General features: G+C 39.3%; 2 protein-coding genes across 4 annotated transcripts in view; one reads left to right on the top strand and one right to left on the bottom strand.

The window, feature by feature from the left end:
• MAOA (monoamine oxidase A) overlaps positions 1-18,219 on the top strand; it is a 47,378-nt gene extending 29,159 nt beyond the window's left edge. The window contains exons 8-13 of the mRNA XM_008053986.1: positions 3,444-3,497; positions 14,064-14,121; positions 15,279-15,376; positions 17,192-17,303; positions 17,520-17,582; positions 17,781-18,219. Coding sequence (XP_008052177.1) covers positions 3,444-3,497; positions 14,064-14,121; positions 15,279-15,376; positions 17,192-17,303; positions 17,520-17,582; positions 17,781-17,927 — 532 coding nt within the window. The 3' untranslated portion in view covers positions 17,928-18,219. The remainder of the gene's footprint in view (positions 1-3,443; positions 3,498-14,063; positions 14,122-15,278; positions 15,377-17,191; positions 17,304-17,519; positions 17,583-17,780) is intronic.
• A 22,042-nt stretch (positions 18,220-40,261) lies between these two features.
• Positions 40,262-126,540, bottom strand: MAOB (monoamine oxidase B). 3 transcript variants are annotated; one of them, XM_021710326.1, is made up of 15 exons: positions 126,513-126,540; positions 117,510-117,604; positions 115,113-115,250; positions 79,237-79,341; positions 78,467-78,558; positions 66,382-66,523; positions 65,028-65,177; positions 63,061-63,220; positions 53,557-53,653; positions 52,460-52,513; positions 50,429-50,486; positions 47,693-47,790; positions 42,553-42,664; positions 41,900-41,962; positions 40,262-41,247 (listed from the first exon to the last, which is right to left on the bottom strand). In XM_021710326.1, the coding sequence occupies exons 1-15, from the start codon at positions 126,535-126,537 to the stop codon at positions 41,095-41,097; spliced, it is 1,542 nt and encodes a 513-aa protein (XP_021566001.1). In that variant the 5' UTR covers positions 126,538-126,540; the 3' UTR covers positions 40,262-41,094. The 3 variants fall into 3 exon arrangements, with proteins under 3 accessions (XP_021566001.1, XP_008052161.1, XP_021565995.1); XM_008053970.2 differs by lacking the exon at positions 126,513-126,540 and adding an exon at positions 117,737-117,771; XM_021710320.1 differs by lacking the exons at positions 47,693-47,790; positions 126,513-126,540 and adding an exon at positions 124,949-125,111.
• Positions 126,541-144,179: the final 17,639 nt, after the last annotated feature.

Genomic DNA, 144,179 nt, shown 5'->3' with positions numbered 1-144,179 from the left:
GAAAGCAGGCTGTGCTACTGGGTTGCTAACAAGATATTTTACAACCACTTCTCTGGTTGTAAAATATAAGAAATAGCACCAGCCTCCCTGAGAAGGGCAAGTGCTTACAACATAATGACCTTCCAAACAACATATCCTCATCATCTCTAACCCCATTGGACAAGAAAGGATACAGGTTGTTTGGACAGTTTGCCATCACTTTCTATATGCTAGAGAAAAGCGGGAGGTTAGGGTACCGGTTTAAGGAGAATGTTAGTTAAGATAATCCAACTATGGGTGGGAGAACATTGATCTTCTTGCTGTGGAAGTTAAATACAGTGAGATATGCCATTTTGCACTTTCTTCAGTTTTATTACTAACTGGGATGTGTATGGCAGGACCCTTTTAGATGTTAATAGGATTATTTAGGCAGTTCTTAGCAAGTGATATCCTAATCTGTTTTATATGCATAGTTGTCTCCACCCTGCTCTTTGCTCTTGGCCACAGCCACAAAAACCTTGAAGGTAGAGGTGGTAATTGCGCAACACTATGTTTATAATGACACCAGCCCTTTTTGGAAACTGGAAAGGACCTTGTACTTTAGAACTGTGGTTTGTGCTAACTATGGACAAATATCCTTTAACTTTCTTTGGTGTTTTATTAAGAAAATTAAGTATGCTGGATTTTTGTTTGGGAAGAAACAAAAAACCAGCATATTTAATTTCCTCAATATAATACCAAAGAAAGTTAAAGGATATTTGTTCATAGCACTAGATCAAAGAGGTTATTTCATTCACAACTTGAGATTTGACAGAAATAGTCTACACTAAATCTAAATGCCCTTTGGGAAAGGAACTGTAAAAAAGCATCCAAGATAAGCTGACTAAAAAGGTTTTCAGATAAATCATTTAATCTTTCATCAGACATTGGTGATTTTCTTTGAAATGCCGTGGAAGTCTAAATGTACTGATTCTTGCATAAACCCCAAATTTAACTAAAATCATCAATAGTGAACTATATATAACTTACAGTAGTAAATCAAGCAAAATTATGACTATATCCCATAAAGTTCAATAGTTCAAATTTCTTAAATAGTCCACAGCTTCCTCTAAAATGCTAGTCTCAGGATTAACATATTTTGTATCTTTGCTTCCCAGAAGGATCTCAATAGCCCTAAAGGAATTGCCTATCGAATTTGAGGAACATTTTAATCTGGGGCTTAGGAGAGGAGGAAATACCTGTTTTCAGTATTGATCTGCTTATCTTATTGGTCTAGAATGAAAGAAATACAATTTTAAAACTTTTTAAATGGAAAAATAATTTCATTGTCCTTTGGTTCATTTGGATATTTGAAGGCTTTCTTTTTTTGTTGTTGTTTAATAAAGTGAGAAAGCAGGATTTATTGAGAGGACAGAAAACTTCCCACAGTGGGAGGGGACCCGAAGGGGTTGCCCCTGAAGGCTTTCTAATAACAGTATAACTAAGGACTTCATGTCACAATTCAATTCGCTAATGTATACATGCAGTTAGTAATAGCAGTACAATAAATAGAATCTATTTGATTAAAGGGAAGCAAACAGGTTATAACTGAGTTTTATTGAGTTACTTTATTTGGGGACTGTGTTAGGTCAGCTTCCAGGGAAGTCAACTAAGAAATGGAGATTTGGGTGCAGGAGGTTTATTGGGACGTGCTCTGGGAATTACTACCTATGGGAGAAGGGAAGGAATTAGGGTCGGGCAGAGGAAGAAGTTGGGCTTCAATGTTGTCCCGACAAAGGCCTCAACCACTCCCTAGGAAGCTCTGGAACTGGGATACCCCTTCAGTTTTGCCCTGAACTGAGCCTAGGTCAGGATAACTCTAAGAAGAGGTAGATCCTTGAGTGAGGCATTTTTTGCTGCCCAGTGCAATTACTGGGAAAGGTTTCAGCTGTGAGATAAGGGCAATGAGTACCAGCTTCTAAAAGAAGGTCTGTGGGGCCCATCATGGAATCCTACAGATACATATAAGGAGGGACTCCCCCGAAAAACAAGAATTTATTTATAAAAAATTGTGTATTCTTGCATGTTTAAATTTTAGTTACCTTCAAAGTACTCTGATGCTTTATACCTCAAGATGTTTTTTCCACTGCTCAAAACAGTTTTTGAGCTTGTCAATTTTGATGACTTTTAGTGCTGCTTTTGTTTTTGGCTTCTTCTCTTCCACACTGGCAAAACACTTCGGCAAAACACTTTGGGAAAACCAAAAAAAAAGTTGACTTGGGGCAGGGTTGAGTGAATAGGGAGGGTGGGGCATGGGAGTCATGCCAGTTTTGCTCAAAAACTGCTGAACACTCAGGGCAATGTGGGCAGGTGTGTTGTCGTGGTGGAAGAACCCCAGTCACCTATTTGCCACAACTCAGGACGTTTCTTCTGCAAATTGTGACGTAACTTTCTCAAAATTTCCAGGTGAAAACTTTGGTTGATCATTTGATCCAGAGGAACACATTTTGAGTGTACTGCAAGGGGCCTACCCTTCAAAAGATAATTCCAGGATTTTGGGGTGCCCCTCATATTTATATTTGTTTTTCCAGCTTTTATTAAGTATTTGGCAGAAAGCAGCCATCATTACCAGAATAATGATTTATAGCATTAATTCATCCAGCATTTGATTTCCTACCATATGACAGGGGACCCCAAAAAACCTAAGAATTATCTTTTGGAGGGCAGGCCCCTTGTAGTACACTCAGAATTTGTTCCTCCAGATCAAATGGTCAACCAAAGTTTTTAATCTGGAAGTTTTGAGAAGGTTGTGTCACAGTTTGCAGGAGAAACATCCCAAGTTGTGGCAAACAGGTGACTCGTTGGTTCTTCCTCTGTAACAATGTATCTGCCCACACCACGCTGAGTGTTCAGTAGTTTTTTACCAAAACCAGCATGACCCTTGCGCCTCACCCTCTCTATTCACCCAATCTCACCCTGAGTGACTTTTTTTGTTTCCCCGGATGAAAAAAGTCCTCAAAGGGAAATGTTTTGCTGATGTGAAAAAGGTGATGGCAGAAGCACTAACAGGCATCAAATTGATGAATCCAACAACTATTTTGAGCCGTGGAAAAAGTGTCTCGATAGGTGTATTGCATCAAATGGAGAGCACTTTGAAGGTGATTGAAGTTTAAACGTGTAAGAATAAATACACAGTTTTTTAATAAATAAATTCTAGGTTTTGGGGGTCCCCCATCATATACCAAAAACTGTGTTAAACTTTAGGAGTAAAATATTGAATTTAGGAGCGCATAGCTAGCAAGGGTTTTGGACAAAAGGCAGACCAAATACAACATGGCATTTGTTCTAGTAGAGTGAAAGGAAGAGTTCATTAGAAGGGTTCACTAATGCTGAGTAGGTAGAGATAAGAATACTTCAAAAAGAAGTGGCAACTCTTAAGATAAATGACTGTAACCTGCTCATTCAAATATAACCTCTCTTTCCAGTTTCATCCTTGCCCGAAAAGCTGATAGACTTGCCAAGCTCCATAAAGAAATAAGGTAAGAATTTATGTCTGAAAAACAAATAAAAAGTTAGCTTTATTTATTTATTTATTTTTTGAGTTGGAGTCTCACTCTGTCACCCATTTATATTGTGTTTTTGCACTGACAATAGTACATTAGCATAGGGAAGAATGTAATACTTCACAAATATTTTCAAAATCCCGAGAAACCACCCATTTTGTATTTTGCTATAGCCCCCTCAACCCAGCCCTTGCCCATATGCATATATAAATTTAATTTTACATATGTATGTTTATTTTACAGTGGTTAAGAGCTAGGGTTTCCCTCTAAGATGGATGGAGAAAAATCACAGAAAGCATTCACTGAAAAACACTGTAGAAATCAAATATTGATCCCTTTGCAAAGCATTATTCCTTTCCTAAGTTTCTCTGACACGGACATTCTTTTTTTCTATTTTTATTTTGGGTTCAGGGGTACATATGCATATTCATTACATGGACGTATTGCATAGTGGGGATTGGATCTCAGGTAACCCATTCCCCAGATAGTAAACATTGTACCTCGTAGGTAATTTCTGAACTCTAACTTTCTCTAAAAAGCAAGCCCATCCATATGTGTTTTAACCTGTAGTAACTCGTGTACATGAAAGTATTCACCACTGATTATCTGGGACACAGTTCTGATGTCCCCTTCTTCTGAAAGTTTCCCAATATAAAACAGTTATTTTAGGACAGTGGCGTTTTCATCTTTCTTTTCTCTTTTCTATCATTCTGACACATTTTGTTTTATCTTGGAATCCTTTGTTCAAATAAAATCTTAGCTGGAAAGGTAAGTATTTTAACATCAGTGTCCTTTGGCTGTTGAGGTGATACCTGTGGGAATTTCCAGACTGCCCTTTAGGGTAGCCCTAGATCCTTAACTGGCTTTTACAGAGGTCCAGTACACACGCAAATGCAGACTTCTCTCTGAATTTAATTTAAAAATTAAACAGCTAACCCATTATCAGCCTTTACTTTGGGAGTTACTCTGATTACTTTAGAAGTCAGGGAAAGGTTGCAGAATGAGATTCCACATGTGTACATGGATCTGTTTATTTGAACAACCGTGAGATTTGATGTCAGGAACAGAACTATTTTCATGTCCACCTACTCACTCAATAGAGAAGGAATGTGTGGTCTATCTGATTACTTTAGAAGTCAGGGAAAGGTTGCAGAATGAGATTCCACATGTGTACATGGATCTGTTTATTTGAACAACCGTGAGATTTGATGTCAGGAACAGAACTATTTTCATGTCCACCTACTCACTCAATAGAGAAGGAATGTGTGGTCTAGTGTTTTAGTCCATTTGTGATACTATAGCAAACTACCTGAGACCGGAGAAATTTATTAAAAAAAAAAAACAGAAGTGTATTGCTCACAGTTCTAGAGACTGGAAGTCTAAGATCACAGCACCAGCAGATTCAGTGTCTAATGAGGGCCTGTACCATGGATAACATTTTTTGATGGTGCCCTCATGGTGAAAAAGATGGAAGAGAAAAGGACAAAAAGAGATGAACACTGTGTCCTTACATGGCAAAAGGGCTAGTTCTCTTTAGCATTTTATAAGGACACTAATCCCATCCATGAGAACAGTGCCTTCATGACTTAATCACTTTCCAAAAAGCCCCATCTCTTTTTTGTCAATTTCTTTTTCTTGTTATTAATATTATTATATTCAAGGGATACATATGCAGGTTTGTTACATAGGTATATTGTGTGATGGTGAGGTTTGGGTTTCTATTGAGCCCATCACCCAGGTGGTAGACATGGTACCCAGTGAGAGGTTGTTTATCACTTATTCTGCTCCCTCCCTTTCCCCTTTAGGAGTGCCCCAGCATCTGTTGTTCCCATCCTTGTGCCCATGTGTATTCAGCGTTTAGGTCCCACTTATTAGGGAGAACATGTGATATTCAGTTTTCTGTTTCTGCGATAACTCACTTAGGATGATGGTCTCTAGCTGTATCCATATTGCTGCAAAGGACATGATTCTGTTCTTTTTATGGCTGCATAGTATTCCATAGTGTATATGTACCACATTTGCCTTATCCAGTTCACTGTTAATGGACACCTAGTTTGGTTCCATGTTTTTGCCCTTGTGGTTTGTGATGCAATAAATGTGTGAGTGCAGGGGTCATTTTGGTAGAGTGATTTGTGTTTCTTTGGATATATAACCAGTAGTGGGATTGCTGGGTCAAATGGTAAGTCTATTTTTAGTTCATTGAGAAGTCTCCAAACTGCTTTCCACAGGATTTGAACTAGCTTGTATTCCCACCAATAGTATATGAGAGTTCTCTTTTCTTCACACTCTCGCCAAAATCTGTTGTTTTTTTACTTTTTAAAAAACCTGACTGATGTGAGATTGTATCTCATTATGGTTTTGATTTGCATTTTTCTGGTGATTAGTGATGTTGAACATGTTTTCACCTGTTTGTTGGCCACTTGTATGTCTTCCTTTGAGAAGTATCTGTTCATGTCCTTTGCCCACGTTTTAATGTCTTTTTCCCCTGTCAATTTGTTTCTGTTCTTTGTAGATTCTGTATATTAGTTTTTTGTCAAATGCATAGTTTGCAAATATTTTCTCCCATTGTTTAGGTTGTCTGTTAACTCAGTTCATAGTTTCTTCTGCTGTGTAGAAACTCTTTAGTTTGATTAGGTTCCACTTGTCAATTTTGGTTTTTGCTGCTTCGGCTTTTGAGGTTTTGGTCCTGAACTTATTGCCTAGGCTGGTGTTTCCTATGCTTTTTTAGACTTTTTATAGTTTGAGGTCTTATGTTTAAGTTGCTAATTCATCTTGAATTAATTTTTGAATATGACAAGAGGGGGGTCCAGCTTCATTCTTCTGCATATGGTTAGCCAGTTTCTTCAGCACCATTTATTAAATAGGATGTGTTTCCCCCAGTGTTTGTGTGTGTTGTCTTTGTCAAAGATGAGATGGTTGTAAGATTTACTTCTGGGTTCTCAGTTCTGTTCCATTGGTCTATGTGTACCAGTGCCAGTACCATGCTGCTTGGTTACTGTAGCCTTGTAGTAAATTTGAAGTCTGACAATGTGATGCCTCCAGCTTTGTTCTTTTTGCTTAGGATTGCTTTGGCTATTTGAGATCGTTTTTTGCTTCCATATGAATTTAAGTATTGTTTTTTCTAGATCTGTGAGAAATGATGCTGGTGATTTGATAGGACTGTGTTGAATCTGAAGATTGCCTTAGGCAATATTGACATTTTAACAATATTGATTCTTTCAATCTATGAGCATGGAATATTTTTCCATTTGTGTCATCTTTTCTTTCTTTCAGCAGTGTTTTGTAGTTCATGTTGTGAGGTATTTTACCTCTTTGGTTAGATGTATTCCTTGGTATTTTACTTTCTTGGCTATTGTAAATGGGATTGTGGTCTTGATTTGGTTCTCAGCTTGAACAGTGTGGTGTATAGAAATGCAAGTGATTTGTGAGCATTGATTTTGTAACCTGAGACTTCATTGAAGTTGCTTTGAGTGCCGGGAGTCTTTTGATGGAATCTTTAGGGTTTTTTGTTTTTTGTTTTTAGGTATAGAAGCATATCATCTGTGAAGAGAGATAATTTAACTTTTCCTATTTGGATACCTTTTCTTTCTTTCTTTTGCCTGAACACTCTGGCTAGGACTTCCAGTACTATGTTGAATGGGATTGGGGAGTGTACATATCCTTGTCTTGTTCCAGGTCCTAAGGGGAATGTTTCCAACTTCTGCCCATTAAATATGATGTTGGCTTTGGGTTTGTCATAGATGGCTCTTATTATTTTGAGGAATGTTCCTTCGGTGCCTAGTTGGTTGAAAGCTTTTATCATGAAGGGATGTTGGATTTTATCAAATGCTTTTTCTGTGTCTATTGAGATAACCATGTGGTCCTTGTTTCATTTCTGTTTATTCAGTGAATTACATTTATTGATTTGCATATGTTGAACCAGGCTTGCATCCCAGAAATAAATCCCACCAGATCATTATGGTTATTTTTTTTTTTTTTATGTACTACTGGATACAGTTCACTAGGATTTTGTTGAAGATTTTTGCAACCATGTTCATTAGATAAATTAGCCTATAGTTATTTCTTCTTTTCTTTGTTGTGTCTTTGTCATTTTTTGGTATTGGGATGATGTTGGCTTCATAGAATGAGTTAGGGAGGAAGTCCCTCCTTCTCAATTGTTTGGAATAATTTTAGTAGTTTTGTTATGATCTCTTCCTTGTACTTATATGCCTGGTAGAATTTAGCTGTAAAACCATCAAGTTCCTGGACTTTTTGTGGTGAGTAAGATTTTTATTACTGATTTGATTTTGTGGCTCATTATTGCTGTGTTTCAGATTTTAATTTCTTCCTCAATTATCTTTTTAAAGCTGTTAGTGGAGTGTTGAAGTCTCCCATTATTATTGTGTGGGTGTCTGTGTTCTCTTTCAGGTTAAGTAGCAATTGTATTTTATAAATCTGGGTGCTCCTATGTTGGGTGTGTATATATTTAAAGTAGATAGTTCTTGTTGCTGAATTGAGCCCTTTATTATTATGCATTTGGCTTTATTGTCCTCTTCTACTTTTATTGTCTTAAAGTTTATTTTAGCTGATAAAAGAATAGTAACCCCTGCTCATTTCTGGTTTTCATTTGCATGGTAGATCTTTCTCCATCCCTTTACCATGAACCCATAGGTGTCATTAGAGATGAGGTAAGTCTCCTGAAGACAGCAAAAGAATTTTTTTTTAAATCCAGTTTGCCACTCTGTGTCTTTTAAATGTGGGGCATTAGTGCCATTAACATTCAGGTTTACTATAGATATGTGAAAGTTTGTTCCTATCATGGTATTGTTGAGGAGTTGCTTAGTAGTCTAAGTTTGGTGGGTGATTTATATAGTCTGTAAGCTGTGTGGTTACTTTTGCTTTTGTGCTGGATAACATCTTTCTTTTGTTTTGGTATTTAGAACTCCATTGAGCGTCTCTTGCAAATCTGGTCTAGAAGTGACAAAATTCCTTAGTGTTTGTTTGTCTAGGAAGGACTTTATTTATGATTCTTAGTTTGGTGTGGCAAGAAATTCTTGGCGGGCATTTCTTTCCTTTAAGAATATTATAAGAGCCGGGTTCGGTGGCTCAGCCTGTAATCCCGCGCTTTGGGAGGCTGAGGTGAGTGGATTGCCTGAGCCTGTGGGTTTGAGACCCACCTGGGCAACTTGGCAAGACCTCATCTCTACAATAAAATCAAAAATTAGCCAGGCGTGGTAGCGCATGCCTGTAGTTCCAGCTACTTGGAAGGCTGAGGTGGAAGAATTGCCAGAGCCCAGCAGGTGAGACTGCAGTGGCCAGGAGCGACCACTGCACTCCAGTCTGGGCGACAGAGTGAGACTCCAACTCAAAAAAAAAAAGAATATTATAAGGCCAGGCTTGGTGGCTCAGCCTGTAACCCTAGCACTTTGTGAGGCTGAAGCGAATGGATTGCCTGAGCCTGGGGGTTTGAGACCAGTCCAGGCAACTTGGCAAGAGCTCGTATCTACAATAAATCAAAAAGTAGCCAGGCGTGGTAGCACATGTTTGTAGTTCTGGCTACTTGGAAGACTGAGGCAGAAGGATTGCTGGAGCTCAACAAGTTGACATTGGGGTGGCCATGAGTGTGCCACTGTACTCCAGACTGGGCAATAGAGTGAGACTCCGACTCAAAAAAAAAAATAAGAATATTATAAATAGGCCCCCAATCTCTTCTGACTTGTAAGGTTTCTGCTGAAAGGTCTGCTGTTTTCTAATGTATTTCCCTTGGTAGGTATTCTATCCCTTCTATCTAGCTGCCTTTAATATTTTTTCTTTGATGCCAACTTTGAATAATCTAACACAGTGGGCCTTGGGGATGGTCATCTCACAAAGTATTTCACAGGAGTTCTTTGGATTTCTTGTATCTGTGTGTCAATGGCTCTAGCAGGATGGGGGTAGTTTTCATGGATTATGTCTGCAACTACTGTCTCCAGAGTGCTCCTATTTTTTTCCTTCTCTCGAGATGCTGATCAGTCATAGATTTGGCCTCTTTACGTCACTTCATACCTCTCGAAGTCTCTGTTCATATTTTTAAAATTAACTTCATTTTTATCTGACTGGGTTGCTTCTAGGGATTGGTCTTCAAGCTCTGAAATACTTTCCTCTGCTTGGTCAAGTCTGTTAAGGCTTACAGCTGTGTTTTGAAATTCCCATACTGAGGCCTTCGTTTCGAGGAGTTCAATGTGGGTCTTTCTTAGAATGACCATGTCAGCTTTTTCTTCTTGAACTGTTTTCATGGCCTCTCTGAACTGGGAGTCCACCTTCTCTTGGATCTCGATGAGTTTCTTTGACATTCATGTCATGAATTCTATGCCTATCATCGTGGACAGTTCATTCTTATATGATCTGTTACTTGGGAGCAGGTGCGATTGTGTGGGGGTGGTGAAACCCTCTGGTTTTCTGTGTTGCTGGTGTTCTTGTGCTGATTTCTTCCCACCTGAGGGTGCTTTTGCTTTACTTTCTCTTTTGGAAGCTACTGGTTGTAGAGATTTCTTTTCTTTTCTTTCCTTCCTTCCTTCCTTCCTTCCTTCCTTCCTTCCTTCCTTCCTTTGTTAGGTGTTGTAGTTTGGGCTGTAGGCCTGTAAATGGCGCTAAGGGACCTGCCTAATGGGTTTCTGCAGCCAGCCTGCCTGAGGGCAATGGGTTCCTGCTCTTGTGTTCACAGGATTGTAGGGGCCCTGCTCACACCTTTGGCTGAGAACTGGTGATCTGGATCTAGTAACAGCCTAGTTTGGGAGGTGGGTGCTAGACACCCTGATTGTTCCCTGCTCACATTTATTTTGACTGCAGAGACCTTGTTGGGAAGGATGCACTCAAGTATGCAGAATGCCTGCTTAATGGCGCTGGTAGCTGGCCTCCCAGAGGGCAGTGTGGTGGTTCCCTGATACCACATTTAGGCAAGTACAGGGGGATCTGCTTGTGATCTGTGATCTGAAGGCCATTAGCAGGCAATCTGTGCCTGGGAGAAGCAGTCAAGATGTGGGAGGGCCACTGCACTCCAGTCTGGGCGACAGAGTGAGACTCCAACTCAAAAAAAAAAAAAAATTATGGGAGGGCGAAGAATGCCCCAACTCCTCACTGCTCCTGCTTGTTTCAGCTGCGTGCCTGTGCTGGCAACACATGCTGTCACTCAGTTGTGCTCCTCCCTCCCTAGCCTGAAAGCAACAGTAGCAAGAGCCACAGCGGCCAAAGTATTTGCCTTTCAGCAGGAGGACCTGGAGCCTCTACTGGTGTTGGTGCTTGAGTTGCATGGGGGTCAGTGGCCTGAGGGATTCCACATGGGTTTGTGATTGCCACTGGGGAGGGACATCATGCTGGCCTAGAGTCCCAGGACAGGCAAGTTGCAGGGGCTATCCCTTGACTCGGATTGCCAAGGGATCATGGTGGCAGATGGGGTTCCGGGGTATTACTCCCTCACTTCTTACACTCACCCCTTCACCATTTGGGGGGACTCCTTTGTCTCCACACTAGGTCCAGTCCATGTCAGCAGGCTGTTTAATTGCACTTCTCTGCCTCCCGTGGGACGCGTTGCCTCTCTGTTGAGTCCCAGGGGTGGGGGTGGGGGGGATGTTTCTCCTTGCCTTAGTTTGAGTATAGAGACTCATTCCCTATTTCTGGTTCCTCTCTGTGAGAGAGGTGCAAGCCAACTCCAACTTCATTTTCCACAGTTTTAGTTGCCATCAGTTGACTACAGTCTTTCTAGCTGGTGGGCCATGAGCTTTATCTACTCTCCTACCAAAAATGCCTTAGTTCTTACCAAGTAAGCAGTGCTTCTCAAGTTTCCACCTAGTATCCCTTTCCAGGTCACTAGTTAATGATCCCCAAGCACAGCTGGGTTTACTTCCTCAAAAGGCCCCAACACTTAATAGCATCACCTTAGGGGTTAAGTTCCAACACGCAAATTTTGGAAGGACACATACATTCAAATCATAACAGCTAGCTTGTGACAAAGTCAAGAGCAGCATATAACACATAACTTTTTTTCATTACACCACACCAAGCTTGACATTTTCTTTTGGATTTCCTGCTTTCCTTCCTTATTAATAGTAAAATAAATACCAGCCTCAGCCTAGAGGTAGACATTTGGTTATGATTCTACACAGTAACTGAACTTCTTTAAAGTTCTTATAAGGCAAAACCTTTACTGAATATGTCATTGGTGAGAGCAGTGGTTCCCAGAACTGACTGCATCAAAATCTCCCAAACGATGTTTGGAAAATATATTTTTCTCAGGCCTGTAGATTATGATTCAGTAGATTCAAGGTGAGGCCTGAATATTCGTATTTTTTAACAAGCTTTTTGGGTGATTATGATAAGCAACCAGATTTAGAAACCAGTAGATAAATTCAACTACAAGATGATTTGCACAGTGACCTCTTTTGGCCATCCTTTAAAATATGTTCTGTTATTTTTAGAGCCAAATTTAGCACTGGTCCAGTGTTCTCCTTTACATATCGTGTCCAAAAACTTTTAATTTTAAAGAGAGGAAGGGAAGGGAAAGATATTTTTCTGATGTGTTTGTGTGAACTCATCCTTGGTTCACCTAAAAATATGAAATACAGTAAATAAGGACTTATAACTATAATAGCTGGTTATATCATTCATGAATGAAAATTATCTATAGTGTATATTGATTGGATTTTAGATTTCACTCTGCTTTAAAAACAATCTTATTACATGTCCTGAAAATAAGTTAAGCATTGCAAAGCTTTTTATAATAATGATTGTCAGTACTTTTATTTTCTAATTAACACAAAATGTCTGAATTATTGGTTTTAGCACCTTTGTGAAGTAGATAAGAAGCAGTCATCTTTTCATAGACCAGGAAAGAGGGTGATATACTAGGCTGGGGATGGATTTTGATTCAAGAAATACTTTCTGAGCATCTATTATGGGTAGGATGCTCAGAAGAGGAAAACCTCGCCTTGCCATTAATTAGCTGAGTAATGTTGAACAAGTCTCTGTAGCTCACTGAGCCTCAGCTTCCTCATTTCTGAAATGAGGGATTGAATTAACACAGAGAGGCAGACAGGTAGATGTTGACTTGAGACTTCTCCTATTTGTCCTTTCCTTTATGAGTTTTGATGCATAGCATGAATAACTCCTTGAAGGAAACCAAACTTTTCCTGACTGTCCTGGAATTTAAATGTCTACCTAATATTTCATGATATCAGGAGTGGCATTTTTCTCTCTCTCTCTTAAAATCTTCAATGGTAAATGGTGGCAATAGGCAACATTTATAATTCTGTCTCCCCCTTCTGACTTAATACTAGTCTATACCTATGAGACAGGAGTTCTAGGAGTTATATAAATGATATAAGTGTAAGAATTTAGATACATTTATAATGATTTAGATAAATTTTGTCCCACATCATTCAGAGGAATTGGGGCATGTTTAATATTTTCTAATGTAATTGGCAACATAAAAGTGTATATTTTTAAATCCCCGTTTCTTTTATTACCAGTAAACTTGAGCTCCCTCCTCCCATAATTTTGGCCATTTGTCTCCTCAGCTTTACATGCTTGTCTTATAGATTTGCATTAAACCTTTGCCACATTTTAAATATTTTTTCAGTTTATTATTACCTTTTAATACATATTTTGGAGCACTTTCAAATGTTTAAACTTTATAAATACTATAAAAAGGTAAATAATAAAAATATATAACTGAATCTGTGTGAGCCTATTCAGACCGATCCTGAATAGAACCATTAATTTCTAAAATGGATTATTTTAGTAAATTAGACCTTTTTCATTTCATCAAGAGTAGTTCCGAGTTTAAAGTATATCTTGTTTCAAGAAGCATTTAGATAAATAAGCTACTGATGAAAATGTCAGACATGAAAATGCCACGTTCTGTGCTAGTCACTTATATAATTAATTATGAGAGTAACCAAACACTATGCTCCAAGTAACATCACATAGTGTGTTATGCCCACTCTTTAGATACCCTTTGGAGTACTGGGTTCCACAAACCATTCTATCAAGTGACAGATTGCTAGACTGAAATGACTGTAGCCACTCCCAGTATAGCAAATCTTATGTTATGTTTAAAAGATTAAATGAGCTTTATATGTTTGTAGATATTTAAAACACAAGTATAAGATAGTTGAAAGACACCACCATCACTTGTACTGTAGACTTATAAAAGAGATCATTCCAGAATTCTACATATTGCAGAAAAGTAATATAGAATCAATTCCTAAGACTTATTACATTTAATTTAATCTTATTTTTCCCATTTTAATCTCGAATAGATATTGTACTGGATAGTAAAGGAGGAAAAATGTAAAAAAGAAGGAAAATTCCATTACATTTTTAAATCAAATAACTGTATTGAGGCATAGAAAGTTAATTTGAGTGCAGAAATCCATGGAACTGTTCGTTTTGTGTAGTTACAGAAGGTCATTGATTTAATTTTTTTTGTAATAAATCTGGTTCATTGTCAAGAGCCCTGGAACTCACTGTACTTCTTCTATACCAATCAGTTATAACTTCCCTAACATTTTTGGCTCTTCTTTACAGGAAGAGGAAAATCTGTGAGCTCTATGCCAAAGTTCTGGGATCCCAAGAAGCGCTACACGTAAGAAACCCCTAGCTTTAATCCCTAGCAAGTTCTGCTCTGTTTGCTCTAAGTGGTAAAGTAAAGCAGATTCTGATTTCCTGACAGTCTTCTGAAGAGAGTATAAAGGGATATGCTGAACTTAGAGGATAAACTTCAGCAGTCACAAAGGCCATTAAAAGCTGGTGTCAGATGCATGGAATTTTTGATGCAGAGGCTCTTTTGGGCTGTTTAAATGTTCACTGGATAACTGGCAGCCAGTTGTGATCAGAGCCTGGAGCTGTAGGTAGTATGTCGAGGAAGGGGGGGGATGGCTTCCCAGAATAGAGGTCCTGCCCTCCTGTTGATGTCACCTGTCTCCTGCTGTACAATAAAATTCCAGATATGTCATCATTTGTTGGTAAAGGCACAGTTGTATGTACTTGACAAGATAGACTAAATCTAGCCCAGGTTAAAGTCATACTAATTCATTTTTTTCACATGTAGACTCAATTCATAACTCATTTAGGAGTATCAGTGCTTTATCTACTGATAGCTGGGGGCTCTTTTCAGGAGATTATCTCTAACTGTTCAAATAATAAACTTTCAGAATATGTTAGGGAAATCAGAGAGGGTTCTCTTATGTCCCCCAGGAAACAATTTTTGTCTTAATTGCCCCCTTTTTGGCAGGATTCCCATTAGCTTTTCCAGCTTAGAGAAGGGGTTGGGGGAAAAGCCTTTCTTAGACACTTGCCTTCTGTTTCCTCCCTCACACCCTTGTCTCAGCAGTAATGCCTAGGTAGATAGGGAAGTAAAGTTTGCTATTTTAGAGATGCCAGAGATTTGAGCAGTCCTTTCTACAAGCTGATTATTGATGGAGTTTCCTGTAAACTTACCTCCAAAGACTTCAGAATCTGTGTAGGGATGCCTTCTCACCCAGATATTGGGATACTTCATGTCTTTCCTAGTCAAGAGGTTGCGAAAATCAAAGTATACATGTTTTTGCCACTTGGTACCTCACAAAAGGTCATTACTTGGTATTATTGTGTTTCCCCTTCAATTTTTTTCCCAAAATCAGGTCTTCTTTATTTTCTTAATGTAAACTGTTTGCTAAAGTAAAGCATACAAGAGCCTTCATTGTTGACTGACAGCATTTCAGCTTTGTTTTCCCTTTGGCATTTTTTTCCGCTAAACTGCAGCCAGTGCACTATGAAGAGAAGAACTGGTGTGAGGAGCAGTACTCCGGAGGCTGCTACACGGCCTACTTCCCGCCTGGGATCATGACTCAATATGGAAGGTACTACCCAAGCACAACACCAATTAATACAAGACCTGTGCCGAACTTAACAGGAGACGCAAAGTGCAATGAGAATTCTAGAAATAGTGCTCAACATCTCTATTTCCTATATCCCAGATAGTCAGCTTGTATATTTCTGGATCTCCATAGGAAAATAAAGACATTAGTGCATAGAACAATAGCTGTCAGCATATAGAACAATGGCAGAACATGGGGAGGACTTCAGATATCAGCAGTGCTTGTGAGACTGAAGCAAGCTGCAGTGCCCTCCAAGGGGCCTTCTTGAGCCCAAGTTGACATTTAGCCTCACATGACTGCCCTAGGCTCCTTGGCACCTGTCTACAGAAGGACATTGGGTGGGTTTATTCAATGCTTCTGTCTTGCCAACAGAGCAGCATCAGACAGTCCTTTTCAAGGGGAAGAGTCCTCACGGGATACAGCTAATGTGTGAGGACATGAGATCCACATGGAGTCAGGGAATCCACCTTGACCTAGAAGTCCCTTGCTCCATAGGAGCCATTGTTTCTATGCATCATCAACATAGTGTCCAGGGTCACTTGCTCAGTTACAAGGCTTGCTCGGTTACAAGGGACACCACACTCAGGGAAACCCAAAATGATAGCCTCCTAGCAAGTATTTACATTCATTTATGATCCTAGCAAGGATCCTAGCAAGTATTCACTGTTCATTATTTCTAGTCCTCACAGCCTAGATGCAGTTTATCAATGTGGGGTGGGAGGGGAGGCACTTTTAGCATAAGCAGTGTTGTCTGATCATATAGGTGATATTACACCTTCATCTGGTTTCTAGAGAAACGGAGCTAGAAAGTTAACATAACGTCATATGTGCTTACTAAGAAGGAAGAGCATTTGTTAACCCTTTCCTTATAGGAACTTTTTGTTTGTCTATTTTGTTGTCATTGAATCAAATAGCCATTTGTAACGATAACAGAACTGATGAACTGGATTAGTGCTGGAGTCAAAGTAGAAACCTAGAAGACAGGACTAGGATCAGGAACAGATGAAGCCAAGGGTCCCAGAATTGAAAAAAAGGAGTGCCAGGGGGTTGAGGTGAAGGCCTTCTGGGTGAGGGTTGGGTGTACAGCTTGGGAGAGTTCATGAAAGTGGCCCCAGACATGGCAGGAATCAAAGCCAAGAAGGTTGGAGAGGACAGTTGCCATTTAGTCCTGCCTTTCCTTGGTTCTCTTTGGCAGGATCTCTTTGTCAGCAGATGCCCATTTCCTTGCCCTAAATCAGCCCTCAAAGAAGTTCAGAGAAGCTGACTATACAGAGCTTGTCTTTTAAGGAGACACACACGTAACTCTCTTGGGTCTCTCCTTTGCCAGAAATGGCAGTTAATCTCCCTGTCTTTCTACTCACCGCTGCAGTTCCTGCTCACACACTCAAGTGCCTGCATGGCTGGGGTCTGCGACCATTTTCAAGAAAGAATGCACCCCTTGGAAAGACAGTGTAGGGAGCAGAATGTAGGGAACAGCAAGCAGGAAACAGCAAAGAAATTTGATTTTTGGATCGAGTGCATGATCTTATATTTCAGCTCTGGCTGGCTTGGGAAGAGTCAACATCACCTTTAGTGACTGATGTTCTGAGAGCCTCATTTTCCCTGCTTTGAAAGCTCAGATCCTTGTGTACAGGCCCAGGAAACAAGGAGAGCTTTTCACCTTGGGCTGAGTCACATGAGTATTTTTTAAACAATTTGAATTTCCCTATCTTTTGCATAGCTAACAAGGACAGCAATTGGCTCGTGTACTTTCATCACCTTCCCAGGTAACTGTGTGACCTCTTTGTTCCCTTGAAGGGTGATTCGTCAGCCAGTGGGCAAGATTTACTTTGCTGGCACAGAGACTGCCACACAATGGAGTGGCTACATGGAAGGAGCAGTCGAGGCCGGAGAACGGGCAGCTAGAGAGGTAAGGGCGGGGAAGAGGGGGAGCAGGGAGGCGAGGCACTAACCCTCCTGAGTCATGGCAGCATTTTTGGCATCTGGTCTTACTAGTTCTTGACACTGATAGAATCTTTTTGTCCATTCTCTGGCCCTCACTCATGGGGTGCATCTGTAGCCAGCAGGGCCTTCGATCTGTTGAAACTACATGACCTCATTTCATACTGTGGTAACTTTCTTTCAGGTCTTGAATGCTTTGGGGAAGGTGGCCAAGAAAGACATCTGGGTACAAGAACCTGAATCAAAGGTAAGTTTGGTGGCTCCAGGCTCCAATCTCCTTAGACCAGTCATGGCACATAAACTCACATCTCCCTTCTTGTAGCCTCTGATTTAATTATAGACTCAATTATCCAGAGGGTATATATGCATGGATCTTACAGAAATGTTTTGTTCCTTCTTGGCAGCTCAGGAGTTTTTTGCTAATGATCTGTGTTCCTTCATCTAGGATGTTCCAGCAGTAGAAATCACCCCCACCTTCTGGGAGAGGAACCTGCCTTCCGTTTCTGGCCTGTTGAAGATCATTGGATTTTCCACGTCAATAACTGCCCTGTGGATTGTGGTGTACAAATACAAGCTCCTGCCACGGTCTTGAACTTCCATTTTCATGCTTTCTGCTTACTCTTTTCAGTACCATCAAAAGGAAAACGTTGACAAAATAAAGGTTGTGTCATTGGACTATTTTTAAGTACACTAGGTTTAACTCCCCTCAACTTAGTCTCAGTCACTGTTAAAGTAAAACAACCCAAAGAATCACCTGAAATTAATCAGTAAGATCAAGCTCCCTCTTCTTTGTGTAAACTAACTCGTGTTGATTGATAGAATAAAGCCTTGTGATCACTTTCTTAATTTCAAAAAGTTAAAGTTGATGTACTCATCAGAAACAATTTCTGTGTCCTGTTTTTCTTCACTTTAATGCAAAATACCTGATGATTTCAGAAGTAACGCGTTTGACTTTCTTTCTGTAGATGTGGAGTAGGTGAAGACTTGGCCTGGGACTGTTCTTTTTCTGTCCTTAGGCAATGGTGAAGTGTTGGTACAGAGTTCAGAGACTCACAGCCTCCTGGGGGGAGCAGTCTCACTTTGGATGAGGAAATAGTGAAAGAAAGCAGTGTAGGGGTAGGGGCATGCGGATCCTCAGACCAGGACAATGACATCTTGTGGGCCGCTGCCTCAAGAATCTCCTGAGCACTTCTAGTTCCTCTGACTTTCTAGACATCTAGTCTCTGTGCTCGCTTATTTGTACGCTCTCCTCTTTCACTTCTTACGGAGGAGAGTGTTTAACCAAGTTATAATGCTTAAAATGGACTTGCTGTGACTTCAGTGCTGTTCCCCAGATTAGCATAGTAAAACAGTGGCAGAACTGTTCCCCAGGAGGTCACCCAGCCTAGCTCCATGTGAGACCGGCTACAATGGGCATCTTCTCTTCCCCCTGGAAGGCAGCTAGATACCACTTCATCCTTGTCAGTGATAACTTTCTATGCTGACTTCAGGAAAGCAGCATTTTTTTTTTTCACATGGCCCCTGGCTGTCTGAAGCCCCTAGGGCATATATATATTTTTCTTTTTTTCTATGACCATAGAACTAGACAGGTCTTTTAACTTACATATGTCTTCAACCTGGTTACCTCTACTTAAACATTAGCATGCCAACTTCTCTCAAGTACTGGAATACACATAAGTCTGGCTGTTATTTGTTAAGACTGTCAAATACAGAAAGGGAAATAGGGCTCTATATTATAACCTCACTTGCTTTAGTTATTAAGTTTTATAAAAGACATAAAATTGATTTTATATATGAAGAATGAGTTCTCTCTTAGGAGTAATGTGGGCCCAGAAGGGTGCCCATCTCTTGTCTTTCCCATTTTAAAAACTCACATTTTTAAAAACCACTTCCAAAAGTTTTAACCATAAAATACTTTTTTTAAAAGTATTGTTATTTGAAGGGAATTAAAGATCGCCAGAGGAAACCAGCCAACCCATGTTTATTACATCATTAACCTTATAAATCCAGACTTAAGTTGCTCGACCCTGGAGTGAGGACAAAGGTCTTTCCAAGTTTGGGCCGTCCTAAGAGCTGGATCTTTCTGCCACTCCTTACCTTGCAATTCAAAGACAGCATTTTAGCTGACTTAGGAGTTTTGGTAATGTCTTGGACAGGCTCCAGTACATAAGGAGTTGCCACGTTGTATAACAAACTGCTTTGAGAAATCTTGTCCCTAATCGATCGCAGTTGTTTCTATTCACTTACTGATTAACTCAGCCCTGACACACCTTTTGGGAAATGCTGACTTGAACTTGCTAACTGGCCATAGTTTTAACAGTAATCAAGTTGTTAGCATATTTAAATCTTGAATGTTGAAGGACTCATGAGTATGCGATTTACCCTCTTCTCCAACTCTTTAGAAAACCATTTAATTTATTCTAACTAGATCAACCCTATTAAGCTATAGCTTGGGTATCAAAATGAATGCCAATCCAGATGTACCTAGACATGAATTTGGAGCTGAGAACTCCCACCATATGTGAGGTCATCCAGCATGAAGATACCATAGATCTTTTCTCTGAAACAGAGAAATGAAAGTCAGCTTAAGTGACTGATAGAGACTGGCCCTGTTAAGACATCCACTTCACAGTTCTGAAGGCTGAGTCAGCCTCACTCCATAGTTTGGTCGAGAATTAGATGTTGAAAGTTCATCTGTCTGTCACAATTAACTATTAAATAAAGTCTCATACTCCACTGGAGAGTATGGATTGAAAGATTGTGAACCATGTTTAGTATGATTGTGAACTTGGTGCCTGATATTCCACATCTGAAGTTTGCTCCAGTGCTGTATGTGGGATATGCATACGTATGTGTTTTGCCATTGAAGTAAGATTTTTGCCTGTATGGTACTGTTTGTTAATAAAGTGCACTACCAACCCTGATTCAGACCTGGCTCCTGTATTCAGTTTTATTCAGAGGGTTCAATGGCTGCTTATAGCAGATCACAATAAGGTATTGGCCATGTGGGACAAGCTTCAAAAACCACTTGATCTTGACTTCAAATTCTCAAAGTTGAGTTTGATTCTCATGTGTTATTGAGATTTCTTTAGAACTGATTAAATACTAGAATACTGTAGTCTGCCTGATTCTGATCCAAGTTTTCTCACCTAATTAGCTTATGATACCTTGAGTTCTCTGCCTCAGTCTCCCCATCTGGAAAAGGATGAGTTGCACTAGCTGGTTTCTAAGGATTCTTTTTTATGGCAGCATAATGTGATATATGCATTTTGTTGCCAGTGCTATATCTATTTTTGCCTATTGGTATGGCACGGACAAGACATTCAGTCTTTTTGTACCTAGTTTCGTTCTTTGTCTTAGATTGAGCTCCCTGGAAATGGACTCTGAGATGCAGAGTCAGGGCAGAAAGTTTATAGGAGATGGCTCTCAGGACAAACACCTAAGGGAGTAAGGAAGGCAAAATTGGGCAGGAGAGTCAGCCAACAATGCAGTTGCAATTGAACTTCAGTAGATCCTAATTGCAGGGTGGTTGGTTAGCAAGACCCTTCAAAACTGTCCCTCATCGAGGCAAGGAGGTCTGGCCTCGGTGTCCCTTCATGTCTGGAAAAGAGTATTACCTTGGATAAGGCAAGTTCAAAGACAATTCCTAGTAAGGAACTGTAGTTGTGAAATGAGACTAGCCTCATTTCATAGCTAGTGGATCCAGAGCAAGACACCTCAGTATCTACTTTACTCCCACAGAAACAGTTGCCTTGTCGTGTAAGAGACATTGTGGGCTTAAGCTTTGGCTTTACAGATAAAAATGGAGCTCTCTCTATGAACCTGTCCCAGTAGGTAAGGGGACTTCTTTTAGAAGGTTGTATTTCTGCACTGTTAATTGGAAGAAACAAATTCCGAATTGGAAGGAACCCTGGAAACGATTCAATCTCTATCTCAATAAAGGAGCCCCATCTATAGGTTACTAACAGAAAGATCAAAGGAAAAAACATACACTTCCAAACAGGAGTCCAAAATCCAGTGACTTCAGGAGTCAGGCAGCTACAGGTGAGCAGCAGCAGACATGAGACATTAGGGAGTAGTGGGGACTGACTGACCTAAGAAGTATTTACCCTTTTGAAGAAAATTTATATTCAAATTCCTTTAAAGGATTCCCATTCAAAACACATTTGAAGACTTGGCTTACATTGCCAAGTTGTCCTTAAGTCCATGATAAATAAGTGTAAGTTTCAGTTTTCACTTAAAAGGCAAATTATTTTTGTATGTCCTTGACTTTCTGAGAAATGAGCACCAAAACTGGCAACCATGTTGTAAAGCTACCTAGAGCAAGTAAGAGAGGCCTGGGTTGGGAGGGCAAAAAGACAAGAAAACAAAGAGAAAAGCCCCCTTAGATACCAGAAATCTCCCTCAAGTAATTACCCTTTCCCCAGCCCAGCATCCCATGGCAATGTTTATCTCCTGCTGTGTCAATGTCGTGATTGACGAGAGCAGTGCCAGACTTTATTGGAAAACTGCGTCCTGGAAGTGAGATAGAAATCGCCACTCTTACGTCAACATTTAATCTGTGCCATGATATAATTCCAGTAAACAGGACATCAACATTGAATGGATTCATTTTTTAAAAACCGAAATACTGTTCACTTTGCACTGAGGTGGTGGTAAACATGCTAGACATTGGAGGAAAACGACAAAAACAAAGGAAGGTACTAGATAATAATAGCAGCTCTCTTTCTTCTATCAGAGCCCAGGGCTTGGTTCTCTTCCTTGGCCAAAGCCATTCCCTTGAATTCTAAGGCAAAGGCAGGTCTCATAGTGACAGCTATTGTGAATTGGTTGGCTTTAGCCTGGAGCCAGATGTCTGAAGCAGCTTTGGAGGCCTCGTGTGAAAAAGTTGGCTTCAGGGAACTTGCTCTTTCTTCAAGGTTGGCTGTAGCTCCTTCAAGCAAGAAGCCCCCACCCATGCATGTACAATTGGTGAAAACCATTATGTATTTGCACACCTCACAGTCACATCTCAGTGGGAATCAGGTTTTCCTATGAATGGGCCGCAGATCTTTTCCACAAGCCACTGAGATCTATGGGTGAAATGGAGTGGAGGGCAGTGATGTGGCTGTATGCTGGGGGATAGGGTGAGGAAAAGAAAAAGAGGAGGACAATAGAGGGGTGCTTAAAGGTCCACAGAGCAACGCGATAATGAGAATCATGGTGGATTGATGCCACCCAAGTGAATAGGGCAACCCTGCACCTTGTGTCATTTACTATTTACATGTCCCTAGACAGTCACTCTGGGACTCTGTGCACTTGCCCTATGGAGTTGATGGGAAAAGTGAGATAATGCAAGTAAGGGCTTAGTGCACTAGGCAGTCAATAACTATCAGCTGTTCTACATCAACCTCTTAGAAGAGAAGCAGACAGAAAGCACCTTTTAAGTTTTGTGAGCAGTTCTCACCTTGAATTTCTTAGTCATTCAACACATACTTATCGAGAATGTACTATGTGGTAGGTAAGGCACTGTTGTGATTCAGCAGTGAACAGGACAGACAGAGCCCATCTCATGGAGCACACAGGCAATTGTAGACACCAAGTAACACATTCGTTGTGGCTCTAGTCAGTGCTATTACAGAAAAGCACAGGATGCTATGAACATGGGAAAAGTGAGATTTAAAGAGAGGTTACTAGGATGTGTCCTCAAACCTCCATAAGCATTACTGGTGGCAAGTCAGTAAGGACATTGCATAGAACATAGAAAGGAAGTTACCAAAAAAATAGCATGGCCAAATGGTAAAGAAAGCCAGAAGTGCCATCAATAGATGCTGAATGTTACATTCTGTTTGTTCCATTGACCATATTTCGCCAGAACAGTCTTTTACTGTTCCCCTATCTGCCCAGCCCTTCTCTACACTTGGAGATCTTTATCAACTGATTTACTATCTCCCAGCCCGTTTGAGGGGCCTGCTCTGATTTGTTTTAAAAGAGTGCCATCTTCTGGCCAAACACAGTTGTTTCCTTCCAATGGAAATTATAAAGTACTTGAGATAGTTTGATCCTTGGAGAAACTGAGGTGTCACATCCTCCCAGAATTTCCTCCGGCAAATTTGCCTGTGCTCTCTTACTTTTCCCCCCAGTTGTTATATAGATCAATATTGATATATAATAGTCAAAACCTTTCCTCTGCCTTAATTTCCCAGGAATATTTTTTGTTAGAACTTCTTGGTTCTTCACCCTCTGTTGTGTCCATCTGGGTAACGGGTGAAGAGGAAATTGATGGGAGCAGAGAGAGGTGGAATTACTTTCACCTTAGAAAGGCTAATCTGGGAAGTGCAGGAGAAGGGGGCTGGGGAGAAAAGAAAGTTTCAGAAAGGCAACTCAGGACTGTGGAAGAGTGCAGGTGGAGGAGTTTTCAGAAGCTGCCTTGACAACCTAAAAGAAACAAAGTATGAAGAAAAAGAGCCATGTGGTGTGATAAAGATCTACATTCGTCTTAAAGCTCTGAGCATCAAAATCATGTTTCTTTTAGACATCATCTGGTGCTGGGACCACCTCAGAGGTCCTCAAAGCCCCCTAGGTTATTTGGGGCTATACGAATTTAGAAAACATACATCTAATAGTGCCTGGTATCTTCGGCAGTGCCTAAATGTCCTGTGGGTTCAGTTTATGGGATCTCAGTGGAACTAAATGGAAAGAACCTTGGCTACTCTGTCCTCAGTGAGCTCAACTACTAAACTGGTAAACTATGTACCCCAGGATGACATACACTAAATTTGTAATACATCTGGCAGTGAGCCAGATTTACATTAAGAAAATGAGCAAAAGAGGTCTGCTTGCCCAGTGTGTGTATTCATCTGGATACTGTAAGCTATTGTATCATACCAACCAGCAATCATGGGAGAGGCAGATATAAGGTTCCTAGATCGCCCAGCGAGGCAGCTGGCATTAAATGGGCCTTGTATTTAGACTGCGCAGAACAGGACAGAGTGTACATCTGAAAGGTAAGTTCACTGAGAGATAGGGCCAGTTCAGACAGACCAAAGGGTATGAGGGCAAATCAGCTTCTCTCACAAGCAGCCCAACCACCTATGTCAGCCATTTTAACTTTGTTGGTTGCTTTAGTGTCCTATTGCCCCTGTAATAAATTAGCATAAAATCAGTGGTTTAAAACAACACAAGCTTATTATTACCTTACAGTTCTGGAGGTCAAAAGTTCGAAATAAGAGCCAGGCTCGGTGACTTAGTCTGTAATCCCGCGCCTTGAGAGGCTGAGGTGAGTGGATTGCCTGAGCCCGTGGGTTCGAGACCCGCCTGGGCAACTTGGCGAGACCTCATCTCTACAATAAATCAAAAATCAGCCGGGCGTGGTAGCGCGTGCCTGTAGTTCCAGCTACTCGGAAGGCTGAGGCAGCAGGATCGCCGGAGCCCAGCAGGTCGAGGCTGCGGTGGTTGGGAGCGGCCACTGCACTCCAGTCTGGGAGACAGAGTGAGACTCTAACTTTAAAAAAAAAGAGTTCGAAATAAGGCTTACAGGGCTAAAATCAAGGTGTTAGCAGGAATGGTTCCTTCTGGAGGCTCCAGGGGAGAATCCATTTCTTGTCTCATCTGGCTTCCAGGTCTGCTGACATTCCTTGCCTCATGTCCTCTTCACTCCAATCTCTTGTTTCCAGGGATGCACCATCTCCTCCACACTTTGAGCCTCCTGCCTCCCCCTTATGAGGGCCTTTGTGATTACAATGGGCTCACCAGGATACTCTCCCTATTTTATAATCCTTAACTTACTCACATCTGCAAAGTCCCTTTTTCATCCAAGGTTACATATTCATTTGTTACAGGGTTAAGACATGGACCTCTTTGGGCCGTTATCCAGCCTACCACCCAGGCCTTGATGTTCTCGAAAACCAAGCGTTAAATGTCAGCATTGGTCTGTCCTCAAATGCCTACTGTTCCAGGCACCTGAATTTGGAGCAGCAAGTAGAACATTTCATGATTTACAACCATATGGGCTCTGCCAGGCTTCCACCAATACTGTCCTTCTCCCCATCAAACACACACCTGAATACAGCTGCTTCTCAATTTTGCCTTCTATATACAGAAAGGCTGGAACCTGTGATACTGAGAAGCAAATATATCTGTCTTACATAAACACAAAACTAGGCTCCAATTTTACGCCTTTAATAGAGTAGGGAAGATAAATTTCTGTACTCTAATCCCAGTAACTGAATTTCTTTCACACCCTGAACACAACTGAATACTGTGCTTTCATATGAACCTACTCAGGCCTCCATTTAGATGTCAGAGCCTCTAAGCAAGAGTATACTAGCAGGCACATGCCAACCGTTGAATTTCCTAAAGCTTACCAGAAAAACATGTCAATCAAGCAAAGCTAAGTTTATCCGCCACGTTGCAGTAAGAGAGAACATCACACGCAAAGTGGAAAAATTAGGGAAGGGATTACAGGGCTTTCAGCTTGGGCTGGATTATTTCTAAGGCATTATTTCAAAGGTCTTGCAAAGCAGAAAACTGGTCAGAATTGGCAGAGTTTATGACAGTAGCTATGGATTGGTAGGCATTTTGAGGCTGGGGTCTTGAAGGGAGTCTTGATGAGCAAGCTGTTAGCCCTGATAAAGAATGTATTGTTGTTACTTCAAAGCTTTGTATTCCAGGAGCAAGTATTTCCTGCGATAAATAGCCAAGTTATTACAACTGCACACAACTGGAAATACTTATTATTCCTAAATGCACATTCTGATTTATTAGCTCCAAGAATTGTCTTTACAAACAGGTTCTTTGTTGTTACCTCCCCCCCGCCCTTTTTTAGGAGAGCATAAATGTTAAGAGCTCAAGTTTCCGGAGCCAACCAGGCCTGGGTTTGATTCTTGGTATTGAGCAAAAATTTCTTATCTGTTAAATGGAGCTGTTCAGTTGTTCTGAGCATTCAGTAGGATGATACAGGTGAAGTTGTTACAGTGCTAACAATAAATGTCAACCTTGAAATGAAGACTTATCAGTTTGTGGTCTATTATGATGCCTACTTCCAAAATACTTTTTTTAAAAGACAGATCTTGTTCTGTCACCCAGATTATAGGTGTGTGCCAACATGCCCAGCTAACTTTTAAAAATTAATTTTTGTAAAGATGGAGTCTCACTAACTTGCCCAGGCTGGTCTCAAACTTTTGGCCTCAAGTGTTCCTTCTGCCTTGGCCTCCCAAAGCATTGGGACTACAGGCGTGAGCCACCATACTTGGCCCTAAAATACATGTTGAATCACCTCTCCCTTTCAGTATCACCTCTCTGATAATTCATCTCTTGCCAAAATGCCCTGGTTTCCCTTTTACCTTACCACCTGAGTAGCCCAAATGATCTTTGAAAAATGCAAATCTGATCCTGTCAGTGGATGCTCAAGCCCATTCAATAGCTGCTCAATGCATTTTGGATGTGACACACCATGGCTTCCAAGGCCTTGCATGCTCTATCCCCTGCTTGCTTCCCTACCCTCACCTCGAGCCACTCCCCTTTTTCTCAGAAACTTTCAGTCATCTAGTTCTTCTCATAAATCCTCAGAATATTTGGTTCTTTTCTGTCTCGGTTCCCTCTCCCTGGGAGGTTCTTTTCTCCAACCTTAACTTAGCTAAATCCTTTGGGTCACTGATGAAATAACACTTTCTCAGAGATGCATTTCCCGACAACCTCTCCCCCACAATTAATTCTCCATCATAATCTCTCATCACTGCTTTTGTTTCCTCTATGTGAAGGTCTGAAATCACATATTTTTTAAATGATTGTTTAATGTCTCCCCAAATGACAGATGGGTTATATGTGTGCAGAGATCTAGAGGCCATCAGTTCTCCAGGTAGAGAGACAGGGTCTTGGGTGGCCACAGCCCCCAGGCCACCTGCTTTTAGGCACACAGTGACCTTATCCACTCACCCAGTGTGCCAAACAAATGCAATCTTTGTTTTTCTGCATGATGTGATACAAAAATGTTGGCACGCACTGCATTATGCCAGTATTTTTGGTACAGATAGATATATAAGCAAGGAAGGGTCAAGGATCGCATTTATATTCAGGTTTTACTATGAAACGTCACTTGCATGAGAAAAAGTAAAGCTCACTGTCATTTCCCAGGACCACGATTTCATATGGTGCCCAGTATCACAGTGGTAAATGACATACCTTCAAACACATCCAACCACAAGTTTAAGCCTGCTGCTCTTTAATTATTTCACTTCCATTGTAGCATGCCCTCAAAAGAATGAATTTAAATGAGCCAATTAGTAACCGAAGGTCAGTCTGGAAGAAATAATTGACAGAGCCAGTCCTCAGATCTCATCAGGGCTCCTTGGGTTTAAATTGGAATCCAGGAGAGAAGCATTTATTCATTATTTATTTCATTCTATCACTTATGACATGCCTAGTCTCTAAGGGAATCTGGGCTGAAATATAAAATTAACAAATTAAAATTAAAATCACAGAAAGGAAAAAAAATCTAGTCTCACCCCAGCTCACTCCAATGGCTAGGACTGACACTGGGCACACTCAGGGAGAGTGTCCCTGGCTTCTTAGAGTTGGGCCAACCTTCTTCTCCACCCCTTGCACCCCTACACCTACTCCTACACATGAATCTGCGCTGGAAATTTCTGGTTAGGTAAAGAAAGAAGACAGTATTAGGACACTCTGAGGGTTGTTTGGCATCAGGTGTATGCTTTCGAGTACTGGGCAGATCACAACCTCCATGGATCAATGTTCAGGAAATGGTAGCCCTGCATGGCCAGTCCCGCTGAAACAAAAAGAAGGGGACCATACCTTGCACAATGCCATCTTCTGGGACAGAGGCAACATGGTGGGATGGCCAGGGTGAGCAAAGGAAACAACAGCCTCAGTGGTCAGGGAATGTTCACGGGAGAAGGTGGGCTTGCCACACAAGGGCCCAGCAATCCTCAGTCTGGAATTCAGGCAAATGGTGTGGGGTAGGGGTGTGGCAGAGGAAAACAACAGGAAATCTGGGGCAAGACACATTTTTAGGCTCAGACAGGAGAGCCCCCCACACGAGGAACAGAAGATAAGGAGCTGCTAACGTCTACTGGGCATAGACCCTCAGTCCTGTCCCCTGAGGCAGACCCATCTCTGAGAGAGGACGGGCTTTGGGACTCAGTCCTTGGCCTGTGGTCTGCACTGGGCACATTACTTTGTTTTCACCACAGCTCTCTCTGGGGCAGGGATATGGCTGGCATCCAGGAGCTGCCAATCTCCTACTCCCTGGTTGAATGACTCTGCATATGCCCTGCTGAGGGCTGGGCCCGTTAATCTACGTGGATTAGCCTCAGTAAAACCTCAACGAAATCGTGTGCCAGCCACAGGGACTGTACTGCTCTACCCTGCCTGCCCATCTGGATCACCCTACCAAGCCGGGCATACAGCGTGATCGGCACTGCCAGAGTTGTTGATGGGAAAAGAGCCTCCCTGTGCCCAGCTGACAGTCCTTTTCTTGGCTTCTCACAGAAAAAAAAATTCTGAAGTTGAGCTGCTAAAGACAAAATGTAAAAATTCTCCAAGCTGACAACAGGATAAGACACCCAAGGCAGAGGAAGTAATGATTCCCTCAGGTACAAGTCCCGGGGAAAGGTTCTTGGGCCACAGTTTGCTGACTGGACAAAAGGCCAATGGAACTTATCACAGCCTTCCCCACTCTCCTATCTTTATTCTAGTTTCCCCACCCATCCACTTTTTCATAGAGCCCTTTTGAACAGGGAACCCATTCTTCTGAGGTCAAGCCACGAAAAGTGTCTTCTTAGCATGCCCCTGCTGACCCCTGGGAAGCACTGAGAATGTTTGGGACCCACTTCCCTCCATCAGCAGGATCTTGAGAAAGGAGACGTTTACCCACTGAAAGACAGGGCTCCGGGAGGAAGCCAAGGAACAACATGAGGAAAAGCTGACATCGAGGAGGTGGGCAGAAAGAAGGGCTCAGAAGGTGATGGGAAAGCAGGCATAATTGAGTCTCCCAACATCCAGCAGTCACCTTGTGCTGGTGTTGCCCAGAATTCTGTCTTCAGAGTACACTTTCTCCCTCAGTTGACCACAACTCGATAAACTCATTCACACTAGGGTGAGACGTGCCAGAAATCCATTTGGTGGGCTAAGTATGCATCTGAAAGATCCCAGTCCAAGAGGCCTTGTGACATCGTGCTTTAGACAGTGTGACAAAATGAACCAGAAAAATGTGTAGGTCTTAGTCAACAGGTCCTTGCTGGAGTTCCTTAGATTCCCTATCTAAGCAGCGTTTGCCTTCCCTGTGTCCAGTTGCTTGTTCACATTCTCCTCAGTCACTTACTGCTCACACACCATCTCCTTTTGTTCTGTTTTATTAACTTCATATTTGCATATACTGCTGGATGTTATCTTGAATACTCTGGGAAGGAGCAGACAATAAGCAAATATATAAATACAGCAGCAGATTGTTTAACCAGGTATGCAAACACCAGAAATATATAACAGAAATGTTTTTAAGAGATTTTTTAAACAATAATTGTTCACTTTTTAACATCAGGTTATTATAATCTGAAAAGCTGTTATAAGAGAGATGATAATGAATGATTACAGTGAAATCACTCTAGTCTGAGTACACAAGTGATAGTTCTTAGGTATTTTTTTGGGAGATTGCAGCTGTTTGTAATTGAGCAAATATGTATTAAACATGTCACGTCTGATGTTTGGGTGTTTCAGAGCTCATCCTCAGAAATGTCTCTATTTATACTTAATCCCATGGCTTCCCAAATTATATCACCAGGCCAACCTCTCACCTGAACTCCAATGTGTATAGTCAACAACTTACCTAACATCTCCACCTGGATCTCCATGTATATCTAATAAATATCTCTTGTCTATTGGACCAGACCAAACCACCAGCGTCCCTGGCCTGAACAACTAACTGCCTGGACCTCTAACTAGTCTCCTGTTTCTACCCTTACTGCACAATAGCATGTTCTCCATAACGCAAAGTATGTCACAGGCTGGATTTCCCAAGAAGCAGATGCTGCAATGGAGATTTACATGCAGGAGCTTTATTGGAAGGTGCCCCTGGCCAAGGTGCCACAGAGAAAGTGCCCTGTGAAGAAGTAAGGAAAGCGAATTGGACAGAAGATGAAGTTGAACTCTGAAGCACTTGCAATAAAGGCTTCAGCTGATCCTATGGGGAGTTCTGGAGCCAGGATAATCCTTTGGACTCCCTCCTTGCCCAGTCACTGTATATAGAATACCCCTAGGAAGGGGCATGTCTTTGGGCAGGGGACTTCCTTCAACCTCTGGAAAGGGACACAACTGTAAGCTGTCAGCCTCCCAACTTCCAGCAGCTGGGTGAATGAGTGCATCATTTCCAAAGGGAAGATTTGGGTAGCACACTACAGTATCTACTACAGACCAATTCTTGTAAATATTTGCCAGACTGTCTATGCCCCTACTCGAAACCCTCTAGCGAATTATCTCTACACTTAAGAGAGAAGCCAAAACCTTTCCTATGGCCTAAGACTTCCTACATGACCTGCCTCTTGTCTAACTCTCCAACCTCATTTTCAAGCACTAATTTTCTGTTACTGTTGCTCCTTCCACGCTGTCCTTTTGCCATTCCTTTAACACACCAATCATTCATTCATCTCTGGGCCTTGCACTTGCTGTTTTTTTCTGCCTGGAATGCTCTCTGCTTCCCTCTCCCCACCAAGTAGTATTATGGCTCACTCCCTTACTTCATTTGGGCCTCAGTTTAGTAAGTCACTTTCTTAGCAAGGCCTAACCTGACCACCCAATTTACTATAGTCGTCCTCTGCCACCACATCACTCTTTATGCCCTCGCCTGGCTTAATTTTCTTGATAACACTTGTCTCTACCTGACAGTATATATCACACCATTTATTTATTTACTTGCTGTCTACCCATTAGAATTTAAGTTCCATGAGGGAAGGGAGTTTCTCAGTTTTTTTCACAACTATTTTCCCAACACTTAGAAATATACCCAGAACAGAAAGGATATTCAATATAGATTTGTTGGGTTATTGTTGAATAGCTCTCATTTTTTAAATTATAGAGTTGATGATAAATGGGCAGGTTTGTTACATGGGTCTATTGCATAATGCTGAGGTTTGGGCTTCTAGAGAACCTGTCACCCACCCATGCAGTGAACATAGTAACCAATAGGTCGTTTTTCAACGCTTGCTCCTTTTGAAGTCCCTGGTGTATATTATTTCCATCTTTATTTCCACGTATATCCATTGTTTTGCTCTCACTTACAAATGAGAACATATGGCTATAATTCTTTGATCCATATACTGGAATAGGCAAAATACCATATCCAGAAGATGCTAGGACTAGATTGAGAGGTAAGAGCAATAAAAATCTCTCTTGAAAGCAAAATGCCTAAGCTTTGGAGATAGCAGTAGTTCAGAAAGGTCACATCCTAGGTATTTTGGATAAGTGATCTTATAAGGCTAGCCCAAGGAGTAGAAACAGAGAAGAGAACACTCACAAGTTTAGAGCAACTCTCATCTGGGTTTGAAGCCCATGTGAATCTTTTACTGATTATGAAGCCTTTGTCTCACTTCTGAGACTCAGACCCCTCATCCGTAAAGTGGAGGTACTGGGGGTATTGTCGAGATGAAATGAGATGATATACTGCATCTTATAAATAATATATATTTAATGAAAAGTAGCTGTTGTTATAATAATGTAGTTAATAATAAGGATGATTATTATCCCGTCTTTTAAGAAGGTTTTAAAATTTTGTCAAGCAAAGTGGATCTTTTAGAGTGCTTTGGACTATAACATAAAACCCATATTCAAAATTGTTGAATTTGTTTCTTATATGACCAGACTTCCTAAGATTGGGTAGGTTGTGAGCAGGGTACATCAGAGCTGCGGTTTGGTTTCTTAGTGCTTTTTTTTTTTTAGCCTTTACTTTCTCTGTGTGTGGACCTCATCCTTGGCCTGAAAGTTAGATGTTGCAGTAGTTATAAATGTGACATTCAGAGACTCGTAACATTCAGAGGGAGAATGGGATATGTCTGTTTTTTCATGTGTCTATTTTTAAGAGTAAAGAACCCTTCCCCACAAGCTCCAGCCTACCTCCCAAGGAGACATGTTTTTATAGTCATTGGCCAAAATTATATAATATACCCAGGCTTAAGTCCATCATTGACAAAAAAAAAAAAAAAAAAAAACAGGCCCACCATGATTACCAAAAACCGAGGTCCCCAGTCCCCAGGCCACAGACCTGTACCGTGGCCTGTTAGGAACTGAGCTGCACAGCAGGAGGTGAGTGACAGGAGAGCAAAGCCCCATTGTATTTCCCTGAGCTCCATCTCCTGTCAGATCAGCGAGGGATCTAGGTTGCATGCTCTTTATGAGAATCTAATGCCTGATGATCTGAGGTGGAGCTGAGGCAGTGATGTTAGCACTAGGGTGGGGTGGGGTGGGGGATGCTGCAAATACAGATGAACACTAACAGTGAGATCTGACTGCACAGAGACCATAATAAATCAGTTGTTTGCAGACTCACCTCAAAACCTTATCAGTGAGTGGCACACCTCAAAACCTTATCAGTGAGTGGCACACTGTGAACTCTTCTCCTTTTACTGCATTTCAATTGTACAGATGCAACTGTTGGCTGACTTTAAGTCAGAATCCAACATGTATTTTAGTCTACACATGGCCCAACCATTATTTTATTTACTACTTCCATCTGTGCCTCTTTTTTTGTGGAGAGTTGTGTAATCGTTTTATTATATATTACAATGCAATGATAGAAGTAAAGTGCACAATAAATGTTATGTACTTGAATCATCCTGAAGCTATCCCTCCCCATCTCCCATCCGTGGAAAAATTGTCTTCCACAAAACTGGTCCCTGATGCTAAAAAGGTTGGGGACAGCTGCCTTAGATTAACCAGTACCCACCTTTTGATACTGAGGGTGTGACCAGCCTACTTTCTCTGAAGCATAGTGGTGTGTGAATATCTGAACAAAATCAAGATTCTATAGGAAGGAGGTGGAAGAATGAATATTTAGTTTAATGCCCAACATTCTGTCCTAACTTGTGGCTCAAAAACGGTTGGCCATTGCCAATGGGAATAGCCTATAATACTGAGATACCCCTCTGTGAACTCTTCTCCTTTTACTGCTCCTTTCTATGGTAGGCTCCATTGCCTATATTGTCCATTGCTTAAGACTTGAGACGCTTGGAAAAGACATGCAGGGAATTGGCAGGGAGATTTTGTTTTGTTTTTGTTTTGAGTCTCACTCTGTCACCTGAGCTGGAATGCAGTGGTACAATCACGGCTCAACACAGCCTCAATCTCCTGGGCTCAGGAAATCCTTCCACCTCAGCCTCCCAAGTAGCTGAGAATACAGGTGCATGCCAACATGCCTGGCTAGTTTTTTTTTTTTTTTTTTAGAGATGAGGTCTTGCTATGTTGCCTGGTCTTGAACTTCTGGGCTCAAGCAATCCTCCCTCCTCGGCCTCCCGAAGAGTTGGGGCTACAGGCGTGAACCACCACACCTGGCCAGGGAGGATCTTATATTGCATAAAAATACATAATTTATGTCCTGATTTTAACATTTACCAAGTAGCTTTTAGAAGATGTTATTCTGGGGACAATCCTGCCCTTGGAGTGCTTCTAAAACATCAAGATTTATTGTCCAAAGGGCCAACAGCTCCAGAGAACTTTGAGCTCTAGAAGGAATCATATTTATCCAAAGTCAGCCTTGACCAGTAGACTAAGGGTCTTAGCATTTGGCAGCACTAAGGGTAGAAGCAAAGACCAGGTAGAAGTCAATAGGATGCCAGAGAAGAGGGGTGGGTTGTGAGGACGAGGAACCTACAACCCAAATCAACCCTCACTCTCTTCTGAAACAGCTAGTGGTGTTATGCCCATTGCCCCCACACAATTCCAGGACTTCCTCTCCGATTTTCTATAACCTAGGGAAGATTCTGGTATTGAAAAGGATTTGACAGTAGGCTAGGGGAAAGAAATATAATACAATGAAATGGCCTAGAGGTAAGACAGACATGTCCATCTCAAGAGCAGTTCCACACTCACCAATCTGCTTGGCAGGCAAATGGATTTTCAAGCACAATAAACTGAACCAGAATGCTTAAGGAAGAAATGGTTGAGGATTATAGATGTAAAGAAAGGTAAATGAAGAGGTCAAAGTGATCAGGACTGGAGACCAGAGGTGAAAATGTCATTCTACTGGAGTGGTATATGACTCGTCAGTGACTCATCATGTGGCCTCAGCAGAAATGACAAGAACAATTACATCAGAAAGTAGCAGTCCAGGGTAAGTGCAGGGTCTGATTAGATCAATTATTTCCAATACAGGAGCTTGGTTTCTAGTATGCACAGGCTAAAATGTCATTAAGATCACTCACCAGGAGAATTTTCAACTCAGATGAGACCTCCTCAGTACTTAAACAAATTAACAGGAAACAAACAAATACTCACAAAAACTCACCAATGTATTTCACCAAGTCGTCTACACATTCCCCTAGAGTGGAGAACATTTTAGATTATTCTATTTAACTACAAGATTTACTCCATTACTGAAATGAAAGAGTAAGAAAACTACCCTTGCTTTTATACAGGACCTGTCTTTTTTGGTTTGAAGCAAAGACTAAGAAGAAAATAAAGGGATCCTAATAGATCAGACAGGAGATCAGATCGCTAAACAGTATGTAACGACAAAGGACACATCACTGGGGATAAGCATAGTTGAAGTTTGAAAGGAAGCAGTTAAGAGGGTAGGTGAATATTAGCAGAGGAAAGACATCTGTCAGTTAGGCACACTCTGTTTCTATAGAAAAACAAGGGACAGTGAGAAAGTAAGAAAGATCAGCCCCACTCTGGTTCAGTCAAGTCTCATGATGTCCTGGAGCACTAGTCTTTGCTATTGAGATGCCTCCATAGATCAAGCGACACAGAGCCACTTTACTGTTACCTCTACAGATTTGGGCATAATTTTCCCATTCCTGTGATTTAGCTAGCTCTCTTCTTGTGCCCCCTTTGTCTTCACCCCTGTCATAGAAAGGCTTTTGGCTATGGTCAACCCATGGACCACTGATTACCTGTAGGGTGTTTTGACTCAGGAACCAACCCTAGTCCAGTGGGTTGTGGCCAGGGTAGGTAGTAGGATTTTGAAAAAAAACCCAGATGAACTTTCTACAAAGATTCACTTCTGACCACTTTTTACAAAGGGAACTGCAGACCTGACAAGCATTCAGTACTTCATAGACATCTTTTCAGCATGATACCTTACCAATAAATGGGATTTACCCATTTGAGATTTACCCCAGCTGTGTAACCTTGAAGATCTCAAATTGGGATGTTCTTTTTATAATTAAAATGTTCACAAGACCGTCACATAAACAGATTATCTTCCTAAGACTCAACATCTCTCTCCCTTGGACGAAGAAAAGTACCATATTGTGCTTCTCTCAACGAAACTCTTTTAAGTTGTACCCTCTTAAGTTGGCCCCTATATATGATACTTTTGAGCACCACTGCTGCTTTTCAGCCCATCTTTCAGTGGCTATTCCAGTACACGGGCAAACCTGGAAGTTCAAGTGAGTTAACATTTCAGGGAACACTTTGACTATTCTGAGGTACATTCTTCACGACTCCTCAAAGAGTTCCCAGCAGGACTGATCCCCTGTAATCCACAGCAAGGGCCAGCTCTGTAACACATCTTTGTTTTTGTTGTTTAATTTTATTTTATTATAGAGATGTGGAGGACAAGTAAGAATTAACTACACAAGCAGTCTGCATGCAGGTAAAGTTTGGGACTCCAACTGGCCCTCATTTCCCTTGGTTTGGGAGCAGGTACCCTTTGCGTTGTTCCATGTCCCCTCTCTCCCCTAGCAGTGCCCGGTGACTGCCAATCCCTCTCTTGTGCTAATGTGATTAATGTTCAAGTCCCACTATGAGTGAGATCATGCGGTTGGTATTCAGTTCTTCATTTCTATGATAGATCACTAAGTATGATGGTATTCAGCTCCAATTTGCTGCAAAGTCCATGATTTTGCTTTTCTTTAAGGCTGCATAATACTCTATTGTGTGTCTGTACCACATTTCCTTTATTCAATCCACTTTTGATAGGCAGTAGGGTTGGCTCCATGTTTTTGCTATTGTTAGTAGTGCAGCTATAAACATGCCTGTACAGGTGTCTTTTTTGTAGAACGATTTATGTTCCTCCAGGTATATTCCCAGGAGAAAGATTGCTGGATCATATGGAAGATCAATTTGTATGCCCATTGGAGTAGGCAACAAATTCTTGACCAAGTTCCCAAAAGTGAACGCCATAAAAGCCACGATAGACAAATGGGACCACATCAAACAGAAAAGCTTTCGAACAGCAAAAGGAACTATCAAGAGAGTGGGGAGACAACCCACAAAATGGAAGAAAAATATTTGCTAATTATGTATCTGGCAAAGGCCTAAAATCCAGGATCTACAAGGAGCTCAAATGAGCTGAATGAAAAAAAAAACCCTATTAAAAAGTGGTCAAAAACATGAATAGATACTTTTCAAAAGAAGATATATAAGCAGCCAACAGATACATGAAAATATGTTCAGCCTCACTAATCACCAGTAAAATGCAAATCAAAACTACAATAAGATACCACCTAACTCCAGTAAGGATGGCCATCTTTAATAAATCAAAAAACAACAGTTGTTGGTGCGGGTGCGGAGAAAAGGGAATACTTCTGTATCGTTGGTGGGTGTCCAAGCTAGTTCAACCTCTATGGTAACGCACCTTTGTATCGACTTTCCCTCCTTCCCTGTTTTACTCTTCCCAGTTCCACTTCTGCTCCCTGGGATCATTTCCCAGAGTTGATGGTCTACATAAAAGCCCTTGTTTGTGGCTCTGCCTTTTAGGGGGTACCCAGTCCAAGACAACCACGCCTTCCAATCAAGATATTCTTTCTTTAACCAAGTAGTTCTTATGATCCAGGAAACACATCTCACTTTTTAACTTGTTGAATTAATGCTGAATTTTCAGAGAGCAACACTGTTTCCTTTTGTTCCAAGTATTTTCTGAGCATTTTTTTTCACGCCAATAGAGCTGGATAGCTGAAAGAGGATGGAGGGAAAGCAGCAGTCCTACACGTGAGGCTCAATGCTAGATCTCCAAGACTTATTGCATCTTTGAACCACTGATGATTCTTAGCTCTTGATTAAGACCTTCCCAAAGAAGGTCTGCGAAGATGCTCCCCTCCTACCAACCTACCATATTCAACTCCCCATGTGTTTAGACACATAGGTTTTTCTAAAGCTCTGTGGTCATGCTTATGTGCATCCATAGGTGAGAAGCTTATCTTTAGACCCATCAATCTACCCAAGAAGAAAATTGTATCCAACAAGTTAATTCTACCTCAACGAACATATAGTCAAGAAGACAGTTGATATTTTCTAAATGAGTCTGAGCAAAAACTAAAATGAACTCTCTGTAGAAAAAAGCACGGAAACATTCTGTTTGTTGAGTAAGTATACCAGGACTGTCAATCCAGAATTAAAATAATAATTACGGATATTTATTTACTTATTTTTGAGACTCTATGATGGCTTAGGCACCATAGGAGACGTGGAGGATGAAAAGATGAATAGAAGACAGTCTCTGCTCTCAAGAATAGATAATAACACAAATGTGTTGAATGGGATGTAAAGAACTCATGACTTTATTTTTTCTCTGTTGTTCATTTAAACCTGTGATGTGAGGGAAGTTTCTCCCTTTCTTGTGTTTGAAAGCCTTGACACGTTTATAACTTTATCCATCACTTTTAAGTAAGAGACAATCATATGGCTTCTTTAAGTAACAAACCAGTCTCAATTCAGTAATTTGAGTGTTCAATAATCAAATCTCTGAACTTGATTTAGAACTCAATCTTCCTCCCTTTCCTGGATTGGACTAGCTTCAGGGGCAGCTGTGCCGCCTCTCTGGAGCACATTATAAATGTTTCCTTTCCTACTGTACGCCTTGCTCAGCTTGCTAAACATGGATTCTAGGACTTTATGGGGTAGGCTGAAAAGGAGAAAGGAAAGGCGTTTACTGAACATTCCTACTTTGACCGGTCCTCTTCTAATTTTATATGATCCAAGCCTGGTTGTTATGAGAACTGTTCCTTTCTTGTGGGGACAATTGTAGGTATTCTTTTCAGAGTCTCTCACTCTATCCATGACCTTGACTGTCACAAAACAAGCAGTACCTCTCCTTTGGTTAACCAGCTTTGGTTCCTCTTCAGCTTCTGTTTTCCAGCAGTCTCTGTGGTACCTCCTCACTATCCAGTCAAAACTATCTTGAATAGGATCCGGGACTTCAGATTCTTCAGGGATATTTCAAGCTCTCACTGGGGTATCTTGAAGCTCATCTCATTAGACTAGGAATGAGAAGGCAGCCCCTTGTCCCTCCCTTTTGGTGTATTGTGAACTCAGAGCATGGCAGCTCTCTCTAAAGAAATCTCTTCACAAATTTGCCCTTAAGAAAACCCTCCCCACTCTTTTTATATACTCAAAATTGGTGAAGGGTTTCAACAGAAAAAAAACCCTGACTTTTAGGTCTTTCTTTTGAAGTTTTCTATTTTTGTCTATCTCAGGACTCAGCTTGGTAACTGATATTTGGTGTAACTTGGCATCTCAGTCAAATCATATAATTTAACAAGGTGACACAATTGCAGTATCATGTAGTAAGTGTAGGACAAGAGGTCTATGCATGCATTATTGGAAGAACAAGAAAAGGGCCACCTCACTCAGCTGGAGGATGAGTGGTCCAGGGGATTTTGGAGAAGGCAGTTCCTTATTTGACTCTTTCTTAATAGACATGTTGGGAGTTAGTGATGACTTTTGGGGGAGACTTTTTTGGAGAATAGCGTGCTCAAAAAGATACCCCCATGTTGTGTTTTTAAAAGTACATTTAAAAACAGATTCACAAAACAGTTATAAATAAAGCCTTAGTGGATTCTTTTTTTTCTCATTTAGTCTCTGTTATGGTTTGAATGTGTCCCATAAACTTCATGTGTTGGAAACATGATCCCCAGTGAGGTGATGTTAAGATGGGGGACCTAAGTCTCTCTCTTACCCATATGATGCCTTCTGCTATGCTACAACACAGCAAAAAAGTCCAGATTATGGCTCTTTGATCTTGAACTTCCCAGTCTCCAGAATTGTAAGTTAATATATTTCTGTCCATTATAAATTACCTAGCCTGTGGTATTTTGCTGTAACAATGCAAAAACAGGCTAAGTCTCTAAAGTTCCTATAAATTCACACATGTAAATGCCACTGTAAAATCAGAAACTTTATTCTATTATTGATTTATCCTGGGAGATTTCTTAAATTTCACTTATACTAAGAGTAAAAGGCTTCATTTTTTTAAAGGAGAGCACAAGAATGGTCATTTATGGATTTAAAATACATCCCAATAAAAACTGACCTTGGGGGATGAGAGGTATGAGTGCTTTGAAATGATCTCATTTAAAAAGTAGTTCAAATAGGATTTAATGGACTGTGAAACTATAGTTTTAAATAAATGAGTGTACCTAGTAAAAAGCTTTGCACTAATAAGGAATATGAAATGTCAACTGAAATATATTATAATTATCTTAATAATTTAAGCATAGTGCTTATTAATATGACAATTATTTTGACAGTTTTTCTTGGGGGGGGTGAAAGCAAGGAGCCATATCTTTTAGCATCCTTGCCATATCATTATAAATCATTTACCAAGTGTGCACACATATGCCAACCATGATGGATCACACAATCAAAATGTATGAATCATCCAGGCTTCAAGAAAATTTTGCCGAAATGCTCTAAAGCCACAATTATAAGCCTAATACTGGATCTTGATCTGATCTGTTGAAAGTTTGCAAGTAGTCACCCCAAAAGAAAGGACAACAAACATCTGGTCAATCAACTTTTATTTTTAATTATCTATGTGTGTACTGAATTTTATATCAAGTCATAACGGAGAATACAAAAAGAAGAAAAGACAACTTTTTACCCTCAAAACAATTAAAATCATCTGGAGACACACTGCATAAGACAGTAAGACATAAGATTATATCCTGAACAGCATCTGAGTAGTGCAGAACAGCTTAGCGCAGAGTATACCCACACAAGCGAACACCATCTGCTACTATGACAGGGAGTGATGGAGGGCAATTGAGGATTATAGGAGATGGGAGATGGGGAAAGCGCTGGACCCATGTCTAGTACCTCAGATACCAGCGGCTTATTGTGGCCTTTAGGCAATTAAGTTCCACCTCTGTCCGCTTCAGTTTACTCAACTACACAAAAGAAAGCAAGGACTATATGGCATCTAAGGTCTTTCAGATATAACAATGTAAGATTCTAAGGACAAATGTAGAGAACTTGGGAAAATGACGATATTACAGGCAAGTTGGAGGACAACCACAAAGCCACAAAGGAAGGAAAAAACTAGTTTCTTGTGCATAGACAAGGTGTGCTGTGAGACAGCGAGGACCCTATACAAGGCTGTTTAAGTATTCTAAAGATTACGAGGGCAATACACTGGGAAATGGGTGAAACAGAGTGTTAAGCCAGGTAAGGGACATTAACCAGGGGCCACAATGGAGAGAGATGCTGTGTCTCCTGTGATCAGAGTCAGACTTATCTTTATGCTCCCTGAAATTTCTGTATGTATTTATGGAACTTTATTTCAACCCACACCAGAAACACAATAAGAAGATGGTGTGGTGACAGATGCCCACTCTTTAGACTCGCACAAGTAGCCCTCTTTTGTGGGCCAGGAAGCCAAAAGCAGTTGCTGAAAAGATGGTGGTCAATCCAATCAGCTTGAGCAGGCCTGGTACAGAGGGCAAATGTCTCTCCAAGAAGGTCGTGGTGACGGGCAGTGCAGGGACATCCTGGGTTGAGAGAATGTTTGGTGTTAGTACAGGGCTTGTGCACTTTATTTCAGAAAGTCTATATTTCTTCCAGCTCTCTGAACATGATCCATTCTTACCCACCTCCAAGCCATTCAACATAATGTTCCCTCTGCTCATAATGCTCACCCTCTCCTCTACAATGTGTTTTCACTCTATCCTATATGTATCCATTCTAACAGTCAACAAAACTTCTTGGGGTTTCATTGCAAAAATGATAAGCATATTAAAATGAATTTTTGATCTAAATATGCTCCATTTCATTCCACCTCTTTGCCCTTGGACAAGGGATACTAATATACCTTTCCTTGTTTGCTACCTCCTGTTGAGAATCAGCAGGTTAGATATTTATTCAACCGGCATTTATTGAGGTCTTAATATGCCTAGAACTCTCTGAGAAATGTCTCCTTCGCATCAAAAAATATTATTTTTCTTCAATAATCTGCAATAGATGGGACAGGTACAAATCTATCAAAATTCATCTAAATCTCTCACCTCTGCTCTAATTCTTCCTACCTATTTAAATGTCTGTGAGTTGAATCACTTGGAAAAAATATATACAAGTGTGTTGTTCTTGCAATTAACTGGATTTAGAGAAAAGAGATCTAAATTCATGAAATGAAATATAGCCTACCACAGACTCTGTTTCCGACTGCCAGATTTCATCCTCTGGAATCTTCCCCAGGGCATACAGGATCTGAAATGAAAGGGCATCAAGACAAATAGCAAAAGTGATACCATCTTTCTCTTAATCTGCTCTCTAAATAAAGGACTGAATTAATGTCTTGGGATATCCAGCAAAAACACCAAGGAAAAGGCCAGAACAGTCAACTCAATCTTTAAGAGGCTCCAAAAGGTATTTCACCTGTGGTATAAGAGGTTCTACCATAATATTTAATGGTTGTGAACACGCCTTAGCAGTGATGAGATTAGAGAAACTGTCAGGAAATCTTTTCTGTGAAATGAATCAGTGAATGAATTTTGCGTCCTAATAGAAATATGCTTGGTTCTAGACTATTAGACCTAAGCCTTCTTTCAAGTATAGTCATGCTGATCTTTTGCCCCATGGGCTCTTTTTATCTTGGGTGACAGACAAGTTAGATATTTTTGCTATTACTTTTGGGTTAAGGTGTTCACGTCATCTGAGACTGCTGTCAAAATGGCATTTAATTAATCTTCAAATGGAGATCACTGGTGAGTTGACCTCCAGGACCTCAGACACCTTTGATCTGTATGTCAGGCCTATGAGTTGCCTCCTTCCCCACAGCCTGGGACCCCAAACCCTACCTCTCGAGCAGCTCTCTCCCCAGCCTCCACAGCACCCTCCATGTAACCGCTCCAGTGTGTGGCAGTCTCGGTGCCTGCAAAGTAAATCCTGCCCACTGGCTGGCGTAGAACCCTTGGAACAAAAGCAAAGAAGTAAAAGTGGTCCGTCTCAAAAAGCCACAGAAGAGCTTTCCCACAAAGGCCAAGGCTGGTCACTTTCCTCAGCTTCTAAACATTAAGGAGGACATTGGCTATTTAGGAACAATGTCTATTTGGTTCCTCTAGCTCTTGCATGATCTTTGTCACAAACAAAATGGAATAAAAGCCAAAGTTCTACTTCTGCACCAAGAGCTTATAGGCAAAGGAAATGACAAAGATGGAGGTCAAATACATATTTACTTCACCTACATGAAGTGAGGGACTGTGTGAGCCCAGTCATATGGCTCACTTTATGGCTCTCCATCTCTGGACAAGGTGACACAGTCCCACAATTCCCCATTGGGTTATTCCTCCAGTGAACTTGGCAAATCACTTCCTCTCACTGAACTCTGGCTTCCCCATATCTTAAAGGGGATGATCCACTGTTTTCTAAGACGTTCATAAACATCAGTGACATTTAACAAAACTGTTAAATAGTTATGGATCCATAACTATTTATTGAGCACTTGCTTCTATCAGTTTTGAATTTTACTGCATTGAATTATAACAGCTAACAACCTTGTGGGGTTGCTACAAATATTATCCTCACTTTGCAGATGAGAATATGAAAGTAGATTATGGTGGATATTGTGATGCACCATCAAAATCCCCTTCAAGAATGAAAGACTTATTCCCAGCTGCTGAATATGCTGCCGAAAGGTGGTCTTCTGAAGTCAGCCCTCTTTAGAGATTGTCTGCTGAAGAAAGCCGCATCACCCTGGCTCATGCCTCCTCCCAGCATCCAGTGAATTATCATCATAGGCTATAAAGACCAGAGCTCTAAGCCCCAATCTGAGATAACTCTGAAGGGCCATTCTAGTTTCAGAGCCCCCTGTGCAGTCAGCTAAGGCTTTCATTTGAACCGCATCACAACCCAACTTCTTCCTCTTTCCACCTCTGCTTCCTTCTTCTCCTTTTCACAGGTGTCAATTCTGTAAGGGCACACCCTAAGTTACTTCCTGTCTGCTGATCATTGTTTCAGAGTCCACTTCCTGGAATCCAGCCGGCAGCAAACACAAAGTAATTTGCTCTAGGTAACAGCTAGAAAGTGGCAGAGCTGGTATTTGAGTCCAGTCAATCTGACTCTAGGACCCATAGTCTTAACCACCTAGTTATACTTCCCCCTCTCTACTGCATTATTTCTTCAATCTTTTCAAGAACTCTATGACGTAGCTACTATTATCATCATCCATTTTACACATGAGGAAACTGAGACATGGAGAAATGTGCAGTGACTTGCCAAAACCCACACTAATAAAAAATAGCAGAGGCGGGGGTTTGAACCAGGTCTACTAGATATCAACTATAGCCTACATGCTCTGCCTGGTGTATAACTACTGGTTAACAGAATGCCCATATGATATGCAAGGGATGGAAGTGTCAAATCACTTGGCTTGTAAGTGGGGCAGTTCTTTGTGACTACAACAAAGATACCATAAGGAAACACTATCAGCATGCCATTATTCATCTACTCTCAGGAATCCACTATGTCAGATAAGGGATGTTGAGAGCTAATACCCATGTTCTATCTTAGTCAACACTGTACATCACTGGGCCTTTTATTAAAAAACCAAATGGGCTGACTTGAATTTGTGTGTTTTCCTTCACCTTCCCTTATTGTGGTTGTCAAGAAAAAAGGAAGAGAAATACAGGAAAAGATATAATAGAATACAGATGGTCCCTGACTTATAATTTCTCAACTTTACAAAGGTATGAAAGTACTACGTGTTTAGTAGAAATCATGCTCGAGTACCCATATAACCGTTCTGGTTTTTACTTTCGGTACAGTATTCAATAAATTACGTAAGATATTTAACATTTCATGATAAAATAGGCTTTGTGTTAGATGATTTTGCCCAATGTAGGCTAATGTAAGTGTTCTGAACATGTTTAAGGTAGGCTAGGCTAAGCTATGATGTTCAATAGATTGGATGTATTGAGCACACTTTCAACTTGTGATATTTTTATCGTACAATGGGTTTATCAGGGTATAACCCCATCATATGTCAAGGAGCATCTGTATTAGTACACTGATAACAATATATGGAATAAATCTGGAATTATCAAGAACCTAAGGATATTCAGGAAGGGTTCCCTCCAAGAGAAAGTGGATTTACTTTCTCCATGTTCATTAAACAATGACGTTTCACTGCATGTTCACTTTTTTCAAACAGAGAAAACAAACCCCGGTTGGAAACCTCTGGGAAGCCTGGTGAAACCCTACAGTGAAATATTAGAAGAGAGAACAAAGGCTTAGAGAACTAATCATGCTAACAATCAGAATGTAAAAATATAAAAATCAAGAATTAATTGTAAACAAAGAGATAGTTTCCCTCCACTTGTCATGTGGAAGTTGTCTTCCTTTAGGGGGAAAAAAACCTAGATAATAAAAACACCTTCCCCTTCTTTTGCAGGTGAACGAACAGACAGTATGTATTTACAAAGGATATAAGATATCATAAAGGAGAGCTCCACATATATTTCTTGTGACTTATGAGTTTTACTGCATAATCACTACAATCAGTTTTTCACTCTATCCAGAAGAAAACTTCTTGAAGAAATGTGTATTTAGGCTGGGTGTGGTGGCTCACATCTGTAATGCTAGCACTTTGGGAGATCAAGGCAGAAGGATTGCTTGAGCCCAGGAGTTCAAGACCAGCTTAGACAACATAGCAAAACCTCAGCTCTACAAGAAATCAAAAAAATTAGCCAGACACGGCGGCATGCACCTACATTCCCAGCTACTACTTGGGGGACTGAGGTGGAAGGATAACCTGAACCCAGGGGGTAGAGGCTGTGGTGAGCCATGATCGTGCCACTGCGCTCCAGCCTGGGCGATAAAGTGAGAGTCATATTTTTTAAAAATGTGTATTTAGTTCTTACTAAAGTTGTACTATTAATCCTGTCCTCTCTCTTCCTTTTGGAAACAGAACATTTACTGTGTACTTCTAGGGCCCTGAAGATGAAACTCCTTGCAGTGCACCAAATGTCATGACCCTGAAGAGTCAAAGGAAGCCCTGTGGGCAGGTATATCTGCTCAGGCTGGGGGTTTTGTCACTAAGCTATGTTTCTACCCTACAAACTGAAGATAATTATATGAAGCCTGACATATGTCCCTAGGAAGGAATAAAGATGAAAGAGGGCATTACCCCATCACCACCAATGACTGATACAATGGGATTTACCTTCCTTCTATCATGAGGTCAGCATCAGGCCAGTGCAGGTGAGTGTCCTTTTTGTTCCCCACCTAAAAGGGCATTTATCTGACATTCTTTAAGGGGTTGAACATAAAACCTGCTGCTCTGAGATCATAAATCCAATCACATCACATTTCTGATTTAAAACAAAGCCAAAAACAAAAACCAGGCAATGATGGCTGTTCTTTTTGAAAGATAAAGTCTTATATTCCTGAATATGTCATATGAGGCAAAGGCTCCTTCCCCACTTTCTGGTCTGATTCTCCATTCTGTCCTCAATATTCCCCATAGCCCCTTCATGCAGAGCTTTTCCCCCAGACTTTCTGGGAGCCTGTAGTATTCCTAGCATTTGCTCATACCATTTTGTCTGCCCAGACTGTATCCCCAATAACCTCTCTCTGTCTCCTACATCATGTGCATTATGAAGCCTTCCCAAATTCTCTAGGTAAGGCTAGCCTGTCTCTTACATCCCCATGGTATGTCTATGCTTCTCTACTAGAGCACTCACCTAAGTAATTTAGAGTCAATATTTGATGTTCTGTCCTCTCCCCATCCTCACCCTGGCTCTCAACACAGCTTCGTCTCAGCAGGGAGAGGTATTCTAGGTACTGAAGTTTCCAGCATGGCACATGGCACATGGTTGGCACTTAGCCAACAGAAACAGACATGGAATGAAACAAATACTATTGACACATTCTATACTTGGCCTATCTTAAAATTAACCTAATTATCCAGGAGCTTATTAGGTGGTGCCCTTTGGCCCCAGAATGTTCTCTTGGATAATATTTGACCATCTTCATGAAGATAAGGTAAGTGCTAGTCAAAGTCATTATGTATCTTCTGATAAGCAGGTTTTCATCCTTGTTGGATTGGTTTTTATGGACAGACTGATAGCCATTTTCATTTACTCACACCCTCTATTTGCTGTATACTCTCAACAGCCTTTCACTCACTATTCTACATTTCCTATTCATTTAGGTTGAGCTCTTAGCAGTAAATTATTGCTTGGTTTAGTAATGCTATAGTGGTCATAAAAATTATTGCTAATCATTAATTCATACCTTGTTATTGTCATCAAATAAATTAACTAAACATCCAATTAACTCATACTTGGATGCACAATGCTATGAATGCTAATAGTCATTGAACTGTGCACTTTGAATGGGCAAATTGTGTATGGTATGTGAACCATATCTCAAAAAGGATGTTAAAGAACAACTCATACTTTTATGAACATACTGATTATTGGCTACTGTGCACCATCTTGTGCTTTCTCATCCACTTGCTAAGGAAAGTGAGGTTCAGAGAGAAGTGGCCTGTTCAGGATAACAAAGTTGGTTATCGGTAGAATCAGGACAGGAACCCAAGCCCTTTCTTGGCCAGCCTAGAATTCATTTTGCTTTTATAATGCTGTTCCCACGTCGCATTTCAGGATGTTTTACTGAGTTCTAAACTCTATTTAAGCACACTTCTTCCGACAATGTAAGTGAGTCTTATGATTATCTAAATTGCTCTTCTTATGCTACAGCCTTCTTTGGTTATATTGACTGAGATTGCTCCTTCAGAAAAATTGAGTGAAAGGCAATGCGATCATATATAATTATAATGACTTCATTCACTTGATTCACAAGATAAAAAGGAACTTGTGGATTTTTTTTTTTTTTTGTATTTACAATAAACAGGAGAGAAGAGCTACCTGAACCTAGTTAGAATTTGGATTCAGGTGCAGGAGGTTTCAGTCATAGCTTATCACGTTTTTACTTTACCTTCCATATTGAGTCATGATCCCGGGGGGAAAGTAGGTTGTGTAGCAGCCCCCTGAATACTGCTCCTCACACCAGTTCTTCTCTTCATAATGCACCGGCTGCAAAGCAAAGGAACAAAAACTTGAAGGAGATGCAGAGAGAGCTACCTAGTCTAGAATAAGTCAAACAGGTCAGAGGCTTTGTGCTGGCGAAGAAATATATATCTGAAATAGAGTTTTGTTGTACTGATGTTTTTGAAGATATGTCTTTGGGCAGGTAAATGTCCTTGGTAATAAACTAAGAAATTCAAATTTTAGGAAGTGTTCTCATTTGGTTCATTCGTATCTTGTTCATCAGTTGCAATTGTTTATTTCTATTTTTAACCTGGTCTTACCTATTAAAAGAAGTTTGTGGTGCCTAATGATTTCAGCAAAAGTTTTGGAAAAAATTTATGTTTACTGGAGTGGTTGGACAGAAAAAAAAACACTGGAGGAGGTGAGCTTTGTTAAGGGAAGTTGGACAGACAAACTATATTTAAGTGGATGTGGCACTTCTGTTGATGGTGGTACTTGTAAGCAATTACTGGTCTAAAACATAGGTTTTTGTCATGAACACGCAAAACTTTGGCTGGAATTTTGTAAAGCTTGATCTCTTTATTTAAGTAACTAAACAGAAGCTTTATCATTAAGCATTACTTAGAAAATATAAAATGAACATAGTTTTAAGAGAAAAATGCTTATTTAAAATAGATTTTGAAATATGTTTGGTTTTTAAAAATCTGCAATCACATAGCTGACTTTGGATAGTCATTTGTAAAGCATCTTATTAACAAAGTATGAGGTACTTCCTGATGGGTTAAATGACCCCAGGTCTTTTGCAGTGTCACCACGCTGCACACCCCAGCATCTGAGGGCTACGTCCATTATCTGAACATCCTTCTCTGGCTGTTTTCAGCCAATCAGAAGAAAAGTTGAACTTTCACCTTTCCTAGCTCCCAGAAATGTCTTCCTTCCACACAACAGACACCAAAGCAAAAGTAAAGCAGTAGCCCTCTGGGCCAAGAGCAAATGAGGACAGGAACAACTCATTTTTATCATCAGTAATTAATCATCCACATTCTTCTTAGAAAATGATACTTTCCCAAATGAAAAATGATCAACATTTTTGGAAATATGAGAAGTGCTTTTCTTTCCATCTTAAGTTCCCCAAACAACCATTTCACAGGTCGCTGAAGGAACTTCAGTTACAAACTGCTTTAGCCTGAGAGTATCTCAGAAAATAACTTCAAAAAAGCTTGAATATCTACCAGGGTGAAATATCTTGAGTGGTATTTTTGAACAGATGAACTAATAATTTTTACCAGATGTCAGGTGATTTTTTTTTAGTGTGTATATACTGTATTTTTTGTTTTGCTACTTCACTTATTGCCTTTGAGCCTGGAAATTATGCTTGCATTCATATTTGATAAATGGTATATGAAAGCAAAAAATGAAACAAAGCACATTCCTCATTAACATTATTTTTCTCTCTAAGCGAGTCAACAAATTGTTCTAGCTCATTTGCTGAGAAGGAACAAGAAACTTCAAGAGCATGTGTTTCACCTTTATCAGGTATAAAACATCTGCAGTGTAGAATTTCTGCTTTAAAATAGTGAACAAAAATGACAAATTCAAAAGACACAACTTGACTAGAGGGAAGCAAGTCACTCCAAAGCTGAGCAAGGAAGTGTTAGAGTGATAGGACTAAGCCATGTACCTGCTCAACTAGATCATGGTACATACTGCAAAGATTGGGATTTAAGAGGCTTATTAAGTTAAATATCCTCAGTCCCCTCATTAGCTTTTTCTCATGCTTTAACTGCTCATTTGTACTTTGGTCTCAATTGTCTTCAAATGCTTCACTGGATTTAATAATCACTTGCAAAAGGTGACATCTTCCATGTCAAAACATTAAAAACCCAGCAGTCTGGTGACTGTCAGTAGAATACCAATTCATCATTTTAAATATTATGAGGGAGGTGGTTATGGCTACTTGTTATGATTATCTTGGACCCTCTGACTCCCTACCCTGCCCCCATCCCGCCTATAACCCCCTTGGGATTCTACTTGATTTATTTAAGGATCACTCTTTCCTCGAGCTACTTCCAAAGGTGTCTAGGAAACTCTGCTGAGAGTTCTGAGCCCATCAGTCTGTCTTCCTTCCATCCCCAATGTTAAGAGTAAAACAAGACAGAAAAAGAGACATGTGGGAGGAGGGCAGATCATCCTACTTTTCCCTGTGAGACAGGGGAGGGGTGGGTGGAGTGGGTGGGGTGGATAAAGGTTTATGCACATGAATGAGACTCTGGTCTTTTTACAAGACCACCAGAGAAAAAGAAACCCTTTTCATCTCTGTCCTGGCTACCAGGATCTAGGATCTCCCTACCAGGAGCAGAAGCTCCTCTCTTTCCCTCATTGACAGAGCTGGGATCAGAGTGGCCCAATGCCCTGCTCTAGGAAGAGCTCTGAATTCAAGGACAAGGAAGCATCACCTAAACCACAGCATGTTTCAGGGTCCCTGATCCACCACCAGCACAGCCAGGGCCCACACTCTCTGGGACCACTTATAAATTGACCAGCCCTGTTGCAGGAACATCTGTGAGTATACCAGGAAAGACATGAGCTCTAGGGTCCTACTTTCATGAACCTATCCCTACTAGCCCCCTGAGGACAAAGCAAGATCTCTTTTCCTTAGAAAAGGATTGGGAAGCAGCCTTACCTCCAGAGCTTCTGGGGAGCCCAGAACTCTTGCATAGAGCTCACAAAGTTTCTTCAACCTATAGGGGGAAACAAAAGACAAAAGTGAAAATGAAGGGAGAAAGGAAGGAAAAGAAAATGTAAAACAGACAACTATCCCTTCATTAAAAAGACTATGGGCCACTGTTTTTGCGTCAATGCTTCATTTTAATTTTATATTTATTTTATTTTTAATTAATTGATTTGTTTTTTAGAGACAGTGTCTTACTCATTCAGGCTGGAATGCAGTGGTGCAATCATAGCTCACCACAGCCTCAAACCCCTGGGCTCAAGTAATCCTCCCGCCTCAGCCTCCTGAGTAGCTAGGACTACAGGCACACACCACCACATTCAGCTAATTAAAAAAAAAAACAACTTTTTTTAGAGACAGAGTCTTGCTCTGTTGCCCAGGCTTTATTTTTAAAAACAAGACATTTTGTTCTATTACACATGTCTTTATGAGAGCACTAATATTAATCATGTGAGATTGTAGCTAAATCTTTAAGAAAATAAAGTGGTGTGTTGTCCGAATTACTATTTTTATTGTATTATTTTATTTTTATTTTAAATCCAGGAGCTCTTTCTACAAACAAAAGTGTGTGAAAATGCCTGTTTTCTTCTCCCTCATTCTCTTCCTTCTCTCTCCTCTCTCTTTTTCTTTGTTTTTACATAAATGAAATAGGCACAAGCAGGGAGGAATGGTCAAATGGAGAGCATATAAATCAAATTAAATACAGACATAGAACAAAGGACATAAAATTAATTTAGACTTCATAAAGGTGAGAAATTTAAACCCATAGGGAAAAGACAGATTATTCAATAAAATGGCACTGGGACAAATGGCTGCCCATAAAAGAAACAAAGTTAGACTCCTACATTACTCCTTACGCCAAAATATATTTTTAAAGGATCAAATATTTGCATACAATAGATAAGTCATCAAAGTAATGGAAAAATGGTGATTTTTAAAAAATATCTTGGAATAAGAAAGTCTTTTTCATGCATGATAGACATCCAGAAGTCACAATTGAAAAATGGATACATTTGTCTACATAAAACAATACAATTTTATTATAGTATAAAACGAATAAACCATAAATAAGATCAAAAGACAAAGTGGGACAAGATTTGTTCCAGGCATGGGAGATACAGCAGACAACCAACCAGACAAACATCCTACCTGTGTGGATCTTATACTCTTTTTTTTTTCAGTTGGAGTCTCACTCTTGTCACCCAAGCTGGAGTGCAGTGGCACGCTCACAGCCACCACAGCCTCAACCTGCTGGGCTCAAACCATCCTTTCACCTCAGCCTTCCAAGAAGCTGGAACTACAGATGCATGCCACCACGCCTGACTAGGATCTTATATTCTAGTGGGAATGTTTTTCGGTAAGTGGCCCAGGCAGATGTCTGCAGCCCTGGCCATGTGCAGAGATGGCATTGGTCATGGAGGAACACCTTGACAGAAGCAGAAAGCAGGTACCATAATATAATTCAGCAGTTCTTACTTGGTGACTAGGTACTGGTATGGGAATAAATAATTGGCAGTGGTGAATGCTAATTGCCAGAAGAAATTACCACCCCAGAGAAATGAGTCCCTCTGTACCTATAACCTGTAATTATTATGCATTGCACATATATATGTACTGCAGACTGCCCTGCAACACAGTGATTTGCCCACCTATTTATCTCCTCCATAAGCACATTTTCAGTTCCTGGGCTAAATCCATTTTCGTATTCTCTATAGCCCCTAGTATGGTGCTTTATGTACAATAAACTCAATAAATATTCATTTGAATACTTGATCCTTAAGTTCTCAACACTGTGCCTTTATACAAGACCCTTATAATTAACATAGCAGACATGTAGCACTGGCAATACACATATAATTAAGCAGTCTGTAAACTGAAAAGTTAAGTAAGATTGAAAGGCAGGCAAGTAGGCAGAAAAGAAGAAAGCATGGTAGGGAAAGAGAAGACAGGGAGGGAGGGAGCGGGGAGCAGTTCCTTTATTACCTTTCTTCTTTGGTAAGACGTGCCAGTTTTCTGGTTTTGTGGGCCAGGATAAATCTAAAACGCACAAACAAGAAAAAGGGAAGAAATTAATGGTTGCTTTCATTCTGGTCTCATTTCTATAGCTACACATGTGCCCATTGCATATCGTAAAAGCCAACCAAAAGAAGCAAACTGTACACTAGCTTACAGCTTAGATGGAAAGTTTTACTGTTTACATTCCTGACACTGAAAAGCGCCTTCTAACTTCAGGGAGACAAACGACTAAAAATAGATGACTAGTCATAATTTTTGCCTAGTATAATACTATGGCTGACTCACTCCCCCGACCCTGCTGGGGGCCAATAGGAATAAGCCTTGGGCCTCAAACGCCCTGTTAAAGCCATGTCTGAACCCTTCCAATTTCATCCAGTCCTTGTTCTTTGGTTCTGTCTCCACCAGGATGCCTCCCTGGAACCCTGTCTTCTAGAATCTGTCTCCATTTCTAGTCCTAAAATTGCCTTCAACTTACAATTGGCTTTGATCTCCCCATTCTGACCCTTGGCTCTCTCTGAGATAAACTCATACATGTCCTAGAACCCATCTCAATTTTGGCTGCTCCAGGCAACCACCTTTCTGGGCTGTATTCTAGCCTCCAAGACATTCCCCCATCTGTACTGGTCTTTCCTGGCAAGCTGAAGACTGGACTGGTCTTAGCTCTTCTCCAGGCGGGACTCAAAAGTCTTAGCATCTCACATAAATAGCATTGATGCCTACCCCTCTGCAAGAAGTCCTCTTAGTAAAACATCCCAAGTTAGGGCTTAATATCATGCTTTTAACGAGAGATAGCTCACCAAAATATATCTAACCCCACCACTAGATATAAAAAAGAAGATTAATATAACAAATTTTAAAATGTTATTGGCACTCTCTGTCTAGATATTCATTTATTGGAAGACACTTTAAAAAAGAGTCAATAAGAATTTTTCTCCTGCTGGATTTGGAATATAGTGCCATTGGGTTAAAAAATTATGTAACAAAGTTTGGGACCCATTTATTAATTGTATGTGATTACCTTGTCAACACTGAATAGCAGCCACAACACCATCTATGTGTCTTACCCCATTATAGCGGCATAGTTGCCATCAGGTTTAGTATCATCCAATGTGTAGGCAATTGGAGCCTCCTCTCCCTCAATAACCATGGTTCCACAGTAATCTTGGAAAACAACAAATGGAGAACATATTCATCATCTTATCAGACCACTCATAGCAGTTATAATGATGCACACGGTTTTCAACTTGAGAAGCCAGAAGGCCAAATATAGCATATTATACTCTAAATATATGAAGGAAAACCAAACTGATATCAAAAGGAGAGCAAAGTAGCTACCATTTTGTGAAAAAAAATCAAATCATAAGCCCTTCTCTGCAAAGAATAGAACGGTGTGATAATATAAATACATCTAGGTCATCATTTAATGAAATCTGGTTTTCCTTACAGTTAATACTTGAGCTCCCTATTTCCTCTTTCATAAGAAATCAGAATAAAGTTAAAACTGTGCAAAGGAAGTACTAGTTCATTACTGTAAAATCGAAGGGACTCAGCATTCATGTTTTATGAGAAGTCACTTATTCTATTTTAAATAGTTATTTATTATCTAGGCAGAGAAGACATGGATGATGAAAATTCATAGAGTCCCAAACCCTTTTTTTCAAACACGACCTCCAAAGACTCTCTCCACATTCAAGAACAACTTAGGAAACAATTTCAGCTCATTCTGGATAAAAGTGCTTACTTTACTCTTCCCGAACAAATACAGGCATACGTCACAGATAATGTACACTTGGTTCCAGACCACCGCAACAAAATGAACATCACAATAAAGCAAGTCGCACACATTTTTTGGCTTCCCAGTGCATATAAAAGTTATGGTTGTACCATGCTGCAGTCTTTTAACAGAGTACTAGCATTATGATTAAAAAATATACATCCTTTCATTTAAAAATACTTTGTGGCTAAAAAGTGCTAACGGTAATCTGAGCCATCAGTGAATCATAGGTTTTTTTGCTGGTGGAGGTTCTTGCCTCAACGTTGATGACTACTGACTGATCACAGGGGTGGTTGCTGAAGGCTGAGGTGGCTGTGGCAATTTTTTAAAGACAACAATAAAGTTTGCCGCCATTGACTGACTCTTCCTTTCAGGAAATATTTCTCTGTAGCATGCAATAGTTTGATAGCATTTCATCCACAGTAGAACTTCTTTCAAAATTAGAGTCAATTCTCTAAAACCCTGCTATCCATTTATCAACTAAGTTTATAAGTTTATGGAACATTCTAAATCTTTTGCTGTCATTTCAACAATGTTTACAGTATTTTCACCAGGAGTAGATTCCATTTCAGGAGACCGCCTTCTTTGCTCATCCATAACAAGCAACTCTTCATCCATTCAAGTTTTATTATGAGATTGCAACAATTAAGTCACATCTTCAGGCTTCACTTCTAATTCTTGTTCGCTTGATATATTCACCACATCTGCAGTTACCTATTCCACTGAAGTCATGAACCCCTCAAAGTCAGTGGGTTGGAATCAACTCCCAAACTCCTGCTAACACTGATATTTCGGCCTCTTTCCGTGAATCACAAATGTCCTTAATAGCATCAAGAATAGTTAATCCTTTCCAGAAGATTTTCAATTTACATCACTCAGATCCATCCATTGGAGAGGCAAGATTTTAGGTTAGCTACAGTCTTACAAAATGTATTTCTTAAATAATAAGACTTGAAAATTGAAATTCCTCCTTGACCCATGGGCTACAGAATGGTGTGTTAGTAGGCATGAAAACAGCATTAATGTCCTTGTGCATCCATCAGAGCTCTTGGGTGACCAGGTACAAGGGGCAGTAATCTTTTGAGGAATCATTTTTCTGAGCAGTAGATCTCAAGAGTGGGCTTAAAATACTCAGTAAACCATGCTGTAAACAGATGTACTATCATCTAGGCTTTATTGTTCCATTTACAAATCACAGGAACAGTAGATTTAGCATTCTTAAGAGCCCTGGGATTTTCAGAATGGCAAAGGAGCATTGGTTTCAACTTAAAATCACTAGCAGCGTTATCTCCTAACCAGAGAGTCAGCCTGTTTTTTAAAACTTTGAAACCAGGCATTGACTTCTCCTCTCTAGCTATGAAAGTCTTAGGAGGTATCTTCTTCCAGTATAAGGCTGTTTTGACCACATGAAAAGCTGTTGTTTAGTGTAGCCACCTTCATAAATGACTTTATGAATATAAGATTTAAGAATATAAGAGAACCAGCTAAGGAATCACCTTTTATAAAAGGGCAAGAGAGATCAGAGACAAATAGGACAAGATCTGATCAAAGAGCAAGTACACATTGATTATGCAGGGATCAGATGGAATGGACAAATAGCTAGCATAGGACGCCATGCTGGCCAGGGTAAAGGTGCTGCTTTCTGGATGGGGTGGGGGGAGGACTCCTTGGGAAGTTTCCCAAGGCCTCAGAGGGGAGATTTCCTCTGAGTCAGGTAGGAGGTGCACTTGATGGAAATAAAGAAACAAGGGACAGAGAGAAAAGTAATGCTCATGCCAGGATAAACCATGCATTGTCAGTGGGATTTCTAGTAGTTGCAGGAAGAAAGCTCAGGAGCCCCACTCATGCACATAGAGCATCCCATAATCTTTGTGGGACCTCACTCTTAAAAAACGAGGGGATATTTAAGGATATGTAAAGACATTTAAAGAAGCCCTTAAAGACAAAAACAAAAACAAAAACAGAAACAAACAACGAACAAATAAACCAGAAGGGACTCTTAGGTGAAAAGAAAAAAGCAATGATTCTGGGAGTAGAAGACATTTCCCCCAAAGTGCTAAACAACATTCTAAGAGAGAAAAAGGAGATTTTGTAACTATGGGAGGTGATAAAGAAGACTATTTAGAATGAAATCATTCAATAGAAGTTTTTTTGAGTGGAGGGGTGTGGAGGGGGGAGTTCTGAGGAAATGACAATAACAATCATCTGGAAGAACAACTGAAGAAACTTACCGAGGACAAAATTAAAGGAAAATAAGGATAAGAGAAATGTCCTACCTGATAGTAAACATATAAAATTATAGTGATTATTTAAAGAGTATAGTGCATCAAACTAGATAATATAAATCTGTGCTTTCCAAAGTGAGAATAATATAAATCTATGCTCTCCAAAGTGGGGTTTCTTCCACCACCTAGACTGTACATCTAGATAGTGGAAAGAAATACCAGAAATTCTCGTTTTTAAATTTCAGGTTTAAAAAAATCTACTTTGTATGTTTTATAGTTACAACAATATAATTTTCAAATACACGCACATATAATGTAGGAATACATATGTATATGGTAGTTTGTGTTCACATGTTATTATGTATAGAACTGCAAAAAATATTTGAAGCTTGATGACAAGGATTAGTGGAATAAAAAACCCCCATGTATATATGAGAATTGAGTTGGAGAAAACCATCATAAATACATTGTTAAAAACTGCCTCACTAGGAGAAAATATATGTAATACATACAGAAAAAAAATTGATGAGCAAAGGATAAATAGGCAATTGATAATATGATATAGCCCCAGTCGGGCTCGGTGGCTCAGCCTGTAATCCCGTGCCTTTGGGAAGCTGAGGTGAGTGGATTGCCTGAGCCCACGAATTCGAGACCCGCCTGGGCAACTTGGCGAGACCTCATCTCTACAATAAATTTTAAAAATTAGCCGGGCGTGGTAGTGTGCACCTGTGGTTCCAGCTATAGGGAAGCCTGAGGCGGAAGGATCGCCGGAGCCCAGCAGGTCAAGGCTGCAGTGTCCGGGAGCGGCCACTGCACTCCAGTCTGGGCGACAGAGTGAGACTCCAACTCAAAAAAAAAAAAATGATATAGCTCCTAAGCCTTATTAATGATAGAACTACAAATTATAGGTAAATAATAATTTCCTCTTCCTGATTGGCAAAAAAATTAAAAAATATTATTAACTGGTGTCTTAGTCTGCTGGTGTTGCTATAAAGAAATACCTAAGGCTGAGTAATGTATACAGAAAAGAGATTTATTTGGCTCATAGTTCTAAGGGTCTCAGGAAATTCCCACTCATGGTGGAAGGTGAAGGGTTACCAGTGTGTGCATATCACATGGTGAGAGACAAAGCAAAAGAGAGAAGAGAGAGGTGCCAGGTTCTTTTTAACAATCAGCTCTCCTGGGAACTAATAGAGCCAGAACTCATTTATTTCCATGAGGATAGCACCAAGCCATTCATAAGGGATATACCTCCATGATTCAAACACCTCCCATTAGGGCCCACCTCCAACACTGGGGACCAAATTTCAACATGAGATTTGGAGGGAACAAATATCCAAAATATATTAGCTGGCAAGGATGTGAAAGGACAGAAGCTCTACCAAAATTGCAAAGGTGTATTCAAATCAATTGACTTCATAATTCCATTTTACAATCTATCAAAAAGAAACGCTTCTACACCAATCTGTAGAGCTCTAAAGAGGAAGCTGTTTATGGCAGCATGGTGTGTAACAGCAGATCTACTTGTAATAGAGCCATAGAAGGAGAAAGATTTAAATGCACTGCTGTGGAGAGATCCGTGTCATATTGTTAACAAGAAAAAGCAAATTTCAGTATGATATGCATACATAATGTTTAAAAAATTATGCTTTTGGAAAAACATTTAAAATAACATTTGCATACAAATTTTATACATATTATTTAATATACATTTACACTATATATATTCCTCTATATACGTATTTCTGTGTGTGTGTGTGTGTGTGTGTGTGTGTGTGTGTGTACACATATATTTAAAATACAAGTTGTGAATTCTTTGTCTGAAATGCTTGAGACCACAACTGGGCATGGTGGCTCATGCCTGTAATCCTAGCACTTTGGGAGACCAAAGAAGGAGGATCTCTTCAACCTGTATTACCTTTGCATACAATAAGTCCTTAAAGATAAACAATCTGAATTTCTAATGGTGGTTCCCTAGGGGGAGGAGGAATAGGAGATAAATACATATTTTTTTTAATTTTTGAGTTGGAGTCTCACTCTGTCGCCCAGGCTGGAGTGTGGTGACACACTCAGGGTCACTGCAGCCTCGACTTACTGAGCCCAGGCGATCCTTTCACCTCAGCCTTCCAAATAACTGGAACTACAGGCATGCGCCCCACTCCCAGCCAATTTTTTTGATTTGTTGCAGAGATGAGGACTTGCCGTGTTGCTCAGGCTGGCCTCAAACTCAAGTGCTCAGGCAATCCTCTCTCCTCAGTCTCCCAAAGTGCTGGAATTACAGGTGTGAGCCACTGCACCAGGCTGAGAAATATTTTTATATGCTTTTATTATTTGACGGTTTGATGGTCACTAAGTTTACTTCTATAATTTTTTTCAGCAGACATAGCTCTCATCATCAACAACACACATTGATATAAATCAGATGTAAAGATTTAAGAAAAAGTGGAAAAGTTTCCTAGCCCAGTAAAAGCAAGGGGTCAGCAAGAGTTCAAAGCTTTGCTAACAGCCTTCCCTCTCCACAAAAGTGGGCTGAGATGAAGAGCTGAGGCAGTCCTGAGGAGGGCAGCTGGACTTAGGATGACATGGTGGAAGACCAGCAAAGAAGAGGGGACTTGAAAGAAGTTTTTGGCACCAGTAACGACTCCACACCGGTCCGAACCAAGAGATTTATTAAAGGGGCAGTTACACGAAGGGACTGTAACCGAGGAAGGACAAGAGAGAGAGAAAAAGAGAGACTGAGAGAGAAAGAGAGTAAGAGAGTAAGAGAGTGGCGGGGACAGAGAGAGAAAGCAAGGGGAGGGAGAGAGGGCGAGAGAGTGTGAGAGAAAGTGAGAGAGGGAGAGAGAGAGAGAGAGAGGGTGAGAGAGAGTGAAAGAGAAAGAGTGAGAGAGAAGGAGAGAGAGAGAGTAAACAAGAGAGTGGTGGGGACAGAGAGAGAAAGCAAGAGAGAGAGAGAGAGCTATGCAGGCAGAAAGGTATATTTATGAACCTTGCAGGGGTAGGCCAGTGCCATGCCTGAGTTTTATTGGAGGAGACTATGAGGTAGCATTTCTATAGGGAGAGGTTGTTTGAGCACAGGTTTAAGTTTTGCGCAGGCAGGAAAAGCCGCTTAGGGCCTTTGTTGTCTTTGGGAGGCAGAGCCATCTTGGGGACGCCCTTCTGACTGTTGTCTGGACCTTTCAGGACTCTTTGCAACTTTACAAAGATGTTACATACCAAGAGCCTGGGAAACCCTTTCTGGGATAATCAACCTACAAGTAATCAAGTGCTCTCACTACACACACAAGGCAATCATGTGAGAGATGGATATGCTAATTTGTTTGTCTACAGATCACTTCACCATTTAATACACACACACACACACACACACACACACACACACACACACACACACACACACAGGATGCCAAAAAAAGTATACACATTTTAAGAAAGGAAAACCTGTATTAAAATTGTAATACTCAATAAGATGAATACAAGTCATGTTTGACTTCTGCAATTACAAGAGGTGCTCAAAGTGGTTACCATCAACATCCAAACACTTCTGATTATGACAAACTAAAACTGATACATAATAACATCTCTTAAAATATGCATACTTTTTTGGCACCGCTGTATATAAAATGATGTACACCTTAAATATATACAATCAAAAATAAAATAAAAGCAGTGTTCAGCATAATGTGGGGGGGGAGAAGCAATCAAGAATCAGCTATGACTGTATCAAAGCACAAAAATGACCTTCTCTTTAATAACCCAAGTCACACTAAACTTGTAAAATAAAACAAAGCAAAAAAATAAATAAATAAACAAAACTTGAATAGTTGCTTGCTGTGTGCCTGATAGGTGCTAGTAATTGTGCTAGGCTGTTTGGGGCTGCAAAATTTACCCCCTTCTATCTTGTTAGCTCATATTGCCTGAGCTGTTGTGCTACTAGTCAATTATAGTGTCTTTGGCAGTGACACTGACAGTCTGATGCAAAGCAAAGACCCTGTTATGAGAGTTGACATCTTTAGATTTCATTATAAAATCCTTCAAATAAGTGTTATTGAATTGCTTATCAGTCTAACAGGAATCATATTGGCTGTGAGTTTTGAAGCCCCTTCGATGTTGCCATAATTGTTATTCAATTACCAGTTTGCATGACTGTCTTCCGCCTGAGCTTGCATTTGTTTTTTGTTTTTGGATAGGGAAAAATGCCTTTGTGTTTTTTTGTTTGTTTGTTTTATTTATTAATTTAAAGATGTGGGGTACACTTTAGGGTTAGGTACATAAGTGGTCATTGTACAGGTAAAGTTTGGGTCTCCCTTTGATCTCCACTTCACCTGGTTTGAGATCGGGTACCCTTACTGATGTTATGTGCCTCCCCCTGGCAGAAGCCGCCCACTACCAATCCCTTTCTTACAGTACTACGATAAATGTTCAGGGTCTGCTTATGAGTAAGTACATGTGGTGCTCAGATCTTTGTTTCTGTGATAGATCACTGAGTATTGTAGACTTTAAATCCATCCAAGTTGCTGCGAAGTCCATAATTTTGCCCTGCTTTATGGTTGCGTAATATTTCATCATGTATTTGTACTACATTTTTTATCCAGTCCACTTTTGATGGGCAGCTCGGTTAGTTCCATGTTTTTGCTATTGTGAAGAATGTTGCAATAAGCACGCAGGTGCAGGTATCTCTTTTATAGAATGAGCTCCTCTGGGTATATTCTCAGAAGGGGGATTGCAGGGTTGTATGGAAGGTCGATATTTAGATCTTTTAGGAATGGCCACACTGTTTTCCACAGAGGTGCCTTTGAATTCCCAATACCTTGCACAATGGCTGGCATACAATAGGTGTTCAATAATGGCTAGTTGAAGAAATACATTCAAGTTGTAACTCACAAGAACTCTCAAATGCTTTGATGAGGCTATCTCATGTCTACAATCTTTTTTTTTTTTTTTTGAGTTGGAGTCTCACTCTGTCGCCCAGACTAGAGTGCAGTGGCTGCTCCCGGCCACCGCAGCCTCGACCTGCTGGGCTCCGGCGATCCTTCCGCCTCAGCCTTCTCAGTAGCTGGAATTACAGGCATGCGCTACCATGCCCGGCTGATTTTTTGATTTATTGTAGAGATGAGGTCTTGCTGCCCAGGCGGGTCTCGAACACGCGGGCTCAGGCAATTCACTCACCTCAGCCTCCCAAAGGCGCGGGATTACAGGCTGAGCCACCGAGCCCAGCAGCAATCATTTTTTTTTAAGTCTTACTCAAGGTTTGTGCCAAATCAGATCCAAAGGGTAAAGAACTTGTGTTTTATTTTCTTTTGTTTTTGTTGTTGTCATTGTTGTTTGTTTGTATATTCATGCCTAATGACTTACCTGGCACATAGCAGGCCTAAGATAAAGATAAAGTTTTGTAGGCATAAATGGAAAGTTATAGATTCTCTCCACAAATAAAGGCATTCATAGTCATTAAGAGAAGACTGTATACCTGGTCCTAAACCCCATCACCTTGTTACCAATCAGCTATCTAAAATGGTTGCCTGGGTAACAAAAAGAAGCAACTCAGCACTAGTGTGCTGCTGCCATTAGATTCAAAGACTAAAAGGACAGGACTCCTTAGGGTGGGTCACTGCGTTGACCTTTGCAAAGAGTACATTACTTGTTAAACTGATGCACCAATCCAGTAACAGTCCTAAACATGATAATCTGCAGGGTGGAGAATGAGGAGTCTGTGATAAAACTGAAAAAGGATAGTATACAGGAAGAATCACCCTATCGCCAAACAGTGGCACATTCCCCATTTGCCTCCAGCCCAACCTTCTCCTTTCTGCAGTCTCACTATTCCTTTCAGTTCATCCTGCCCTTTGGTCTTTGTCCCAGGTGCTGAGTTTTCTTACATGGTCTCTACTTGGAAGAAAAGTAGATGTGATAAGAGCAAATGTAGTAAGACTCTAGCATTGTGCTAGCCATGTGCAGCTACTTACATTTACATTTAAAGCAATTACAATGCAATTGAATTTAAATATCTGGTCCCTCAGTCTCATTACCTTTCAAGTGTTCAGTACCCACATGTAGCTAGTGACTAGTGTATTAAGCAGAGCAGCTCTAGGACATTCCCACCATTGTAGAACCTAGCAATTCAGTGAGCATCCCTGGAATGTTCTATCTAGTCGAGTAGCAAACTTATTGAATATATATGAATGAATAAATAAATTTAATGTAGTAGAATCTGGACACTAATGAGAGATGGCTGGAAAATTTTCAGAATCCCAACCTTTGTGAATAGCTTTATCAACCTTTTAAATACTTTTAAAAAACTGTATTAGCAAAGGTTAATCACCTCTTCTCATAAGATTTTATGGAAGGATTACATACTTTTTATTAATTTATAAAAAAGGTTGGTTTATTCCAAGGAAAGTTCATTCCATGAGTCTGTGCCAATATATTTTATTTGCAAGAATTGTATTTAGAACCTAGACTAATATTTTTTGTCTAGCATTCTAATAAAAACAGTTATACGCAAATACATGTCTTAGCACCAAGTTTCTTAGACCTTCTTCTGAAGGTTTTTATATAAGGAAAGTACTCACTTTTTTTCCTCCAGAAGGGCTCTTTATAATAAACCATACACTTGATGACTGAACCCAAAGGCACACGACTGATCAGCTGGTTTCTCATCATTGGCAGAGGGGGATTGAAGTGAATCTTCATGCCCAGAATAGGAGGAATAGCACTAATCACATATTTAGCCTGAAAGAAAAGCAGCGTGGTTAAACATGGTTGCCTTGTTGTTTTTGTTTCTTCCTAATGATTCTCTCTCATTCTACCCTTATTACATCTAAGTCTCTTCTTAACAAAGATGCCTGAAGGACTTTATTAAACCCTAAAGTAGCCTTTACTGTTCTTTAGCTCAAGACCTCCAATGACTCAGCACATGGAGTCAAAGCCAAGTTCCTCACAATCACTTCTAAAGCCATGCATGAAATGGACCTGTTATATCTCTGATCCCACCTGCTCTTCCCCTCACTCCTCTTTGTCTTATGTCATTTTGACCACCTTGCTGTTCCTTGATTATGCCAGGCTTTCAGGGTCTTGGCACTGGCTGTTTCATCTACCAGCACCACACTACCCCCAAGGAGACAAATGGGTCAATCCCTCATCTCCTTCAGTTCCATGCTCTATTACCTTTTCAGTGAGGCCTTCCTTGATGACCTTATTTAAACTTCTGTGACCAATCCTCCCATCCCACTTTCTGGTACACTCTTTCCTCCTTCCCTGCCTGATTTTTTTCCACTCCACTTATCACTATCTGATATTCTTCATATGTTAACCATATATTTGATTATAACCTTTCTCCTTCGCTAGAAGAAGAATTGCATGAAGACAGAGAATTGCATCTGTTTTGTATCTGTTTTGTTCACAACTGTGTTCACAGCTCTGAGAATAATGTCAGGCACATAGGAGGTGTTTGACATTTATCGAATAAATATTTTCTGTGGTGGTTTTCCAATTATACAAGAGCCCAATACAGAGGATTGATAATACCTTTATATGTTTTTGTAAATACTCTCTACTCCCTCCCCCCAGATATTCTGATTCTCTTTTTCAGATACAGGAGTTTTGTTACTTTTGGCAAAGGGACTAATTTTTAAGTCTGGGATATTTTGGGCTTTATTTAAGTTTTGATTATTTATGGAACTCTGGCCTCTTCCCCCATAGTTTAAGGATCTTGATTACTCTGAGTGGAAAAAACTCAAACTAAAGTGCTTTTTCTATTCTCTCACTCAACAACAATCAACACAGAAGACATTTTTCCACACACACCAGGGAAGCAAGCAATTCTGCAGCGAACACCAGCTGGGTGTCCTCCAATTCAATTCCAATACTATCTACCTGCTTATAGCATCAGATCCCATGGGTTGAGGGCTTATTCCCACAAGACTGCCCCACTTCAGACATCAGCTGCAATCCAGACCTACAGAACTTTGACCAACCATTTTCAAGCTGGGGTTCCCATGGTCCCCTTTTTGAATTTGATTAATTTGCTAGAGCCACTCACAGAACTCAGGGAAACACTGACTTACATTTACCAGTTTATCATAAAGAATATTACAAAGGGGAGAGATTAAGGGATGCATAGGGCAAGCCACGTGGGAAGGAGCGTGGAGCTTCCATGTCCTCCCCTGGTGTGCCAACCTCTAGGATCCTCCATGTGTGCAGCTAACTGGAAGCTCTGAATCTCGACCTTTGAGTTTTTGTGGAAGCTTCATTACACAGCCATGATTGATTAAGTCATTGACCATTGGTGATCAATTCAACATTTAGCCCCTTTCCTCTCCTTGGAGATTGGAGGTGGAGCTGAAAGTCCCAAACCCTCTAATCCTGCCTTGGTTTTTCAGGTCATGAGCCCCATCCTGAAGCTGCCTAGGTGCTGCCGGTCACCAGACAATCATTAGCATACAAAAGACAGCACTTTAGAGAGTCCAAGGATCTTAGGAAGTTAGGTGTCAATAAACTGGGAGGAAGACCAAATAGATATTTACAATCCCACAGTTACCTCATACACCTCATGGTTTAGGGTCTCTACAAGGACATTTTCTCCTGTCTGGTCAATGCGGATCACAGGTCTCTCCAGTTTCACTCGGTCCCCAAGGAGGTCCATTATCTGCTCACTCACTTGACCAGATCCACCCACAAATTTCCTCTCCTGAAAAGAAAAGGACTCAAGGTGGGTGGGAAGTACAGGAGTGGGCATACATTGCTAAGTTGCTAGTTTTCCTCACACAGATTTACTCTAAGTTGTATAACATTTCATGTTGTGAGTAGTGTCTTTCACCATCGTTTTCTAACTGGGACTTGCTGGCTTTGGACAACATTGAAGGTTTTCCAAGTCACCTTCCAGGCTATGCTTTTGTGGGTTCCCAGGCTCCAGCCTCAGCTGAACACCTTCAGAATGACCCCTATGTCCCACCGGTCTGGTCACCATCCCTGTTCTCTGTCTCATCTGCACTATTTGGTTGAGCTGCTTGGCCTAGAGAAGGCCCTACCTAAAGTTCTGCCCTGGCTTGCCTGTTTTCCCCTATCATATGACTCGGACTCAGAGCCTCCAAGTCCCCCACCATGCTCTTTCCCCCCAGGCTGGCCTACTTTCTCTTGCAGGGTTTTATCCCTGGGTAAGGTGTCTGCTGCTCCTGCAGACACTGAGGTCATTTCACTGCACTGCACCCACCTATCCCAAGCCCTGCTGAGGCTTCCAAATGTTCTACCTGAATGTGCACACAATTGAGCTGACTGCCTCCTCAATTTTCAGTTCAGTTATGTTCCAGAAAGAAGAAGGAGGAGGAGGAGAAAGAGGAAGGGGATGAAAAGGAAGAAGAGGAAAAGGAGAAGGGGAAAGAAATGAACATGAAAACCAAGAAGATTATCTAAGAACTCTAATCTGTTCCCTACTATGCCTAGCACAGTGACTTATACAATATCGAGGCTCAGGAAATAGGCACTGAATGAATGAATTTCATGTGTGGTATGTGTGTTTTAAATTGAAAATGCATTTCTGAATTTCCTTTTTGAGCTTTCTAAGAAGTGTTCGAGCTAAGGTCTCCAGATGTTCCCCTACAAACTTACCAAATAATAATGGAATGTATATCCAGATGGAAAATGGCAACAGTACATAGAGACAAGCCTAGTTCTACAATTGCATCGGTCATGGGGGTCTCACAGTGGGTACTTGACAACAGACTCTCCCTTGCAAAAGCCACTTTGAGCTGTTATGCTCTCAAACATAAATAGTAAAGCTCCAAAAGTCATAAGCCTGTCCCCTGCTTCAGCAGTTCATGATTAAAGACTGATGTGTATCATTCATTTCAGTAGTGGTGGTTTTCTGTTGGGATGATGGGGGAATGGATGGGTACCTGCCCTCCATTGGTTGTTGAGATGATTCTTGTTGTCCCTCCACATTGTTTCACGTACCACAGAAACCAGAGAGCAGAGACCTCATGGGCCTCCGCAGTGACACACAGGTTCACAAAGAGAATGGCAAGCCGCTTTGCAGATCTGCTCAGGAAGAAACAAGAGCCAAATTGGTAAATGCACAAGAGCATCTTCCTAACTCTCTAAAAATTATTCAAATTATACATTTACTTGCCTAGTTTAGCACACTTTGGCAAGTTGCAGAAAATCATTACTACAATGTGATATAGTAAAACATGACATCAGAGATTTTGGAAGTACCAGATTTATTTTCCCTTTAAGCAAAACACCTTACTCAGAATTGGCTTCTATCACATTCTGTGCTGTCATGATTTCTCCCCACATACCTGTTACTTTCCAGTGAGCCCCATCTCAGTAAAAGGCACCTCTATTCACTCCAATGGCTAAAACCAACATTTGAAAATCAAACATAATTTCTCTCTTTCATCACCCTGCCTCCACCCAATCCAGCAGGAAACCCTGCTATCTCTCACCACATTACTCCACCTTCATCACCACCAATTTAGCATCATCACTTGCCAAGAGTATTGCAAGTATTTCTTTCACCCTAGCCTCTGTGCCTTCACCCCTCCTCACCTGGTATCTATTCACCACGTTCAAAGCCAGATCCTTTTCCCTCCCTTCCTACCATGGTGCTCTTTCTAAAATATAAATAAATTAAATCATATCATTTTCTTGCTTACATCCCTCCAGTGACATCCTCTCAAAACCAGAATAAGATTCAGCTCTTTCTCCATGGCTTCCAAAGCTATAAGTGATCTAGTTCATGCTTACCTTTTTAATCTCGTCTTGTGCTCTCTCCTACTTACTCTGTTTCCTTAGAAAGAAATACTCTTGCCAGGCTCAATGGCTCAGCCTCTAATCCCGCACCTTTGGGTGGCTGAGGTGAGTGGATTGCCTGAGCCCGCGGGTTCGAGACCCACCTGGGCAGCGAGACCTCATCTCTACAATAAATCAAAAAAATCAGCCGGGCATGGTAGTGCATGCCTGTAATTCCGGCTACTCAGAAGGCTGAGGCGGAAGGATAGCCGGAGCCCAGCAGGTCGAGGCTGCGGTGGCCGGGAGCGGCCACTGCACTCTAGTCTGGGCGACAGAGTGAGACTCCAACTCAAAAAAAAAAAAAAAAAAGAAAGAAATACTCTTATTCAACTATGAAAAGGGCACCGGCTTTCATTTCCCAGCACCCTGGCATGATCTATTATTTTGCCATTGTATAGCATCTTTAAAACTCTTCTCACTGTCTGAAATTATCTTAATTATTGGTTTATTATTTTTATTGCTATCTCCTCCACTCGAATCTCATCTTAGGAGAGCAAGGACCCTATCTTACTCACTCATAGTGTCCCCTATAACAAAATAGGCACATAGTAAGCACTCAATAATTTCTTGATGAATGATTGATGAGAAGTATCAATTAAACATTATTTTTAAAACCTCCATAATGAGCAAAAGGTATGCTAGGTATTACACCAAACACAAAATCAATCACAGTTATCTATCTAGTTACTTTACTGATTAACAGAAGACAAGTTCAAAGGATGATGAGGGAGAAAGCAATTAATAGAGGTAAGTTTGAAGTTAGGACTTCTGGGCAAGATGGCGATGTAACAGGTCAGACTGTGAGAGTCTCCGCAAAAGCGAGTGTCCATAAAGACTCTCTGCTTCAGTGTGTGTGTGTCAGTGGGTGAGTGAAAGTCTGTCTGAGGGGAGACTCGGGTTCATGCACCTGGGGCTCTCTTCTGGAGGTGACTGCAACCCACCACCTCCCTGAGATTGGAGACCCGTATGCGCAAGATCATCTGCAATTCTCAGGGCTCTCTTGAGAGGAGGCAGCAGAGAACAGTCACCCCCTCAGTACTGGCACCCAGCTCATGCCATCACCTGCAGCAGCAGAACTGACACGAAAAGTCAGGTAGTGGAAATCTGGAATAAAGTTCCAATGCCAGTGACAGGATGTCAACGGGTGCCATCTTCTCAGTGCCAGACCAGGCAGAGACTTGCATTGCTCCACCTAACTCCACCCAGCCTCCATTTTGGGACCCAGAGGCTATTATTTCATCAGACTAGGAGAGACAGATGCCCCTCCCCCCATGCTGGAACAGGCACAGACACGTCAGATCTGATTGGGAGACTTGACAGCAGCAGCAGCAGTGATTAGGGTGAGTCTGGATCAGATTCACTCCTCCCACACTAGTCTGTGGGGTATCTGACTCATGCTGGGAGCAGCCCTACTGGCCTGCACTGAGAGCAGAGGGAGGGCCTGGAGATCAGAGCCACTCCCAGAGGCAGAGACCTGAGGGACCTAGACTCACAAAAACAGAGTGAGTTTTTGTTTTTCTTCTTGTTTGTTTTTTGTTTTAGTTTTAGCTTTTTCTTCTCTCTTTCTTTCTGTTTTTGTTTATGTTTTTGTACTTGCCTTGTTTCTGTTATTTTAATTTTTTTTTAGATTCTCTATTATATATGGGTATTTTTGAGGGAGAGAACACCAACAAGGGGTTTTTGTCTATTTGTTTGTGGGGTCTGTATGTTTTTGCCTTTTTTGTTTTTTCTGTCTTTGTCTCTCTGTTTATTTGTTAGTTAGCACGCCTATCTATTTTCCCTTTTCTTCTCTCTCTCTCTACCTCCCTTTTGTCTTTCTCTTTCCTTTTCCCTTTTCTTAACTCATTTTGCTTTCAGGGAGCAAACATACAACCCCACTGCATAGACAGATTGTAAGGCAGTGGGAAGTGGATTTCAGAGGGTCCACACACTTGTCAGCAGATACTGGGATCTGCAGATACCTTCTGAATCACAGCTCCCCCATCAATTAAATCTCAAAACTGCAATAAGCACAGGCCCCCACCCCTAGTCCAGCTTCAGAATTGAACAAAACCAGAGGCTCTACATAAGGAAGAATAGAAGATTGAGCATGGCCGGGCTTGGTGGCTCAGCCTGTAATCCCAGCACTTTGGGAGGCCAAGGTGAGTGGATTGCCTGAACCCGCGGGTTCGAGACCTGCTTGGACAACTTGGCAAGACCTCGTCTCTACAATAAATAAAAAATTAGCCAGGCGTGGTAGCACACACCTGTAGTTCCAGCTACTTGGAAGGCTGAGGCAGAAAGATCGCTGGAGCCCAGCAGGTCGAAGCTGCAGTGGCCAGGAGCGGCCATTGCACTCTGGTCTGGGTGACAGAGTGAGATTCTAACTCAAAAAAAAAAGAAGATTGAGCAAACAGAAATAAAAGTTATCCCCCATCACTGAACAACAGCATTAAAGAAGAGGTAAAAAAAAAAAAAATGGAAAGAGGAAAACCTGCACAAATGAGGAAAAACCAAGGGAAGAATACGAGTTTCACACAGACCCCTGGGAGGTCAGCCACTGAGAATACAGACTCTGGAACTCAAACAATGAAGAGCCCCCAGAATGACTGGTCTCAAACCACAAACCCAGATATCAAAAGAGAGTAAATAGAAATGAGGAGAGAAAAGAGGAAAGAATGAAGGAGTTGATAACTGAGATAACAGCAATAAAAAATACAGTGAATGAAATAAACAACAAACTGACAAGCATGGAAAGCAAAATTAACCAAGAAGAAGAAAGAATCTCATAACTTGAGGACCAAAATATGGAACTAATTCAAACTGTTGAAAACATAGAAAAGAAGCTTAAAATGACAGAACAAAACCTCCAAGAGATGAGCAATTATTCAAGAGGCCAAAATTAAGATTAAATGGAATCTCTGAGGCAGATATACAGAGACCACCTTGGCACAAACATTCCATGAAATTATCCAAGAAAACTTCCTCATCTTATCAGTGACACTACCATTCAAATACAAGAGATTCAGAGAACCACTGCAAAACAACAAATGAGAAGACCTACTTCCAGACACATAGTAATTCGCCTACACAAAGTAGGTGTAAAAGAAAAGTCCTAAAGGCAGGAAGAGAGAAAGTTCAGACTACTTACTGGAGAAGACCAATTAGAATAGCAGCAGACTTATCTACACAAACACTTCAGGCTAGGAGAGCTTGGAGTCCAACCTTCAAAATTCTCAAAGATATACAATTTCAACCAAGAATTATCTACCCAGCTAAGCTAAGTTTCATCTTAATATTAGAAAAAATACCTTTTAAGCTATCAAAAATTTAAAAAGATATGAAAGGTCACTACACAATGATAAAAATCCATCACCTGGCTCGGTGGCTCAGCCTGTAATCCCACGCCTTTGGGAGGCTGAGGTGAGTGGATTGCCTGAGCCCGCAGATTCGAGACCCGCCTGGGCAGTGAGTCTGGGTGACAGAGTGAGACTCCAACTCAAAAAAAAAAAAATCCATCAACAAGAAATATCCATCCTAAACATATATGCAACCAACATGGGAGCACCAACTTTCATAAGACAGCTTCTAAGTAAACTAAAAAAGGATATCAACTCAAACACTATCATAGCTGGGGACTTAAACACCCCACTAACAACCCTAGATAGATTATCAAGACAAGAGTCAATAAGGAGTTCCAGAAACTCAATGTGATGCCTGACCAAACGGACTTAATTGACACCTATAGAACACTCCACCCAAAACTCACAGAATATACATTCTACTCATCACCACGGGGAATGTACTCTACAATTGACCACATCCTTGGACATAAATCAAGCATTTAAAAGTTCCATAAGATTCAAATTCTGCCATGCACCTTTTCAGACCACAGTGGAATAAAAATAAATATCAACACCAACAAAGTAACAAAGTTCCCCCCCAAACCCACAAAGACATGGGCACTAAGCACCATGATGCTAAACAACTCCTGGGTCAACATGGAAATAAAAACAGAGGTTAAAAGATACCTGGAAACAAATGAAAACAAAGAAACATCTTATCAAAATCTCTGGAATGTCATGAAAACAGTCCTAAGAGGGGAATTCATATCTCTACAATCACACATGAAGAAAATGGAAAGATCACAAGTTAACAGCCTAAGGAAGCTGGAAAAGCAAGACCTCCAAAACCCTAACTTCAATAGAAGAATCCAGATCACCAAAATAAAAGCCCAAATTCAGGACATTGAAGACAAAAATATAATACAAAAAAATCAATGAAACAAAAAGTTGGTTCTTTGAAAGGATAAACAAGATTGATGGACCCCTATCTAGACCAAGAAAAAGAGAGGAAAATCCCAAATAAACACAATCAGAAATCCAAAAGATGAAGTCACAACTGACCCTGAAGAAATACAAAAGATTATCAGAGATTACTATGTTCACCTGTGTGGAAACAAACTCGAAAATGTAAATGAAATGGAGGACTTTCTTACATCACACAACCTTCCCAGGTTGAAACAAGAAGAAATCGAGCCCCTAAATAGACCAATAACAATCCAGGAAATCGACTATGTCATAAGAAAACTACCTACAAAAAAAAAAAAAAAAAAGGCCTGGACCAGTATTCCAAGCAATTGAGAAAGATGGAATTCTCAAATCATTTTATGAAGCTAACATCACATTGATAGCCAAACCGGGTAAAGACCCAACAAGAAAGAGAACCACAGGCCAATATCCTTGATGAATACAGATGCTAAAACTCTCAACAAGATTCTAGCAAACAGGATCCAACAACACATCTCAAAAATCATCTGTTATGACCAAGTACGCTTCATCCCCAGGATCCAGGGCTGGTTCAACATCCGTAAGACCATAAAAGTAAGTAAATGCATCAACAGATATAAAAACAAAAATCACGTGATTATATCATTAGAAGTAGAAAAAGCTTTTGATAAAATCCAACGCTGCTGCTTGATAAACAACCTCAAACACCAAGGCATAGATGGAACTTCTCTCAAAATAGTAAGAGTTACCTACTAGAAACCCATAGACAACATACTGGTAAACAACCAGAAGTTGGAATGATTTCCCCTGAAAACTGGAACAAAACAATGTTGTACTCTCATCCCTCTAATACTGTAATTCAACACAGTATTAGAAGTCCTAGCTAGAGCAATCAGAAAAGAGAAGGAAACCAGGGGTATCCAAATAGGAAAACAGAACATTAAGCTGTCCCCTCTTTGCAGATGACATGGTTCTATAACTCGAAACCTACGAGAAACTGTCCAAAACCTTCTTGCACTGGTAAAGGACTTTGGCAAAGTATCAGGGTATAAAATAAATTTGCAAAAGTCAGTCACATACCTATGCACCAACAATAAACAAACAGAAATCCAAATAAAAAGCACAATCTCATTCAAAATAGCCACAAAAAATGGAATACCTTGTCAAAGACCTTTACAACGAAAACTACAAAACACTGCTCAAAGAAATCAAAGATGGCACAAATGGAAAAATATTCCATGCTCATGTATTGGAATAATCAGCATTGTTAAGTATCCATTCTATCCAAGGCAATCTACAGATTTAACACAATACCCATTAAATTACCAGCAGCACTCTTCTCAGACCTGGAAATGACAATACACGAATTCATATGGAAACATAAACAACCGAGAATAGCCAAAACAATACTCGGCCAGAAAAAAAAAAACAACTCACACATACACACACACACACACACACACACACACACACAAAGTAGGAGGCATCACGCTCCCAGACTTTAAGCTTTATTATAAAGCCACAATAATCAAAACAGCCTGGTATTACTACAAGACCAAGCATGTAGACCAACGGAACAGGATAGAGATTCCAGAAGCAAAACATCAATTTCTCAACCAACTCATCTTCAATAAAGCTTCCATCATCAACCACTGGGGAGAGGAGAGCCTATTCAGTAAATGGTACTGGGAAAACTGGCTGACCACATGCAGAAGATTAAAAAAAGATCCCTACCTATCACCATACACAAAAATCAACTCTAAATGGATCAAAGACCTAAACATAAAACCTCATACTATAAGAACCTTAGAAAATGCAGGAGACACCCTTATGGAAAATGGAACTGGCAACCAATTCCTGATCAAAACCCCAAGTGCCCATGGCATAAGAGATAAGATAGACAAGTGGGACCTCACCAAACTGAAAAACTTCTGCAAAGTCAAAGAAACCATTGAGAGAGTGGGGAGACAGCCCACAGACTGGAAAAAATATTTGCCAACTGTATATCTCACAAAGGTCTAACATCTAGGATCTACAAGGAACTCAAACGTGCCAAAAAGAAAAAAAAACAAACAGTCCCATTACAAAGTGGACAAAAGATATGAATAGACACTTCTTAAAAGAAGACATGAGCAGCCAACAGATACATGAAAATATGCTCAGCCTCACTAGTCATCAAAAAAATGCAAATTAAAACCACACAGAGATAACCACCTAACTCCAGTCAGCATGGCCATCATCAGTAACTCAAAAAACAACAGATGCTGAAGAGGATGTGGGGGAAAAAAGAACACTTCTACACTGTTGGTGGGAGTGTAAACTAGTACAGCCTCTGTGGAAAACAGTGTGAGGATTCCTAAAAGACCTAAGCATCGACGTCCCATACTACACCGCAATCCCCCTACTGGGAATATACCCGGAGGAACTCAAATCCCTTTATGAAAAAGATACTGCACATGCCTGTTTATTGCCGTATTATTCACAATGGCAAAAACATGGAACCAACCGTGATGCCCATCGAAAGAGAACTGCATAGAAAATGTGGTACATATACACGACAGAATCTTATGTAGCCAAAAGAAGGACAAAATTATGATCGTCACAGCAACTTGAATGGACTTAGAGTCTATAATACTGAGTGATCTATCACAGAAACAAAGAACCGAGTATCAGTAGACCTTGAACAACTATTGTAATACTGTAAAAAAAGGGATTGGCAGAAATGGGAAACTGCCAGGGAAGGGTGGGGGCAGGATTTGCAGTAGGGAAACTGCCAGTGGGGGGGGGGCACACCTCAACATGGGTACCCGCACAATGAACATTTGTATACCTAACCCTGAATTGTACCCCACATATTTAAAATAAAAAGGAGAGAAAAACCTAGAAGTAAACTTTTGCACAGGGTTGGCAGGAAATGATGAAAGCTTGTATCCTATCAGAAGACACATCAGAAAGTAAATGACCTCATACAATTTCAAGGGCTTCATTATATCTACTAGCCCCTCAAATTCACTCATAGTAATGTGCACACTGGGATACCCTTAATAAGGACAAATCCTCCTTTTGACTTTAACATAAGGTTTACTTATTACTAATCTGGTTACATCTGAGACAGAATTTTCCACCTGGTTGTGTTTACAATGGGTAGAATAAATGATACTGTCTTCTATTCATTGAACTCTTTCCACACTTCACGATCTTTAAACTTATTATCCTGTTGAACTGTCACAACAACCCTATAAAATGGACATTATTTTTCCCCAGTTCACATGCTAGAAAACTGAGTCTCAGAGAATTTAGCAATATGTAATGGTACAACTTGAAACCAGAGCACACCTGACTCAAAACTCATGTTTTTAATACCTGAAAATGTTTTATAATTAGTCATTTGACACCCTTGGAAGTGCATATATTCACCAAAGAGTGTCCTTCTACTTTAGTGTATCTTGATTCTGGAAGTTTGTAGAATCATGCCTAACACACATATCAGTTGACATTTGTTCACAGCCATAACAACCTGATAGCACTTTTGTGACATTTCCCATTATTACAGCCTGTACAATGATGTCATATATACACTAAGTGACTTAGAGCTAGTTTTGTAAGATTGTTTGTGATAACTGAAGGAATGGAATTTGCTAACTCACACTTTCTTTGCAAAGGCAATTTGTGGTATCCATCTAAAGCAATTATTCAGACTGGGGTTTAAAATATTACTCCAAAGTGAAAATATCCTTTGCTGTTTCCTGATATCCTGTTTCTTTGCTTCTTATTTTATTTTATTTTATTTTTTATTATAAAGATGTGGGGTACAATTCAGGGTTGGGTATACAAACATTGATTATGCAGGTACCCTTTGCTCCTTATTTTATAGGTGAATTCAGGGGCATAAGGTAAAGCGAGTAACAAATAGCTAAAACATAACACTGGTCCAGCTATATTAAATATTGATATAATATTAAATTAATTATATCAATATTAATATTATACATTAAATTAATATAATATTAAACATAACAATATTGCCACAATCCTAGTTGCTATTGTTGCCAATATGGTGAGAAGAAAATAATCCTAGTTTGAAATGAAGGGAGATCTAAAAGTAATTCTTTCTAAAGGACCAGTCTATTCTTAATCCTTTATTTGATTTACCTTAGGAGCTTCAGTAAGAAAAGAAATGAGAAGAACAATATTTGAGGGATGGAAGGTCAAGGAAGTTAGTGCAATAATATTTTGTATTTTTTGCTCTGTTGACTTTTCAAAAGATAAATGTTATAATATATTTCTACATGAAAAATACGTGCACATTACATAAAATTTGAAAAATTTATAAGATAAAAAGATGGGAGAATGAGTTTCTTCCATATATCTGCCCCCAAAAGATGATCACTGTCTCATTTTGATGAATTTTTCTAAGTATAGGTTTAAAAAATGTGTTTGTATAGCTGTGATCACATTGAAGATATAATTTGTGTTTCTGAAGAGCACATTATAAAAGATAATAAGTCAAAGAAAGATCAACATTATCTGTGAATGTATAATTGTGACTTGGTTTGAATAACCATAAGTTGAGTATTCTGGGGATTACTTCCTTTAAAACCAAGAAATTATTATTTTGCTTAGGAAGAGTTAGAAAATTGTCTTGTGTTTACATACTTCTAATATCTCATAATGCTTTATTTTGTCAGATGACTACATAGATTGTTCAATAAGTGAAGTACTAGGCTAAGGGCTATAATAGAAAATGTCAAGTCTCTATTATCCCAAAGAAATATAATTGGTCCTGTCTTCAAAAAGTTTAAGAAAACACTTAACAAAATGTATTAAAAGTTTTTCATAGCAGAAGTTATAAAACAAATGCAAATAATTATATACTCACTCTATTTTGAAAATCTAAAATATAGAATTTAAAAATAAGTCATTTTATTACAATAAAAATTAAGTTATATTTTAAACTATATTCTCATAAGAAGTATTAAATAGCATAGATAAGTGCTAAAAATGATATAATTAATAATAGGCATTGATTTTATGATATAAAAAAATTTTACTCTTCCAGAATTGGTTGCTTTCAAAGGTTGAAGACATAGGGGAAGCATAAAGATGTCTATTATGGAGTATCATATAATAATAATAAAGAAAAATGATAAGTAACCAAAACATTCAACATACTGACAATGAATAAATACATTATGGTATTCACTTTCGTGGAATATTCTGTAGCCATGAAATATAGTGTTTAAAGAAGAATTTCTAATGATGTGATGTTTTTAAAATATTTATTTTAAATATTTTCTTGGTAATATTAAATATTAAAAACATTTTGATGGATTTCCATTGCCTTTGCAGTACATATATAAACAGTTTCATTTTTGGAAATGAGATAATATATCACACTATATGACAGCTTGCTTTTCTATGTGTTTAATATTACTATTTTTTCAATCCATTGAATATTCCTATAAAATATGATTTTAAAAGGTTCTAGCATATTCCATTTTTCAGATGTTTCATACTTAATTTAGCTAATTTTCTATGATTAGACATTCAGATTCTCCCTTTTAAAAATAATGCTTTAAATGAACATCTCTCACGCTTTCTTCCTCTCTCCCTCTCTGCATGCCCCCTCCATTCTTCTTTTCTCTCTATTTCTTTAAGTTAAATTCTAAGACACTGAATTTCTATATCAAGAAGTATGTAGGGCCAGGTGTGGTGGCTTATAATCCCAGCACTTTGGGAGACTGAGGCAGGAGGATCACTTGAGGCCAGGAGTTTAAGACCAGCCTGGGCAACATAGCAAGACCTCTCTCTACAACAAAAAAAAAAAATTTTTTTTAATTAGCCAAGAATGGCGACCTGTGCCTGAAACCCCAGATACTCAGGAGGCTGAGGTGGGAGGATCACTTGAACACAGGAGTTTGAGGCTGCAGAGAGCAATGCTCACACCACTGTACTCTAGCCTGAGCAACAGAGTGAGACCCTGTCCCAAGAACAAAACAAAACAGCAAAACAAAGCAAAAGGAAATATGTACATTTTATGTCCATTGGTTAGTTCCATTTCTTAGATTCAAATATTCCTAAAAACTTGTTTTCACTTTTAGTTAGCAATGCCCGGTTTCCTGTGCCTCCAACCCCCATGCCTAGAGAATGAAGACATCAATCCCAGCGTTAAACATATGTTCAACTAATGCTGTTTGGCAAAAGGGCATTCTCCTTGAGCTTCGCTTCCATTTCCCTTACTTTGCTTACCACAGAATCACTGTGTGCTTGAATTGAAACCTCCATAGTTATTTCCATTTTCCCTGCTGTCCAAGAGCAGTGTGGCTTCTCCATTTGGCCTGTCTATACACCTTCAGAATTTCTATATAGTACCCAGTTCTACCAACAAGAGTTTAATGCTTAACTCATGAATACTTTCTTTTTCACCAAAGGGGAGCAGTCAGTTCAGTCATATATGTTTCCCCTATAGTTGTGAATTATCTAGAGAACAGCTCTGCAAGTTCTTTAAATCCTTGAAGAGTTGTACTACATCACATAAGGTGTTTCCAATGTGTATGCTAACCACCTCTACATCTTGCCAGCAGTGAGAGAGACAAAAATAGTTTTGCATCAACAACTTGGCAAATGAGATATTTAAGTTGATAGTCTTTGAGCTGTTTTAGGTAAAGGAGGTGGCACATTCTGGTCTCTTCTGAGGACGTCATGGGGTAATACCATCTTTGTGATACAAAACTATTCCAAATAAGTAAGTTAGATGTATAAACATCTTTAGAGTAGGAGCCAGTTCCAATATTTTTTAGCATTCCACTTGGTCAATGAGACACAAAGCAGATGCTTGTCCCATACCTGTCAAATGGTATTACTAAATAACCCTGAAAGATGGTCATTATAAATGCCTGTGTCTAATGGCAAGTCTTACTCAGTCCAGCAGATCTTGTCCAGCAGCTCCTTCATTGTCATGTGGTCCCATTTTTCTGCAAGGGGTGCCTTCCAGGGGGCATCACTGGGAATCTACATTCAAATGTTAGATAACTGTTCAAATAATATTGAAAGCTCTAGTTTATTAAGGAAAAAAATTACATTCTCCAAAGTTCCCCAATAGTTACTTTCACTGCATCATCAATACTGTCTGTATTGCTTTCCTATTATAAATACACTCGAGTCATGTTTTATTTGTGATAATACTTACTGCACAATAAATGAAGGGATGTTGCAGCTGGCTTATTTCCAAATGTGGTTTACTAACTTCTAGAGAACATTAATAAATTCAACTATTTAACAAGGATCAGACAGCTTACCAAATCATGTCTAAATTGGAGTTTTCAGTTAAACTTTGTGTATGTTTACTTATGAGCTGTTTGGACATGGTGGTGACTCAAAGACCCAGATGTGTAACTTTGCTATGTCCTGAGGATTTTCTAAATTAGAAACATCATTCCAGGAGGACTGAGTGATACATTTTTTTTTCTGCCCACTCATCAGTAGTATACAAATAGCAATCTGTTTGGTATCTAATTCTTTTAGAGGCTAGAAATAAGTTCATTCATTTCACAAATCTTTACTAATTATTACTATGTGCTCATAATATGCTAGACAGTGGTGAAAGACACATTGTGCCTTCTTTCTTTTAAGGACTAAACTTAATATGAAAAATAGGAATTTAGTCAGAGAAGCTTTAGGAAGCTTTACCTCTTGCCCCATGTCATCCATCGTCCTCCAAAGGTTGTTATGATCTAGGTAAGCAATTGGATTCCATATAGGTGGGAATGGGCCCCTGAAGGCGTATGACTTGCCCTGTGAGAAACAAGATATTTTAAAGGGAAGTATTTATTACAATGTAAAAGTAGTTAATCTGCCAATTGGTAAATGTCTACAAGCAAAATCATGTTAGTTATCAATATGTGACATATACTCAATTCTTTTAGCTCCTTGTGTCCTCAAACTCCACTTAATTTCTTAGCAGAGATTTCCAGCAATATCCTCTGTTAACTAAATAAATTCAGTGCCATACCAAGCACAGTGAAGAGGCTTTTGTCTGAAATTGGAACATTTACCATGTAAAATATAAATACCAGTTCAGAAGTGAGGTTACCTAAATCTCATTTGACACGAGTAATATCAGGAGCCCCAGTTTGCCTTGATGGTCAGAAAATTATAACTGTACACATTATACAAATTAGAAGGGGATGAAAACCCAATCGTTGAAATGCAATCAACTGTAGGAAGAGCCACAAAACACGGCCCAGCAAGCTTTGCCAAGAACTCAGATGTGGTAGGTCAACACTGGAATTCCCAGAGATCAGCAAAGTCAAAGCAGAAAGATGAGATGACTTCAAGCCTCTCTTCCAGGCATGTTTATCCCACCTGGTTCTCCCCACAGGGACACCTTGACATAAAGATAAAGGAAACACTTCTTTCCAAGGATTAAAAATAAGGTAGCCCACAAATAATATCTGAGAGGTTTAACTTGTTGATGGCAGTTAAGGGACACATACAAAACACACTTTGGGTCAAGTTGGCATCCTGAGTCAGAAGCCAGGCTACGCATGCTGACAGCATCTTTCAATAGGATTGGAATAACTCAAGGTTCTCAGTCAACTGAAATCTCACAATAACTCTGAGTCATTCAACAAAGCTGCATCTTGTTTTGATGTTCTAGACAGGAAAAACTAGGTTTGAAAAATGAGAAGAGACTTCATATTAGTTCTTGTATGAATTCTGTGGTCATGTTGATCCTTTCTCTCCAACAAGGCCATAAGATTCTCAGAAAAGAGTTCAGACACAGGCTTACTTTTTTCCTTAATTTTCTCTAGAGAAACAGAACCAATGGGGGGCGGAGTAGAATATGAATGAGAGTGAGAGAATGAATTCAGATTTATTTTAAAGATTTCACTCATGTGATTGAGGAAGTTAGCATATCTAAAATCTGCAGGGCAGGCCAATGACCCACGGAAAAGTTGCAGTTCAAGTTTAAAGGTATTCTACTGGAGGTGTCAGGGAGATGGTGACCAAGCCAGTCAGACTATGCAAGTTCCGGTGTGAGTGAGTGTATGGAAAATTTTGTGTATGTGCTGGTGAGTGAGTGGGTGTGTAAGTGGCTGAATGAATGAGGGCTAGGGAGCCAGCAACCACAGCCCTCATGGTGAAGCAGCTGGTGCTGCAGTTGCTCTGCTTGGTCCCTAGTACTTCCCAGGTTGTAGAAGCCAAGCACCATTTTTTTTAAATGGATAAAAGTTTTCCTGTGAAGAAGTGGTGGGGAGAGACTACCAGCTCCAGGCTCTGCCTCACCACTGCAGCAGGAGAGATCACCAGCTACAGGTTTTGCCTCACCACTGCAGCGCCTGGCCAGACGCTGGCAGCAAAGGCTGTAGAGGGAGCCAGAGGCAGATTCCCACTGGAAAAGGTGAAAGAAGTACTCCACCATCATCCTGAAAATGGGGCAACTTGTTCATCACGGAGCAACAGATCCCATCTCTGTGACTGGTAGATCAACTACTCAGGGGTTGATCATGACACAGAGGTAATATCCTGAAAGCACAAACTTTGGAGGGACCTAATGGGTGCTGGGTCTCAGGTGCCCCACCCCCTGCCCTGATCCAGCCATGGTAAACAGTATGGCCAGAAAAGGATGAGGAAGACCTCCAAAGAGATCAGTGGTGAGTCCAGGCTGACCCAACACTCCCTTCCCCTGCAATCCTCTGAGCATCAGACCCACACAGCTGGGACACAACGAGAGGGACAAACCCGGGCCGAGCCTGGACATCAGTCATTAATAGAAGAACTCCATTCCAGGATAGGCCTGGCAGGGACACCCCCATGAGTACATACCTGGGGAAGTGACAATCCTGCACCTCCCCACTGGAAGGGATCTTCCTGACCATATGAGAGTGGAAGGGGAGGACTGTAGCCCCACCCACCTCCACTGTCCTTCCTCCTTCCCTGCTCCAGACACTGGGGAGAGAGTGAATGAGGCAGAAGCCCTGCAGAGCAGATGAGAGGAACAATTACAGAACCTGCCAAAATATGGCAGGGTTTTATTTCTTTTCTTTAATTTTTTTTTCAATTTTTTTGCCTGTTTGTTGGTTCATCTATTTTTAAATATTCTACCTTTGTGCATTAATGTGTATGTAAGGGTTTGATCTGCATCCCCCCATGTTTTTACTTTCTTTTTTCTTTCTTCTATTTTTTTTTTTTTTTTTTCTGTTTATGTGTGTATGTGAATGATTGCATGTTCATCTTTCAGGTTTTTTGTTGGTGGTGGTTTGCTTTTGCTCTTTTGTTCTTCTCTTTTTTATTTTTATGTTTTTTAGTTTAAGGTGCATGTGAATATATATGTGAGGGTTCAATCTAAATTCCTTTGGGGTTTTTTGTTTGTTTGTTTTTGCTTTTGTTTTTCCAATCTTTCTCTTTTTCTTCTCCATTCATGTTGTGCTAGGCATGTGTGTGCAGGTGTGTTTAGTTTTCCTGGTTTGTTGTTGTTGTTTGTTTGGTTGGTTTCACTTCGTTGTTATTCCAGTTTGTTTGGGGGTGTGTGTGTATGTCTGTGTTTGTGTGTGTTCAATTGTTTTTGCTTTGGTTTCTGCTTTCACTGTTCTGTGTTTTTTTTTCTTTTTTTAAAATTCTTGTCCATCGTATTTCATTCTATTTTTCTCTGTTCTCCTCATTGCTGTCACTGTATCTTGGACGCAGGGGGTACACACACATTGCCTTGTCATATAGAGTGATAGTGGGGAGTGAGTCTCAGGGAGCACATACCACAATCAGTGAACATTATGATTTGCAAGTAGTTTCTGAATTCTAGCTCCCCACCCCCTACCTTATTCAACTTTCAAAACTACAAGAGAAAAGACAGCAAAGTTTCCCACCCATATTCCCGTTTCAAAATAGAACAAATCCAGAGCCTGCATCAGGGAAGAATAGAGGGTTGAGCAAATATCAGAAGTGAAAGCCTTTCCCACTGACACTGAATAACAGGACTAACGAGAAAAGCAAGAGCTCAGTCACAAATGAGGAAAACCCAATGGAAGACCACAAGTAACTTCAAGTGTAACAAAGAGAAAATTCCTGAAAAATCAGACCTCAGAGCCCAAACAATGGAAGTCACCAACAACTGACCCCAGAAAACGACAGGGATTATGGAATGGATGGAAAGTGTGAGTAAGACTCAAGAAAGACAAGATGCAATACTGAAAGAATTCATAAAAGAGATATTGGCAATAAAAAATTTCATCCAGGAAATAAATCACAGGATGACAAGCATGGAAAGCAGAATTAATCTAACTGAAGAAAGAATCTCAGAACTTGAAGACCAGAACATGGAATCAACTCAATCTGTAAAAAACACAGAAAGAAAACTTGGAAAGAAAGAACAAAGCCTACAAGAATTATGTGATTAAATCAACAGGCTGAATCTATGCCTGACTGGTATCCCAGAAGAAAAGGAAATAGAGAACACCTTGGAGCATGTATTCCAAGAGGTAATCCAAGAAAACTTTCCCCATTTCACCAGAGATGTGATCAACCAAACACAAGAGATACAGAGAGCCCCCACAAGACATCAAATAAAAATACCAAACCCTAGTCACAGTAATTTGCCAACACAAAGTAGAATAAAAGAAAAAATCCTAAAGGCAACAAGAGAGAAAGACTTGCTATTGGGGAAACCGATCAGAATAGCAGCAGATCTATTGGCAGAAACACTGCAAGCAAGAAGGGACTGAAATCCAATATTGAAAGTCCTCAAAGATAAACAATTTCAACCAAGAATTTCCAATCCAACCAAGCTCAGCTTCATCAGTGATGGAGAATTAAAATCCTTCCCAGACATCCAATCCCTAAGTGATTATGCAGCTTCCAGACCAGTTCTACAGGAGACACTTAAAAAGGTATTAAACACAGAAGAAAGAAAAAAAAGAATGACTGCACACTTCCCAAGAGAACAGCAGGCTACAGAATCAACAGAGAATATAGCACAACAAGAAACTTGAAAACACACACATACAACAACCCCAAAGCCAAAAGAAAAAAAAGCAAACAAAGAAAAAACTTTATAAGAAACTCATAACAGGGAAAAACAATCACATTTCAATAGTCAGCCTGAATGTGAATGGACTAAATGCACCACTGAAAAGACACAGAATGGCAAACTGGATAAGAAACGATGACTCAATTATTTGCTGCATCCAGGAGACTCATCTCACTATAAGGGATGCACACAGACTCAAAGTTAAAGGATGGAAAAAGAGTTTCCAGGCAAATGGATCACAAAAGAAGGCAGGATTGCAACACCTGCCTTCTTAATGTCAGACAAAACAACCTTTAAACTATCAAAAATTTAAAAATATGCAAAAGGACACTACATAATGACAAAAGATTTAATCCATCAACAAGAAATATCCATCCTAAACATTTATACACCCAACACAGGAGCACCAGCATTTATAAAGCAACTACTAAATAAACTTTTTAAAAATGTGACTCTAAACTATTATAGCAGGGGACTTGAATACCCCACTAACAGCCTTAGATAGCTCAACAAGGCAAAAAATCAACAAGGAGATCCAGAACCTAAACTTGACACTCGACTAAATGAACTTAATAGATACCTACAGATTATTCCACCCAACAACCACAGAATATACATTCTACTCATCACCACATGGAATGTACTCCAAGATTGGTCACACCCTGGCCATAAATCAAGCATGAACAAATTCCATAAGGTTGAAATCTTGCCATGCACATTCTCAGACCACAGTGGAATAAAAATAAATATCAACACCAACAAAATTTCCCCAAAGCCCACAAAGACATGGATACTAAACAGTATGATGCAAAACAACTCTGAACAACTAATGGGTAACACCGAAATTAAAGCAAAAATTAAAAGATTCCTGGAAACAAATGAAAATGAAGAAACATCTTACCAAAAGTTTTGGGATGCCATGAAATCAGTTCTAAGAGGGGAATTTATATCTCTATGAGCACACCTCAAGAAAATGGAAGGATCACAAGTGGAGAGCCTTACAAATCACCAAAGGGAACTGGAAAGAGAACACCACCAAAACTCCAACTTTAGGAGAAGAATCCAAATCACCAAAATAAGAGCCCAATATAGAACATAGAAGACAAAAATATCATAGAAAACATCAACAAAACAAAAAGTTGGTTCTTTGAAAGAATTAACAAGATTGATGGACCCCTAGTCAGAATGACCAAGAAAAAGAGAGAAAAAGCCCAAATAAACACAATCAGAAATACAAAAGATCAAATCACAACTTACCCTGAAGAAATACAAAAGATTATCAGAGATTACTATGTACACTTATATGGAAACAAAAACCTGATAACCTAAATGAAATGGAGGACTTTCTGACATCACACAACCTCCCCAGGTTGAAACAAGAAGACATTGAGACACTAAATAGACCAATAACAATGAAGGAAATTGACTCTGTGATATGAAAATTACCTACAAAAAAACAACCCTTGACCAGATGACTTTCCAGCAGAATTCTATAAAACGTACAAGGAGGGGTTGATACCAATCCTACTGAAAGTATTCCAGGCAATTGAGAAGGATGAAATTCTCCCCAAATCATTTTATGAAGCTAACATCACACTGATAACCAAACCAGGTAAATAATCCAACAAAAAAAGAGAACTGCAGGTCAATATCCCTTATGAACATAGATGCAAAAATCCTCAACAAGATTCTAGCAAATTGGATCCAAAAACACATCTCAAAAATCATCCACCATGACCAAGTAGTCTTCATCCCCAGGATGCAGGGCTGGCTCAACATTCACAAGACCATAATGTAATTAAATACATCAACAGATGCAAAAACAAGAGCCACATGATTATATTACTAGATGCAGAAAAAGCTTTTGATAAAATCCAGCATCACTTCTTGATAAAAACCCTCAAACACCTAGGTATAGAAGGAACATACCTCAAAATAGGAATTGCCTATTTATGATAAACCCACAGCTAACATATTGCTAAGTGGACAGAAACTGGAAACATTTCCCCTGAAAACTAGAACAAGACAACGCTGCCCACTTTCACCCTTCTTGTTCAATATTGTGTTGGAACTCCTAGCTTGGGCAATTAGACAAGAGAAGGAAATCAGAGGCATTCAAATAGGAATAGAGGAAGTCAAGTTATCCCTCTTTGCTGATGATATGATACTATACCTTGAAAACCCAAAAGAATCTGTCAAAAACCTGCTTGCACTGATAAAAGACTTTGGAAGAGTCTCAAGGTACAAAACAAATGTGCAAAAGACAGTTACATTCCTATACACCAACAACAAGCAGGCAGAGACCCAAATTAAAAGCACAATCCCATTCACAATAACCACAAAAAAATGAAATACTTTGGCATCTTCCTGACCAGAGAAGTGAAAGACCTTTACAATGAGAACTACAAAACACTGCTCACATAAATCCAAGAAGACACAAACAAAAGGAAAAATATTCTATGCTCACGGATAGGAAGAATCAATATTGTTAAGATGTCTATCCTACCAAAGGCAATCTACAGATTCAACTCAATACCCATTAAGTTACCAACATCATTCTTCTCAGACCTGGAAATGACAATACTGAAATTCATATGGAAACATAAATGACCACAAATAGCCAAAACAATCCTTAGCAAAAGAAACAAAGCAGGAGGTATCACACTTCCAGACTTCAAACTTTACTATAAGGCTACAGTAGTCAAAACAGCCTGGTATTGGTACAAGAACAGGCATATAGATCAATGGAACAGGATAGAGATTCTGGAAGCAAAGCCTCAATTTCTCAATCGGCTCTTTGACAAAGCCTCCAACAACAACCACTGGGAAGAGGCGAACCTATTCAGTAAATAGTGCTGGGAAAACTGACTGACCACATGCAGAAGATTGAAACGGGACCCCTACCTATCACCATACACAAAAATTAACTCTAAATGGATCAAAGACCTAAACGTAAAACCCCAAACTATAAGAATCTTAGGAAATGCAGGAGACACCCTTATAAAAGTTGGAACTGGCAACCAATTCCTATTTAGAACCCTAAATGCCCATACCTTAAGAAATAAGATAGACAAGTGGGACCTCATCAAACTAATGAGCTTCTGCAAAGCAAAAGAAACCATCAAGAGAGCAGGGAGACAGCCCACAGAATGGGAAAAAATATTTGTCAACTGTATATCTGATAAAGGCTTAACATCTAGGATCTACAAGAAGCTCAAATGCACCGAAAGGGGAAAAAAAAAAAAAAAAAACAACCCCATTAAAAGGTGGTCAAAATACATGAATAGACACTTCTCAAAAGAAAATATACAGGTAGCCAACAGACACATGAAAAAGTGCTCAGTCTCACTCATCATCAGAGAAATGCAAATCAAAACCACATTGAGATAACACCTAACCCCAGTAAGAATGGCCATCATTAATAAAACAAATAACAATAGATGCTGGCGAGGATGCGGAGAGAAAGGAATGCTTCTACACTGCTGGTGGGAATGCAAACGAGTGCGACCTCTTTGGAAGACAGTGTGGTGATTTCTGAAAGAACTAGAAATTGACCTTCCATATGACTCAGCAATCCCCCTATTGGGAATATACCCAGAGGAACACAAATCATTCTACAAAAAAGATACCTACACACACATGCATATTTGTTGCAGCTCTATTCACAATAGCAAAAACATGGAACCAACCATGCTGCCCATCGAAGCTGGACTAGATAAAAACAATGTGGTAGATATACACGATGGAATATTATGCAGTCATAAAGAAGGACAAACATATGGACTTCACAGCAATTTGGATAGATTTCGAGTAGATCATACTCAGTGATCTATCACAGAAACAAAGAAGAGAGTACCATGTTTTCACTCATAAGCAGACCTTGAACAATTATTATAATATTATAAGAAAAGGATTGGCAGTAGTGGGAAACTGTCAGGGGTAAGGGGGTGGGATTGGCAGTTGAGGGAAACTGCTAGGGGAGAGAGGGACATGCCTCATAAGCAAGGGTACCTGCATAATCAACATTTGCATACCTCACTCTGAATTGTTCCCCACGTCTTTATAATAATAATAATAATAAAGAAACAGGCTAGCTTGGCAACATGTGAATCACTAATGTCAACGTCAGTGCTCCACATGTGCTGCTCTTCTCCTGGCCTCTGCTCTGAAGGCAAAGACCCCACATCCCAAGTTTTGTCACATTTGGGAAGCCCTTTACTATCTTATTATTGACTCTGGTCCCAATCTCTGCCAGTAGAAACAGCTATCCTGGTCCTTCTTAGATCCAGTTCCTAAGGAATGACCTTTTTCTCTCAGAATGTCTTGTCTTATATTCATGGGAACCTTGCCTTCCTAACTGTGGAGAGCCAGGGTAAGCCACTCACTTCTCTATAACTCAATTATTTGTACAGCTATCAATGTGGCTGGGCCATAAACTAATTTGAAGGACCAAGGTTTTACTTTTGATCTAGAGTTTCAGTTTGGAAGAAAAAAATTAATCTTTCCCATGGGGCATGAGGGGGAAAGTTCTGCAAAGTTGGGCAAATAGTAGTCATCCTCTGTTCATATGCCTACTTGGTGGCCCTTGTGCACATTTCTAAGCACCCAGATTGGGCATCAACACTGTCTTCTGATTGCACCATCACATGCGTGAAACTGGAGCGAGAGGCAGACAACAACAGCAATGTTGTGTTTGTGAAATCTGCTAGGACCACCACAGTACATGAAAGGCTTGGGATTGTCCATGTAGGGAGAAACGGAGAAGAGGGCTGTGGTAGTGGCTGAGAAATTAGGCAAAGCCCTGCAGGAATAATAACAAGAAACAATAACAACAGCTAACATTGAGTGCTGAATGTTCAGGCCCTATTCTGTGCACAGTACATGTATTGTCTCATTTTTTTTTGAGTTGGGGTCTCATTCTGTCACCCAGTCTGGAGTGCAATAGCACAGTCACAGCTCACCACATCCTTGGTTTGAGCTCAGGCAATTCTCCTGTCTCAGTCTTCCAAGTAGCTAGGACTACAGGCATGTGCCACTATGCTTGGCTAATATTTTTTTGTTTTTCGTAGAGACGAAGTCTTGCTCTGTTGCCCAGACTGCTCTCAAACTCCCTGGCTCAACCGATCCTCCTGCCTCGGCCTCCCAAAGTGCTGAGACACAGGCATGAACCACTGTACCTTGCCACGTATTGACTCATTAATCTTCACGATAACCCTAGGAGACAGGTACAATGTTGTCCTTTTCAGGTGGAGAAACTGAGGCATAGAGAGAAAAAAGTAATTATCATTTGCCTAAGATTTCACAACTAGTAAGTGGCAGTAGGATTTAAATTCAGACATTCAAAGGCCAATGTTCCTGGTCTGAAGTCTCCGAGCCTATAATTATAATTAATTATAATTTATAATTATCGAACACTATTTGTCAGACAGTGGACTAAGAGCTTTAAGTTAATCATTTAGTTTAATCCTCACAACAACCCAGTTAGTAAGATGCTAATAGAATGTTTCATCTTGCAGATGAGTTTCAAAGCATGGAGTGGTTGAGCAACTTGTTCAAGGTCACACAGCTTATATGCCGTAGGAACAAAATTTAACCTCAGGTTTGTGTATTTAAAGTTCACGTTCTTTTTTTCTTAAACAGCTTTACGCAGCATGATTGACATATAGTAAATTGCACATATACATAATAGAGTTCAAGCTCTTATCAGGTGTCAGCTCTATCTGATGCCTTAGTTGGTCTAAAGAAGGTTTCTGGAAGGTGTTTAGATACAGTAACCACTTCAGAGTCTTACAAACTAGGTAGAAGCCAATGATGGGTTCAATGACCAGCCAGATAATTTCTGTGCTGTCCCGCCTGTTACCATGCAAGGTCTAGTCCAGCCCATCCTGAAATGACTGTCACATCAGTTCATTCATTTATTCAACGAATACGTCTTGGGTGTCTCCTATGTGCCTGGCACTTTTTCAGGCACTAAAGGCACAGCATATAAAAGTCTCTGCTCTCCCGGGAATTTACATTCTAGTGGGTATAAACAAGATAAATTAACAAAACAGGTACTACACAAAATAAATATGAAAATCATGTGGTGATTAGAAGGTGAAGATGAAGAGAGTAGGGAAGACAAAGAGGAAGTGTTGGCAGTTTGAGGGTGGTTGAATTTTTAATTAAGGTGGTATCAGAGAAGGTCTCACTGAGAAGGTGACAGTTGAACGAAGCTGAGTGAAGAGATGAAGGAGGTGAGGGAAGGAAGCATGTGCATATCTGGGAGAAGAATGCTCCAGGCAGGCAAAGCTTCTCTCAAGTATCCTGAGATGGGAGCATGAATGGACTGCACAAGAATTGGAAGGAGCCAGCTTTGTCCTATTGCTTTTTCTCTGACAAGACTGTCCCTTTACTTACTGGTACAAATCGAGGCTCCTAAAGAAGGCAGAAAAAGGTGGCTGCCTCTGTGATCTGGTCAGGCAGTTTCCCTGATCTCAGTAGACCACCCACGCCACCGTATCACCACCCCATCTTCCCTCGAAGGTGCTTTACCTTCTAGTTTCCATCAGTGCTAAGCATAAACAACTTTGTATGCCCAGCTCAAGATTTACTGTCTTCAAGAAGCCTTCTGAAATTCACCTCATCCCTAATCAGTGCTCTGCACATAAAGTTCATAGTATTTTGAGCTCCTACCATATTCGTTTGTACTTGCCCATGTTCTCTTGTAGTACTATATTCTCTAGGTATTACATGTTGATATATCTTCTCTCTTCAGTTACTTCAGAAAAGGAGCCAATCATTTGTATCCTCCTATAATGCTTAAGAGTGTTGTATATTAAATTGGTGTTTGGCAAGCATGGGAGGTTGGGTGGATGGATAAATGGATGAATGGATGGATAGATGTGAGGATAAGAATGGATAGATAGATGAATGCATAGACAGATAGATAGTGACTCAATCATATTAAAATAATACAGGTGTGAGGCAGAAATCTGACTGCTTTCTAAACACAGTCAAAATTACTTTTTCAGAAAAATTTGAAATGTCTAAACTAGGAAACTGAAAATTGTAACTCTTCCCTCTAATCAATGTCTTTGTCCTCTTTACCATCATAATCTGGTGTTAATGCACCTACCAATGGAGTAAGAACTGAGCTCCACAGGGAGAAGTCTCCAAAACTAGTCAGCACATTGACCTTAAAGACTAAGAGTATGTTCAGAAGGATGCAAGGTTTTGTACCCCTAATCCTTTGTTGCTTACATCAGTCATTTCCATCTGTATCACATTTCAAACCATCAGGATGCACCACTGATGCCAAGAGGTTGTTTCCAAACAGAATAATATCCACAGATAAAATCGGTTTTCCTGTGCCAACTTTTTTACTCTTTCAATTTGCGGACACATAAGTGTTTATTCGATCAAATAGCACAGGTTTCTAAAATATCTTAATGAATATCATCACTTATTCAGGACGTGATTTCTAAACATCCCCAACATATTGCCCAACATGCACCAGCACTAGCAAAATTCCAGAGTGCTCTGGCCTTGAATAATGTGTTTTTCAAAAATAGATACAGCTGCCAAACTGTGGTAGTTTTTCCAGGAGAAATCTTGGCTAAAGTAAAAGGCTGTTCCATCACAATATTAGACATTATAAAAAAGTTGAAAATTTGAAGCAATGGTTCTTGCCCTTCTCTGAGACCAAGGGCCACTCCAAAAATTTGTTGAAAACCATAGAATCTCTTCAGCAAAGTGCACGAATACAGAAAATTCTGTATACATTACCAGGAGAGTATAGCTAAAGCTTATTTATGGGCCCTCTTCCCAGAGCCCAGGAATTTGAGATTGAGAAAGGTTGATTGACAACATCAAGTGTTGGTGAGGTAAAGGAGCAACCAGAACTCTCATACCCTGCTAATGGAAGTGTAATGTAGTAAAGTCACTTTGGAAAAGTGTTTATCAGTATTACTAAAGCACATATACGCATAGCTCTGACTTACTTCTAGGTATATGCACAAGAAAATGTTCTCCAAACACATACATGACAACGTTAAACTTCTATCTACAGCAGTATGAACAAATAAATTTAGATATATTTCCACAATTGTATACCATACAACAATGAGAATGAAACATTTACAACTACCCCTAATAACAGGGATGAATTTCACAGCATAAATTCACGAAAGAAGCCAGATGCAAAGACTAAATACTGTAGAATTTTATTTATGCAAAATTCTAAAACAGGCAAAATTAATCAATGGTGATAGAAGTCAGAATAGTGGTCATCTTTGGAAACAAGGTAGGATAGGTAAGGGAGCATGAAGCAGCCTCTGGGGGCTGGTAATGTTCTTTTTCTTTGAGCACTGGCTTAATGGTTATGCTCACTTTGTGAAAATTCATCAAGCTGTTCATTTATGTCCTGTCCCTTTTTCTGTATGCATGTTATTCATCAATAAAAATGTACATACTCAGAATAGTTTAAAAACTCATTGAATTCTACACTTTAAGTGGGTGAATTGTATAGTATGTGAGTTAGATCTCAACGAAGCTGCAAATAAAGAAATGGTTGATGTCACTTCTGATTTCAGGGTGAGGAAGGCCAGCAGTCAGCAAAGGAGTTCTGGAATGTGATATATACAGAAATATACGGTAGATTCATTGACTACTTTGGTAGAAAGGACTTCAGCTTTCATCTTGGTTCAGCAAGCACTGATCTACTGTTATGAGAAAAACTTTCTGCCCAACCTGATACACCAAAAAACCAAGGTCTTTTCCATGGAAAGAGATGTTCAATGTTCACAATTGCTGTAGTAACTGACCCCTCAGTGAGAGAAAGAAGAGGAAGAGGCTTTTTAGATTCCAGTTGCATTGGGTTTGGAGTGGTCATCATAATCTGTGACATAGGCATTGCTGATGTCCTGTATCAGGCTGGCAGTTGCCAGGCCACCTAAGGAAAGAGATCCACAGTTCTCAGAATACAGAATTGGTTGATCCTGTGTTTCATGCCTCCCAGCAGAATATTTTTTCCTTAGAAGATGAGTTTCAGGAGCCCTCCATGCCACCCCCAATGGCCATCAACAAGGGCCTGAGATCCTGAGATCTTCCAATGTCTGTCTGTCTCTCTCTCTCTCTCTCTCTCTCTCTCTCTCTCTCTCTCTCTCTCTCTCTCTCTCTCTCTCTCTCTCATTTTGCTATATCTGTCTGTTTTAACTACTCACTGACAGACATTGGGGAGTCTGATGAAGTTCACTGATTCATTCTATTATTTTCTCTACTCATCCCACCACCCAACCAAACACCACTCTTAACTGTCAGACAATAACAATTCACAGATTGCCTGAAATTAGTTGCTTAGATTAAGACTTACTCTTGGTTCCTCTCCTTTTCTCCCAACTCATACATAATTAGCCATCAAACCTGTAAGCTCTATACTCAAAATACATTTAGAATCCAACCATTTCTCATATCTTTGTTACCTCTCTGATCCAAGCCACTATCAGCAATAACCTTTAATACTGCATTAAGTTCCTAACGTCTCTCCCTACTTCTACCTTTGGCCCCCAGAGTCTTCCAGCAGCCAGAGTGAACTTTGTAATATATAGCTCAGAATATGTTACTCCTCTGTCACTCCTCTAATGGCTTTCCATCATGCTTACAAGAACTCCAAAGTCCTTACCATGGTCAAAAAAGCTTACACACTTTTCTTTCCCCATCCAACAGCCTCTTCCTTTGTTCACTGGCCTCCTTGCTGTTCTTTAGACACACAAAGCTTATTCCTGCCTCAGGGCCTTTGCACCTATCATTCTTTCTTTCAGGAACACCCATCTGCCATATATTCACATGGTTACTCCTTCATTTTATTCAAGTCACTATTCAAATATTACTCCTCAGAGATAATTTTCCTATTAACTTTTATTATTCTTCATAGCAACTGAGACTATTTGATATATTTACTCATACATTTGTTTAGTGCCTCTCCCCCCTGGAATGGAATACCCATGAAGGTAGAAATTTTGCTTTTTTCACTGGTGTATTTCCAATGCCTAGAACAGTACTCACCCAATAAATATTTGAAGAATAAACACCTGTTACTATGTTTGTTTGAAACCATGCTTAGAGGCCAGAGGAGATTCCTAGCAAATAATAACAATGCTCATGTAAGCAGAATCACACAATATCTATCATGTTTACTTATCATCAACGTCCATTCATGTTGTGTAGCATGTGTCAGAACTTCATTACTTTTTAGGACTGAATAGTATTCCTTTGTATGGACATACCACATTTGTTTATCCAGTCATCAGTTGAGGAACGCCTGAGTTGTTTCCATCTTTCTGTCTATTACGAATAATGCTGCCTTGAACATTTGTGTTATTAGACCATTTTACAAATGAAGAGAGTGAGTCTTAGGATAAACAACCTCCAGAATCACACAGTTAATGAGTGGAGTCCAAATTCAGTTGTGCTTAAATTCAAACTAGTTCTCCAGCTCACGCTGCCCCTCATGCAGCAGGAGATCCAAGTTCTGGATGAACCCTGGTGCACAGGTAACAGCAGGCACCAACAAGCCCAACTCATCACCAGTCCACTATGTCTGCTTATATGCAATTGTGATTTTAAGAGCCCAAGGTAGAGAAACAAAGGAATGGGTAACTATAAAATCAGAACTAAAACTGTATATGACTAACTGAAGAAAAGAATCAAAACTGTCTTACAATAGGCCTGGATGGGCCCAGGAAAAATCTCCAGGCATCATTCTTTTAACCATTATTCATGCTCAGTCCACAGAAACAGAGAATTCTGGCATTGTAATTATAACGTGGCATCTGGCTGGCTTCATGTTTCCCCCTGGCTACATGGCTGTATTACATGGCCCCTTGATGGTTCCCCCAGTTTTGGGGTAAAGGGAGTTGTTTCATGGAGAGGGCAGACAGCAGGATTTACATCTCTATCTTACGCCAGACACTTCTATGCTTCTCTGTCCAGAGCCATTGTGTCAGCCAAGTGGCAAGGCCTGCAAAAGCACCGATAAATAAAGCATGGCCTAGAAGGACTAAAGAAAAGAGTGGTCAGTGTGGTGGATGCTGTGATGAGCTTGCCCAGATTGCCTTCCAGAAATTAGAAATGTATTACTTCAGCTGCTAGGACTGCTGTTGGCAGGCAGCCCTTGTATTTTAGCCCCTTCAGAAATTACATTAGCTGCAGAAAAACCACTTTGCCCAGTTCATGCTACTTTTTGGGGGCAGCTCACTTCCAATGATTGATCTACATGTGGGTAGAAAGGCCTTGCCCTCTTGCCTCACTCAGAAAACCTCTGAAGAGTCAGCTCATCTTCAGAACCCCTTGCCGGGTCAGCTGAGGCTTCCACTGACACTATATCACAGTTTGACGTCTCCCCCTGCCCACCCCTGCCTCCTTCCCTATCCACAGCTGTTGATCCCCAGAGCACTCCCTAACAAACCTCCTATTTGCTATTCTCTATCTCCAAGTCCACATCCTATGTTCCGTGATCCTAGGGAACTCTATCATGACAATCATTCATTGGAACAGTCACAGAAGACTATAAATGAAGACAGTGAGTCTTAGGATAAACAACTTCCCAAGGATGGCATGGCTAATGAGTGGAATTCAAATTTGGGTGTGTATGAAGAATCTCAATCCCAGGGCTCTGGGGTAGCCCAAACCTCATAAGAAACTTCTTTCATGGCATCCCAGAGATTTTGGTAAGATGTTTCTACATTTTCATTTGTTTCCAGGTATCTTTTAATCTCTGTTTTGATTTCCGTGTTGACCCAGGAGTTGTTTAGCATCATGGTGTTTGGTGTCCAAGTCTTTGTGGGTTTGGTGGGCACTTTGGTGTTGTTGATATTTATCTTTATTCCACTATGATTTAAGAAGGTGCATGGCAGAATTTCAATCTAATGGAATGTGTTTGTGCCTGATTTATGGTGGAGGATGTGGTCGATCTTAGAGTACGTTCCATGTGGTGATGAATAGAATGTATATTCCATGATTGCTGGGTGGAGTGTTATGTAGGTATCAATTAAGCCTATTTGGTTAAGTGTCACATTGAGGTTCCAGATCTCCTTGTTGACATTTTGTCTTGATGATCTGTCTAGGGTTGTTAGAGGGGTGTTTAAGTCCCCAGCTATGATAGTGTTAGAGTCAATATCTTTTTTCAGTTTACTTAGAACTGTTTTATGAAAGTTGGTGCTCCTATGTTGGGAGCATATATGTTTAGGATGGATATTTCTTGTTGATGGATTGAATGTTTTATCATTATGTAGTGACCTTCCATATCTTTTTAAATTTTTGATAGCTTAAAGGGTATTTTGTCTAATATTAAGATCATGACTCCTGCTTTCTTTTGTGTTCTGTTTGCCTGAAATTTTGTTTCCCATCCTCTTACTATGAGTCTGTTAGTGTCCTTTCTGGATGAGTCTCTTGGAGACAATATATTGTAGCCTCATGATATTTTATCCAATTTGCCATTCTATGTCTTTTCAGTGGTGCATTTAGTCCATTCACATTCAGGCTAATTATTGAGATGTGAGAGTTTATCCCTGTTATGAGGTTCTTACACAGTTTGTTGTTGTTGCAACTATTTATGTGTTTGTTGTATTTCTTTTAGCTTTATTATGAAACTACAATAATCAAAAGAGTCTGCTATTGGTACAAGAACAGGCATATAAACCAATGGAACAAGATGGAGATTCCAGAAGCAAAACCTCAATTTCTCAACCAACTTATCTTCAACAAAGCCTCTACCATCAACTTCTAGGGAGAGAGAACCTATTCAGTAAATGGTGCTGGGAAAGCTGGCTGACCACAAGCAGAAGATTAAAACAAGACCCCTACCTATCCCCATACATAAAAATCAACTCTAAATGGATCAAAGACCTAAACATAAAACCTCAAACCATAAGAACCTTAGAAAATGCAGGAGACACCCTTATGGAAATTGGAACTGGCAACCAATTCCTGATCAAAACCCCAAGTGCCCATGCCATAAGAGATAAGATAAACAAGTGGGACCTCATCAAACTGACAAGCTTCTGCAAAGCCAAAGAAATCATTGAGAAAGTGGGGAGACAGCCCACAGACTGGGAAAAAATATTTGCCAACTGTATGTCTGACAAAGGTCTAACATCTAAGATCTACAAGGAACTCAAATGTGCCAAAAAGGAAAAAAAAAAAGCCCCATTACAAAGTGGGCAAAACATATGAACAGACATTTCTCAAAAGAAGACATACAAGCAGTCAACAGATATGTGAAAAAATGCTCAGCCTCACTACTGATCAAAGAAATGCAAATTAAAATCACACTGAGATACCACCTAACTCCAGTCAGGATGACCATCACCAATAATTAAAAAAAACAACAGATGCTGAAGAGGATGTGGCAATAAGGGAACACTTCTACACTGTTGGTGAGTGTGTAAACTAGTACAACCTCTGTGGAAATCAGTATGGTGATTCCTAAAAGTTCTAAAAATCGACCTTCCATATGACCCCACAATCCCCCTATTGGGAATATACCTAGAAGAACTCAAATCACTCTATAAGAAAGATACCTGCACACGCATGTTTATCGCAGCATTGTTTGCAATAGCAAGAACATGGAACCAACTGTGCTGCCCATCAAAAGAGGACTGGATAAAAAAACGTGGTACATATATATGGTTGAATATTACACAGACATAAAGGACAAAATTATGAACATCGCAGTAACTTGGATGGACTTAGAGACTATCATACTGAGTGATCTATCACAGAAACAAAGAACCGAGTATCATATGTTCTTCCTCATAAGAGGACCATGAGCCACTATCATAATACTATAAGAAAAAGATTGGTAGTAGTGGAAAACTGCCAGGGGAGGGCGGGGGCAGGATTGGCATAGTAGGAAACTGCCAGGGAAAGGGAGGGGCACACCTCATTAACAAAGGTACCTTTATAATGAACATTTGTATACCTAACCCTGAATTATACCCCACATCTTTAAAATTAAAAATTAAAAGAAAAAGAAACTTCTGACATCAAGCCCAGTGGAACTTCATTTGAGAATAAAGGTGTTTTCTTTTGGGAGATTGGTGGGAAGTTCCCATCTTCTCTATGATTCTCACCAGGGACGTACTAACGAAAATAGGAAATACAGCAATAGTTTCTACTACATACTCAGAAACGAAAACAGAATAATTTGAGAGGAGAAAGTCTGTAATCAAATCTAAGACTTACAAAGAAAAACTTCTATATCATAGATCATGATTTTTAAATTTCATTAATGTTCATGTAAAGGTTTATGCCAGGAGCAAGAGTGAATTGGCCATCTCAGAAATGTCTCCAACCTAAACAACAATGTAAACAACAACCCCTATTATACATTTTGGGTTATTTAGGAGCAGTCCTTAGAGTTAAAATTCACTTGATCTCCAAAATCTGATAGATCTTAAACAAGTCTAAATATTTAAATCTTCTTTTTCATGCATTTTTAACATGATCTGCTAGCTGCATTAGCTTAAGTTTAATTCTTAGAGAAAAAAATCACTTTTAGTCTCACTAAAAACTTTCATAAGCTCTTTCACTGATAATATTCACAGAAAGTAGTTTTCTCAGTTCTAATATTCTAGCTTGATTAATAAATCTGATGTTTTTCATAGACAAAATATCAATAAGGTGACTTTAAAAATAGCCATTATTAAAGAGTCATAAAAATTTCAGGCTCACATAGACATGTTATGGTTTGGAAAATTTCACTACAGATGTAAAGTGATTTTTATGGTGATTGTATCATAAGGCAGTAAAGAAAGAAAACCAAACACAATAGCATTAGCAAAAAAGGGACACTCTGCTTCACCATAATCATTGCAATGCCTTATTTTATATCATTCAACCATCAGAAATTATTTGAAAATGATCCATGTTTGCATACATATACATGCTACTAGAGGTGAGAGCACAGCTTATGATGTTCAACATCTCAGTAGGCAACCATAAATTCAGGCATGCAACAGACTGGGCCTCTCTATATAATGTGGATGTAAATAAAAGCAGTGTCGTGGTGTTATTGCAGGCCATCAGTAAGATCACACATACAAATCTCTTAACAGTGCCTTGTGCATAGTAAATGCATAAATATTGACTTTTATTATCATTACTATCCCTATACTTTTATTTCCACAAAGATATCACTAATTGTTATTTATAGGATGAAAGCATTGGCTCAAGAAACAGACTAATTCCAATTTCATCATCTATAAAATGTACACAATAATATCTACCTCCTAGGCTGTGGCAAGGATTAAATGAGACAACATATGTTAAGTTCTTAGAAGGATGGTAGCTGTTACTGTTATTATGATTTTAATAAATGCCACAAAACCCCTTTCTATATCCCTCTTGAGTCTCCCATGAAGGTAGGTTTTCCAAGGTCCTCTGGGACAATTCTACCACATGAGCCAGCAGATGACTTTGTAGCAGAAGGCTCAAAGCTTCCAACCCTTACAGCATCACTGAGCATGGTGGGATTAACCAGCACAAAAATCCATTCCCAAATGCTTGCCCCAGCACTTCCTTGTCATGGAAGATGCTCATCCAGTCACATTCTCTAGAAAGCCCTCTCTGAACCTCCAGGACTGGACCCTGAACGCCAGCCTCAGACAGCAGATCAGCTAATCCAAAACAACTGCACCACTTTTCTATTCCAACTGTAGCCTCTTTGGGGTCACAGGTGCCGGATGACAGGTGCGCCCTTCGTCTTTCAAAGATATTATCCAAATGCTTTTGATGTTTCTGAACTGCATAGAGTAATGAGAAAATGGAAAAGCTCTTTGTAATCTGGGTACATGTCTAGCACAATATAAAGGGGGGGCAGGAAGGGGAGGAGAGAGGCAGGCAGCGAGAAACTGACTTCTCAAATAAATGATTTTTCTTAAAACAGGTTTTTTTCCTAAGATGTCAATTATTATCTTTTGATTACTAGACTATCATTTTGAAGTATGAGGACATGTGATGATCTAAGTCTGGAAAAATTGTGTCTCAAAAGCAAATTATCCAAAAAATCCTTCCTAAAAGGTTTCTCTACAACATAAGATAAAAATAATAATAATGATGAAAGTACACGATATTTAGAAAATCATTTCATATACTATCATATTTAATTTTCATGGAAACGTTGGGAGGTAGAAACTAATAGTCTCACTTTATACACTAGAAATTGAAGCTTATAAGAAGCTTCAAATTACATGCCCAAAGCCCATGGTAAATTTACCGAAACCCCAAGAGTGTAACAGAGGTCTGTGACTCTAGAGTTAGTATGCCTTTCTCTGCAGAGAGACCCTAACGAGATGGAAATTCATATCCTTGAATTTATCCAAGCACAACATGAATTCTCCTGTCCATTGAATAACTCACCCAGTACCAAAGTCATCTCTGATTAATGCTGGTACAGTTACCAACTTTTCACTCCATAAATTGTTTAGGAGAAATGTTCGCTTTTTTTAGTGATACAAACCAAAATTATCATTCACTTAGATGAGTCAGAAGATTACCCCAAGGAAATTCAGTGCTTTGAAATAGTAACTCCTCTTTAAAATAAATCAAAGGAGACTTTATGCACAAACAGAAAGGCTTCCTTGGCCTCAAAAGGAGCTTTGCTGCTACGAACATTAATCCCTAGTGTTGAAATTGTTTTGATTTAAGGGGGATTCATGCGTTAAAGAAGTAAGAAAGGTACTGAGAAGATCTTGATTAGAATAACATTCTGGAGGCTAGTCGAGAGATGACACAGCAGGAGAAACCTGGAGTGAGATTTAGATAAAGGAAAAGGTAAGTCTGGCAAAGAAGCTATTTGTGGATTTGATATGGCAGACACCCTGGAGATACTTTGCAAGAATTCAAACTTGACCAACTGGATTGAGATAAAAAGAATATCTCAGAAGCATTGGTTTATTTGAAACAATTATTTTTAGGTAGAAAAAATTTTCAATGAAATTCATTTAAAAGACATTTTTGATAGACAACCATATTCTTTAAAAATGTCATTTCAAAGGAATTGTCATGAGCAAAAAAAAAAAGTGGGAATGAGAAATAAGGATTGAGTTGTGCAAGTATCATAACTGCCATCATCATTACCAACACCACCACCATTGTTGTCATCATCATCCTGGCTAACACTTTCTGAACATTTGTTGTGTACCAAAATCCTTTCAAGGATTTTATGAATTTAATTCATTTATCTCTCTCAACAATTCTATGGGGAATGTGTTATTATTATCTTTATGTTTAGATTAAGAAACAGAGACACAGAGAGGTTAAGAAATTTGCCACAATTCATACAGTCAGTTAGTAGTGAGTTCAAAATTCAAATTCAAGCCCTCTGGATTCTAAGTCTATTATTTAAATCTCTATAATATTACAGATGCTTTTATTGTTGTATATTTTGACTTCCCCCTAACTACATGTGATAGCATATATTTTTCAAGGTTCTCAGGAGCTTTAAAAGTATCTTAGATATCTTAGAGCTGCTGGAAGATATTCACAAAAGACCAGTGAAGCAAAGACTAGTTATTCATAGCTAGGAGGCACACTCTTTAAGATGTATTGCATGATAATTCATGGCTTCTGTTAAACTTCTAAGCATCTGCCTCTTTCTCCTTCTTGCATTATTTTCAGCTATCTCACCTTTCCATCTTTAAGCCTACATATTTGCGCTCAGGAAGTCTGTCACTGTACTAGCATTTTCTCTTTCTTTGATTTGGATGAATTCAAAATTAATCTTTTAATCTAGAGGTACCTAAAATACCCTCAATACCATTCTTATGCATAGTTTCAATTTCAAAATTCTATTTGGGGATATTGCCTCATATGATGACTTTAAATTCCAAAGCAGACCACAAGGTGCTAGCTAACCTATGCTGACCTAAAGTAGGTTTCAATTATGATCATGATAATGAGAAATGCAGGGTGATCTAAGTGTAGTTTCAATAATGCTCCCTCTTCGAAGTTAGGGAATGACTACTGACACCACTTCCATTTCCCATGCGTATATAACATACATCGGGTTGAAGAGCCATGAACTTCAGAGCTGGATTCTAAGAATACTTCCATCACCAGTTAATGATATGAAGACAAAGAACTAATTGTGATGATATATTTAGGCTTCACACATGTGCTAAACTTCAATTGTATGAGAAGCTCTAAAGTTGAACAAGCCACATATTCTTAAAAATTATAACTTGTGGCATTTTTATTTCAGCAGGTTCTGGGTTAAATGCCTAAATAAGGAAAGAGGATTGGCCCTTCAAAAGAAAGCCTGTGTATTCTTCTTTTGAACCTGCCCAAAAGCACTCAGAGGGGTGGCTGGGGTGAATTGCCATCTATGAGGAAAAAATAGACATAGACATGCGTTCACACGCACACATATACACACAGAATCTATTTACTTGTGAGGGAACTTTTGCAGAATATTTATTTCAGAACAAAAGTCAGATCATGTTACCTCTCTACTTCAAACCTTCCCATATTACCCAAAGTACATGCCAGTGTTCTTATGTTTGCCTACTAGACCCTACACTACCTACCCTGTTCTCTCTCTCTTTGACCTTCCAGTATTGTGCTGGCACCTGGGTCAGAAGATACAGACACATTTCCTGAGTCAGGAGAACCAGCTGTGTTCATCTCTTCCCAACTCTGCATTCAGTGATGATAAGTTGCTAGCTTGACATCAGTCATGAAGTATTTACACCAAACAAACCCTATAGGTGAGAGATGGTTTTGTTGTTGTTGTTGAGAGTAGTTTATCAGAACATCACCGCTTCTCTCCTTCACCTCTTCCTTGTCTCCTCTGCTTCAGTCACACAGGGCTCCTTGCTGTTCCGCAAACATACCTTTCACACACCAACTTCAGAGATTCTGAACTTGCTATTCCCTCAGGTTAGAACACTCTTACTCAAATGGCCACTTTTCACACTCTTGCTTCCTTTAAGTTTTGGTTGAAATGTCACCTTCTCAGCGAGACCCTCCCTGACTACCTTACTTGAAATTGGATCCTACCCTCTCACACACCTTCACACCCCATTCTCCGAGGCACTCCTCACCTTCTGATACTATCTATATATTTTTTTCAAATGCGTTTGCGCAGATGTTTTATTATAGATTCTTTTTTAAGTAGTGGCATCTTACACATGCATGTAGGAGATTTAGCAAATCAGGTTAAAAAGTTCAAACCCTCAGTAGAAATTATTAAATATTGATGTGGGATGGTAACAGCAACCTGTTGGTTAGCTGAATTTGAACTCTAAAATATACTTGATAATCAACTCATACCTATTTGAGTTGAGAATGTTAAATTTAAAAGTAGCATTTCTTAAAGTTGCAGACAAATCAATATGTGAATGTTTGTTACATGTGAATTAACTTCATTTAAGAAAATCTATATTTTATAACATTTTTATATTTAACCATATTTCCTGATTATGCTTGTTACCACAACTGAAAAGCAATAGAAAATAAAACATGACTGATTCCAATTCTATTTTAGCTACACAATTTTTTTCTACATATTTTATTTGCATTCTACCAGGAAAAGGTAGTCAAAAACAAATACATATATAATATGTCAGGCATTTATAAGTGCTGTAAAAACAATAAAGCAGGGAAGGAATAAATTAAAGATAAAGAATATCAGTGGGCTTGGGAAAGACTGCTTTTTAAGACAAAGTTATCAGGGAAGACCTCTCTGAGGAAATGATATTTGAGTTGAGACCCAAGAAAGAGCATTCCAAGTGAGGCAACTAGTGTGTTTTGGATATTCATTGCTACGTAAAGAAATAACCATACAACACAATGGCTTAAAATATCAATCTATTATTTTCTTACAGTTCTGTAAGTTGACTGGACTCAGCTGGGCAGTTTCTTGCTTGAGGTTTCTCACATGGCTGCATTAGATAGTGACTGGGGCTGGAATCATTTGGGGGCTCCACTGGGTTGGACATCCAATACAGTTTCACTCCCAAGTCTAGTACCTTTGTAGAGAGGGCTGAAAAGCTGGATTCTGGTGGGGCAGGTGACCAGAGTCCTACCTGTGGCTTCTCTGGCATTGTGGTCTCAGGGTTTTGGGGCTTTTTACGTAGTGTAACTCAAGGATCCAAGAAAGAAGTGGAACACGCTAGTTTCTTAAGGTCTGGGTCCCCAAACTGGATTCACATCACTTCTGTCATATTCACTGTGAGAGCAGTGATAGAGCCCTCCCGGATTCATAAGGAGGGGGCATGAAACTCACCTCTGCCTCTCCAAGGGGGGACTGTCAAAGAATGTGTGATCAGTCATCTTTAATCTGCTGCAAAGTGCAAAAACCCAGGGGAAGGAATAAACTTGACACACCAGAAGCCAGAGTGGCTGGACCAAAGTCAGCTGGGTCAGGAAGTTGGTAGGGGCATATCATTTAGCTACTTATAGGTCATGATACAGATTTAATTTTATTCATTCTTCTTCTGACTTATTTTTACTGCTTATTCTCCCAGGATTCTACAGTCAAGAAGCCATAGCTCCAGCCTGGATACACAGACAAGATGTCAACAAAGATCTGGGAGAAATGCCTGGAACCAATCAGGGAGAAATATGAGGTCCCTAAAATAGCAACAGCACAACTACCCTAGCCTTAGAGCAGTAGCAGCTTAAAAAGAACCTGTTGTTTTTTAGATGGACTTTCATCCTTTCTAATCCACAGGATCAATGTCATTAGGCATCATAATGACATCCTTTCAATTGCCAACACATCTACTCTACATAGGCCACCCTTAAATGTATAATTTTATATCCTCTTTTCTGCCTAAGTATGAAGTTATACACAAAGCAATACTTCTTCTAACTTTATTATGTTTATACTTTGCAATGGAAACATGAAATAAACCTGAGATCCATATACGACTGTCTACTCCTATGTTTATCTTGTGTGACACAGAGTTCCAGCAGCCTCACTAGAATGAGCAGCTTTAATACTTTTAAAAATTCCTGGATTGAGAATAAAATGAGGGGATTCAATGTCTCCCAATAGTCCTTTATTTAACCAAATGGACAGTGCATGCTGGTGGCCTCCACGGGCTTCTGATGCCACTGGAAAATCAGGAAGTTCTCAGAAGTCCAAATGGGGATTTAAAAAATCAGTGATGGGGCCTAAGACAGAAGAGTCAGCATTAGGAAGCAAGAATCTGAGCAGAAAGAAGAGGAAGGTTGAGGGCCTGCCCCATTGTTCAGTCCTCAGCATCCTTTTCCTTGTCTTTCTTGAGACTTCACCTACTCTGAAGTACAATCTCCATGCAGGTCAACACCTCAGCTGAACCGCCAGGCCTGGAAGTGCTGGAGTGAGATGGATCAGGGTTGGAGTCCTCACTCTATTGCTACGAATGGAAGGATCTTGAGCAAGGCACGTTAATGCCTTGCATCTCGATACTCTCCTCTGTAAAAGAGGAATAATAAAAACCATCGGACTTTTTTGAGTACTAAGTGAGATAATGTGTATCAGATGCTTAGAATGGTGCTTTGCATATATCAAAATCTCAAAAGACGTCAGTTATTGTTATTATTAAATTCAGTTTTGAACTGAATCTCCAGAAGCTACCATGTACATAAGTGTTGGTTTCACTCAAGAGCCTAGATTATAGATCCTTATGAATTGTGATTTTTTTCTCGGTTTGCACACAACTAGAAGCTATCTGTAGCAACTGCCCTTAACATTTGCCAACTTATAAAAGGGGAAATAGTAAATGTCAGGAGTAAAAGGCTCCAGGTCACTCTGCAGTCCTTTTTTTTTCAGAATTTTGCATGAAGTATGTATGCTGAAAGATGAAATCAGCAAATAAACTTCTTCCAATGAACTACAGGCTTATCTTCTCAACACTCATTACTTGTTGAACTCGGACTATATTTTAAGGTAATCACCATTTATAGCACTTTGGGCCAGTTCTATGGCTTCTCCTGAATTGGTCATAATCAGGAACAAATGAGTAAATTCATTAAAATAATTACATTATGCAAAAATATTTATGTTCTCCATAAAGTTATTCCCTAAATTTATTGAACAGTGTCCTTTAAGGTTTCGGGAAGTGTTCAAAGCATTCTCTTAAGATAGTTTCCCTAACCACCTCAACCTCATTTAGTTCTCACTTGCTCACTTTCCCATGCATTAAAATCACAGGGTCACAGCATCTCCCTGTGCACCTAGGATAGTTTTCTCAAAGTGTTTCAAAGCTTTCCTGCACTTAGGAAGTATTAGGAATATAAGGAATTTCACTCATTGTTTACTTCCAGGTTCTTTATGATGCCATACATTGAAAGTTGCCAGAAAATGTGAAGTTAATCTGTGATCTTAATGTAAGGTTGGTGCTGCGAGATCCAGGCATATGTTTTGTACAGTTTTTGTGTGTGTGTGTGTCTATTTTTAAACATTTAAAATAGGTTAGAAATATCTGCTAGCCTTTTAGGTCTGTGGTATCCAATACTAGCTGCGTGTGGCTATTGAGAATTATGTGGCTAATCTGAATGGAGATGTGTTTTAAATGTAAACCACGCATTAGATTTTAAAAGCCTAGTACAGAAAAGAATGCAAAATATGTCATTAATACTGCTTTATATGTATTTCAAGTTGAACTAATATTTTGGATATAATGAGTTAAATAATATGTATTATTAAGTTAAATTTTACCTATTTCTTTTCACTTTTTAAAATGGCTTACTAGGAAAGGTAAAATTATCAATGTGTACACATTACATGTCTATTGAACAGTAATGTTTTAAGCTATCTTAATGAGTATTCCTAGATTTCATGCATATATCAAAATAAAAGAAAAAAATAATGCATTTTAGTTCTCTGAACTCAGGGATTTTAGAGATTGGTAACCCTTGGCCTGCCTGCAGTCGCCTGTCAACTCTATAAGAGTGCCAGCATGGCCACCTAGTAACCGGAAAAAAAGGTCTCAATTGGACCTAATAATAGCCACTGTCCCATTTTCCAGGGTCTAAAGAAATCAGTGGAGCTGAAGGAAACTTAGAAGTCATATAGCCAGAAAAGGCACTTTATTTCTCTTTTCTATGAACTATTTAGTCTGTTAGCCTAGGCATGTGAGTGTAGCCGCAGCCAATGCCTCTCTTCTAGCCTACTAATAAAATAGGGGGGAAAAAAGAAGAGAAAACTGGATTTAAAGGTTCATCGTACAGTATATAGACAGCCCACAAAAATATTATCAGGATGAGTTTATTAGCCTTGGTTCTTTTTTGAAAAGAATTTATAACGTTTCATCCTACCTGGTATCATCATTTAAATTCTTACTAGAGTAAGAATCCCCAGAGCTTGTTAGAAAAGTTTGTTTTCAAAAAGTAGATTCTGTCCTTCCTACCAAAATTTTCTTAGGCTCCTCAGTGTATCATCACAGCAGCCTTGTGACAATGATGTTAATCAGTGTTTTGTTAACATCGTTGCTCTTTAAAACCTCAAAGCATTAAGTGGGAAAGATACAAATATCCTTCTTTTGAAACGGAGAAATCAAGGCACAAAAGCATAAATAATATGGCCAAGGGCTCACAAAAGGTCAATAATGAAGTGTGTGAGTGTGCGTGTTTATCAGATACTGAGAAAATTCTGCAGTGCAGTAATACCAGGATAAGAGCCTTTGAGGTTCTGCATTAGAACAGCTGCTTTAGGATCTAGACTGTCTGAACTCAAAGGATCTAAGCTCAGTCACTAAGCCTGGCTGGAAGCAGTTTGGTTACTGTTAATGCATATGTAACCCGGGAAACTGATGCCTAGGCAGGTGAGAGGCACAGAAATCTGGAAACAGTGAGCCTAACCTCACAGATCATGAGCTCTCCAAAGTAAAATCTGTGTCTAATTACATTTTTAAAATAAAAAAAGAGAGAAGCTCTTTATTAAATATCTGGAAGTACTAAAAAGGACAAAGAAGAAAGCAACAAATTACTCCATGTCACACTATCTAGTACAAAAAAAAAATGTGGCATTCCAGATTTCTTTATAAGCAACTACAAGATAGAAAGATGGATGGATGGTTGCCATGGATGGAAAAATGAGCAAATGGATAAGGAAGGAAACAAAAAGAAGGGCAAAGAGAAATAAAACTGTATGAGAATTGAATCATATTGGATTTGTTCATTTAAGTGACATAAATGTAATCATACTTGAATTTAATGGAAAAAACACAAACTGAAGTGAACTGAAAAAAGTGCTAAACTTCAAATAAATATTTCGTAAAGGCCAAGAGATATTAGTTCCTGAAAAAGCCCTGTTATATTAAATCAAAAGAGCATGAAAGCTATTATAAGATTTGAGTCTTTGATTTTTCATTAAATACATGTTTAATTTTAGTATAGATTGATTCATTGCTATGAAAGATGATTTAAATAGCTGTTACCCTTCTTACACCTCTTCCCTTCTCACCTTCTCTATATTCTGATTTTGTTGATTATGTAATTTTTTACTATTTTAAGTTTTTATAACATTTACATAAATTACTATGATTGTAATTCCTTCAAGTTTTTATATTTAAATGTATTTAATATTCGCCATCAATTTCACCAAAGCTGATCCATTCCTGAATTCTTTATTTTGACTTATCACTTGGTGATACTTTGGAGTGCTGCTATGGCCAAATTTTAAAGTTTTTATCATTGGCTTAGTAGACAGGCTGTGTGTAGCTAAAAACAAGTGTCACAGGATCGACAGGTAGAGAAAGTGGCAAAGCACTGGTAAAACTGCTGCCTGGATAATTTGAAAGGCAGGCGAAGCACTTACTAATCTTTTTTTTTTTTTGAGTTGTACTTACCAATCTTAAAGCTCTAAGATAAACTGTTGAAAAGAGTGTTAGTGATTGTTGTCTTTTATTTGTAATACATTTGCTTTCAGCAAGAGCATAGATCTGGAGATTGATGGCCAGGATTAGGAACCTCATGATTTCCTTGCCATCAATTTTCAGATTTTATGATCAAAGGCTGTTGTCTTTTTCTGGTTCAACTGTGGCATGATATTTTTTCTTTATTTTATTTAGTTATCTTTCCTATTTTTTTGCTCAGTTCATTTCACGTTGAGAGAAAAATCTTTGACCTCACAAATATCACACCATCTGTATCTGAAATTGTCTCAAATAAAATTACCCCAGTACCTTCCATGTACTAGATGCTCAATAAATTTGGGATGATTTGAATAGAGTGTAGATGCTTAATTAATAATAACTGGTTGATTAAATATCCACTGTATTACAGAGTGTAGTGCTCTGGTGACAAAATATTATACATCTGTTTAAAGTAGCATTTAGGGCAACCCCCTCGGGTCCCCTCCCACTGTGGGAGCTTTACTGTCCTTTCAATAAATCCTGCTTTCTAATAAATAAATAAAGGAGCATTTGCAAGAACTTTCTAATAACATTGGAAGATATTTGTGAAATATTCACAAGTAAAAAGATCTCAAAACTTTCTCAAAAAAAAAACTTTCTCAAGGCCAGGCGCCGTGGCTCCCAGCACTTTGGGAGGCCAAGGCAGGTGTATTACTCTAGCCCAGAAATTCGAGACCAGCCTGGACAACATAACAAAACCTCTTCTCTACAAAAAATAAAAAATAAAAATTAGTTGGACATGGTGGTGCACTCCTGTAATCTCAGCTGCTCGGGATGCTGAGGTGGAAGGATTGCCTGAGCCCTGAAGGCCAATGCTACCATGAGCAGTGATTGACAGAGTGAGACCCTGACTCAAAACAAAACAAAACAAAAAAACCTTTTCTATATCAAAGTGTAAAGACAGGAATTCAAGAGTGTTACATATAAATAAAACATGATGTCCATGTATATACGTATGTGTGTGTACATATATACAAAGGAGGTCCCCAAAAAACCTGTAATTATTTTTTGGTGGGCCCCTCGTCGTATTGGCTTCCGCTGCTAGGTATTCTAGGAACCCATCGGCATCAGTGTACCAGCTAGTGTTGTTGTGAGAGGCTGCATTCAGCTTCAGTGAATTTTTTTTTTTTGGAGAGTCTTTCAACATGTTTGCCCATTTCATGATGGGTGGTTTACCTGTCCGTACCGCGCTGAGTGTTCAGCAGTTTTGATCAAAAATTACATGACCACCATGCCCCACCCTTCCTATTCACCAGATTTCTCCTCAAGCACCTTTTTTTGTTTGTTTCTCTTGATGAAGAAAGTCCTAAAGGGAGACATTTTGCCCATGTGGAACAGGTGAAATAAAAAATGGCAGAAACACTATAAATCATCAAAATTGATGAGTTCAAAAACTGTTTTTGAGCAGTGGAAAAAGCATCTCCATAGGTGTATTGCATCAAACGGAGGGTACTTTGAAGGTGGCTGAAGTCTAAACATGTGAGAATAAATATACAATTTTTAATAAATAAATTCTGGATTTAGATGCTGTAAAATACTGCATAAGATTTAAGCTACAGCCCTGTTTTCCTCAGTGAATTTAACCATCATAACTGACTTCTATACTTTCTCTGCCCTCTTCTCCCAGCATAATTTAAAGCAAACTCTGTTATCCACAACTGTAGTCACTGTTAAGTTTATCCAGATGTGTGCATGTGCACAGAATATATTTACTGGATGTATCATATTTTAAGTTCCCAGTGGAAATCTTGGAGGCCTAAAATAAATTCATCTCAAATCCCAAGTACTGCTTTGAATCCAGCCATCAAAGGCATAATTTTCAGCAAATGATTACATGCCAAAGTTCTGCCTATATTCTCTAAAGAACACAATGAACACGAACACTTTGGTTTCCAGAATAACTTAGCACAGACTTTAGAATGATCACTGGACAAATGGGTTTCACTTGCTAGAGAAAAAATTGCTATTCTCAACATTTTTTTCTTTGGAAAAAGTCTCCTAAAATAATAAGACATATTTGTTTCCACAGATAAGACATGAAACGGAATGTGGGTGAGGATGGAAGAGAAGGTTCATTAAGCACACCTCAGAAAGGGCAGACTTGGAGCCAGTGAGCTCAACATGGCGAGTGTGAAGTTCATATGAAATGGGCAATTGTTCCTGGATAAAACACAAGAGTCATCCAACCTGTTCCTGGAGACTTCTCTCATCATGAGAGAAGCAAGTGCACTCTAGACTTTGATTCAGGTTTCCCTGGATTAATACAATTGGAGATAGGGGCATGAAGAGGGGAATAATAAGGACACTTCTGGCTCATTGCTCTCCAGCAGATGCCAAGATCTTATACAACAGGACAATTTCCATTTCCTAAATACAATGATCATTTGAATATTTTATGTCTCAATATTTCTACTCTAATTCTACTGCTGTTCTCCAACACTGAGAAACAGTTTAGACAGAGAGAATCACCGAAATGGTTTTATAGATAGATATCTACAGTTTCCTCTCTCTGCCTTTATGTGCTTTTCATGTATCATGTTTTCAAATGGATTTCAGATTTGTCAACAAGACTGAGGTTGTGCCAAATGCCCCCTCCTCTGTGAGGTTGTTTGAGCAACGGCAGTTAGAACAGCAACAAATAGGCAATATATCAGAGAGATGTCTTCTCATTCACACGACTCTTCAACATTGAAGCTGACCATATGCTACACAAAAAGGACTTTGACAATGAGTTTGGCTTCTGCCCACTCGGAAGTAAGCTAAAACCAGAATGTCTTTTTGCTCAATTTCTCCAGATAACTCAAATTTTAAAATGAGTCTCAGCATGAAGTTTTGTTCTTAATTTTAAGTCACGCTATGTCTTTACATTGACCAGATTCTTAACAGTTCAACCTTAAGCTCTAAAGCAGTTTTATGATCTTTGACTGGACTTTATTTTCTATTTCAGACTAATGAAAGCTTCTGAGACAGATAAATTTTATTTGCTAATAGCCTGAATTATACCAAACCTCAGAATTTTGTCCAGCTTCTTCAAAGTAAAAACCTAAAAGAACAAACAAAACAACCACACACACGAATATGCAAATACACATTTATACACACACATACACACACACACACACACACACACACACACACACACACACAATGAAATAAGGAGAGGCATAACTCAAAATTAGGATTCCTTAAGAAGTTTCTGTTTTTATCTTTTTCTTTTTCTTTTTAATTGTGAAATATTCCTTAACAGAAACATTTTTCGCAAGTCACTTTCAAGGCATCTAAACAGCTGCTTTCTAAACTATGCCAGTAGAAATTAGCATGACTATTTGTAACAGATAAAAAAACTCAGTTGTTTACCAATAATTCTTCAGTACTAACAGCTGCATCACTGACTTTGGAAGTGAGGAAACACCTTCTAAATTATATAGATTTGAGCTGATGTGATCACTTTTCCCACTGATAATTAAATCCCAATATAGTTTGGTACCACATCTTTTATTCATGAAGTCATCTTTGGAAAACCACATTTTAATAACATAAAACAGATCTACAGTAGCACTAAAATTGAATGCCACTCAGTATATATGAACATTTCTGACAGATCACATCCAGTCAGTGTAGAGGCCTATTCATCACAGCACTCCGAGGGCCCAAGGATGCTTATTATGGGACCAGCATGAATACACCTTAGCTATCGGTAGACTATTTCTTCTACAACTACCAGAGAACTGGTGATACTAGGAGTCATCTTTTCTTGAGGAAAGATATCCTTTCATTTGGGTAGCTAGCCCCACCATGAGTTATTGTACCCTTCCCTTTTTCTGGGTTGTTCCATCTCATCAAGTTTCCTTAGCCTAATGTTATTAAGGGTGAATATACAACTCTATCTTCCATTAACAACCATATAAGACATTTTAAAAGCAGACTCCTTCAACAGGCTGGTTCAAACAGCAGTATCTGACAATATGGCAAGTAGTACACTTGATACTCTCAGGATTCAGGTTAAGAAATATATGCAGGTTTACTGGAAAAAAAAAAAACAAGGCACAAATATACTGTGCATTTACATGAACCATGGTTTGCACTTGAGAACAAAGGTTATCAAAATAGGTAGCAGAGGGTAAGAGGGTAATGTTCAAATGCCCAAAGCACTGCCTTCCATGAAAAAAGAGACAAATTTCTGTATTACATTCTCTGGTGTGTAATAGGAGCTAGAATGTCAGAGTTCTTACCAGTGATTCCAGAAATGAATACAGTCACTCGAGGTACTTTCTACAAGTTAAAACTAAGAAAATGACATGTGATCAAATACATGGAAGTGGCAATGACAGAGAACAAGTATTGAGTTTGAGGAGGATTTCTTAGCTATAAGGTTTTATCATTATTTATTCTCGCGTAGGTCTTCGCTGGAGATGATCAATCACGAGGAAGTCAATTTGGCATATTTGTCAAGATTGCAAAAACTTCTCACGCCATCATTAGTGTTTTAATTTGTCTTATTAGTGAGAATTAATTAGAGAGTAAATTGGTATATAAAACATATACACATGAATATGCATACGGTATTTTTAAATGCACTGATATTTCCCATTTCCTCCAGCAGAGGTCAGAAGATAGCAATACAGGAATATGAAAATCTATGAACCAAGATAATATTTTAGAGTGATTTTCTCCAGATAGGATTATGGAGGAGTTTTTAAAAATTATTTTTATTTAGCCATATTTTCTAATTATATTTTTTATAATACACGTATTGTACTTTTATAATAATTGAAGAGCAATAACATTTATTTTACATATTATGGAGCACTGCTGGTATATGTATATACCCTGTACTAAGTCAGGGATACTGCTTAATTATCTGTGTTGTCTTAGCTGCACATAGAGTATTGAAAAATAGTCTAAAAGGCTGCACATTTGGCCATCATTGTGAAAAATTATTTCAGTGTAACATCATTTTCTGCAATTGATGACAATAAACAACTCTCTCAAACAAGGGATTTAGTGTCAGAAAAAGACAAAGCATCCTGGACATAGCTCTGAACTGACAAAAATCCCTGCACACACAAAGAAGAATATAATCTTTGGTTATCTGCTTCATCTGGAGAAATCGAAGAGACGCTAGTGTTTTGAGAAGTCAATCTCTGCAAATCTTACAGGTAGAATAAAGAGACATAAGAAATTGGTCAACATGAACAACGTTTTTTAAAAAAAACCAAAGAACCCAACTAAGGGCACTAAGAACTGCTGATTGATGTTCAACAAATCCCACTATCACCATGCTGTTTTCATTTCTATTTCATGTGTCTCTTTTTCTGCTAGACACAGAAAGTAGCAAGGTGAAAAGGTTTATAAAACAAAATTTGAAAGTCAACCAAAACATTTGTTTATAAATAAAGGAAAACTTTTACTCATATTATACCAAATTTAGCAGGTGCTTCATTCCTGCTTTATTAAATGATTCATAATGTATGATCTGGTGTTTGTCTTGATAATATCACTCACAAGTAATATGAGGGTTTCAAAATTATTACAGAAATCAAAACTGACTGTTGCTATTTTTTTCTGTCCTCTAAAGTGAGAGTCCTTTCTACCAGTGAGAAATGGGGGCAAATGAGGAAGAAAGAGGAAAGACTGAAATTCAAAACCTCTGCAGTTCTGTGTGACTCCTGGGTGGAGCCTGGAGTAGGTGATTCTTTGCTTGTCAGAGAACATGAAGTGACTTTTTGGACCAAGATGAGGAATCTGGGAAAACAGAGGAGCAGAAAGATGTGAAGAGAGTCTGAAGACCAGCAACATAGTGGGAGATTGGAATCTGCAAGTAAAGGTGACCAGAGAGAATCTTCGTGGATGCTTTGGACTAAGGACCAAGCATTAGAATGTCCAATATTCAGTTCTAAGCTGTTTGTGTTTCTACCATTTATAAGCCCTCCAATGCTCAAACTTCAATTACGTCTTCTGCTCACAAATGTTTGAGGTGGCCTGAGGAAAATCAAGACAAATAGGTGAGTTTGAACCCAGGTTGGCATAGAGCAGAGGTGGGAAGTAAGTCACAGGTCATGAGATGTGGATGAGTATAGATGTCATGGAAGCAAGAACCATGAGCCACAAATGACCACGGGAATGAGAGCCCCAGTAAACTCATAGAAATCTTGAGAAGACCAATGGAGCATCCTCACAAAAGATTTGGGACTTGAGCCACTTTGATGGCAATCTCCAAAGAAGAATGAGGTATAGTACACAAAGCTAAAACTTCACAATGTTCCATTAGACATATTGCAAATACTCTTTATAATGTGCAGTTTAGGGCGGCATTTGTAAATCTTACACAGGTTTTTCTATAACATGAAGGAGTCCCAGGTATTTAAATATTTAATAAATAATCACAAATGTACTTTTCTCTAGAGACTTTGTTATCCATTTTACCAAATGGACAAAACAACTTCATCAATAACCTTCTTAAGCAGGTTTAGAATTTCCACTGTATTCTCCTTTGATGATAGTTAATGAATTCTCAGAATCACCAGAAATACCTTTATAAAATACATGTGCATCATCCAGAGATGCAGGAGAGCCTCTGACAATGATCTGGAACTCATACAGGGAAATACCCATAAAGAAGCTTTCAAACCCTTCAAAGTCTGGCCCAGGCTTACCTTTACATGGTGGATCAGATGCTCAACTTCATTCACTTTGTAGGTCTCCAAGCCTAGCTCCTTGGCTAATCTTAAGATGCGATTCTGAGTTGGCCCAACATAGGCTCCTCCAAGGTCCACATATTTAACCTTTTGATTCTATTTTGTCATAGAAAAAATAAAAGCAAACATTTGTGAAAATATTCTGAAAATGAAACAGATAGTTCTGAATTTTTTTTTTAAATTAACATTTCACAAGTTAAAGATACATCTTAAGGTGTATCTATGGAAAACTGGATTCTGTTCTCAATTCTACTTCATTCGTGTGACTTAGTTATTAAATCAGTCTTTAATTTAAAGCAAAATTGGTTGAACATTAAATAGGCAAGAGATTTCTGGACCTCATCATTCATAATATACCACAACATGATTTGGCTTTTAGTGTCCTGAATTTGTAAGTTGTGAATTGTTGATGAATCTCTTTACTCAGTATTCAGGCTAATTTTGAGAGGCCTAATGCTAGAGAAAAAGCAAGAAATAAAATTGTCACTTCTTATGTGGTTTGTTAATTCAGGTATCTGAAAGATAGCACCAGGGAATATTTGGTCATAATTTGGACTTTGCAATTGCTTTTATGTTTAATAGTATTTTTTCTATATGGCTTTAAATTGGCTTCATTTCTAATGACTAAGGGGCAATCTATTAAAAAGAAATGAGGATTTAAATTTCTCTATCTCTGAACAGATCTAAGCAAAACCAGGCTCATACTAATCAGGGACACCAGAAATGATTCTCCTTTCCTGTTTTTGTTTGTTTGCTTGTTTATTGTCTAGTTGTCCACTCAATTTCACCATGCAGTTTTCACAAGGGATCTTCATTTTATTCACTGAAGTATTATAAATACTATATTAGTTGCCCAATAAATTTTCTCAAAAAATAAAAGAAGGGTGTTTTTAAAAAAAAAAAAAAACTCAGCACATAAGCATACTAAATCAGTCTCATTTATGTAAAAGGCACTTTCATGTTATATTTTGTGGGGAATATGAAAATTTCAAGAACTGGAGGAGATAAGATATACACAGGTCAGAACCTATAAGGCAACATATAATAATTGTCCGTGTATGGAACATATTAAGTGGTATAAACACAGAAGAAAAGCAGTAGCTTTTGATTGATGTTAAAAGGGATGACATCCTGAATGTGTGTGAAAGTTTTTCCATATGACAAAGATTAAAAAAGATATTTAAGGAACAGATGATGGCAAAGCGATGACCAGCAGACAAGAAGGGCTAAGGCCAATGTGGAGACTTGCATAGAACCAGAAATAGAGTATAGGTTATATGTCAGGGTTAATGACAGATAAGGTTTTCAGGTAGAAAGGCCCTAGCTCCCAAGACTGGGTAAGGTACCCTATTATATCTTCTGTGACACCACTCCAAGTTGGCACCCATCCCCAGTTTAACATTTCTCTTGATGAGTTACAGTTAAGCAATTACAAGTGTGCCCCAGAAAACTATGAGCTCTTTGGGTCAAGGCCATGCTTCAGTGATCCCTGTGTCTGACACGTAATAGGTACTCAGTAGGTATTTGTTGAGAACAAATTGACTTGCAAAGAAGTTGACTAAAAGTTAGACATGTATCATTGCTGAATTCACTTCCAAAAGAAGAGCTGAAGTTGGGTTGGGGAGCAAGGGAATGGGGAGCTGTTCATCAAAGAGTACAAAGTTTCAGCTAGACAGGAAGAATACGTTCTGAGGTATTTATTGCATAGTAGAGTAATTGCAGTCAACAATAATGTTTTATATATTTCAAAATAGCTAAGAGTAAATTTCATACATATCGCCACAAAAATGTTAAGTGAGTCACGATGATAGATATGTTCAGTAGCTTGATTGAATCACTCCAATTGTATACATAAAACTGAGCGTCACATTGTACTCGATAAATGTAGTACAATTATGATTGCCAATTAAAAATAATATAAATGTATGAATAAATAAATGAGAGATAGTCTCTCCAAAAAAACCCTGAAGTTTAGTTCGTATGGTTGTAATGATTGTGTTGATGTTAGAGAAGCCTTGAAGTTAGGGATAGAAAGTACAAAAAATTGTGATAGTCTTCATCCTATTTCACACACACACACACACACACACACACACACACACACACACACACGCCTGCCCATTTCTCTCCTTCCCAACCCTAACTCTATGATGCCAAATATCATGATTTGAGAAGACAAAAAGGGACAGAAGAAAGAGTTGAAAGGGAGGCAAACTGAGACTAGGTGTGAAGAATGTTTCAGAGTAATTTTCACCTCAAAAAGAGTCCACTGAAATTTAAGACCTTCAGGGGAAAAAAACTTAACAAAACCCAGCTTTAATCCCATATTTCTCTACTTGATTCTTAATGTCTTACCCTGATAGTGTAAGTCCTGCCTCCCACACGATCCCGGGCTTCTAGAACAACCACATTCAGGCCAGAGTCATGTAGAAGTTTGGCTGCTGCCATACCTGGGAGAAAATACAAGAAAACATCAGGATCAAATACTGTATGTGGATGCCAGACAAGCTCCTCATGCTAACAGTCAATGAGAAAGGTCCATGTTGGCTCACAGACGTGGCCTACTGTCACTTTCAACTTACAGGTGGATAGGGTTTCTCAATAGAGGCCCAGAGTCCAAGTCTGGGAAACCAACAGATAATTCCAGAAAGAACAAAAGGGTTTACATTTTTTGGTAAATGTCTCAAATCTTAAAAAATCCTTGACTGCTATAGAAAAATGTCTATTTTAATGGCTAAATTGCATGTCTGACAACATAGATGACAACACGAGGCCCCACTCAAGAGAAATGAATGAGCTGCAGCAGACACAGGACCAACTCTAGCTACTGATTTTATTCTCAGGGTAAATCTGAAAATCTGGTCAACTGGGGAGGATAGGCCTTCAAAGTCTTTGCAAGAAACTGGGATTTACTGTCAAAATTGGACTTTTGGAAGTTGGCACAAAATTTCAAAAACAAGGACACAAAATCCAACCCCTTTTGCATCCTAATTTCCCAATATGACCCATTGCTGAAGAATGAAATGACTCCATGAAAGCACCCAGTTAATTATTAATTTAGTCAAAAATACTTACTGTCTAGTACGTTTTCATTACCACGAATTTAGTTTTTATTTATTATTTATTTATTTATTATTTTGAGTTGGAGTCTCACTCTGTCACCCAGGCAGGAGTGCAGTGGCACATTCACAGCTACCCCAGCATTGACCTGCTGGGATCCCACGATCCTTCTGCTTCAGCCTTCTAAGTAGCCAGAACTACAGGCACGTGCTACCATGCCTGACTAATATTTTTGTGATCTATTGTAGAGATGAGGTCTCGACAATTTGCTTGGGCTGGTCTCGAATCCGTGGGCTCAGGCAATTCACTGGCTTCGGTCTCCCAAAGTGGTGGGATTACAGGCTGAGCCACCAAGCCCGGCCAAGAATTTAGTTTTTAAAAACCCACAGTTTGATTAAGGAAAATTCACATATAAAAACTTTACCCATTGTGATGGTTGCTTTTAGCTGTCAACTTGACTAAATTGAAGGATACCTAGGTGGCTGGTGAGTGAGGGTGTTTACAGAGAAGACTGGCTTTTGAATCAATACACTGGTAAGAGAAAGACATGCTCTCAATGTAGGTGAGCACCATTCAATTGTCTGGGGCCCTTCTGGGGAAGAAAGGGGACTCTCTCTCTTCCTTCCAGAGCGGGAAAGTTTTTCTCCTCCTGCCCTTGGGTATCAGACTGCAAGTTCTTCAGCTTTAGGACTCTGGGACTTGCATCAGTGGCCTCCCGGAGGCTCTGGGACTTTTGGCCCTGAACTGAGGCCTGCACCATTAGCTTCCTTAGTTCTGAGGCTTCCAGACTAAGCTGGCTTCTCTAGTACTCCAGCTTGCAGATGGCCTATCATGGGGGCTTCTCTGCCTCTGTGAAGGTGTCAGCTAATTCCCTTAATAAATCCCCTTCCACCTGTCCTTTTGGTTCTGTCTCTCTGGAGAACCCTAACTAATACACCCATTTTGGTGTAGAGTTCAAAAAGTTTTGACAAAATACAAAGCATAGTGTGGCGACTGTGTGTGAAGTATTTGGTACTAATTCATCCTGGATGTAGTTTTTGGTCTCAGAGCTTTTAAAATTCTGGTTCTTTAAAACCGCTCTTATAGAATTTAGCAAGAGTTTTCTCAGATAACAGAACTCTTCCCCTGATAAACTGAATTTTCTCAGCTCCAATGACCTTACTCATTTGCTTTATGAGACCAAACAAAATCAAGGACATGCAAGACACTGTCATGCCTTACACATAAATAAAACAGCTTCTATCCTGTCTTTTGAAAATAATAATTCTGTGACTTTCAGACCCCATTATTGCAAAAATAAAAAATGATTCTTACAAAAATAGCTATTACTCATATAATGTTGTATCCTAAGTGCTTTATTATATTAATTCAATGAATTTTTATAACAACCCAATGAGATAAGGTGCTGTAATATTTCCATTTTATGACTGAAGAAACAGAAACCTAAAGAGGTGTCCAAGGTCCCATAAGGAGTAGGTCAAAGCTAGTTCCACTCCAGCATCTGTATTCACAACCACTACACAATACTGCCTTCCCCAAGGCCCTCATGGCCATCCTCCTCATTGATCATATCTCCTAATTTTTGCTGCAGGGAGAAATTGCATTTCAAAAGATATTTTTCACTTTGTTTGGATCAACATGTTTTAAAGACTTACTTGTGTCTTGTGGTTTGATAAGAATCCATATAACATAAAATATGAGCCCACATTAAAAACCATGAAAAGCCAAGGCTTTGGTCACCATCTATCGATGATCTTAAAGGAGAAAATCCATTTTTCAGAGAGGGCTGATTTGACATTTCATTATTTGGGTTAATTCGTCTTCCCATCCTTGTCACTGGGGACAGGGCCAAGGCTTTCAATTTGTGATAGAATAACAGTTTCAAGGTCCACAATCCCTCTGCAGTGCATACTAGCATTGCACAACCCTAATTTAAGAAGGCATGGCTTAGATTTTTTTACTCCATTTTCCTAATTTTAACTCCATAAGGGAAAAAAAACTCCTCTTTAAATTCAAAATTGCAAACAATTCAAGGACGTTTTCTTATCAAGCATCAGTTTGACAAATGAAATAACATGCAGTCATAGTTACAGCTGTTATCACAAAGGGATTCTTGAAGGAAATTCATCACTTGTATACACTAGCATTTCATATTCCACAAAGTATACTGTCTTTTAGTAAGTGCAGTTACCCAATAATATCTGATGCTAAAAATAAACAGTTTTTAAAACAAACCAGGGGTGTTTCAAACCATTGAATAGAGTTCTCTATGCTCATGTACCTTAAAAAAATTCTAAAGAGAACATTACAAAAATATCTTTAAATAGGGCAGCACAAAAGTATGTTGCTAAGACACCTTGCAATTTAGGTCACTAATGTTCATAGGAGGTAGCCAACCAAAATGCTTGTTGGGCATCAAATGACAAAAATTAATTTGAAAAATAACTGGTCCAATATCGATGACTTAGGGAAGTCACTGAAATTAGAAGAAGGAAATTTAGGGTAGCTAAGAAACTAAGGAGTTAGAGTCTGGTCAGGATGTGATTAATATTGTCTAGAAGAGGTAGCTCTTAAAAATCTTTCTCAGTGATGACTGATACAAGGAGTAATGGTTTGACTGCTAAAGACTAAGTAAACAATTAACTTTACAGAGCCTCCCATGCTTACAGGAAAGTCGTTTCCCAAGAGTTCTTTCCTGTGTTGGTTGTTTGGAACTTTTAACACATTTGCTACAGAAACAAAAATATGGGAGATGGTACATTATCTGGGAAGTCTGAGAATTTTCAAGTGCAATACTATTGCAAATAAAATCATAAAGTAACAGAAATATATTTGTCTTAAGAACACTGGACAATGTAATTGCCATGGTTAAACACTTATGCAATAGTCTTCTGATATAATGCAATTAACAGATTTTTTTACAAAAGGAAATGCCTACAGTAATAATAACCACCATCATAAAACATGAAGCACTTTGGTCTGGGTGAAGTGCTTTCCACATAAAGCTTAGGTGATACTCACCACAATGCTAAGGGGTAAATATTATTATCCTCATTTTAAAAAGAAGAAATAGAGGTTTTAGAGTTGTCCAATGACTTACTGTAGGTTACACAATTAGTAAGTGACAAGGTCAGAGTTCAACTCAAAACCTGAAATCTTAGGCACTACCCTTGGACCAAAAGGGAAAATTAAAAACACACTAACTCTATAGATACACTGATGGATGTAAAGTGTCTTAAAACATTCTGTTCTGTATCTAAATATAAAAATCCTAAATATCATCTTTTCTCTTAAAGAGACATTTAACTTTAGCAGATAATTTAGGAGCAAGCTTATAGTCACTTTGCACTTTTAGAAAGCTAACGAAACTTGAATTTAACATGCAGAATCAATTAGTATCTTACAAACTGATGGTTATTCAGCACTTTTAGAAGCAGTCCCTATGTGTCTCTGACAGGCCCTTGAGTGAATAACCATAGCATGGCACATACAAATAATGGTAGACTAATATCTAATGCTATGAAATTATAAAAATTTCAGAGTGGTTTACTTGGAAAAGATTTCATCAAAGTGATGACTATCTCAATTATGATTAGACACTCAAATTATTTTAAATACCTGGAAATCAGTGTTGTCCAGCATTAGTAACATTCTGTGCTTCTAGTTTTGTGCCATGAAAAATGGCCCAAGTTAGATGCTATAAGAGACTGGGAAGTTACACAGTGGAGGTAACACAGAAGGGACCTCTTCACAGTGTCTTAAGAGCAGTTGGATATGAAGGGAAGGGTAAAATCAAAATCACCATCTGCCTCATTCTTTGTTTTGTCAATCTGTTTCACCTTCTTCATATTAAAATTTGATATTTAACAAAAGTTTTAAAATATTTTAAAATGCAAACTTAATTGTCTTGAAAACAGTATGAAACAGAAGTACTTAGATACTACATAAGGACTTTTTCCCTGTTTAAAGTTACGAGACCCCTACATATCACCATACACAAAAATTAACTCTAAATGGATCAAAGACCTATATGTAAAACCTCAAACTATAAGAATCTTAGAAAATGCAGCCAATACCCTTATGGAAATTGGAACTGGCAACCAATTCCTGATCAAAACCCCAACTGCTCATACCATAAGATAAGATAGACAAGTGGGACCTCATCAAACTGACAAGCTTTTTTAAAGCCAAAGAAACCATCAAGAGAGCAGGGAGATAGCCCACAGAATGGGAAAAAAATATTTGCCAACTGTATATCTGACAAAGGCCTAACATCTGGGATCTACAAGGAACTCAAACACTTTGAAAGGAAAAAACAAAAGGCCCCATTAAAAAGTGAACAAAAGACATGAATAGATACTTTTCAAAAGAAGATATATGGGCAGCCAACAGACACATGAAAAAGTGCTCAGCCTCACTAATTATCCAAGAAATGCAAATCAAAACCACATTGAGATAACACCTGCCCCAGAAAGAATGGCCACCATTAATAAAACAAACAACAACAGATGTGGAGAAAAAGGAACACTTCTACACTGCTGGTGGAATACAAACTAGTGCAACCTCTTTGAAAAACAGTGTGGTGATTTCTGAAAGAACTGGAAATTGACCTTCCATATGATCCAGCAATTCATCTACTGGGAACATACCCAGAGGAGCACAAATCATTCTACCAAAAAGATACCTGTACACACATGTTTGTTGCAGCTCTATTCACAATAGCAAAAACATGGAACCAACCATGCTGCCCATCGAAGCTGGACTGGATTTTAAAAATGTGGTACAGATACTCAATGGAATATTATGCAGCCATAAAGAAGGACAAACATATGGGCTTCACAGCAACTTGGATGGATTTAGAGTCGATCATACTCAGTGATCTATCACAGAAACAAAGAACAGAGTACCATGTGTTCTCACTCATAAGCGAACCTTGAACAATTGTAATACTATAAGAAAGGGATTGGCAGTAGTTGGAAACTGCCAGGGGAAGGAAGGAGAGATTGGCAGTTAAGGAAAATTACCAGGGGAAAGAGGGGCACACCTCATCAACAAGGGTACCTGCATAATGAACATTTTTATACTTAACCCTGAATTGTACCCCACATTTTTAAAATAAAGAAAAAAAGGTTACGAGAGAGAGAGAAAGGGAGACTGACTCATATTAATCAAAATTGACAATCAAATTCATTGTACCTCAAAACATCCCTAACTTGTAGCCCTGGTAAATGATATAGGCATGCCCACAGGACAGATAAGAGCTAAAATAAGATAAGCAAATATCCCTCATCTCCTGTGTCATTTCTTACAAAGTAATGGTTTTGTGAGGAAATTCTAGAAACAACTAACTAACCTTCTGATCAAAGAACTAGAATTCTTTAATGTCTCTAAAGAGAATGCTTTTTAGTTTAACAAAAATACATACCCAAAAGGTCTGAGGTAAGAAGGCAGTTATCCTCAATTTGAAATCAAATTTATTAAGGGAAAGTGGTATTTGTAGGTAGAATTCAGATGGTCATTGTTGAATTTTCCAACATGGGGTAGCAAGGAGACCCTGAGCAGGTAAAGTCATCACTGAAAACAACTAACATTTTGAGCACTCACTATGTGCCAGCTTCTCTTTTAAGTGTTTTAAGAACTTATTTATCCTCCCAATAACTCCATGAGGTGGACAAATGTTGAAGGTGAAGCATAGAGAGGCCAAGTAATGTGCCCAAGGTCACACAGCTAGCAAGTGGTGAAGCCAGTATTCAAATCCAGGTAATCTGACTCCAGGCAACAAGCACGCTGGCAGCCTTGATGAAAAACTGAAAACGGTCCCTTTAGCATCATGGACCAGATAAGCATCAGGGCCACTCTTAGCACACTGGTGCATGCCTTTGTGTAAATTACAAGAAGGCACACATTCCTGGCTAGTAAATTTCCAAAAGTCATCCTTCCTTCAGACAAATGTAGCCCTCATCAGTACAAATGACTTGACTGGCAGAGTGGAGGCTGGACTGCATCCCCTTCCACTGCATCAGCAAGGTGTCCTTGTGCAGGGCACCACCTGAACATTTTATGCTGTGACCTTGAAGTTCAGAAAAAATACTTCCTGAACAAAAAAAATTTAACTATTTATTCTTTCTCTCCTCAATGCTAGTACACAGTTGGCACTTAAACATTTGTTGAATGGATTTATTTAATACCTTTCAACAGAGATGACATTTAATTACTTGGTCAATAAATAAACAAATGATTGCAGTTGTATGTGCATATGCATAGTATTTTAAATATAGTATAAGAAACTAAAATATTTAGGCATACTGAAACTGATTTCCCCTGGTCACACCGGAAATAGTAATGAAAACCCTTGAATTTTTCAAAGGGAAAGAAAGATAGCCAATTAATAGTAATAATCACTTTATATTTATACTGCACTGCACAATTCCAACTCTCACACACAATCAGTCCTTAACAATAACCCTGTGAGGTTGGTATTGGTTATTCCCATTTTCAGACCAGGAAATGGAGGCTCAGAAAGCTTCAAGGGCTTGCTCAGAGTTATAGTTAGCAGTGGCAGTTAGGTCTGAAACTATTTTGTTTCTGTGTCCTATGTGTTTTCCATCAGTCACATTACCTCCTGTAGCATACAAAGACCCATGTTGCTAAAACAAAGTTCTCAAAGCATGCAGTTTTGAAATCAGAACATTTTAAATTAACTTTCTTGGAAAGAATATGTTAATGAAAATCACCTGGAGCCTGTCAGTGTCCAAAGCTCTGGGACCATATCATTAGAGGAAGATCCAAAGGCATTTGGAACAACACAGCACTCTTTAGGGAGGCTCCATGAACTACACATTAAGAGGTGCTTTGGCCAAATAGCTCCTCCTCCTTAAGTTGAAACTGACTTCTCTTCCCTGAGAATGCACCAATCACAATTTTGGGGAAAATCTAAACAACACTTGACATAAACCAAACATACCAATGTGTTCCATCATTTTGATCATTGAAAAGCAAAGTCTAAAATGACATTACTCACATCTTGTCCTCCCAAATGAAAAAGATACATCCAAGCCTTCTTGGAAGCATGGTAACCTTTACTGTGTTTTTTTTTCTAAGACCATCAAAATATATAACAAAAAAATAGCAATAGCTTGTAAAATGGAGACCTTTACTGAAGCCTAAGGCTGTAGGATGATTTATGTTCTTGAAAAAGATAAAAAACATCAAGCTTTCATAAGTTACCATAGAAACCTTTCTCCAGATGCAGCCGCTTCAAGATACTAGAATGAGATTGCCTTCCAAGACCTTTCAGAATATGTCTAAAACCATAAAAATTGTTTCTTCATCGTACTTTATATGCAAATGAATGCATTTTTCTAAAATGTCAGCAATCATAATGAGCCTTGTTTCATATCCAAGCTTTTGTCTTTACCCTTTGTTGTTTGAAGGAGTTGACTATCTTTTGTGTATTTTAATTGTGGTAGACACAATCTGTTTTCACTTTACCCCAACATGGTCTCCCATGAATAAAGAAAGCAAACTCAGAAATTACAGCTTTGTCTTTCTCAAGCTTGTGTGCTACATTATTAATTTTTAAAAGTGTTCAATAAGACTAAATTTTTAATTTACCTGCCTCAAATCCTTGTAGGAATTAGATGAAATGTGTATGAATAAATAAACACACACTTTTAAGAAAACTTGCTTTTTAAATATAGAAGATAATCACACGGTGCCATGATCATTTCCTTAATGGAGATCTAAGGACGAAACATTTCATTGACATGACAGTAGCACTCCTATAGATTACCAACACAATTTTTAGAATCACAAACATTTTTAAGGCAGACTGTAAAATTAAAGAGATATGAGTCACGCCCTCCCTAAAGCCCATTCTCTGAAAGAGATGGGTGTTACAAATGTCATGAAGAGGGTCAGAGGTCTGCTGTAGAGTACCTTGACTACCTCTCCATAAAAACATTTCCTTTCACCAAAATTGAGATGATGGATTAGAAATTCTAGAGAAAGAGGAGAAAATGTGTGTGTTGCCAAGGAAAAGAATTCTGAGTGTGATGTAATGAGGGATAGGAAAAAATGAAGTTACAAAGGAGTCATTTCACAATGCTAAAGCCTGGTGCTCCCTCTGTCTTCTGGGAGCCTAAAGAGCCTGTGGAGGATGGCCCAGGAGCTTTACTTTGCCTGCTCCTCAAACACACCTGTGAAACAAAGACCAAGGCAGTAAGCAATATTGCAAGTACCAGAGTAGAATGAAAACACCACCTTGTCAAGGACAAGGCAGGATGTAGAGATCTATACCTGACAGGCCACTTCCCAGCTGCATAATCTCAGACAAGAGTCCTCACCTTTCTGGGACTTACTTTCCCTATCCATAAAATAAGGTGATTAAATTAGGACCCTTCTAATCTGTGTATCGTCTATATGAGACAAGGTGGTGATTTCATAAAAGCTGAGATCTCATTATATAGGCAATGTCTTCATGACCCCAAAGAATCTAGCCCAAAGTCAGCCCTGTGGAGCATGAACTTTGAGTGTCATCAATAGGTGTGAATAAAAACATGTGATTTAATAAAAACATGTGCTAGGATAATTATGGATGAAATATCATGATGTCTGTGACACTTTGAAACGCATCAAAAAAACAAGAAGGATTGAGACATGGGGAAAAATGGATAGATGGATACAATGGAATAAGGCAAATACAGCAAAAAAGAAAAGTTGTAGACTCTAGTTAGTGAGTATATGAGTACTGACTACACAATTTTTTGAAAATCTTCATAATAAGAAAATTCTGGAAAAAAAAATTAAACTGGTTTCTATTCAGCTGGACTTGTCAGAGCCTTAGTGAATCATGCAACTCCATCAGGAGATACTATATACTATTTGCATAATGTCTTAGTCTTTATAACTTATTGGGCAACAGGAGAGGGAAGCGATTTTTCTCAAAGGCAGAAATTTCTCCTTACATATTTTGGGAAAATACCTAAAGTAACCGATCAATTTGGTCAATGTGGTTAAAATTTGTGGTAGGTTCATCACAGAACCCTTCTCTAAAAAAAAAATTATCTTCTCTTCCTTCCAACAATCCAAACATAGTTAACAGCACCATTGTCCTTAGGCTGTGCTTTATTAAGGAATTGATGTCCAAAACGTGACTTGCCTCTAGGAAAGAACAAAGCCTAACAGAGGAGGTACTGTGAAGGCAAGGAAGAAGGTGACTACAGGTATTTGGAAAGAAAGCTTCCAAAGGGCAGAAGTGCATTAGGATAGCCCAGTTATAGAAAAGTGGAAAATGGACCGGGCATGGTGGCTCAAGCCTGTAATTCCAGCACTTTAGGAGGCCAAGGTGAGGGGATTGCCTAAGCCAACAGGTTCGATAACAGCCTGGGCAACTTGGCAAGACCTCGTCTCTACAATGCACCAAAAAAATTAGCCGGGTGTGGTAGCCCGCACCTGTAGTTCCAGCTACTTGGAAGGCTGAGGTGAAAGGCTTGCCGGAGCCCAGCAGGTCAACACTAGGGTGGCCGTGAGTGTGCCACTGCACTCCAGCCTGGGCGATGGAGTGAGACTCCAACTCAAACAACAACAACAACAACAACAAAATGTTTAAGAAAGAAATGTGGAAAATGATGAAATGAGAAAGAAAAAGACAGGGAAGGTTGCCGCTTTCTTCTTTCAGGACACGAGGTGTGGCAGGAGCACCCAGGCAAAGGTAGGCCAAAGATAGGTCTAGGGACAATGTTCTCAGCTGGAGCCTGGAGAAAGGGAAAGTGTGCTGCCACCTCTGATGAGTCATAGGTTAGCCAAAGGACAGCCAGATGAGTAAGTTTGGGTAGCATGGTGTCATGGGTTGAATTAAGTCCCCCCAAATTCATATGTTGAAGTCCAAACCCCCCACAACCTCAGAATGTGACCTTATTGGAGATAGTCTTTACAGAAATAATCAAGTTAAAATGAGACCAGTAGGGTGGGCCCTAAACCAATCTGACTGATGTCCTTATAAAAAGGGAAAGTTTGGACACAGGAACATGCACACAAGGAGAACAGCATGAGGAGATGAAGGCAGAGATGGGGGTGATACGTCTACAAGTCAAGGAACCCCAAAGATTGCTGGCAAATCACCAGAAGCTGAGAAGTGGCATGGAATAGTTTCCCCTCAAAACTCTCAGAAGGAACCAAATAATGTTGATCTCAGACTTCCAACCTCCAGAACTGTGGGGCAATACATTTCTGTCATTATAAGCCACCCAGTGTGTGGAAGTCTGTTATGGCAGCCCTAGCCTACTGATACATATGGGTAATGTTAACTTTCATATTAAGCTAACTTCACTATTAACTGAACTTGTTTGGGGAATAACATGGTGATGAAAGTCCTCATTAGCCAGTCCAAGCTGACATTTCTTATGTCTTCAATGGTGCTGGGGTGTTTGTTGGTAGTGTGGTGAGAAGCAGAGAGGGATTTCGAGGAAGAAGTACGATTTTGAATGACCTGTTAGACCTGAGGAATGGGGCATTAGCCCTAAGTAAGCAGTTAGGTACGGTTTGTAGTGACAAAGCTTAAGGATCTGAGTTCCAGCCTTGAAGTTGTAAGCAACATAATAAAGGGGAAGACTTTCATCATTGGACACAGAGAAGTAAATAAAAATGAGGGTATGTGAAAGGTCTAGAATCTAGGTGAGGAATAAAGCTTTCTGACCTTCACAATAAGAAATTAGCCATTGCCAAGATTATACAAATCTTATGCTTCATACAAATTCTGCAGCATTTTTAGAATATCTAATGTTTAAATCTCTCATTAAACTATATTCTAAAATTCTAAAATGATTGTCAATAACATTTATGTAACTATTCAACTTACCAAGAAACACTCTGCCTTTGGAGTCTCATTGTCTTTCTCAGTGCCAAGGAAAAGCTACAACACACCCAGGCACAAAAAGTCCCATTCTGCCAGCTCAGGCACTCTGGGTCTCTGGGTACCCAGACCACGTAAGATAGAGACATGGTGGAAAGTCAAGAGTGTGAACTTGGCTGTGGAAAGGCCATTTGGAAACACATGTGTAGGACAATCTGTTCTTCGAGGTTTTAACAACCACTTTCAAACAGAAATCAGACGAGGCAGAGGAATCAATTCTGGCATTGAAACATTGGTTCCAATAATCACAAGCCAAGCAAGTTCTTTTCCTTTAAAGAAAATCTCTAGGATTAGCACCTTGTTCCCAGTAATCACAAGCCAAGCAGGGTTTTTTTTCTTTTTTTAATTTTACCTGACTCACATTAAGACTGTATAGTCCCACCCTAATGTTATGTAGACCTTGACCCACATAGGAGTGTACAGATTCACGCTCAATATCTAGCATATTAATGTGTGTGTAGGTGCATACAAGCACACACACAAAAATGTGTGCACAAAAACACATGCACACATTTTTGTGTGTATATACTGAAGCTGTGAACGACACATGACCAGGAGCATTACGCTGGGGTGAAGGTGGGATTGAGGGCAGCAATGCACAAACTACTATTATGCCTTCGTCTGTTACTGGGGATTGGGCACCACCCTTCCTGCTAAAATAGGGAGACAGCATGAAGCAACTGCAATGCATAACTGTAGTTGGAGAGGGAAAACAAGGAATCGTGGAAGTCATAACACCAACAATTAGAATCCTTGTGAATTTTATTTTATTGACAACTACAAAAGACCTTGCAAACAGAAATCTAAACAGATAAATGCAGGGCAATGAAGAAAAGGCAAGGGTATGGCTCTCCTGGAGAAATCATCAAGGCAAGTGAACTATGGCAAGTGACAGGAGGAGATAAGGGCACAGTTGTGTTTTCTCAGAAGCTTCTTTAGCGGGCATATGACCTCTGTCCCACTGCCATGAAGCTAACTCTCCCTGTGTTAGCCTACAGTCAGTGTCTCTGGCAGCAGTGTAGCTCTGAAGAGACAAAATATATCCTCCATCACCAGGGAGTGTCAGCAACCCTACCTAGTATTCAGGAATTTGCCTTTGAAAAAATAAGCCAAAAAAAAAAAAAAACCCCACAGAACTCTACACTATATTTTAAGATTATTTAACTATTTTAATTCTGATAAAAGACCTTGCTGAAGTCCTAGTGTTTAATAATAGCAGCTTTTACATCCTGCTTGCATCCACAGTTGATCCTTGAACAATGTGGGGGTCAGGGACAGCAAACACCCCACACAGTCGATAATCTGTGTATAACTTTTGACTTTCCCAAAACTTAACCACGAATAACTTACTGTTGACTGGAAGACTTATTGATAACCTAAACAGCTGATTAACACATAATCTCTGTGTTATATGTATTATATGATATATTCTTATAAGAATAAGTACAGAAAAGAAAATGTTATTAAGAAAATCACAAGGAAGAAAAAATAGGTTTGCTACTCATTAAATGGAAGTAAATCATCATAAAGATCCTCATCCTTGTCATCTTCACATTGAGTAGGCTGAGGAGAAGGAAGAGGAGGGGTTCATCTTGCTGTCTCAAGGTGGCAGAGGCAGAAGAAAATCTGAGTAAAAGTGGAACAGCACATTTCAAGCCCATGTTGTTCAAAGGTCAACTGTACTTTCACTTTATTTTGTCTTATTTGTTCCATTTTACTAAAATTTACATTTAAAAAAAATAGAAAGTGGCCGGGTGTGGTGGCTCAAGCCTATAATCCCAGCACTTTGGGAGGCCGAGGCGAGAGGATTGACTGAGCCTGTGGGTTTGAGACCAGCCTGAGCACCAGAGATGGTAAGACCTCATCTCTACAATAAATCAAAAAATTAGTTGGGCAAGGTAGCACACGCCTGTAGTTCTGGCTACTTGGAAGGCTGAGGCAGAAGGATCGCCTGAGTCCAGCAGGTCGAGGCTGCGGTGGCTGGGCAACAGAGTGAGACTCTGCACTCCAGCCTGGGCAACAGAGTGAGACTCCAACTCAAAAAAAAAAAAAAAAAAAGGAAAGTAGTGGATCCAGGGCCTCCGTCTACTGCCAGCATCCCACCATCAACAACATTGATTACAAAGCCCCCTCCAGGCTCTGGACATAGAGTACCCATACTGTGATCATCTTAACATAAAATTGGATATTGGGGCAAGGCTGACAGTTCAAAAGCATTTTCCCAGAGTGCTGTGGTTTGTCCTACACTGGCCTCTGACCTCCTGAGAAAGGAAAAACACCAGCCAATTTTGTGGCAAAAAACTTCCTCCCTTATTTCTGGCTGTTCTGGAAGTTACTTCCACCTCCCACTGCCCAAGTGCCAGCCCTTGGAAGTTACACCGCCTGGGCTTATCTTGAAGTCCTAGACACCAAGGTTCTGGCAAGAACTCTCCTTTATTTTTTGTTCTAAGTCAGGGTTTGAAATCTTAAATGCCCTGGGGAGATAGGCGGAGTTGGCAAAATGTGAGGTGGGCAGGTGTAAACCAATAGCCAAAAATATGGGCTTTGGAAACATGAAGAGTCCTGAATAAAAGCACTAAAATCAATTTTAAAAAGACTGGCCAGTCAGCTTCATCTTGTGAGAGACTTGGTCCATGGGCTACCAGTTTAAAACCTCTTCCCTAAGCTACCATTTGGGCCTCATTTTATTAACGGGGTTGTGGCTTCAGCAGAGGACATACACCATTTTCCTGAGTCTTCATTGATTCAAGTCAGTTCCCTGAATGGCTCCAAAGAAGAAGGCTATTTCTGTTCCCATGTAGAGTTCCTTGTCAAACCACTAAGGAAGTCCTCGGTTTTCAGCATAGTTACAATGTCGGGACCATAGATAAACCTGAAACCAATAAATGAGCAAATTCTACCCATTTTCCCAGGTTTTCTTCCACTTTATTACTTGGGCCCAGTCATCTTTCCAGAAGCTCAAGCCTAAAACTTGGGCTTCATCCTTGACTCTTTCAGGTCCCTTATCCCATAATGCCCTACAAAATCCAGCATGACCTGGCTGACTCCTGCTAATTTCTCTAGCCTCTTCTTCTGCCCCCCACCTACATTGTGGCAATACTGAGCTGCCTACCTCACGGTTCTTTTCATACCCCACAATGTTTAGTGTTTCCAGTCTTTTGTTCTGCTAAGAAGATTTCACCTAATTCTATCTCATCCCCTAAAACACAACCCTGATGTTACCTCTTCTGGACAACTTGCCCTCAGTGTGTGTTAGGACCCCCGAGTGGGGGGTTCCACAGCAATGAATACCTTATTCCAGGATCACCCACAATAAGAAGAAAGAGGAGGAGACTATGGTGGGCTAGGAGAAGGCAGACTGAGGAGTTTCCTAAATCCATAACAATCTTTTTGGGAGCTCCACAATTTTAAACTTTTCACTCAAATTATTTTTGGAAAGACTCCTTTCCTGTTATTTTATACCAACAGATTGGAGATAGGTTGAAACTTTTCCATGTCTGGCCAAAACCCAGCTTGTGGTTTGATAAAAGACTTAACAGAAAGCTAAAACAAGTTGGCAATGTCTGTGAAGACAAGGACTCAAATGGAACTTACTTATACTTTCATTCAATTCAATCCTTTTTTAGAGAAAATTATACTGAAGAAAATGGATCACTCTGGATTTCAACGAGAGGCCCTGAATGCAGTTGTCAGGGTCAGTATCAGAAGAGAACCTGGCATACAAAAGTTAGCACTAATGTAAATATTTAGAGAAAAACAAAATGTTTATTGCTGTCGGCGCAAATTTTTCCAGGGGTGCCTGTAGCTGAGATCTAGTTTCTCCATTCACTTTAAGATGTCTGCTCAGTCATCTCAAATCAAAAACAAATCCAGGTGCTTTTAGTCAGAATATCTGATGTCATGCTGTCGGTGGGCCCCAACCCCTTGCCAATCCAATTATTTTAATTAATTTCTTATGTTAAATTGGCTTTGTAGTACTTCAAAGAGGAAAGTGTAACATCTTTATTAAAAATGAGACATATTTTACATTCTGGTCCTGCCACTGACTGGGCGATCACATTTATTTTCTTCTTTAAACCTCAGTTTCCTGATCTGTAAAAGAGTGAAAATGTTTACCCTCTAGTTCATCAAGTAGTTTTGAAAAGAAAATGAGGCAACATATATAAGGAACTCAGCATGGTGCCTGCTATGTGACAAATATCTGACAAATATCTGCTCAATGAATGAATGCAACATCTTAGAAAGTATTTGGTATGAAAATGGAAGACTTAAGTTCCAACACCATTGCCTCTTAGGCACTGTGGAATCTTTGGCAAGTAATTTCTTTACTTCTCCTAATTCCAGTTTGTAAAATGAGGACAATACCTTCCAGATAAAGTTGATGTTAAGATTCTATGTACATAATTACTTGCTTATATTGAGTCTGTTTCTGCTATCTGGTGAAGAGCAGGCTGGGCTTGGGAATTGATGATTCCTCTACTTCTTTTCTTTCATCTCCCTACAAATGCTTTTTGACAACTTAAGACTTTTTACAGCATCCCCCTTCATTCTTAAATTCAATATAGATGATCAAGTCTAACAATATTGGTATAACCTCTTACTCCTTCAAACTATGCAACACATACATGCGTACACACACACAAAATAACTGAGTCTAAAAGCACTCTCTTTTTAACCTGTTGCAAAACCTATTAATAATGTGTAACATAGATTGGATGAATGCCCACCAACCATAGCAGAGAAAAGATAAAACAATTTTTCTCTGTGGATAACGTTTTTATAGTGGACTTGGAGCAATCTAAGCAGTTTCTTTTTGCTTAATAATCATCAGAAAGAATATTTTAACATCCTTTTTCTAAAATTAAGACCATTGAATTTGACAGATACTTTCCTGTAATTAAATGAAAAATATTTCTGAACCTGGTATGTATTTTTCCACTGTCTCATACCTTTCCATCTTAAACTTACTGCATGACACCATCCTATTTCCATTCCTCTTCAGCCGATGATCTTGCCTCATTTTTATACGGAGGAAATGAAATACCTTGTTCAGCTTTACCTTTTATGACTTAAATGAAGAGTGTCCTTTCTTTAAGGACGCCAATCCTTCTCCCTCTCTTTGGATCCTATTCTCCCCAGGCCTTTGATCCTCTAATCATGTATTTTATCTCCTGCATCATCAATTTCTTCTTCTCTCCTGGATCACTACCATCAGCAAAAAAAGAATCTAACTGTGGCCCAACACCTCCTTTTAGCTACAACCCCTTCCCTCTGAATACCTTCGTAGCACTTCTTCAAAGAGTAACCTATATACACTGCCTCTACTTCTCTACCTCACTCCAGTCAAGCTTTCATCCCTACCATTTCAGAGACTGCTCTTATCAAGGACGCCAGTGATTTTCATATTGCTAAATCCAATGGTTACATCTTTGTCCTTAAATTACTTATTCTCTTAGCAGTATTTGGTCATGCCCTCCTTCTTGACCCACCATCTTCACTTTGTTTCTGAGCCACATGCTTCCTCGGGCTTCTTCCTTGCTAACTTGTTGCTCCTCAGACTCCTTTGCTGGATTCTTCTCCTCTTCCCAACCTCTAAATAATGGAGAGTCCAAGGACTAAATTCTTGGAGCTCTTTTTTTCTTTTTATAATTATTTCCAGGTGATCTTACCCAATTTCATAGCCTTGAAGCTTCAGGTTTGATGCATAAACTGCCTACTTAAGTGTGCCTTCCACTAAGTAATAATCATGTCAAACTTAATATGTCCCAAACAGACCTCTTGAGCCCCATCCCCCAAATCAGTTCCTGTATAGTCTTTTCCATCACAGTAATAGTACCACAATTCACCCAGTTGTTCAGGCCAAAATCTAGAAATTGTCCTTGATTCTTTTTCCCTCGACCATTCTGCCTGCCAACCAGTACATCAGCAAGTCAACTCGACCTGAATACAACCATTTCTTAGCTCCCCTACTAATACCACCTTGGTCTAAGATGATCCCATCTCTCCTTAGTACTACTGCAAAAGCCTTGCAACTGTTTCCACTCTCGCCTCACTAAGATTTCAATTTACACAACACAGAGTATCTTTTAAAACAAAATTAAACTCAACACTTCCCGGTTTCAAATCTTCTAGTGACTTATATTGCAAGCAGGAAATCCTACCCCATTACTAAACTTACAGGGCCCCATATTATCTCACTCTTGCCTTATCTTGCCTATTACCCCTTGTTCATTTCACTCCAGTCACATTGATTTTCTTTCCATTCCTTGAACGTGCAAAGTTTGTTCCCACCTTAGAAGATTTACACTAACTGTTCCCATCTCCTGTAATGCTCTTCCCCCGGATGTTTACATGTCCAGCATCATAGATCTCAGCTTACATGTCATTTCTAAAGAAGAGGCATTCTCTGACTCTGCTCCATCACCCATCTTACTGTAATTTCATGTATTACTTATCACTAGCAGTACATTGTAGCTAGGTAAGTATTCATTTGGTTGGTCCATTGGTTATTTATTGTATGAGCCCTCTCACTATCACTAGATGATAAGCTCTATGACGGTAGAGATATTGATGTGTGTGTTGTTTCCTGCTTTCTCCCCAGTACCTGGGAAAATATCAGACCATGTAGCCACCATCAACAAATATTTGTTGCTGACATGAAAGGACTCAGACAAGCCAATTCGTTTATGTGAGAAAAATGAAGAGTGACTCATTTTGCAAAGAACTTACTCTGGTGGATCCTTCAGAATGCATTTCTACTCAGAATTTGATGTATCGCCAGTGTGAACATTTGATCACAAATGTTCTTAAATTTTCCATCCCCAAATTTTCTGCTCCAAATGTCCTTCATTTACAAATTTAATACATTTTTTCAAGAAAAAAATTAAAGTACCAAAATGCAGTCTTCTATCTGGAGAGAGACTCAAAAGAGGCCCCCAAATCTCAACAGTATAATGTCAGCTCTACTTGCATGCCTCATGACTAAAGTCCACAGAGGTCCCTTTAATCAGTAACACCATTTGGGGCACTTGTCAGAAATTAAAATGCTTCCTCAGCCGGGCTCGGTGGCTCAGCCTGTAATCCCGCGCCTTTGGGAGGCTGAGGTGAGTGGATTGCCTGAGCCCGCGGGTTCGAGACCCGCCTGGGCAGCGAGACCTCATCTCTACAATAAATCAAAAAAAGACAGCCGGGCGTGGTAGCGCGTGCCTGTAATTCCGGCTACTCAGAAGGCTGAGGGGGAAGGATCGCCGGAGCCCAGCAGGCGAGGTTGCGGTGGCCGGGAGCGGCCACTGCACTCCAGTCTGGGCGACAGAGTGAGACTCCAACTCAAAAAAAAAAAATGCTTCCTCTACTGAAGGTCACTTGAGCACCTGAAATTTTAATGAGTTATTTTAAGGGTTGTGTTAGTTATTACTCCTCTGGGGCATTTAAATTCCACTCTTGTGCTGTTAGAGTATGGAAAGGAAAGATACCTATTCTATGCTGTACTACCTACTTACAAAAATTTCTTACATACTAAATGTGTTTTACTATTATGCAACAGCTGAAACATGGGTGTGCCTGTGTGCATGCATGAGTGAGTGTGTAAGTACTTTGAACAAACTTTCTGTACTCTCCAGCTTTGAGCATAGCCCCAAACTGTCATATCAGCCAGCATTCCAAGTTGAAAGGTAAAGCCTCCCTTAGTAAGAGGGGCCAACTTCACCTTGTTGAAGGGAAGCATAATTCAGATCTGAGAAACTTGTAATCCCTAACAAATTCCTCCTAGACAAAAAAGCAAATCCTTTGCCAACTCAAAACGGCAATGTCAACACCTATACTCACTGTTGCAAAATCACATTTTTAAAGTCTTTAGTGGTAAAATTTGAAATTTAGAAAATTCTGCTCTGATGTTCTGTTCTTCTGTGTCTCTTTGTCCCCCTGTATTTATGTTTGATTATAGAGGTCTTTATTTCTGGAGCTCCTTTACTCTTTGTGGAGAGTGTCATGTATATTTTTAGTGCTGTCTTACTGTGTCCATCTGTAGCTCCTGCTTCCCCAATTCCTTTTGCTTCTCTTAACAGAGACAAACGCAAAACCAATATATATGTATTTATTTTCACATTTGTTGGCTCAACTGAAAATTTACAGAGATTTAGGAGTTATCTTAGTAAAGATGAATTTTGAAAGCACTGAGTTCCCCTAAAGGTTCATCAAAGTGGTAAAATGACAAAGCACATTTTACATAAAATAATACCACACAGAAAACATGTTCAAGGAAGTCTCCTTATTGGATTAGGCCACTTTAATTGTAGCATGAGGAATCACCCTGGGATGACTATTGGCCATATACCTGGGGTGAAATCTGTGTACTGGAAGTGGCTGGGACACTCAGAATACATGCAGTGGAAGGGCTTAGGGATGTTCAAAGGCAGAGAGAGCAACTAGACAGCTTGGCTAACATGTTTCTCATATGAGTTACCTATTGGTTCAGAAACATGAACATAAATAAGCACTGGTTTCTCAAAAAGAGGAATGGATTCTACCTCATGTCCTAACCACAAGTCAAAAAAATGAAGTAAAAATAACTTTCCCAGAAGGTATAATTGAATAACAGACACAGAAAAGTTCAACTCTGCTAATAATTAAAAATGAAAAATAACCACTTTTGCCTCCTAACTTGAGAATGCCATTTTCACTCTCAATTTGAGAAAGATTGAAAAAAAAGGATGATATGAAGTACTCTCAACAGTGTGATGAAACAAAGCTGGCTGGAAGAGTAATTGGTAAAACACTTGAGAAAAACAATCTGAGCCGGGCTCAGTGGCTCAGCCTGTAATCCCGCGCCTTTGGGAGGCTGAGGTGAGTGGATTGCCTGAGCCTGTGGGTTCAAAACCCGCCTGGGCAGCGAGACCTCATCTCTACAATAAATAAAAAAATCAGGTGGGCATGGTAGCGCAAGCCTGTAATTTCGGCTATTCAGAAGGCTGAGGCAGAAGGATCGGAGCCCAGCAGGCGAGGCTGCGGTGGCCGGGAGCGGCCACTGCACTCCAGTCTGGGCGACCAAGTGAGACTCCAACTCAAAAAAAAAAAAAAAAGAGAGAAACAATCTGGCAGTATCTGTCAAAAACTTTAAATAGTCCGTATTTTAAAATCAGAAATTATTACTTTATGACCCAATCCTAAGGAATTAATAATAAATACAGAAAAAAGTAATTGCTCCTGAAGATCTTTAGTGCAGTGTCATTTATAATAACAACACATGCACATAATACATAATACCCTATAGTCTTGTATTAGTTAAGAACACTATGGTATGCCTTATTTTATGTTATTTAAATTATATTCATGATAGTAATAATATGGAAAATGCTTATTATAATATATAAATGAAAAGACAGAATATTAAGTGAAAACATATAAAACTGTGTCTATAATATGACTGCAAATATGTGTGGTACACATGTGCACACACACATGCAGCTAAAACAAATGTATTTTAAAGGGCTGAAAGAAAATATGCTCGAAGTTAACAGTAGTTGTTTTTATTTTTATTTTTTTAATTTTAGAGTGGCTGTCTTTAAATGGTAGGAAATAAAATAAATTTATAAAAATAACTCATCCAAAATTAGTAAAAATAAACCCCTATTTAGTCATGATACCACATGAGCAATTTTATGTGGTTATACTGTACTATTTCCGGGATTCTCTTTTTGAATGGTAAACTTTTCTTTAGAAATTTATAATTTTTAGAGACAGAAAATAAGCACTTAGAGTTACATAATTATAAAGCTTTGCTATAAATCACAGTCTACCTTCCTTTTTCTATTGCCAATAACCCTTCTGATTTAAGAAAAAAACTGGATACAAGTAAATTGATAGAACTGCTTTCCAAAAGATCAACTGTATATCAAATTAAATAAAAAATAAACTCAACTACTTGATATTTTATGAAATTTACTTTAATTACAACCTAATGATCAGATTGGGGAATGGAGAGACTGATGCATATTATTTTGTTGAGGCTAGGGAGTGGTTTCCCTTAATTGCTTTTTCTTTAACACCACCAATACATCTTTATTAAATTATACTGTAAATTTCAGAATTTAATAACATTGTTTCTATTGTGCTTTCTAAACTGATAAATACAACATAATTATAGTTCACCAATTAAGGGACTGAATTTGGCATCACTGTCCATAACTCTAAGCTCAAGATCCAATGAAAATGTCCTAACATTCAATTCAAAAATTGTGACTAAGGAAAATACTTATTACATGTTAACTACAATACCTAAATATATGTGTAAACAAGTATATTTATGTAAGCAAATAAATTTTATATACAGAGGGTGCCAAGAAAATGTATACACATTTTAAGAAAGGAAAAAACTATTAAAACTGTAGATGAATTCAAGTCACATTTGACTTCTGCAATTACAAGAAGTGCTCAGAGTGGTTACCATCAGTATCCAGACACCGCTGATTGCGGTGAACTAGAAATAATACATAGATAAAGTCTCTTAAAATGTGTATACTTTTTTTTGGCACCCCAATATATGCATACATTTAAGTATATATGGAAGTATTTTCTTTAGTCAGAGCTTTCTTGTGGTTGTCGAGGCATTTTGCTTATCTTGAAAACATACAGAGATATACACATTATATACATACATATATTATCTGTAAACATATATATGCATGTATATATAACATTTACCACATGCCTATTGTTTGGGATAATCATTTTTTAATGATCAATGTTTCAACTTCATTGAATGGTAAGCTAAACTGTGTCTGAACTGCCATTTAGTTTGCATTTCATTCCTGGAAGCTTACCTTGCTTCACACTATCTCCCAGAAATACCTACAATCAATGCAGGATCCAGCAAGTAATCACCTCAAATAATAGATGGATAAACAGTACTTTGATTAATGGGTTTATTTCTGGTAATATGATATTTCATTTGGATTTCGGGTTTAACTACATGAAGGAGGTTTCAGTTTGATTTCAACACTCAAGATGGCCCAGAGTCAACTTTTAAAAGATGGAAGTGGCGTGGTTTGGCATGTGACATGAATGCTCTTAGTTAGCCTTTGGAAGGCCAAGTAAAGTCAGAACTGGGTCAGCCTCAGGGAAGCAGCTTGCCTGAAAAAGTTGAGCAGGCTAAGAGTTTTGCTCAAAGGAGCTCTTCCAGTCCCAGCTACCTGGAAAAGCATATGGGAGGCACAGGCAACCCAGGAAGCCAGGCACCACTGCCCTTTTTCCAGGAGGCAACATATAATAGTGACTTTGTAGGTGTACCTGCCCTATGTGAAAAATCTTAAGCAGACGATCCTTAAAAGGTTAAACAAAGAGTTATCATATGACCCAGCATTTTCCCTCCTGGGTACATACCCAGAAGAAAATATTTTCACACAAAAACTTGTACAAGGATGTTCACTGCAACATTGTTCATAATAACCAAAAGGTATAAATAACCCAAATGTCCATCAACTATGGTATATCCATACAATGGAATATTATTCAGCCTTAAAAAGGAATGAAGTATTGATATATGCTGCAACATAGATGAACCTTGAAGACATTATCCAAAATGAAAGAAACCAGACACAGAAGATCACATGTTGTGTGACTCCATTTGTATGAAATGTTTATAATTGGCAAATATCTAGAGACAGAAAGTAGATCAGCATTTCCCTGGGGATAGGGGTGGGGTGGTGGTGGTGGTGAATAGGGAATGCCTGTTAGTGGGTGTGTAGTTTTCTTTTGTGGGAACAAAAATGTTGAAAAATTACATCAGAGTGATTATTATAAGATCTTATAAATATTAAAAACCACTAACTGTACACTTTCAATGAGTGAATTCTATGGTATGTGAATGATATCTCAATAAAGCTATTACTTTAAAATCTTAAGAAGATTATTTTAGAACTCAATAAGGTTGATTATTATTATCATTACTTTTTCAAGTAATCTGAAGGGTTTTTTTGCTTGTTTGGGGGATTGGGGGCTTTTTGTTTAGAAATGATCTTAAGAACGCTTACTGTGTAAACATTAATTGGCTTATCTGATGTGTACTCAGTGCCAAGGTCATCAAGTTGAATGAATGTGTGCCCACTTTCTAGAACTGCATAGACTAGAGGGAAAGACAGACATGAAAACAGGTAACAAAAAGAAAAAGAACTTACTATAGAAGTGTCTACAAGATGTCAACTATGTCGGGGGGATGGGTTCATTTGATACAAAAGAAGAGGAGGTTAGGCAGAGTCTTTTAAAAAAAATTTTATTTTAAATATGTAGGATGCAATTCAGGGTTAGGTATACACATGTTCATTATGCAGGTACCCTTGTTGATGAGGTGTGCCCCTCCCTCCCCTGGCAGTTTCCCTCAACTGCCAATCCCACCCCCATTCCCCTAGCAGTTTCCCACTACAGGCAGAGTCTTTTTTTAAAAATTGTTTTATTTTAAAGATGTGGGGTACAATTCAGGATTAGGTATACAAGTGGCCCTTGTACAGGTAAAGTCTGGGCCTACCTTTAGTCCCCACTTAGCCTGATTTGAGATCAGGTACCCTTATTAATGTTATGTGACCCCCTCCCTCTCCTGGCAGTTTCTGGCTACTGCCAAGCCCTTTCTTACAGTATAATGATAAATGTTCAGGGTCCATTTATGAGTGAGAACATGTGGTATTGATTTCTTTGTTTCTGTGATAAATCATTGAATGTTATAGACTCTAAAACCATCCAAGTTGCTGCAAAGTCCATAATTTTGTTCTTCTTTATGACTGGGTAATATTCCATTGCATATATGTAACACATTTTTTAATCCAGTCCTCTTTCTTTTTTTTAATTTTTAGTTTTAAACATGTGAGGTACAATTCAGAGTTAGTATACAAATGTTCATTATGCAGGTACCCTTATTGATGCAATGTTCCCCCCTCTCCCCTGGCTGTTTCGCTCTACTGCCAATTCCACCCCTGCCCTACCTTGGTAGTTTCCCACTACTGCCAATCCCTTTCTTATAGTATTACAATAGTTGTTCACGGTCCTTCTATGAGGGAGAACATATGATACTTGGTTCTTTGTTACTGTGATAGATCACTCAAGTCCTCTAAGTCCATTCAAGTTGCTGCGAAGTTCATAATTTTGTCCTTCTTTATGGCTGTGTAATATTCAATCATGTATATGTACCATATTTTTTAATCCAGTCCTCTTTCGATCGGCAGCACAGTTGGTTCCATGTTTTTGCTATTGTGAATAATGCTGCAATAAACATGCGTGTGTAGGTATCTTTTTCATAGAGTGATTTCAGTTCTTCAGGGTATATTCCCGGTAAGGGGATTGTGTGGTTGTATGGGAGGTGGATTTTTAGATCTTTTAGGAAGTGTCACACTGTTTTCCACAGTGGTTGTACTGGTTTACACGCCCACCAACAGTGTAGAAGTGTTTCCTTTTTGTCACATCCTCTCCAGCATCTGTTGTTTTATGAGTTATTGATGATGGCCAACCTGACTGTGGTTTTAGTTTGCATTCCTTTGATGAGTAGTGAGGCTGAGCATTTTTTCATGTATCTGTTGGCTGATCATATGTCTTCTTTTGAGAAGTATCTGTTCATATATTTTGCTCACTTTGTAATATGCTGTTTGTTTTTTTCTTTTTGGCATGTTTGAACTCCTTATAGATCCTAGATGTTAGGACTTTGTCAGATGTACAAATATTTTTTCTCAGTTTGTGGGCTGTCTCCCACTCTCTGAGTGGTTTCCTTGGCTTTGCAGAAGCTTGTCAATCTGATGAGGTCCCACTAGTTTATCTTATCTCTTTCAATGGGCAACACAGTTAGTTCCATGTTTTTGCTATTGCAAATAGTGCTGCAATAATCATGCCTATGCAGGTATCTTTTTTGTAGTGTGACTTAAGTTCCTCTGGGTATATTCCCAGAAGTGGGATTGCTCAGTCATATGGAAGGTAAATTTCTAGTTCTTTGATGAATCACCACACTGTTTTCCGTAGAGGTTGAACTGGTTTCCATTCCCACTGACAGTGTAGAAGCGTTCCCTTTTCTCCACATCTTCGCCAGCATCTGTTGTTTTTTGTTTTATTAATGGTGAGTTTTTACTGAAGTTAGGTGGTATCTCAATGTGGTTTTGATTTGCATTTCTTTGATGATTAGTAAGGCTGAGCATTTGTTCATGTGGCTGTTGGCTGCTCATATGTCTTCTTTTGAGAAGTGTCTATTCATGTCTTTTTCCCACTTTTTAATGGGGCTGGTTTTTTTTCCTTTTGGCATGTTTGAGTTCCTTGTAGATCCTGGATGTTAGGCCTTTGTCAGCTATGCAGTTGGCAAATATTTTTTCCCATTCTGTGGGCTGTCTCCCCACTCTCTTGATGTTTTCTTTTGCTTTGCAGAAGCTTTTCAGTTTGATGAGGTCCCACTTGTCTATCTTATCTCTTATGGCTTGGGCTTTTGGGATTTGGGAAATCAGAATAGGCAACCAATTCCTGATCTGAAAGTTGTAATGAAAAATATTGTAGCAGAAATTGTTGATGCCACACCCGTGTTCCTGCCTCATATGGGCAGCTGTTGCTTACTTGTGCACCTGTGACTGATTCTTAGCCCAAAAGCTTTTTTTCCCCTAGCTGTAAGTGCCACTATAGTTCTCACAGCCCTGTCAGACAAAGGAACCCCAAAAAGTGAGTTGTAAAATAATTTGAAAGAATGATCAAAGGTTATCTAAGTTGGGAAGTAGGAGAAAGGAGAGCCAGGAAGAGATTCCATGCAGGCAAAAATCAAGTGCAAAGGAAAACTTGAAAGTAGACCAATGTGGCTACAGAGCTGAAGGAAGAGAGTGGTGGGAGACAAGGCATCCAAAGTAGGCAGAGGTGAGGTCTACATTGTGTCTGAATCATAACCATTATTTCAGACTTTATCCTGTATAATGTGAGGCCATGGAAGGATTAGAAGCAGAAGAGTAACATCATGAGATTTATATTTTAGAAAAATTACCCTTCTGGAAGAAAAGCATAGGAGGATACATACTCAGGAGGTCAGGGATGGGGTGAAGGTTGACAAA

The sequence above is a fragment of the Carlito syrichta genome, unplaced genomic scaffold (genome assembly GCF_000164805.1).
Source record: "Carlito syrichta isolate Samal-C Ts95f unplaced genomic scaffold, Tarsius_syrichta-2.0.1 Scaffold76736, whole genome shotgun sequence".
NCBI classification, from domain to species: Eukaryota; Metazoa; Chordata; class Mammalia; order Primates; family Tarsiidae; genus Carlito; species Carlito syrichta.
The sequence above is the reverse complement of the archived record's forward strand: the minus strand, read 5'-3'. Positions and strand labels throughout refer to the sequence as shown.

Coding starts and splice junctions, on each gene's coding strand:
- MAOB (XM_021710326.1), bottom strand. CDS start 126,537: ATGCAGCTGGGAAGTGGCCTGTCAG. Junction 66,524..78,466: donor GACAAGATCTGCTGGACTGA/GTAAGACTTGCC, acceptor CTTCCTGAGCAG/ATCTGCAAAGCGGCTTGCCA. Junction 47,791..50,428: donor GCTCCCCAGAAGCTCTGGAG/GTAAGGCTGCTT, acceptor TTTGCTTTGCAG/CCGGTGCATTATGAAGAGAA.